A 117,671-nucleotide genomic window follows, 5' to 3' on the forward strand; every position below is an offset into this window, starting at 1 on the left:
GGCTGCACACATTTCCATTCTGGTGTCATTCACAGTTGTTTTTAACTTCGGCGAAAAGCAAGTTTTCATTTCAGCTAAAACCAGACATATCAAATTCAACTAAAAAAAATGTTGGAGAGGGAAAAGGAAGGACATTTTGGCTGGGGAGAAGAAGGAGAAGAAGGGACTGTTAAAAAATTGTGAATTGTCTCTGAGATGTAACACTATCTTAGCAGCAGCAGCAGGGACTAGCAGGCACAACTTTGTGGACTTCGTTTCTTCGCCACTTGGTTTTTCATCTGTGCATTCTGCTGTGTGCTGGGGAGGGAGGGAGAGAGGGAGGGAAGAGATTGGGATGGCTGCTGTGGCTTCTCAGCCCATGCCAGGAACCTCTTGGTACACTGGCTGCATCACCACGTCCCTGCCCAAGTGAGCTCATGGGGTTCAGCTGGACTCGCAGAGGTAGCACAGACACGCAGTGAAGAGGAGTGTCATGGAAAGTCTAAGAGGGGCACTTGTTCCAGGGCTGCCTGGACAATGAAGAATCGGCTGCCACCCCCTCTCTCGCCCCCCAGGCGATGCCAAGGCGGGCGGCTGCCGGCACATGAATAGCAGGTCTGTTCCAGCAGCTGCGTCCTGGTCCTGCTGGGAGCCCGCAGGAGCACAGAGCGCTCCGCTCCGCGCTCCGGCTGCTCGGGAGAGAGACCTGGGGGCAGAAGGATGGCCTCGGCAAGGGACAGCACCAATCCTCACGTGAGTCTGGCCTGGGGAAATACCCATGAGAGGAGGAAGCGGGAGGGAAGAGCCCAGTTTGGGGGAAACATCCGCTGCTTCTATCATTTGCTCCTCAGCTTTGGCAGCAAATTTCCTTCGAAAACTCAGTTCTGCTTTTTCCCTCTGTTCCCCTTTGAAGAAAAAACCAGTGGCAGGATGTCTGCTGTGTTCTGCCAAGAGCAGTTATGAGCCCTTTTCAAAAAAAAAATAAGGGTTAGAAGAGGGATATTACTAAAAAGAGATGCTTTTTAGGGAAGGAAGGGCAGTGGAGGAAGAGATTAGCCTTCAGCCCTCAGAAGGAGGCAGCACATAACTCTAGAGCTGCATAAGTCTGATCTGTCCCTCATCTCACAAAGCCTTTCTCTGTTTGGCAGAAAGTACTCTCAATCTGGAGAGGAGAAAAAGAAATAAATACAGCAAATACTGAGGGAGTGAAGAGGCCAAGGTTTCCTATGTATGGTTTACAGAGAAACAAAACTTCTTGGTGAAGCTCTTTCAGTTCTCTGTGTTCCTACTCTGAGTGTTTGTGTTTTTTAAGAAGGGTGTTTCTTGTGTGCAGCGTGTGTTCTCAGAAAGGGCAACTACCCAAGGGTTGGAAAAAAGAGATGCAATGGAATCAAAAGCCCAGATCACAAACACCCATCAAACCTCAGAAGTTCAAGTCCAGATCTGCACTTCAGACAACTGTGAAGGGAAGAATATGAAGCATTGCCTAGGGCACAGCTTCAAGCCCTGAGTAGGTGGCATAAGGGTCCAAACTTTGCAGCTGATTTTTCTGTCTGAAATGGCCTTAACCATCCTTAGACTTGGCAGTGGGGAAGTCTCTCTGGGTCACAATTTTTGTTTCTTCAGCCCATGTCAAAGAAATTAAAATGGTAAGATTTGTGCCCTGGAAATAATCAGGACAATGTTCCTTAACTAGAAGGAAGGACTGAGACTCCCCAAACCTGCAGAATGTATCTCCAGTGAGATACTAGGTGCAGAGCAGACCTGGGAGTAGCTATGCTCAATAAGAGACACAACTAGTGAGGGAGATGCACAGGTAACAATGACAGTTAGTGAAAATATACTTTATAAAGACTTTATTAAGGGAGAGATAAATGTTAGTCTTTCCTAGAACTAGACAATAAGGGGGAAAATATAGACATCATTAAGCCAGGAACTGATGGTAAAGAGAGGACCAGAAAATTATGCTCACTAAAAAGTCAAATTAAACCCCATATATCAAATCACTCCACTCAATGGAAAGTTTCAGGTCTATCATGAATTTAAAGTCCAAGTATAATAGATGGAAAAAATCAGCTTCACTGATTAAAAATCTTATAAACTACTGCAACATTTTTGGTTTAGAGTTTTCTTTTTCAACCCACCTTGAGGTTAAGTGAAGAGCCAAAAGTGATCACCAGCATCTTTGGCCTTTACAATACTCAAATAAGTAAGTCCAGAAGGCCAAAGGTTCTTTGAGTTGCAAGACTGAGAAGAATATTCTGTTTCCAGAGCAGGGAGGTGTAGAGTGTGCACCATTACCCAGCTGCCCCAAGAATAACTGTGCTGCTAAGATTTCCTTTGTGACACCTCATGGGGAAGCCAGCAGGCAGCACAAAACACAGGTGAATGCACACAGACTCTGGTGTGCTTATGATCAGGAAATACACGCTTTCAGGAGAGGGAGTGCTACCCACTGGTGTAATAAATAAAACCCCTTAACCAAACGAATCTAGTTTGGTTCAGACTCCAAAGGATGTAAAAGCATAACCTGCAAATGGACCAAGAACTCCTCTGGTTTCAATCTGCTTTCTGAAATCCCACAAAGAAGCAGGGCTGACCCAGTGAGCATTGAGGCATGAGCTTGGAACACCAATCATGCGATTAGCACGTGAATAGTGACCGGCTTTTCCAAGACTCATTTATCAAGGAACAAAGTAAGTTGTGGGTACAAGGAGTCTCATGCATACCTTTACTATCACATGTAATTTGACTGCAAGCCAACCACTTTATTCTATAAATAAAGGCCTGAGTGAGCCTTCCTTGAGCTCTCCTGGCTAAGCAGCCTGACTGCATGGCAGTGATTTCCCCTTGCACGGTGACAACCCTCAAGGCTGCTCCTCAAAGCAGAGACCTTTTACCAGCAGCAGATCTCTGGTAAGTGGTTGATACTGCACATAACCCTGCAGCATGGTAACTTCGATTTGTGCCCTGGTACCTCAGATTTTTTTTCTCGGTAACTGTTGTTTTTTCTTGGTAACTTTTACTTGTGCCTTGGGAGTTTCAAACCATTGTTCGAATGATTGTGCTGTATAATAACAGATTGAAGTTTGCCATCAAACATTTTAAGTCCTTTTTTTACAACATCGTATTAAAATCGCTTTCACAAATGTCTTTGATGATGATTCTTGAAGTGATCTAAATCCCAAATCATTTGTTCATGACAAATTGGTGTAGTTGGCAGAATCCTGAATCAGGATTCAGGACAATAGCTGAGACAAGCAGAGAGTCCTGTAAATGATGTGACTTGACAAGTGTGAGGTAAGGGGAAGAGTGGTCAGTGGCAGAGAAAAAAAAAGTGGTTTTCAGTGGAAAGTACATTTAAAATCCTCTTCTGAGTCCTTGCTCTGAGCAGTGAATGCAGAGCAGGTATCTTCTTGGAAGTTTCCAGCTGTGGGTTTACGAAGATCTCGGGGAATGTGCACTGCACACTGTAATGCATGACTCACTCCTCCTCAAAGAGCTCCTGGATGGAGGAGCAGGAACAGTCATGAAAGTTGACTATGATACAATACAGAAATAGGAATTTTTATTTACAGACAGAAGGTCCTGTGTCTGAAGCAGCTGCCAGTATCTCCTAGCATTTCTTTCACAACATGGACAGGCTAGGCAGGTAACTAAAATTAAAACAATGGACCTTTGTCCCCATGTAGGAGACAGCAGGAAAAGGCAATCAGGATTTAAGAAGGCTCTAAGGAGAACTGATCAGTCCCCAGCGTTTTTTGCTTATTCTGAAGCATGAACAGGAGCTCAATCAGCAAAATTGAAAGTGTCTGTAACAGGAGTCCCATATCCAGCATGTCATCAGCCTGTGGAATTTGCCATCTCCTGGGGCAGGTTAGAAGGTCAAATATTGGGGTGAGCAAACATAGAAAAGAGGTCGGGAGGTCCAGTAACAATATTTACAGTTATGCAAGCTAAAAAAGGTACCTTCAAATTCCATAAGCCAATAGCAAGATAAAAATAAATACTGGAACTTTTCAGTTCCCTACAGGCCATGGCACAATTGCTGATCAGACTACAAGTGGTAGCTTGCATTAGAGAAATTAGACACCACCTCTCCATAAGTGGCACCTATGACTGCTTTTTAACAGCAAGAAGTATCTCCCAGCAATCAACTTTCTCCCGTACAGAAATTCTCTTGTTCTGTGTGTTTCCAAGGAGTCTGTTTTCTCATTCTGACTTCTAGGAAGACCAGCAAAACCTCAAAAGGTGCAGAGAGATATGCAAAAAGGAAATGGTGCTGAAATAGAAAAAAGACACAAGACTTACCTGATTTATGCCAGCCAGTCAAGTGCTAAGAAAATAAATAAAACTGGAATGAAAGTATTTTAATTAAAAATATTAATTTACCTATTAAAAGACATTTAATCTCAATGATGCATTTTTCTCCCCAGATGTCTCTATTTGTGGCTTCCAAGTGAAACTTTCACCTTCCTCTATTAAACATCTGTCATTGACAAGAAACCAGGCAGACAGTATCCTGGTGAGGTATAGCAGAGTACATCCTGAGATAGCTGGGATCTGAAAATCACATTTGGGATAGAAACAAAACAATCCAACAAGATCCCATCACCAGTTTCCTTTTACTTCAGGAAACACAGGTTTATAAATTAGAAGTATGGCTTTGATAGAAACACTCTGGCTGATTTGCCTGTGCTTGTTTTGCAAAAGACCCATTAAATCTGTTCAGCTGTGTACCTCAGCTGCTGCAGCTCAGGATCTGACATCTCAACACAACCCTGTTTCATTGGTGATTTAAGCCAATGTCCCAGACTTTGAATGGGGGTGACTGAGCCATCATTCCACCACTCCCAGCACAGCAGCAGTAACCAGGAACAACCCTGTGGACAGCTGAAACTCACACATATTGCCACAGCTAGGTCTTTTAGAGCCCCAGATGGATATTGCAGAGCAAAGGTTGGGGCTGATACTAAATGGCTCCATAGTGTTACTAGATTTACATTTTTTATGTTTTCTTGCAGGGGTGTTAACGTTCTGTACAAATGGGTGTTTAAGGGATGTGTGCCGGATGAAATGTCATCCGTGTTCATACTGCAAAAGAGGTCATATATTGTATGTTGTATCTTTCTTTTTATAGTTTCTTACTCTTTGGATAAAAAAATTTATAATCCTCTGGGATGAGAAGCACAAGTAATACCTCACCATTTAGGGAATCATTCATACTTCAAAAGTAAAAAGAGTAAACAGCTAAAATAACTGTTCTGGAAAACAGACGCTGTACCGAAATTTTTTGGCAGGAGTTGCTTCATGAATACCTTGAATGGAAAATACATCTGTGGAAATAAATACAGGTTTACAAGTAACTTGCAAGGAAAAAAAGATTTCAAATAATTGCATAGTTTACTTCCAGTGCTCAGTTTTTGACCAGATCTACAGCAGGCAGACTTTAGAAAGGCAGATAAATAGAGTTAGCTACAGGTCTAACAGTGTAGACTTTTCCAAAATGCCCACAAAACAATTGGAAAGTCCCCCTTACCACAGTAAATCCCATCTCTCACATCCCACTTTCAGTCTAAATCTGAACACACAGAGAGTGTGCTCACAGCTGAGCTAGACTTTCAGTTTTTGGGTATTTTGTGGCTTTAACTTGTGCTTCAAGGCTGTGATGTGCTTACAAGTTCCTGGTTTGGGCATGTATTCACCTGCTTCTGCAGCAGCAGCCAGTTTGTAGTCTCTAGTGCTCCAGGACCTCTCCTCTCCTTAGCCATTCCTGGAACTGTGGCAGTCTCATGTTGCCAGCAAAGCAATGGCCTGCCCCAGTGGACTTCAGCAGCATTATCTGGGTTCTGTAATTTGGGCCTGGAGAGTGAAAATCTGCACTGAGAAAGAGCCTTTCAAAGAGAAATCTAAGTGTTTAAGAAAAATTCACTTCTGTGACATCCCTGTACATCGTGTGCAATCCAGTCATCTGGAGTCTGGGGAGCTCATCTCACTGTGTTTTTAACTAAACTAACTCAGTTACTCCATCTTTTCAAGCAGGATCCCACTCCCAAGGTTACACTCCATCACCTATGCCATTCATTTGAACTCTGGCAAAGCTGGTTCAGAGATGTAAATTCAAAGAAATCTAGCCACTTTTTGGCTAGATTTAATGCTCTGGTTTGCTGCCCTGCAGTGGTTCCTGGGAGGATCACACACCTGTCCATGGCTGGGACTGCATGGCCATGAGAGCATGTACAGACAGTAGAATACCTCCTTTCAGAGGCAGCTACCCCTCACTTCAGATCAGTAATCTGAAGGTTCAGGTCTTGGTATAGCCACTGGGAGAAGCAGGGAAGGCCCTAACAGGAACAATGATTGCTCTCACTAGTAGATGCCACCCAGACTGCAAGATTTCAGGCTGCTCCTTGAGGGTAAAGCCTTTACAGGGCTTGGGCAGAGATTCACTGTACCCTAGTTAGTCAAAAGGCAGGTGTGAAATAGGTTATTAGAGTTTGGAGCAAGAGTGACCCTCTGCTTTTCTTCCCCAGCTGCCAGGACCTGAAAGTGTGTGTAGCATTACCTGTGCTGCTCCCAGAAACCAGCAAGACTCACACTAGAACACAGACAAATGTGGTCACAACGTGCTGAGGAGGAGGAGACTAATTCTTGCAATCAGTACTAATTAGTTCTTGGCTCTGTTGGTGACATTTCCTCTCTTCCCTTTAAGTTCTTCCTGCCTGGTCTACCTGGACATGGCCAGCTTTCCCACTTGGGGTGGATGTTTGCTTAGGCCCTCCCCAAACACAGGGATAATAGTTTTCATCTTGGGTTTTAAGGTATCTGGGGAAACTGAGGCGCATGTGGAGTTAAATATACCCTTGGAGCATCCTTACAGCAGAGCTTGGTCTGGATCCTCACGCTTCACCTTATGAGGGGCAGTGAAGGAAAAGTCTTTCTGAGGGAGAGAGCCTGGTCCCATGTCTGATGACCAGAGAACAGCCACAGCCTAAGTGACAACTAAAATGTTAAGAGTGGTGAGGGACAAAAAATGGGCTCTGTAAAAGCAATCTGATGAAGCCCAGACATTTCTAAAGAGAAATCTGGGAGGGGTGGAGGGAATGACCTGGGTCAGGGGGTGCTGCCACACACCCTGAGGTAAGGGGCGAGAACCCTAAAACTTGACTGCTGTGAAAGTTTACTAAAAATAGCAGGATTTCTTTGCAAAGCTGGTACAGCCAAAGCAGGGAGAGCAGAGAGGGAGCACGGCCCAGGAGACACAGGCTCTCCCTGTGGGGATGGGAAGGAGCTGAACTGGCGCAGCACCTGTGTGACGGGATGGCAGCACGGGAGGTTCAGGGGACACTCAGGGGCCCGTGACCTACTGAGAGTGCCAGCAGGTCAGCATGGCCATGCCCTGTTTGGGGGGCAAGGTCAGCCAGCAGCCAACACCAAACCATCCCAGGACAAGCCTCCTGCCACTCCCATCAGGGGCACCATCTCGTGCCGTGCAGCCGTTTCACACACCGAGACACAGATCCACCCACGCACACGTGCACCTTGCAGATTCAAGGAGTTTTGCTTGTGGTGGGTAACCACAATCCTGGTTATGGTGGTGGCAACAAAGCTCTCCTGTCCGGCCAACAGCAAACCACTGAGACATCTTTGTGACTGGGAATCCTCTGCAGCATGAAGTATCTGTTAAAACACAGCTAAATTTAGTTTTTCTAGGTTTTGTCAAATAGTTTCTCACCTTTATTCCAGCCTGTGCCTGCGAGCTGATCCCTGCACCTGCTTCTCCCTGTCTGCTCCTGGTTGACGCACAAGTACAGCATTTTCCCTCACTTACCACTAAAACTGGAAGCCTCCAGTCCAAGTCACCATTTCTCAGCCCTTTCTGTAAAATCTGTATTATTTTGCTATGTTTCTCTTCTGAGAACCAAAAAAGGGCAGCGCTTCAGGCACACAATAACCACACACAGAAGTGTGAGCTTCTCCAAGTACAAAAAGGGTGAATGGGCATTTTCACTGCCGTTTCCCTGTGCCTGGCATGTGAGTCAAGTGTTTATAAAACTGTCTCTGAGGAAAGGCAATACAAAAAATGAGCTCTACTACTGTAATCTAGACTGCCTCAGGTATGTAAACATATAACAGAAACATTTGAACTGAACACCAAAATGATGGAAGGGCCCAAGTGCAGAGGCTGCAAGATCCACATCACCACTTACCATACACCTTGACACACTCCTTTGAACTAACCAAGCTATAATTCCTTGTCAAATTACATGAATCAGATATGTGACTCTGTAATTACAGCTGTGAAAACCATTATACACAGGATCTTAGAACTTTCTATCCAAAATAACCCTTGGGGAAGAAATTTCTCATTAAGCTGCTTGGGTCAAGGTTCAGTGAGTGCTGGAAATTCTGGGGGAATCCTGTTGGCAGGTTTAGAGAAATAAGAACAAGAAAATGAGATCATGTTTTGGTTTGTGGCTTGTTCATGCTCTCTTGGTTTTGTTTTGTTTTTTTTTTTTCCCTAATATTTATGCATATTTGCAGGAGTTTTCTCTTTTGCAGTCACATAACTGAATAATATTTTGTGAGATTTAAAAGAAGGCCCAAATTCACCACAGACCTTGATTTTGTGAGAAAAATAACTGCTCCTACCAATCTAACAAGAGCCAAAGGGTGGCCAACCATTCTTCTGTAACCTATGTTTTACTGAAGGAGTATTTCTGTAGAAAATAACAGCACAGAAATATTCTCCCAGGACTTGTGTGAGAACCAAGTTCTTCTGTCCCTAGTTTTCCAAGAGTGCTGTAAATATCAGTGAATTTAATTCACAATCTCCACATGGAGCAAGAGGTGTTTTCCTGCCTATTTTACAGCTATTAAGTCAAGGCAGAGATGGTTTAATGAGCACTGATGTACCCAAGGGCACACCAGTAGAAGGTGACAGGAGGAGGAAGGAAAGACTGAGCATCTCTGGATGGGCAAATTGCCACAGAGCAGCATTCTTTGGTTTCACCTTTGTTCTCACAGGTTAAATTCTTAATCTCCATCAGTTCTTGAAGGAATCCTTGAAGATTTTTTTTTTAGTCACCAGAGAACACTCTGTTACTTCACACAGCTGAAGCTGTCAATAAGAGACCACACATAATTCCTTTCCCTGCTGAATGTTAACTTCAACATCCACTGGAAACAAATTTTGACACACTTTCAAAAGTTCAGGCACACAGCTGTGTTTGCACCTCTTTCTTGCTGGAACTAGAGTCACTCAACCGCGCTGGTGTAGGACAAAACCCCAAAGCCAAAAGTGAAACAAGCTGAAATATGTTAAACAGAAATTCTGACTCAGAATGACCATACAAGTTCTTAATGCAACTCTTCAACTTGAACTTTGCACCTCCTTCTGGCTGATTCAAAATGAAATGTTGCTGCATGTCCCTGTGTGATTTCAGGCTGTGGCCACACAGTTTTTGCTGACTGGAGTTGGAACAGGGAGGTTCATCCTTCCTCTTGACCACCATCAACAATTATTGCTGCCTCAGTGCAATGCTCAAAGTAATCACTCTGTCAAGACTGTCTGGGCTAAGAAACCTCCATTACAGAGTGTCTAAGCTAACCCAGATCATTGTGAAAGAACTTGTTTCAGGAATATGTCTGGACAGAGACAGAAATAGTGCTCCTTTATGTAGGCCTTGGTCTGTCTTACTGCAATGGGATAATTGCTTGAATTCTTGAATATTTCTTAGCTGGTTATGTTAGCTGAAGATCTATTTATTCTATGATTATCAGAAGACAACAGATATGCAATCTGGGTTCTTCTTCACTTAGTTGTAAAAAATAAGGGAAACAGTTAACAGTTAATAAGTACAATAAAAACTATTCTTACATAACATTGGCACCCAGGGTTTTTCTCATCTTTTGCCCATGGTGATACCTTGACTGGCAACCCACTCTGCTCAGGGAGACATTCAGCAAAGGATTGATACGCTACAAGAAAATATACTGTGTTGCTGTATTGTTTTAACCAAAACAGATTTTAACTCCATCCTCACGTGCTAGATTCTTGGGAGTTGACTCTGGCCCAATTCCTTAGCCAGCCCCCATTTTTGGCATGTGGTTGTGAAAAAGTTGCCGAAGGGAGTTGTGTCAAAGGGCTTTTACTTTGCTCTTAATGGCTCCACGTACAGTCTGAAGGAATCTGAAGCGCTCACGAAATGTGGTTTCCCCGCTGGTGTTTGCTGTTCAGCTGGCTCAGCAGCTCAACCATTTAAAACCATTGTGAGTGGATTTAACACTTGTGAAATAATGCTGGCCTGTTCAGACCCAGAGAGGGATGGGCAAAGTCCGCTGGTACAATAAAAGCCCCTCTCACCTCCTTCTCCTGTGAGAAGTCAGGGTGCAATGGAGTTTGAGGGAGAAAACTGCTCACATCCAGGTGCAGCTACACAGATATCAGGTAAAAGAGACATGGGCCCACCAAAATAAAAAAGCTAATGCGTTCAGAGGAAGGAATCACTTCAGTATCCCAGAGGCAGAAAAGGAAAAAAAAAAAAAAAAAAAAAAAAGAAGAAGAAGAAGAAGAAGAAAAAAAAACCCACACCAAAACAAATACAACAAAACCTCACTGAATAGGGAGCAAATCATGAAGGAGAAGGAAAAAAAATAGGAGCACAGCCCCAGAAGAGAGCTCCAGTGGGGTGTGTTCCATAAAATCACAGACTATGAGTGCTAGAAAACCAAATGGAGGGAACAGACACAGAGGCTTCTGTCCCCAGAAACCACTGAAGATGGAGCACCCCACGTCCTCCTAGTCTGAGCTACTACAGATAGCAAGAGGTGTGTTTCATCCCTGAGCTGATCTAATGCCCAATTATTCTGCTGAGACCATAAAAAAAAAAAAGGAGATAAAAGGCACACTGTAGATCTGTATCCTTGTGTAGAGATTTGAACTCAGGACCAGGCTCAGACAAGCAATTCAAGAGCAGAAAGCAACAGGTCTTGATGGCTACTAATTAGATTGGCTTTTGGTTAGTGATGTGGAGTTGAGGAGTCCTCTGATTCATTTCCAAACCCCTCTGCCCTGCCTTCAGCCATGAGCCTCCAGCCATCACCCTGAGTTACTGAGCAGGGTCAGTCTTACAGTGTTCAGTTTTTTGGGCCATGGCAAAGTGGCAGTTCCCTTGCAGGTCCCTCTCTCTGGGAAGGGGAACGGGCTCGGGACTCGGCTGAGCCAGCGTGGTGGTGAACTCAGGTGTTTAGGGCCAGGGTGAAGCAGGGCCATGCCAGAGTGCTTCCTCTTGTCTCACTCACACACCCCACAAACAGGGACATTTTCTCTCCTGTGGCAGCAGCTGACTCAGACCAGCTTGGCCAGATGAAGGGAAAGGTGTCCCTGTCATTACCAACAGCAAAGAATGGCTAAAAAATAAAAAGGTTCATCACTCTGTGGCTGCAAATTATAACAATACATTCCTCTCTATTCTGATCCAAAAGCAATTTTTTTCTTCCTTTTTTCCCCTCCCTGTGTTTTCCTATCTGATGAGAACTTGTTTCTCAGCTAGGAGCCCAGTCAGTCTGTTATTGGTGTGCCTAATATCATTTTTATGTTCCTCCCTTTTTTTTTTTTTTTTTTTGTTTTACATATTATCAAATGCCTTATGAAAAGTAAAGTTCAGCCAACCAAACCTCAAAGGAGTTATGCAAGAGCAAGTAGCCCTGAGCTTTACCACAAGCCCTGTACATTAAGGATGCATGTCCATGGAGTGATAAATCTGTTTAGGGGGTACATTGTGGGTATATAGAGATGAAGATATGGCTGGCAGGTGCTGTTCCCAGTGGCTATCCCTAAATCAGAAGACACTGTCTCTAGCCCTGCTCTTGGCCTCTCTGAGAACTGAGGGACAGTATCTGGCCAAGTAACTCCTCCAGCTGTATCAGTCAATTCCATACAGATGATACAATTCCATACACATGATACATTTGTGCCCTGCACACTGACAAAGTGCTCCTCTCTTGTTATCATCTGCTGAGTGGGCGTAATTGTGATGCTGATTCAGCAGAAATGAGAGCCATACTTGTGGGAAGTTTGTGTCAGGATCAGACAAATACACAGGCTAAGAGAAGGCTGTGATTTACTGATCACAATCTTTATATGGAAAGATCTATGGGCTTTAAAGCCATAGATCCTTTTGGTGCATTGTGAAGGACAGATAGGACTCTCTGACTCCTCTTGCTTGGGCTGTAGATGATATATTGGGGACCTAAAATTGTGGGTATAATGTATCTGTTACAAAGCAGCATTCTGTCTGCCTTTTGCCCAAGGCACACACGTTACATACACAGTCAATGCTGACATGTTGATACCTGTGAGCAGAGGGAAATTCACATTCTGTACTCGAGTGCTGCAGGAGCTGAGGCATTGAGATAATGTAGGGAGGGCAGAGGATGGATTACAAGGTAAAAGGTCTTCGAAAGGCCCAAGAAAACAAAACTTTTTGGTGCCACGGTCAAAAACTGGAGAGAACAATTGCAATGATCTCACTAAATATTAATAAAATCCCCTGTCAGACAGGGATAAATATATATTAAAAGTCACTGGTCATGGTAATCACATTAATGAGTGCAAAAAGGTTTCTTTTGCCCACTTTCTCTGGTCATGCTAGCAGCAGAATCAAACAGAGTATCAGGGTGCCCAAACAGAATATGAGAAGTCAGGAATAAGAAAAAAAGAGGCAAATTGGAATTTCTTTTTTTTTGGGTTTTGTTTAGGGTTGTTTTTTTTTCAGGAAAAAAAAAAAAAGACTGTAATGAGTGCACAGAAAGGTACCACAAAACCCCAGGACTACTGCACAACTTTTTGACAGAAAAACTGAGCCACTCCAACGGGGGTGAGCTCTGCTGGGGGAGGCAGAAACCCAGAAGGGAAGGGTGTGATCAGGAGTGAATAAACTACAGGGATAAACTCCTCAATCATTTCATGCTAGGTATTGCAAATGTTTCAGTGTGTAACTAAAACTGGAACTAGTACGAGCCATTTGTCTAAGCCCATGCCAAGTAAGGACCACTCCAACTGCCCTTCAAACACAGTCATGCAGTGCCCAGTCTGTCCTACATGGTCCAGGATTTTTCTTCCTCCTCCCCAACTCTTTTATCCCTCCTCCAACATTCAGGAGTTCACCTGGACACAGCTTTTGGCTCTCCCCTTACAAGAATCCAGCTTCGGTACACATTGCTTACTGAGTGGACCCCACTTGAAATCCAGGGCATTTGTTCTGCACCAGTGGTTCCCATTTCTTCTGCCTCTTGGCCATCTTGAAAGGAGAAACTACAGGATAAACTCTAGTTACAATGAGGAAGGAATAGTAAGAAACTCCAGTTCCTACAAAGTTTTGTTTTCCCACTCCAAAAACTTAACATGTTCAGTGTCTGAATGTGAATGTTCGTTTTTTTTTTTTTTTCCCAGAACAAGGCTGTGTTTGCAGAATCTGGGCATTCAATTGTCATAGAAATGGTTATTCTACTTTAATCTCCTCCCATTCCTATTCTGGCTCTCAGGTTTTTGCTTCCCCAGTACAGTCTCCTGCTGAGACTGAATCTCCTACTGAGGAAGGCCTCCTTTGCTACACCCTTTTCCAAAGGTCTCTCAAAGCAACACCCACTCAGGAGATCTCTAAAAAACACAATTGTCACTGAGGGGATTTGGGCCTCCCTTTAATTTCTGCCATACTGTACTATAGCTCCTCATTATAAAGTTAGCTTTTAAAGGTTCTTTGTCTGCAGGGTTGTCTCTGAAAGTTGCTGACTGAATGTCCAATTTTCCACCAGTCCTCCTTCAACTGGCCATTCTCAGCTATGCAAAGTGTTTGCATAATGCTACAAGATCATTCACACATCAATCTTATTTTACATTTTGAACCTGTTTTGCAAAGGGGTTAATGAGAAAACAAAACACAACCTGAATAATGTCACCAGAAAAAGAACACTATTCTAATCTTTTAATATAGAGCCAGACCAGCAGTTCTTCTCACAGAGGGAAGAGGATGGACATTTTTCTAATCTGAGAATGTAATTCCCAGGGACGGTGTATGAGAAAACAGCAGTAATCTACAGAACACCCAGGAACAGTTGTTGAAAGATTCCCAGGGTGTTACTTTTGGCAGGACATCAGGTTCCAACAAAACCCTCTGAAAACACTAGCCTAACAACAACAATAATAATATTTTACACAGATGAAGAGTCTTTTATTATCTAAGGTTCACTGCAAATGATGAACGAGCTTCCTGAGGAGAGGTGAATGAAATTGATGCTCCACAGATATTGCCAATAGGTTATCGTGTACAGACTTTAGAGGGCACACAGAAGAGAGTTATCATGTATAGTCAAGCTTGGGAGCATTCTTTATGGTGAACTTACACGGATATTGTAATGTATTCTTTACTGTTTTCAGTAAATCAGCTGCTGGCATTCCAAATACACAACCTGATCACCTGTACACCAATCAAGTAACCAATGGTTACATTGTGCAAATACACAGAGCACTTGGTGAGTTCATTCACAGCTGCTTCACTCTAATGTGAAATTCTACATACTCTGCTTCAATTCCTTCTTGGCATGCTCTTGAATGTTTTCTGAGACTAGTCTGGACTTGAAATATGTGTATAACCATATGTAAGTGTATGACAAATTATGGACCAGAAGTGAGAGACTGGTATAGGCTGCATGTGAACTGCCAGAAGTTTTGGATCCAGACTTTCACTTTGCACTGTGAGCCATTCCACAGTGTGGCTACCTTGCACAAAACCTGGAATTCTGCATCACTCTGGGTCACATATGAATCTCAGCCTGTATTTCATATGCCATACTGTGAAGATGTTGCTTGTGGTGTCACAGTGGCAAAACCTGCAGTGAAATATGGCTTCTATTGCATCATTAACAGTTCTTAAGGCTGAATTGGATTGCATATGACTTTTTGGCACAAACATATCATCAAATGTTACTGCCCTGACCTTACCCAAGTGACCTTAAGAGGACAACATATATTGAGAGAGATGGTTCCTTTCCTTGGAGTTTCTCAGTTCATATTTTCACATGAGGATTACATCTTGCTCTTTGTAGACACCTTCAGAGTCAACATCAGTCTTATTTCCCAGCACAGAATTCTCCTCAGACAGCAAAAGCTGTTGAGTAGTCATTGTTTGTGCCTGGAGTACAGAGACCCTGGAATTTCTACTCACTGCTTACACGAAGGAAATGATGAGAAACAAGTCATGTTTCCTCTGTGACATAAGGGTAACAACAATAGCAATGAAGGTTTTGTCAGGACACCCCCAGTTTCAGCAGTGACTAACTAGCAGAAAGATTAGATATCAGGATGAGCCTGCTACTCCCAAAAGGGGGAAGCCCTGCTCCCCTTCAGCCTATGACCCTTTGCTCCCTCCTTATCTCCTGCTCCCAGACTCATCCCACCTTGCTCTTGTGATGGAATTTGCCAAACCCTTTTCACAGACAATTCAGCTCACTAAAGCTGGAGAAAATGGTCTCTTTTAAACTTTTTTATTTTTATTTTTATTGATTTATTTAAATTTAGTATAGCTTATTGAGCTGGATTGACTCAGAACAGAGTCTTAGGAAAGCAAAAGTGCAAGAGAGCACAAGACTCAGAGCAGGAGCATTTGCTCTGGACTCCAAGATCATCATAGCTACAAGCTACAACCCTCAGAGTTGAACAGAAGATACTCTGTGGCTGCTAGTTTCACTTTTTTCTTGTTGCTGACCATAGCTACTTTCTGAGATAATTCGGCCAAGTCAGGAAGTGGATCAGCAGAATAATTGGTGTAATTCAGAGGTTGTGTTCAGCTACAAATGCCGAAGAGAGAATAATTCTGGTCTCTTAGAGCTGTATTATGCAATACCACAAAAGAATGAAGAGGGGAAATTAAAATTGATGACACATAACTGGCATAGCTTTTATGCGTTGAACATAGCATGATGGCAAGGTATCACAGCCTCTAGGAGCTGTGTAATGCTTTACTCACTCTCAGATATACCCACATGGCTTCCCTGTGGCTTGAAACAGCATCTATCACTAAACCAAAATACAGAGAAGCTCCCCAGGCATCCTGAGTCACTGCAGCATTCAAGTCCATTTTCTCTGTCCTAGAGACCTGGTCAGAATCCTCAAAGGCCCTTCAATACCAGCATTACTGGAGTGTTTTTGCCTCCCTACCAATGCACATGCAGTTGTTTCTTTCAGCAGTCAATTCCCCTACAGAGGTGACAGATGTGCAACTGCTGTCATTAGAGACAGGTTAAAAGTTTACAAACTGGTCTTAGCAGCTGTGTTTGGAAGTTAAATTCTGAGAAAGTGAACCGCTCCCATCTTCCCAGATTCTGCTTTTGAACAGCCCTATAGTTATGGTCAGACATTAGAGAGATTTTTGTGGTGTTAAAAGAATGTTTTGGAATTTCTTGTCCAGCAGCTATCTGCCCTCAAAACTTAGCGGATGACTCACTAGCATTCACCTTGATTTGTTACTGAGCTAAAACTTTTATCCCCTCAGCTTCTTGTGAAGTTCCACTCTGTATCTTTTCAGAAGCAGATCCTGTTCTAATGCAAAAGAACAAACAATGTGGGAAGCAACTCAGAATTCAAGTTTTCAAAAGCTCTTGTGCTGAATTCCCCTGAGCTCATGTGCATGTGTTCCTAGAGGCATTTGCACACATAAATCACCGCTGGCTTACATCTGGCACACGCAAAGAGCACACTGCTTGGTTCACATGTGCTGCTGCTACTGACTGCAGCCTGCTCTGCAGATGGGTTTGAAGAGCAAAGAGCTGCTCTGCAGATAAGTTTGAAGAAGTTCCTTTGTAATCAGGAGACACAAAACCTGACTATTTTGCTGATACTCATTATGTATCAGGCTCACTATTGCCTGCCACTTGGTGACAAAGTTTCTGCAGCCTTGCAACCATGGGATTATCAAAAGAGGTGCTTTTCATCCTTGGCAAGTAGAAAAGATATTTCCACATCCCAGATGTTATTTGTTTACCTTGCTCTACCTGTAAGTGATCACAATTTGACCAAGCTTCAATTTCAAGAAAAGCAGCTGTCTAAAGCAACAAATACCATCTTACCCAGACCACCCCATCCTACCCAGGCTGAAGATTTTACTGCAGTCTCACAGAAGCAGCTCGCTATTTTGCTTGCATATTCAGCCCCAAATACAGAAGATATGGCCAGAGAAGTTCAAGCTAAAAATACCAATCTTGTGCCATACTTAGGTTATTTTACCACCTTGTACCAGGGTAAGTGCACATCAAGTGAAATTTTCAGAGTGGTTTGTGAAAATTCCTTTGTAGTACAACATTGATCATATCTCTTTCAACTGTATTTTTTTTTCCCCTGTAAGTGGGTCAGATTCCTTCTGGGTCCTAAACAACAGCTTTTGAGAAAGGAATATTTCTTTTACTCTTAACCTGGAAATTTACAATCTGGTCAGAATTGCTTTGAGTTATGCAAGTCCCGATCTGTACTCCTTTCATAATTGTCTACCATGGTAACAAAGAGGGCAGTGCCATGTCTGGTCCCTCAAGCTCTGTACTTGTGCCAAAGATAACCAGTTATACTGGCATAATTAATTTTGATGCATTAACAGCATAACAGTTTTTGTCTTTACCACCTAGAATATTTGCCAGTAGGATTTGGCAAACATATTGTAACAAAGTTTTTTTCCTCTGTTAAGAGGGAGAACAATCCCTGATTTTAAAGGACAGGCAAGGAATCCTCATTTAGGGATTAATCATCACTTCATAACTCCTGCAAAATTCACACTCCAGGCTCTGATTTAGTTATACACAATTGCCTTGGCTTACTAATTAAGAATAACATGGGTATTAGCCTTTCTTCTTTTAGGTTTTTAAATTGCTGATTTAAAACTTCTCTCAGTGTGAGAAGCATTGCTAAATATCTGAAGTGTAAAATAGCAAGGACATTTGCATCTCCAGCCAAACCCACAGGGGTTGAAAAGAAAGGCATGATTTACATTCAATACCTCCACCTATAACCTGGAGGACAACTGGAACTCTTCAACCTCCACTCTATGAGAAAGGGACTTCTCTCCTGAGGGCGCAAAGCAGATTCATATTTTGACTCTATTTGTTGTCACTGAGAGGGCTTGAGCTTGAAATTATCAATTCCCTCCTATGACTTTTACTGAGACAAAGCAAGAAATACTCCAGAGACAGATGAAGCTGACACTTACAAAGCCATTCTTGCTCCTTCACTCAAGTTCCTAACAAGTATCCAGCTTTTTAGCTCATGCAGGTGTTCCCAACTATCCTGAGTCACACTCCATTTATTGTGAATGGAAATGCAAAAAAAAATATTTCTCCATCTTACTTAAGACAGGGGGGGGGAAAAAACCCCAAACCCGCATTTTCTTTCTAATTCTAAAGCAGATTTCAATTAGTCCAGCTTTGTTATCAGTACTGATAAGGCTACTCTTATGGTAGGAAGAAGATGATTTACAAGGGTCAGTCTACCACATCTGCTGGATATTACCCTAGGCCTTTACAAGAGCAGTTTGACAGTGCTGCTCAATGGCAGGGGTGATAACTCAGCCTGATTAAGGCAACATTTCTTCTAATAACTTGTTATTAAGAAATATGTGATTAACTTTGACTTCAGCACTCTGTAGGGATTTATTATTTTCCTGAGTCCTTTGAGCCTGATTTGATAGCAGTTTTAAATGATGAAATTTGATGCCAACTTTGATTAGGTTGCGTTAATAGCTTTTTTCCACCCAAAAAAAGCTCTCTCTTTGTTCACTCCTTTATGCTACCAAGACTTGCTAATCTCTTTGTACCAGCAGAAAATAATAATAATAATAATAATAATAATAATAATAATAATAATAATAATAAATCAGCAGCACACAAGATTATTTGCTGTGCCAAGGCAAAGCTCCCAAGAAGACATGGCAACATGGAAAACAGGCAGAGATGTGAGTAAGAGGAGATTGATGAGATGGATGATAAGCCCAGAGGCAGTGGCAGAATGAAGCAAGGGCACAGGGAGCACAGGAGTAGGGGCAGGCCTGGGGGCAGCCATTAGGCAAATAAGGCACATTCAACCATGTCCCCATCATGAGGGGTTCCACAGGGAGCCACGTGAGCTTTTTCTGATTGACTTTGATGAAGGGATGCTGGAAGTAGATAGTTAAACCATTTCAGCTGGGACATCCTCAAGTCACAGGAAACATTCCCACTGGAATGATCTGCTCCTCCTGGGTCCTCAGTGTCGAGACGCAACAGGACGCTGACTGAAAACTCGTTCTAAAAATGATTGTGGTATGTGGGGTCCTGGGGGGAAATGGTGGTGCAGCAGCATCTGCTTTACTCCTCAGCAACTTTCAAACACATCTGGAGCGTTTGCATGTTGTGTATCTTCCTGCTACAGTAGCAGAAATGGCTTGGGAGGGTCTTTGGCATGGAAAGAAACGAATAGAATGAAAACCATTTGTACTGGACACTACTATTAGATTTCATTGTGGTCTGTCTTTCTATGGGAGCCTGGATTCCCAAAGGAAAAGAATTGCCAGGAAGGTCCTTTCTGTGCATTTTCCCGGGTAGCTGCAATAATTTCTTTCGTATGGAGATGTCATTCCCACAAGGCAGTGCTTTCTTAGTTAGTTCAAGAATATATTCCTGCTAGTGCAAACTTGCAAGCTGCCCAGAAACACAGGATAGTCCAAATGAGGCTGCTTGTTCATTTAACTGTCGAATATATAGCTGAGGTAAGAAGTGCTTTTTCCATTTCCCTCTCCATTTCTAGGTGTACTCAAGGGATTAAATGCATTTTGAAAAGTACTCATGCTCTTTTTGCAGCAGTAGCCATCTCTTACCCCAACTGTAGCTGGAAAAGCTGAGATCCACTGCAGTGATTTTGCTAACATTGCAGTGACCTGACTATCCACGGGGACAGAGTATTTTTGATAGGAAGCCCTTAATTCTTCATTCTGTAGACCCAGCTGGTCCACAGAGGCTGACATCATTTGACCACAGAATACAATGCTAACCACCAAGTTTTTTGCCAAAATATAATTTGATAGCTCAACACATTAAAATTTCTTTTGGAATCGGTGTCCACTATATATGCTATTATTCACCAGTGGCATGCATTCAATGTCTCTATGCAATCATCCAGCAGTCTTTTTTCTAGGGATATATTTGCCAAGATTAAAAACAAGGAAAAATTTAAACTATTTTCAATGTGTTTCCAACTGTTGTTCTAAGTTTTCTGAACCACATTGTTGAGATGTGATCTAAATTAATGAATATTCTCCTTAGCAGCTGCTATTCAAACAGTTAGTCTCCATTTTCTTTTTTGATTATGACCTGTAAATCATTGAACATGAATATTATCAGGTGGGGCTACACATGTGGACAATCTGGGTTCATTACCAAGCAGGTCATAGGGGAAGTTACTTCTACCCCTCTAGTCTGGAATGATTTTATAATCTTTTTTTGGAATGAAGAGTTCTCTTTAAACAAAAAAAGTTCATCTTTCCAAATATATGCTGGTGTTGCTGTTGCCAGTTTGACAACTCTGACATATGGACATTTCACAGGAAATTTGGGGATTTTTTTGGGTTTGTATTTTTTTTTCCCTCAGGCAGCTCAGAGTCCTGAAAGAGCTGCTGATGAAATATTGAACAAGTGTTGTTAACATCTACTTCCAGCAATATAACAGCTCAGCTATAAATTTTAGTCAGAATAAAATCTTGATATGGAATAGCTTTCCACTGGAAAATGTTCTAATGAATCTTTTTGGAACTGTGTTGAGAATACCAAAATTTGTGAAAGTTTTCCATCTAAATGTTTCAGAATGAAACATTTAATCTTTTAACTTTGAAATAGCTCTTTATTTTGTATTTGATTGATCTGGTATTTTATGTTACAAAACATTCCAAATCTTTTTTGAGTAGCTGAAACATTTTCTCTCAACACAATATAGGATATTTTTCCCCATTAACTTTTCTTTCCCGGACAGTTTTGAAGCATTTAGCATCACCCTTCCAGATCAGAACAAAGTAAAGTGAATGTAACCAAGTAATGAGTGCATGTTACCCTCTCTCCTCTGGATCCGAGCCACACAAGGTCTGGATCAGTTACAGCTTGCTGCTGAAAAGCTTGGCTGCTCACCTCAGGCTGCAGGGACTCACAGGATCAGCTTTGGACATTCTCTGGTTAAGGCTTCAGTGTCAAGGCATTGGCTCTCACAACAGTATCCATACTCCCTGGATTCTGCAATCCTAGTGCTGTAAGAACCACTGAGTGTGTGGTCTCAGTAAACACAGAGCAAATTCCAAACTCTGCAGCGAGATATCTTGAACAAACACTTTGTGCCTATAATACACTGATTAATAAAATAGAGGAGTTCAGACTTCATGAGGCTGTTGTGTGGAGGACTGAGGTTTTCTGCTTAAAATGTTTCCCTTTCCTGATCTTGAGAAACAGAGGAAGAGCTAAACACAGTAATTATGTAATTACTACTATGTAATTATTGATTCTATGTAACTGTTGGTTGAGATGCAAGCTATTTCCAGATGAACAGAACAATTTTAACTACACTACAAGAAATTCAGTGATGGTTGCTAGAGCGTGTAATTGAGGTTTTTATAGGTAAACACTAGCAAGGGTTGGGTATTTAGCAGGTAAAACCAGCTGCTATCCACACTGTTCCAGCACATACTAATGATCAGCCCCTCTCTAACCTATTCTCAAAAGGTTTACCTCTTCAAAGAATCATAGATTGGATGGAGTTGGAACCCCTCTGCCATGGGCAGGGACTTGTTCCACTAGACCAGGTTATATCCAGCCTGGCCTTGAACATTCGCAGGGATGGGGAGTCCACAAACCTTCTGGGCAACCTGTTCCAGTGCCTCACCGCCCCTATAGTAAAGAATTTCTTGCTAATATCTACTGCAAACCTGCCCTCCTTCAACTTAAAGCCCTTCTCCCTTGTCCTATCCCTGCATGCCCTTGGAAAATGTCCTTCTCCCACTCTCTCATAGGCCCCTTTCAGGTGCTTGAAAGTGCCCCAAGGTTTCCCAGCCCCCTCTCCAGGCTGAACAACCCCAACTCTCTCAACTGTTTGCATAGGAGAGGAGCTCCAGCCCTGTGGTCAACTCAGTGGCCTCCTCTGGACTTGTTCCTACAGGTCAACACCTCCCTTGTGCTGGGGGCCTGAGTGCAGTGCTCCAGGTGGGCTCTCACAGGAGCATTGGTGCACTGCCTCACCTGGCTGCAATGCAGAAGAGTGGAGCAGAGGATTGTTTAAGCTCAGGATTTGACTCAGATCGTGACCCTGCCTCTGCCACTGTGTTTTTGTGTTGCTCCCAGCTCTGCAGGTATCTCTGTAGATGCAGATCCACAGTTTGGCAGGGCAAGCTTAGCTGCAGCACAGATGTGTGCTGTTGAATTAACCATGACAGGAGAAGGCAAATCCAGCAGATCCTTCAGGTGGTTGGACCCACCCAGCTTGTCATGCAACTGTGAGTACAGTTCCACAGCCTTTTCAAGGGACATAAACCTAAATGAAGTTTTGCATAATCCCGCTCATCCACCATTTTCATCTGTGGGATTTCATTGTAGCCAGGTGAATCCATTCAACAAAAGAAACTTTTGATGTCAGGACACAACCAGATAGGAATGATGCCCTGCCTTTACTGTCTATTTAACTCTACAATTTATTGCCTTTTAAAGCTGTGCTAGATTATTTATGGAGAGGAAACTAATAAAAGATACAGATATATAGCAGAGATTTTAGAATGTTCTCTGGCAGGAAGATACACGAAATCAGAGAAGTCACTGTAGGGAAAATACAGCTTCTCTAAAAAAAAAAAAATATCCAGTATTAAGAGAAATGCACTTTGTCGTCATCACATGACAAGGTCCTTATAAACACCCTTGATTTTGGAATTTCTTAAATTTACACTTTCTGCCATCAATATCCTGATTCCACAGTTCTGTTTAAACAAAGAGGACAAACGATTACTTGATTAAACTGAAGAATTGACTAAATCTAACTTCACATGCAGTGAAATAGATTAGTAGAATTGCTGCTACATCAGCAGCAAAGCTGACTCAAGTTTACCAGTGTGCAGCAATACATTTCAAAAGTTTAGGAAGAGAAACTGATACTCAGTGATCCTTGGGGATCACTGAATTATTCAGTGTTGCCTTCTGAGTAAGGCTGATGCTGCACCGCTTGGCTGCTTCTGTACCAAATCCAGTAACTGGTATTTGACTGGAGCATAAGAAGGTGATGCATCTTGATTTAAAGATTTCAAGAGATGGGAGAATTTACCCACTCTCTTGTCAAGTTATCTCCATTTTCAATTTAAACTTAACCGTAATTCAGCTTCCTGTTAGAGGGAGGTTTGTATGCATTCTCCAGCAATATTTAAAAGTTGGTTTAGTACCTAATACTAATTAAATCTGAATTAATATTTCTTTTAAGCAGGACAGCTGCATCTCGTTCAGTTTTCCATTGCAAGACATTTTCTAGCATCTTCATAATTTATATGGGGTTTTTTTTCTGTGCACTCTTCCAGATTTGATAGGTTTCTCAGCTGTGACATGAGCTGAGTTTCTCATGCCATTGTGATACTAAACAAATTAATCCAACGAACACAGCTCTGCTCCTGTCATCACTGTAGAACTTCCATGTCCCACAGCCAGCTCATGTTCAGTGCTGTTTCCATTAGGAACTTTAAATCCATTTTCGAAACTCCCTTCCAGTTGGATGGTTCTTAATGCTTATAAGCTGTATTTCACTTGTATTGTACCTAGAAATCATTAGAAAGACAAGATATGAAAAATTGTTAGAGTAACCCTTATTATTTCATGCCTTATCAATGCACACTGGCCTGACAAAATTACCTGGCATATGGCCATGTTGATTAGAATCAAGTTACTTGTTCATGCTGGCTCAAGTGAGGCTGGTTTCACTTTGTGGCACACAAAGCCAAATGATCCCCTCTTGCCCTCCCTATCTCCACAAATAAATATGAAGAGATTTCTGTTAAATAGCATTAGTTTCACTCGCCCCCTTAGCCATATTTGGAGCCTCATGGCCCTCTGTCACAGGCTGCCTCTCCCATATTCTATTCTCCAGGCCTGCAAGGGTCTTTTATAACACTTATTTCAAGCTGGCTTTGGGCTTAAAAATGACACAGATAAAAATACTGAACTGCCTCAGCAGCAGTCAACACGTTTGGATGGTTCCAGCTCCAGCACTCAACATCTGTGACAAAGCCAGCTATAGCACCAACTAATTCTGGCCAACAGAGCACATCACTGGGGCTCATTAAAGGCTGCAAAGGGCAATAAATCTGACAGGGTATCATTTAACACAATCAAAATTTTCAAATCATATTCTCTGCAACAAAAATACAATGCGCAAAAAGCCAAACCTCACTTTACACTGGGCACAATATTGCCTATTCCCTTTCCTGCTCTGCTAGTTGAATTCCATATCAAACTTTCTCATGTTTTGCCCCCTGGCATCTAAGAAGCTGAACCAGGGTCACTGAGGTCATCTTGTTTTGCCTCTCTCTGTGGTAACTCTCCTCTAGACCCAAAAGTTTGCTTATTGCTCAAAGACTTACTCAAAGATAGCAAGAGAAAGCAGTGCACCTCACACAGCTCTTTTGCTTATCTGGTGCTGTTTAGGCATGCTGGGGTTTATTTTTTTTATTCTTTATGGCTGCTGGTTTTCATCTTTCATGGCTATTTGTGAGGGCTGGAAAGTGTTTCTGCAGTCCTGTGATGCTTGATTACATCATCCCAATTCTCTTTAAACACAAAAGAGAACTACTGAATATTTCTGCTGTTCCTGAATTATTAAGACCCTCACCATCTTCTGTGAAGCAAGTGAGCCATACTTAGAAATTATTTTATTGTTGTTACCCTTTAAAATGCCTTACTGTCCTTAGGCTGCAAGGTAGAAGTTTCTTTTGCTCCCTTTCAAGTCTTTCCCTTCTTTATATTTCCACAGGCTCTAATTTACATAATTGCTGCCTCCTTCCTCTTTCTTCTCCTCTTCCCCATTTATCTGATATATTTTTAATAGCTGCCTCTGCTTCCTCACTTAAAAAGGAGGTGCCACTAACCAAAGATGTCCTTGTTCACGATTATGAAATTGCGGTTTTTAGTCATCTAGTAAAATCTCCTAGAATCATTTCCAGTTTTCATTCACATTTTCCTGTCTAGATCTTGCAACTTCTGTCCAAGCTTCTCTTCCCAAACACATCCATTCATCATTTTCTTGGTTGCTCTGCAAAATAGGCCATGGGGAGCATCACATGTAAGACTAGGCAGAGATACAGAAAACAGACTAGAAAGAAAATCTTGTGCATTTCCTTAGACAAGGTAGAAGATGGAAACTTCTTCATTTAACATCCTAACATGAAAAATGAGATTATTTTCAATGTCTCTTCAGAATATGCTGGACTAGGGTTCAGGTCCTGTTCTCATTTAGTCTAATTACAGAGTCATTACCAGGAATTACTAAGCTTGCACAGGCAGTCTCTTTTCTAGGAATTAACCAGCCCTACTCAGTTTGAAAATTATTGGAACTATGTCTTAGGTATTATTACCAAAGAAAAGATAGGCTACTGGGAAAATGAGATGAAAAAGTCTCTAAGTTTTAATAAGCACTAAAATACCAAGTACTTACTTACTCATTCCTATTCAATTCTTCAGAAGCTTGTGCTTTATTAACAGCAGTGATAACTAAATGTGCTGTAGGTCCAGCTGTTTTGTACTTGGGAGTCCTGAGGGAAAACACTAAGGAATAAAATTAGCTTCCCAGATTTTTTAGGAGTACCTTGGTGAAAGATGGAAAAAGTGTAGTGTCCCCTAAAAAACTGAGAACAGATGAATGGAGTTGCCTCATTGATGCTCCTCCTTCCTGTTACACGCTGTGTTTGAGATTTATGAGGAAGCAAAGGACAAGTGGACGTGATGATGCAGTTTACCAGAACTGAAAGTGCTAATGATTATGAAATTAAGAATCCTGATTACAACTGAGCACTGATTAAGCAAAAATATGGTGGGAATATAAAGCTATTTCTTGGTAGATTTTTTGGAGTTTGTTTGTTTGTTTGTTTGTTTGTTTTTGGGGTTTTTTGTTTGGTTTTTTGTTTGGTTATTGAATTTGTTTGGTTGGGTTTTTTTTTTTGTTTTTGTTTGAGGCAAGTATGATAACACATAACAAAAGAAGCATCCCAATATGTATAAGCAGAACTCCTAAAGAGCTTCTCTGGTTTTGTTTTCTGGGTGGTGGGGATTTTTTGTTTGGTTAGTTTTTTTCCCCCTTTTATTCCTCCTTAAATTAAGTTGTCTGCAATAGCATGAGGGAAGAGGAAGAAAGGAAGAGAACTTTTGGGAAGTCTACCTAATAAACATTACAGAAACCTTGCTCCAGCATTATAGCTATTTACTTGATTTTAATGCTTCTATTTGTGGGGAAATAAAATAGTGCACAAACCAGGTAAAAATGGCTAGTAGCCACGAAAAATTAAAACCACAGCAGAAGGAATTAAGGGTTTGGGATATGCAGCAAACATGGATCTGTCAGGAGGAAAATGACAATTGTAAACCTCAGGACAAGGCTTCTTCATCCCAGGCGTGCTACTGTTACCTCAAGCCACATAACTGATGCAAGAGCTGAGTTTTGTGTTTCATGTATAATGCAACAGGAGAAGTAATTCCAGTGCAGGAATAAAAAAAGTTTATTGTTTTCCATCAACCCTAGCCTCATTTCTTAGCTGATTTTAAAGTTTCAAATCTCTTTCCAGATGAAAATAACACCCACATAGTCCTATCTCCACTGGAGTTCAATTTAGTTATCTTGGAAACATGACAGTGAAATGATACTGCGACTATTTCTCAGTTATGGTGAAACCAAGAAAGTTTTATGAAAAGAAAAAAAAAAGGTTTAACTGGGGCAGAGACTACAACTAGCTACTAAATATTTTACTACAGAAAGAGGTCTGGAACATATACAATTTGGTGCAGCAGATTTGGTTTTCTGTGCTACTGGCAATTCTTTTTTAAAAATTAGGTCACTTTTCCAAGGAAACCTTAGTAACTGGCATATGTGGAGATGATACACTGCAGCTTGAAAGAAAAGTGCTTTTTTACAGTAGAATCTTCCATCCTATGTCTATTGTTTTTCAGCAAACAACAGAAGATTTGTCAAATTAGAGTGGCTGTATTCAGTCTCATGTTTACACTTCTCTACAGCTGAATGCTAAATTAGAGTCATCACAATGTCATAATTTACTTTGAGCATAACTATTTGACTTTTTTTCTGGTAAAGATTGTCTTCTACTTCAGAAATATAAATCTAGAGATAGAGAGATGCAGATATATCTATGCAAGGTATATGTATTGCTTCTTATAAACCCAAAAAACAAGAGCAGGTACTGTGGCTGACTGTAGAACACTTGTTCTCTGCCCAGTCTAATCTAGATTTATCCTCACTTAACCTTTGACATCCATCTCTAAAACACACCTTTGAGATCCCTAAGGAAAAAAATAATCTCTGATGGTGGTCAAACATTGCAGTAGGTCGCTCAGAGAGGTTTTGGAGACTCCACCCATTTAACACTTCAGTGATATGACCCTGAGGAACTTCAGGTATCTCCACACTTGGCCAAGTTTTGAGCAGAGGGTTGGACCTGATGACCTCCAGGGTGACTGCTCACTTTAACACCTCCACCAAGTTCCACTGGCAAGTGTAAGTAGTGCTGGGATCAGGCACTCTGGACCCACTGGTGGGGATGCCAGGAGTGACCACGAAGCTTGGCAAGGTCAGGGCTGACAGCACAAGTGCAGGGAGAGCTCATGTGGAAGGCAGTGCTGATGGATGCTGCTGCTGAAAGCTTCAAATATGCATGCTGCTGTTCTGAGGGGAGGACTGCTCTTCCACGAGACTGGCCACAGAGGCAGCCTCCCCTTGACAGAAATACTGTTCTTGAGTACGTGAAATAATTATGAGATGAATATGAATTGAAAGTGCACTTCCTCTTGACCTACTTCCCAGGCAGAGAAGCACAGCTTGATGCCCTCCTGTTTGGAGAGGTAAAATTATCTCTGCATTCCCTGGGCTCCACACAAGCCTCTATTGTTTGGTACCAACCACATGGCTCATTATCGTGCCTACTATGCAGTCTCTCATAATGATTTCCTTCCCTCTCCTGTCAACACCCAGCTGACTAACCAAACTGGTTTCTGGGCAGAGACATGGACCTGTTTACCCGTCAATAAATACACCTCTTTTTTTGTTTGTACTGTGGAGGTAAACATGCACAATGGCAGTGTAAACTGGCCTCGGGAAAGTGGCTGGTCACTCCGAGGTGCTCCAGGACTGTAGGCATCAGATTCCTTCCTTGTTAAGGGATCAGACCTTTTCTACTCACAAGGCTGTGGGGATGGATCTTTTTACTCCACCACAAAATCAATTACATGTCCCATTAATGCCAGTGGAGTCTGGCTGGGCTCTGAGCCCTGATGGATAAATCCTGCAGCAGCTCAAAGGTTAGAGCAGGACAGTGGCGCCAATTCTGTGACAATCTCCTGGCATGAAGGATGTCAGCTCCAGAAATAGAGCTTTTGACACATGGGCCTTCCTGTCTCTTCAGAGAGGTCTGTGGCTCTTATTCAGGTGTCTAAGTACAGAGGATGTTCCAGGACAGCCCTTGTTGGCATTTCAAAGCCATCAACTGTGCTGGCACTGCATGGTTCTTTCATCAAAAAAACTGTTTGAAAGGGGAGAAACTGTTGGGATTTTCTGCCCTGGATATACTTCTCCTCCACCCTCCCCCCCCCCAAAAAAAAAATTATCAGGTTTTTAAGGTATTTTTTATAACTGATGTCTTGCTATATACCAAGTTGTACTGGAAGCAGTAGAGAGCAAGGGGTCACTAAATGATTTTTTAGTTAATCCATAAGGTGTATAAACCACATGGAGAGAAGGGACAGGATGGTGCAAAAATTGCCAGAACAAAATCTCCATTCCAACTTCCCAGGCAGAAATCTGTAGGCCACAACGAGGCAAAATTCTGCTAAGAAAGAATCTGATCATGGGCTGTGTTTTTTACACATGTACGTGACACCAAAGATAATAGCTTTTTCTGCAAACTTCACCCAGGATGAATGGTGAATCAGGCTACATGAATCACCTGCCAAACCCTGCAGTGCGTCAGCGATAAGAGAACACAAATTCAAAAGTGCAGGTGCCATATCAGCAGCTGGAGTGGAGCTGACAGCACAGCTAGAGACAATGACCATTCCTGAATTCTTTCCTGGCCACAGTTTGAATGTTTCATCTCACTTTCCACATTAAGATGTGACACATCTGAGTGATGTGACCCCTGTGACAGATCTGGATGTCCATCTGAGCTCTCTTGCCTTGTCAGCAGTGACAATTTCATCCTGTTTGGCCATCCATAGCTGCTGCTACAATCTCAGACATCACTTACTAATCTCACAATGAGCAGGTGTGTCCAATAACCAAGTGTAGCTCTGGATTTATCTTATCTCAGGGCGTGTGTGCATGGGGTTTTGGTTTGGGTGGGTGGGGGGGATTTTGTTCCCCTCCAATGTACTGGTGTAACATTCTCCCTCCTGAAGACAATTCTGTTATCAGCAAGGATATTGAACAGGGAAACTCCTTGTTTGAGATTAATTCAAGGAAACTGATTCAAAGGCATTGTTTTGGTTGTCAAAAGCAACCTAGCCACGGCTTCAGCTGAACTGATTCTCTTAATTTATTTTTACAGTCTAATTAAATTAATCTCAATTAATTAACTACTCTAGAGAAGATTGCCTCAAGTCCACACAAATACTGAAAGCGTGCCAAATCCAAAGCCAGTAGGAGTTATTAATCAGCACCCTTGGACAGACAGACACACCCCAGGGCTGCCCACTCTATTCCAGCTCCAGTGGATCTTTCTTCCCCACAGCTTTCAGCAGGAGCACAGCTGGCCATGGAGTCAGGCACACATCAAACATGTCCCTGCCTCAAAGTAACTGCAGGCAGAAGGCCATTCCATTGCCATTTGCTTAAATGCTGCTTTGGCTTCCCCGATGCAAAGCACTTCCTGTGACACTTTACAAATATCAGCATAATGAAGCTTGGAGTTTATTTCCATCCACCTCCTTCCAAGTGACTGGTGAGGTCTCAGACAGCCTCATTTTTCAGAGAGCAGTATTTTCCTCTGCTGTTGCCTGGAACAGCTGCCTGAGCAAGGGATTGTGGCTGAGAAGTTCCCTCTGGTTGTACCAGAAGTTCCAGCCCTGTTAGGCTCATTAAAAGGATCAACATTTAGCTTAATGGTTAAGGGAGATCACTGTTAATTTTGAAGTGGGAGATTTAAAAATCAGTTTTTGCTTCCATGAGTCTGGAATGCTGGATGAGTAACAGCAACAAGGTTTGATGTCCTGCTGCTGTGATCAGGGACAAACTCATCCAGGACACCCTGGCTCCACTGGCCAGGCAAGAACCAGGAGCCAGACATTCCATCTTCCTCCCCACACATCTGCTGCTTGCAGACTTCAGCCACCTGAGCTTTCTTAGTAGCCCATGAATGCTTACTAACTAATTTCTATTCAAAATCTAAAAAGACCTCCACACTTTTGGAAGCATCAAACCCCATTTCCTGGCTCACTTAAACTATCTAATCTTGAGATGTGGTACCCTAAGCCTTTTTGTCTGTGACCTGGGTAGAAAGTGATGGTGTAGGTTCCTTTTCCTGCCAGATCTGGGACAAGCAGACCTTCACCATTTAAGGCTGTACAAAAACATTTCTTTCACAGCACAATTGCTCTAAATCATTGCTTTAAAAACTTAAATATGAGAATGAAGGTTATGTCTGCTTGCATTCTGTGTGCTACAAGCAAGTGAGGTTGCACAGAATTTAGGTTAAGGCCAATTTTATTTCTATACCACTCTTTAATCTGATCTTTAGTATTCCTTTTACATAAAACTGAACAGCCACAGCATCAGCTGTAGGAGAATCTGAGCCCAAAACATAAAACATCTCCAAGCCCTACTGCACTGTCCTTCCTGCAGTGCAGGAAAGAAAAACTGAAGACTTCAGGGGGCTAAAACTGGCATTCAGGATATGCAGGGTTAAAGCAGGAGAGACAGTTTTAACTGAGGAGAAATTTTATGGGAAGAATGTGTGCCACGTGGTTTGTATCCAATAGACAAAAGAACACAATATAGGGCTACAGCAACCATTTAAAAATATATCACATTTAATAAGGGCCAGTTTTACATGTATGGCTTCCGAAGCAGCTCTCATGCAAACTTCTGAGGTAGCTCTTTTTACAGTTCCCCTCCCAAGCTTTGTTGTAAACAATATTCACTGTTACCTTCCAGCCACTGCTTAGTCCTGGGTCTTGTGTATTATTTAAAATGCAATACAAAAGCATAAAATTAAAACAAAATTAAGATTTAATAGGAGGAAAATGAGAGAGAGCTCTACGGTTGCTGCATTTCTTTTACTGTATGGATCCTTCCAGCACTATCTTAAATGAGTTACATTAGTATCTTTGAAGACCAAAGAATTATGGTTTCTGAACTCTTTGCCCTTAGACTTCAATCCCTGCTGTGCAGCTGCTCAGAGAAGTTTCCAAATTATTCAATGCACTTTTGCAATACCTCCTAACCTAGAATGCCTGTCTAGAAGGCATATAACCCTTTTTAGTCATAGTTATAGCCAAATTCATAATCCACTGGAAAAAAAAAAATTGTTAGTGTATTAGCAGAGGCACAGGATAACAAAATATCTTCATGATGATGCTTTCAGGGCCACACTTTTTGAGTATAATTTAATTTACCATTGTGAACTTAGGCTGAGATGGACAAAGATAAATGTTTTAATTGTTTAACTTCCACTGAACTCAGTGGAAGTCAAACAGGGAAGTCCCAGTACCATTTTTCCAAAGTGGGAGATATCACTGCCCACCAGCTGTTTCACTTCTGATCTCTGCCCAACAGTAACTCACAATTTATGTTTAAAGTACTGATACACCAATGAACATTTTTATAACCCATTAAATCACTGCCCTGAATTTAGCATGCCTAACTCTTACAGCACCATCAAGCTGGACTGGAGGATGAGAAGAAAAAGCATAAACAACCTCATCCTATGAATCCTGTCAATATAGCAAGCTATAAACCCAAACAACAGAATGACCCCACCCTTGAAAGAACTCCAGGAAGACAATGGGAAGCCAAACTTAATATTTTTAGTTACCAGGGAAAACCTTCCATTCTATAACCACCTTAAACCTCCCCCATGAGCTTTACTGTACTGTATCCTAAGGCAGGGCCTTGGCCCAGCCTTCAAATTATTAAACCCTTATAAAGCAACACAGCACTGGATCCACTCATTTCAGATTTTCCTTCTGTATCCAAGGGTTTGAGTGTATGTTGTGTTGCATTTTTCTTTTGCTCTGAACATAAGAAAGGCTCCCTTGGTCAGCCAGTTAACAGTTACTATGCCTCATCCAACCATTTATCTAATTAAATAATCCCCCCACACACTTTTTTAAAAGCTTAATAGTCTATTCTCACATCAGTTTTACAAACTAGAAGCCTTTTTCTTTTTTTTTTTGTGTGTGCCTTTTGATGTGAGGCAATTCCATCTCAAGGTTTTGTCTGCTTCATGTTTCTGTCTCATATGGCCAAAAATACAGGTTCTGGCACAAAACCTCATCTAGATTTTCCTGTTGGTTCAGACTCATGTAACTTCAGCTAAGAGCAGCAAGACTGCAGACAAACCTGAACATTTCCTGTGCACAATCACCCCCAAAACAATGCCCCCAAAAGACACAGAATGTACCAATGAAAGAGGAAAAATGGAAAGGAAGAGGCAGAGTGGGGGTTTTTTCAGTTCCAACAGTGAGCAAGGTCTCAGGAAGCTGCAGTCTGAAGGAAGGGAGGTAATGCTGCATCTGTCAGAAAAATTGGATCAGATTCTGGGTTACTTCTGTTGCAGGCTGCCTGTGTGCTCTTAAGCAAGTGTTCTGCCTGTCATAACAGGACACCCATGGCGTGATGAGGAGTCTGGATGCCACTTGATTCTGAAAATAGAAGCATCCCCTCCTTGTGGGACACATCCCCTGCCTCTGCAACTGTGGCAGCTCCTTCTTGACCTGAACTACAGTGGCAATTCTTCCTGAGAGCTGAGAGGAGCAAAGAGCCATGGTACTGACCACTTAACCTGCTCACAGGCTCACAGGGACAAAAGCTCAACCTCAGCTGCTTAGAAGGGAACACCTCGAGGCCTCTAAGGCATTTTTTACTGAGTGATTTCCATTGCTTTGTAACTCTGACCCTGTAAAGCTTTCCCACCAGACTGGCAGACCCTTTCAGAGCTACCACTTACTTGTTCAAGAGCTGTCTTGGGAATGAGAAAATCACCTACCTGATTCCATCAGCTTCAGGGGCTTCCCTGCATGACAAAATCAGTCCAGGTGGATTATGTTCACAACACAGGAACATATTGTGCTTCTACAGGAGATCTTGCCCACCTCTCTCACCCTACACATCACCCATATGAGGATTCGTGTTAATTCGCAGATAGGGAAAACTAAAATCCGGGGAGAGCAAGTAGGATGCCCTGAGCCACCTGGCAAATGACTAATTAACCTTGGGCTACCTCACATGAAAAAACAACATCAGGCCAGGGCTGGAGCAGTTCTAAATACAGAGTTACAGGTCACAAGGTACCATTGCTATATGCTTGTCCCATTCGAAAATTTTTCTCCTCTGCTCCTCAAACATCTGCTACAAACCACAGTCAGAGGGGAACTGGACCTCTGGTCTGATCCAGTACAGCTGTTACTATGTTCTCTCCGTTTTAGAAATCAACCTGACCCCTCAACATTGGATACAAACACGCTTAGACTTGGAAGGAGATCAGTTTTAGGACCTTGCTTTATGAATGTTTTGAATTAAAATGATTTATATGAACACATTTGCTCCTTGGATCTGGCAGCAGTCTGCAATCAGACCCAGCTTTTCTTAATATTTTGGGCCATAAGCTATCCAGCTTAGGGATTTATTCATCTTAACGTGTTTAGCTTTGTAAGCACAATGCAGTAGTTACTGTTGTGCCTCCCAGCTGCTCTTCCATTTTTTATAAACTCATTTTCTCTGGTAACCTACTTTGAATTTTTTCTTCTAAAGCTGTTTTTAGTCTTCCCCTGCCCCCTTTTGTTTTTTTTTTCCTCTCCAAAAAACACTGGGATAAAACACTAGTGACTTGAATAGGCTCCAGCTTCTATATCCTGACTTTGGAAATAATTGTTCCCACTAATCCTTTTGAGTGCACTCCCAATTCCATATATTCAAAGAGCTGTCCCCCCCATACACATACACACCCAATTGCTTCTGTTCAACAGAGATCATGCATCAGCACATTGTGATTGCTGGTGCCAAGCAATTGGCTCAATTCTTGAGCCCCAAACTCACAAACTGCTCCTAATCCATGGATGAAGGCTCCTCCAGCACTGCCACCACCCTTCCTGCCTTGTCCTCATCCCACCTACTGGAAAAGAAAAATTATCTTGTATTCCAGCTCAGCCCTGCAGCCTGCCAATCGATTCCTGGATCCCTTCAATTCAGTATCATAAATATACTTAACAAGGGAGTTTAATATAGATTTGGTAAGACAGCTATTTGAGTGATACATAATTTATGTTGCCCTGTAGCATAGGAAGCCTCGAGTGGCGTCAGAGTGAACAGATTCAAGAAACTTGCCAGACAGCAGCACAGAGTGCCAAAGAGGGAGAGGAGTGGGGAGAGCAAGAGACAGCAACCCAGGAAGGAGGTGCACAAAGCTGAAAAGCTCGATAGCAGGAAAAAAAGCGTGAAAGATAGATAAGATAAAAGGCACGGGGCGAGAAAGGAGTGGAAAAGGAGAGAATGAAGGAAAAGAGGAGGAGCTGAACTGAAAATGCAGACGGGCAGAGAGGGTCTGCGGGGTGAATGAGAGCTGAGGAGAAGCGCGGAAAGGCAGAGCTGAAGAGCAGAGCGGCAGGCAGGTCTCTGCAGGCTGCGAGTGCCGCAGCCGGGCGAGGAGCGGAGCCGAGCGCCGTGTCCGTGCCCTGTCCGTGCCCTGTCCGTGCCCTGTCAGCGCTATGTCCGTGCCCTGTCCGTGCCCTGTCAGCTCTGTGTCCGTACCCTGTCAGTGCCGTGTCCGTGCTGTGTCCGTGCCCTGTCAGTGCTGGGTCCGTGCCCGGTCCGTGCCCGGTCAGTGTCATGTCCGTGCCCTGTCAGTGCTGGGTCCGTGCCCGGTCCGTGCCCGGTCAGTGTCATGTCCGTGCCCTGTCCGTGCCCTGTCCGTGCCCTGTCAGCGCTATGTCCGTGCCCTGTCCGTGCCCTGTCAGCTCTGTGTCCGTACCCTGTCAGTGCCGTGTCCGTGCTGTGTCCGTGCCCTGTCAGTGCTGGGTCCGTGCCCGGTCCGTGCCCGGTCAGTGTCATGTCCGTGCCCTGTCAGTGCCCGGTCAGTGTCATGTCCGTGCCCTGTCAGTGCCCTGTCAGCGCTGTGTCCGTGCCCTCTCAGTGCCGTGTCCGTGCCCTGTCCTGTCCGTGCCCTGTCAGCCGCAGGGCAAGGGCACGGAGAGCGCCCGGCCCTCCGGGGCTCCGCTGTCCCGAAACTCACCCCGCTCCCCTCCCCTGCCAGCCACGTCCAGGGATGCCCGGCTGCCCCTCTCACTCCCGACCCTGCAGCTCCACGCGGGGCTGGGTTTTGCTGTCAGCGTCCTGCCCTGGCTGCCTCATTCCAGGAGCTGCAGGGAGAGTAGAGAGCGCTGTAGTCACCCTTTCAGCTGGGGAAATTGGACAGGCTCTGCTGGCAGCCTCACCCAGCGGCGCCTTCATCCCTGAGCGACAGAGGTGCCCTCCTTTGGCACGCCCTGGCTCAAGGACGAGGGGCCTAAATGCTGCCCTGTGTGACATCTCTGCCCAAGAGACCTCAGCAGGTTTAGTTGCAGGTATGAGATGAAACACAGGAGGCAGACAAAGCAAATGGAAAGACCAAGTTTGGTAGACCACAGAACACAAACAGTGCTTGCCAAGTCCATGGAATCTGTGCCTGCCACTTGCCTAGGCTTTCACTTCTGAAGGGCCACTGGCTCCCAGCTCCTGGAAGTCACTTTTTGGCTGGAGAACAGTTAGTGTCAAGGGGTTCTCTGTTAAATTCAGCAGTGACCTGTTACAGAAGTGTAAGGACACCTCAGAGATAGATCTCCATCAGGACCAGACTGATACATGAGGACAGATACTAGGAAAGCACCTCTGATTTATTTTCTGTGATTTATGCAATATGAACTGAAGGCAACACAACACTTGGCTCTAAACAGGACCCCTGGTGAGCAGAACTGATAGCTACATTAAAAGGAGAAAATCCCTAAGCACAACTGGACTAGCCAAGAGCCTCCACAGGGGCTGAGGAGGGGGGACTGGCCCTGAACACTCAGTTTTCCTTCTGCCTGCAGTATCCACGATGAGGTTTCCTATTACTTCTGTTTATGGAAAGCAGCCAGGATACTTGCTGTTGTGCCAAACTGGAGAAAAACAGCCTTTGCCTCACCAAGTTCACAATGTAGTTAGTACAGACCCAAATACTCCTTGGGTGTCTCTTCTCTTGCACACGTGTGGCCGTGCACAGACCTGCTTCCTCACCCATGAGCTGCCACACAAAACTCTGCAAGGGAATCCCAACCCATCAGGGGAGCAGGCATCTGGCCATCACCACTCTTCCCACTGCTGCTGCTCTCTGTGCCTGGGCATGTAGGCTAAAAATGTTAAAATCTGCTCCCTTCATCCCAGGTGAACTGGTCAGAAGCTGCAGGGAATGAGCTTCCCTTGGGAAAGAGAGTAGCCAATAACTGTGCCCTTAGAAGCAGAAGCATTGATTGAGGGCCAGGCTTTAATCCCCATTTCTTCTCACAGAAAGGGGACTGTGCTCCTCTCCTGCTCTGCAAGATGATGGTGACTGTCAGTGTGCTTTCACCTCCACCAGCCAATGCTTACAAAGTATTTCTGAAGGTGCTGACTGGCCAATGCTGGGGAAACATTCCCTGAGTTTTTCCTGGTGCCTGATGCTGTGTGTGGCTGGCTATTCATGGCCAAGATCCCCATGGTGGCCGTCTCTGTGCTCACCCCTCTGAGAGCGTGGCCTACATTTGTGTCTGTTTTCTTTGGCATTCTCCAGCATTTCCCTTGGAAGGAATGGCCAATAATGCAGTTCCTACTCAGATATCACCCTCTGACAGAGTGCTTCCATAAAGATTATCATTCTTATGCTGGGGAGCCTCATGCTGTTCCACTGCCTCTTTCAGGCTGTTCTCCCCTGGGGATAGGGTCACAAAACCCACAGAGTACACAGAGATTTGCAATTAGATCTGCTCTCTAATTCCTTTTCCTCCTAATCTGAAAAATGTGACAAGTAAACTGTAGATTTTGTAGAAATTGTCCAAGAAAATTTAGAAAAGGTTTGTGCTCCCCTTGACCCAAAATCTGCCAGCTTTGAAAGAAATATTTAGATGAAGCTCCTCCAAAAGTTTACAGAAGAGAGTAGCTATTTCTTGTAAAAATAAATGGATGAAAACCCCAAAGAATTACTCTTGAAAACTAATTTTAGTGGAAATTTTTCAGGTAGTTTCAGTGAGCAGTGGAGCTCAGCATACCTTCTGGTACTAGAGTCTGATTTCACAGGCCTGGAGACCTGAGAGCTCCCTACAGCAAAACCAGAGGAAAAGTTGAAAAAGAAATTTTTAAAAAATCCTTTTTTTTTTTTTTTTTTTTTTTTTTTGCAGTGATATTGATCCTTCTTTCCATAAGAATTCCTACAAAAATTAAAAATAAAAATAGAAGTGGGAGTTAAATATCTGTGTGTGTGCACACACTTTTGAATAAGAATTAAGCCTTTGACTTAGAAAACATAGATGGGTGCCTCACTCAGTCCCTGAAGGGATCTGTATTGCTGTGCCACGTTTACACAAGTGAAAATGGAAAGGGGATTTGCCTGGGGTCAGACTGAACCAGCAGAGCCCTTGCAGGGAGAGAGGCTGCCTCATAGGGAAAGATAAAACTTCCAAGGACACAGGAAAGTAGCTCCAACACCAGTTCATCCAGCACTGCTGTATGATTGGGATGGAATTGTTCAGGTCCTAATTTCCCTATTCTTAGTAAGTGGGCAATAGTGATAGAGCCCCCTCTTGGGACAAAAGTGCTGTTTCCAGCAGATGTGCTGGCTCTGCAATCTGCTTTCAAGATGGGCTTGGTGTCTGACTGCCAGATCCAGCTCTTTGATACATTACAGAGAAGAAAAGACAATGATCTCCACTTTCCTAAAGGGAATCCTTCCAAAGTGACTAGAAAGTCACCAGCTCTAGCCTGGTGGCATAAATCATTTTGGTGAGCCTTCAGGTATGTTCTGTGACTCCACTTAGGGCTCTGTTTGCCAAAAGGGAATAATTGAATCTCCTCAGTGATACCACATAACCTCCTACAGCTGCCTGGGCAATCCTCCTACAGGGAAACCCAAGCTGCTTGTGAATCAGCTCCTGAGCTGTAGGAGTTTATAGGACTGAACTTTAAAGAAAGCAAAAGCAGAAATGGTCTTTGGAAAGCTTTGTGTACGTTCTGGCAGCTCAAGAAAAGTGTCACAGCCATGCATTCACACCCCACAAACATTGGTTCACGGGAGGCAGTTATGGCACCAGCATCCCAATCAAATCCCTCCTCCAGCATTAATCCAAATCCAGGTCTCTGAAGACTCCTGGTTTGTTTAAGCCTCTCCTTATTTGAGACATCAGGCTTCCATTCTTCAGGTGGAACACTGAGGGCCAAATCCATAAAAAACCTGGATCTCTGTAACTTTTCCTTGCATCATAAGGAGTCATGTGCCACGTGCTGGAGTGTTTCAAGAGAAGGGCCATGAAACTGGTGAAGGGACTAGAGCACAGATCTGATGAGGAGTGGCTGAGGGAGCTGGGGTTGTTCAGCCTGGAGAAGAGGAGGCTCTGGAGGGACCTTAAATCTCTCTACAACTGCCTGAGAGGAGGCTGTAGCCAGGTGGGTGTTTGGGGGCTGCCCAGCACAAATCTTCAGCTACCCAGACTCAAGTTTAGTGTCCAACTTCCATCATCCATTATCCTTTTGGAGATCCTTCTGGATCTGCCTGGACTGACAGAACTTTTGAATCTGGAGTCACACCTTTTCCATTGGGAAGGTTTTCCAGTTCCAGTTGCTCCACATAGGAGGGAAGCACCTGCCAGTGTTTTCATGTCCCAGATGGGAGCATGCTGTCACACTCATCCATGTGAGAGAAGTTCATGTCAAAGCTGTCTATTTTCACTGCCTGACCATCTGGGACACAGAGCTCAGTTGCAACTCTGCCCCATTTCACACTCCAAGTAAAGGGACATAAAGGTAGCTCAAAAGAAGGATGTGCTTTTATTCAACAAAAGCTCCTGACTTGCTTTATTTTTCTCCACATAAGCAGCCAAAAACAGATGTCTCAGCCTCCTGGTACCAGTCACTCATTTAACAGCAGCTCTGCCCTGTTTGTACAGCGCCCTTGTTCTCAAACCCTTAACTCATCATTACACAGAGATAAACTATCAATGCTCAGCCTTGTGATGCTGCAAGGAGGGGGGGGTGATTCTTCAGGAATAAGGAAAACAGCACATGAGAGGGATCAAATCACCAACCCTGCACAATTTGGTATTAGTTCCTCTCTGTTCCAATAGGATCACATGTTTTTTAAGTCATCCAAGGAGGAGCAGTCCCTCAAGACAGGTTTTTAAAATGCATTCACAGAACATGACCTTTTGCTGGCCTTCTTTCCTCAAGATGCCTGTATTCTGCCCCTGACACCACACTGTACTATTTAAGTCTCAAACACCTACACACAGCCTTGGAGTTTTTACCAGTTCTTTAGACTTCTACTTTTACTTCCTTCCAGTATCTTTCACCTTCTACCTTCCAGAGCAAGAAATATAGGTCTTGCAAAGGAGCCACGTAACCACAGGAATGTCACTGTCAGAAACTGTAAGAACTAAATGCTTTGAGCTATCATATTAAAAAAAACCAAACAACCAAACCAAAAGCCCTTTCCTACCCCAAGCTGGCTCCTTGTTAGGGATCACAGTTCACCAATGGTTCAAAACAGACACAGCCTTTCCCGCTCACATAGTCATACATGTCTTTGTCACATCAGGGTGACCACTAGACTGGGGCCACAGCCCCCTTCCAAAATTCACTCCAGTTTCAGCATCAGACACACCCCACACACACTGCTCTCCCAGGACCACTGGCTTTGTTCCCACTTTCCCAAATCAAAGCAAGCCACTCTTACCCAGGGCTACCCAAAGAGACCCAAGGTCACAGCATAGCACATGAGCCACGGTCCTTCCCCAGTGACCTGCCTAGAGCTTGCAGGAAAGATTACATTCTCTACTTTATCTGGTACAAAAGGAGCAAAACAGAACTCACCATTGAATGTAGGCACTTCCAGTGTGCACCCAGAGAAATATCTCCCCCTTTCCTGAGCAAAAGAGGCACAGGCTGGCCCTTACCCCTGGTTTTAAAGGGTAACCCATCAGGCAATGCTGAGGACAAGGCTGCTGGTCTTACTGCAGCTGACAGGAAGCCAATTACTCAGAACTGAAGCCTCTCTGATACATGGAAGTGTTGTTTTTCTTTCTTTTTAAGAAAAAGGAGCACAGTTTTTTGCAGATACAGCTAAATCTCTTGCAACTGTTGCCTTTGCTGGTGGTTTATTTCCAGTTGTGATGCTCTGGGTGAATGGAAAACTATCATCCACTTTTTTTTTTGAGTTGTTTTTTTTATTAACTTGGGTCAAGAGAGCAACAGATGAACTCACTTAACAATGAATGGCTAAAAGCAGCCAAATTACCTACACCTTGCAATTAGGTTGAGTGTGGAAGCCTCCCTGAGGATCCCCTGATGGGGAGACCCCTAAAAAGTTGTGTGCCAGGATTGAGAGACTTCAGGTTGTTGTTTATTTTTCTCTTATCAACAGTTCAGCATGTCATCTACATACCAGACTTAGCATACAAAGAGAAAGGCACCAAAAGTCACAAGACACACAGGTTCAAGGTCTTTTAAAACTATTTTGTCCAATTAACTCTTAGAATGTATTTTATTTCTACCTTTCTACCAATAACTAATTATTTGTTCACACAACATCTGCATTGCGGCTCTTTCTAACCAATCACTCTGTGCCAACAACGCTGCAGAAAATGGAGTAGATGAAGAACAAGAAGGAGATCAGACAATGCCCAAAATCCTCCATCTTGTCTTCTATCTACCTCCATAGTAAAACCCCAAAACTCTAAGTTATTCACCCTGTGATAGACTATACTACTATCTATTTCACACACTCGTAGATTCCAATTCATTCCAAAGTCTTGGAAGCTTTCTCCACGGACAAAGGTTAAAAGCAGTGTTCTCCTGGGGATCAGGACTTCTCAGAACAGGCAGAGAAACATCCCTTGTGCCCTGGGTTCCAACAGTTGAGGGTGTGAGAAATGACACTCACTTTTAAGATTTCAAAGGCTTATTAAGCCCTAACAAAAATACAGCAGAAGACTGAATAAGGAATGATTGCAGCGCTGGGAGCCTGGAACCAAACTGCCATGTGCTCATCTACAAAACAGCTGCTCCACCTTTTACATCCTTGGGGATCGCATCAGCCAACCCCAGCCCCTTCCAAAATCTCTCTGTAAACTCTTCACCATCCATTGGTGGAGACCTTCTTGCAGCTTGATTGGAGGTGAGGGGTTGTCATGCTGCACCTCCTAACAACAAGCTTTTCCCATCCCATGCAAGGGGCACACATGCACTGCCTCCCTTCTCGAGTCTTTCACAACCAAGGCTGTGTGGTGGTAACAATACAGAGGGGGGAAGGGGACCATGGGGAGAACAGAGGATGTCTAAACAACAAGGATAACATAACTACATATCAATAAAACTTCTTTTAAGATATATACAATTTTCATCCCTTAATTGCAAGAGCCAATCCATCACATTACCTATCTATAACAAGGGCAACCAGCTGATTTGGCTTTTGTAAACAGCTGTTTCCTTCCACTGCCAAAAAAAACCCGCCTGAATGATTAATTAAGGTTAGGTGTGATGGATCCCACCCCTCTTCTTGTTGCATTTCAGAGCCTGACACTTTGAAGAAACACTGTCCTTGGTTTCAGAAACAAAGCCATGGACTATTTAATTTGCTTTAGCATCTTGTGTAAGACATAAGCCAGCAAAAGTTGTTCAGAGGAGGTATAAAGCCCAGCCACTGACAGTCACAGAATCATAGAATTGCTTATGTTGGAAAAGACCTTTAAGGTCATCAAGTCCAGTCACTAATCTAATACTGCCAAGGCCACCACTAATCCATGTCTCTAAGGGCCACATCTGCATGTCTTTTGAATTCCTCCAGGGATGGTGACTCAACCATTTCCCTGGGCAGCCTGTTCCAGTGTCTTACAAGCCTTTTGTTGAAGAGAGATTTTTCCTAATACCCAGTCTAAACCTCTCCTGATGCAGCTTGAGGCCGTTTTATCTTGTTAGTATTGCTTGTTATTTGGGAGAAGAGACTGCCCCCCACCTGGCTACAGCCTCCTTTCAGATAGTGTAGAGAGCAACAAGGTCCCTCCTGAGCCTTCCCTTCTCCAGGCTGAACACCCCCAGCTCCCTCAGCTGTTCCTCATATGATTTACTCTGCAGACCCTTCACCAGCTCCATTGCCCATCATCTCTGGACTTGCTCCAGCACCTCAGTGTCCTTTTTGGATTGTGAAGGGACAAAAACTGAACCCAGGATTTGAGGTGCAGCCTCACCAATGCCCAGTACAGGGGGATGATCCCTTCCCTGGTCCTGCTGGCCACACTGTTTCTGATACAGGCCAGGATGTCATTGGCCTTCTTGGCTACCTGGGCACACTGACGGCTCATATTCAGCTGGCATCTCCAGGTCCTTTTCTGCCAGGCAGCCTTCCAGCCTCTCTTCCCCAAGTGTGTAGTGCTTCATTGAGTTGTTGTGACCCAGGTGCAGGACCCAGCTCTTCATCTTGCTCAACCTCACACAACTGGCCTCAGTCCCTTGGTCCAGCCCCTGCAGATCCCTCTACAGAGGGATCTACCCTCTACCCTCCAGCAGGTCAGCACTCCCACCCAGCTTGGTGTTGCCTGCAAACTGAGGGTGCACTCCATCCTCTCATCCAGATCATTGGTAATGATATTAAACACAACACCCAACCCAAAGAGAAGATCTGTCTCTAATCCCCTGTAAGTTTGAGTCTTGTCTATGCCCTGAAGGAAGATAATTTAATATTGCTTGCAAAATCCCCAGCTTTTGGATAATCTACATTATTGTAACTCTGGATAAGCTTGTTTTCCACAAAAATGCCTGGTTTGTTTTTTTTTTTTTAACCTTGCTGAGCTCTTGATCACAGCAAGTATCTTGTGCCTATTAATACCACGAGGCAACTGTGAGGGGAAACTGGGCAACTCTCTCAACACTTTTAAAACATGCAACTTTGACTCTTTCCCAGGCTTTCTAGATAAACCCCAGGGAGAAGACAGCATCCCATTGGACACAGGTGTGTCTGTTGGTTTAGCAATGCAATGTTTAGTGATTCCTCCTGTCTCCCCAGGGCGTGAATCCTCACCTCCGGATCAACGGGCCGATGAACATCAACCACTACGCGACCAAGAAGAGCGTGGCAGAGAGCATGCTGGACGTGGCGCTGTTCATGGCCAACGTCACGCAGCTCAAAGCTGTGCTGGAGCAGGGGACCTCCTTCCAGTACTACGCCACCCTCATCGTGCTCATCAGCATCTCCCTCTTCTTCCAGGTCATGATTGGGATTCTCCTTATCATCACTGGTAAGGTGGCCACCGAGGCGTGTGCACCCTTGCAGGGTGCTGCAGGGGCAGGGTACCCTGTAGATGGGCTGGCGTGGGGATGGAAGGGAGAAGCTTCTTCCCCCAAACCATTGCCCTCTGTCTCCATCTGGGGCTGGATGTGGGTGGTAGGGCGGTCAGTGTTACTCAGAATGGTGGGTGGGTTGTTTCTCGTTTGCACATCTCTGAGCAAAACTCTGCCTTCACTTTCCCACTGCTGACCCCCTATCCCAGTGAAAGAGTGGGGATTTGGCCAAGAGGGGCCTCTTGCTGCCCCTGCTGTTTTGTGCTCCTTCATGCAGCTCTTGCAGACACTACATTTTAGCTGTATTTTATATCTTACTTCATCTGGGACTTAACAAAACAATTTTGGCAGAGGTATTCCCTATATTTAACCTCACATTTAGCCAATCCCACAGTTTTCCTAGTGGCTTACAGACAGTACATTAACACCAGCATTGGTTTGCCGGTGCTTGCCCAGTGCTCCATCTGATACAGGAGTTGCTGTATTTCAGTCTCCAATGGATTCCCAATATTAAAAACCTGCAAAATTCTGCCTTTTCCTGAATATCCTACATGGGTTTTTATGGGGGACAGAGGATTGGAGGCTCTGGAAAATCTGTGACATATTCCTTCCCCTGTCATACACACCACAGCTTTTCCTGGTGGCAGCTGTGATGGCTGGAGCCAGCTGGGAGGAGAAAGGGGACAAGGGACCACGACGTGGCTGCTGTTTGCAAGGCTTATTGGCCAGACAGCCCTGGTAACCAGGGTATTGCTGTGTCTGAAGGCATCAATGTCTATCAGCCAGGACTGACCCCATTCATGTACCCAGGCCTGATAGCTGTGTCACCACATAGGTGACGTCTGGGTGTTAGGGAGGAACTGGCTTCCCAGTGCAAGCAGAGCATTGTTGTCCTTGTCTCCCGTGTCCCACAGCCTGCCCTCAACGTGTCCCACGGCCAGGCAGTGTTGGGGGGACCACGGCATGTGTCTGGCTAGTGTGCAACAGTAACTTGCCTGTTTAGACCCTATTTAGGCCATTGCAGGGCCACGGCACCTCCATGGCAAAATGAAGAATTTTGCCAAAAAATCAACACAAGATGATTTTTTTCTCTGCTCCAGCCTTCTATGTCACCCTAGAGCAAGCTGTGGCTCCTGTAGCATTCCTGTGACTACTCCCTCTGCTCTGTGGCCTCAGCACTCAGAAGCACCATGAACATTTACCAGGCAGGGGAGGCTTGCAGGAACTGGCGGACTTGGAGTCAGTCTGCAAACTCCTTTTTCTTTTTGCATTGTATTGCACAGCTCGTTTGAACCTGAATGATATTGCAAAGCAACCCCGCCTGAATATACTCAACAACGCTGCCACAGCTCTCATCTTCATCACAGTCATCCTCAACATCTTCATCACAGCCTTTGGGGTGCAGAAGACTGGCCTCTACCCTTCTAGGAATTTTGGACCTTATTAATTCATGGGGCAATGGACTCAGGTAAGAAAGGGTGAGTTCCCATCACTGCCAGCCCCTGGGAGGGCTCTCAGTCTCAGAAAACATCACTGCAAGGTGGTGAAGGCAAAGCTGCACAAATTAACAAAGCCTTTCCAGAGGCACGTTGCTGTCCCACAAAAACCTGTGGCCATTGAACAAATTCTCTCAGAGGAGGAGGAGGTCTCCTCACTTGGTCTCTAAAGCAAGAACACCAAACATCAGAGTTGCTGGGATTTATCAGCAGCAAGTGGTTTTTGGAAGGCTGCAGAGCTCATGCTAGATATGAGTGGCAGTTGTGGATGGGAGCTGACACTGGGGAAGAAAACTAGGTGTGTTCTGGGAGGAATCCCAAGACAGCAGCACTATCTGAGCAGAATAAAAGGAACGTGCTAGGCAAGGCAGGGGGCGAAGAGCTCTTTACAACAGCCACTGTAGTTTGGCAAGGGACTGTTTTAAGCACCTAATGCTCATTTTCAAGGAAGCCCTGTAAATAAAGAGTTCATCCAAATGTCTGGGTTTCCATGTCACGTCAGCGAGGGAATGACAGGTTCTTAAATCAAAAGCACTTCAGCTCAAGAAGGAAAATTAATATATCTTGTTTACATGACCTGCAAAATTGTTTACTCCGGTAAACAGAGTTTGAACACAACATACCAGGGCAACAGCCAACAAGAAAGCTCAACAGACACATGCTATGGTGAGGACTGATGCAAGGGCCAAAAGCCTCTATAGAAACACTGGCAGTTTGGGATGCAGAGAGGGGCAAGTGCTGAAGAGCAGCACCCCACATGTGCAGGGGCAGTTCTGGTGTTGAGCAGTGGCTGTGACTGCTCCTCTCTGGCCATGCACACAGAGCAGTCTGAGGTGACCTTACCGGCGTTTCTTGTCTTCCCTGCAGGATCTGAGCAGTGCAGCTCTCCTCCGTGTTTCCACTGACCTCAGCAGGAGCCCATGGATGAATCCAGAAAACTGGGTTAAACTTCAAAACTCTGTGTATGTCATAGCATATCGGCCCCTTGCTGTAATGCTTTTGCAGTTCTGAGGGGTAGGAGCATTGCCTTTCCAAGCTAGAACAAACTTTGCAAGAGGAAACTGCAGGAACAGCAGCAGGTATACATTTTGAAAGTGCAGTTCTGTAAATCCCTTTTCTTATTTTAGCTGCCAGCTTCACATATTCAATATTGGTTCATTTGGTAGAGAAGACTGAATGATTTACTTTGTAGGCTAAATAAATAAGTCCAGCTTTTTTTTTTTTTTGTCTCAAACATAAGTTGATGCCCTTAAAGCAATTCTATCTAATAGTTTACCTCCCAAATGTTGGAATGGATTTCTCAAACTAAAAAAGAAGTTTTCCTAGGAGGATAGAATGGTGTGTGTACATGAAGATAGCTAGAACCAGTTCAAATGTTTTCCTAGTTGTTTAAAATTAAATGTGACATAGTTAAGGAAACAATCAGATATTTCCAGCACTGGAATATTAACAAGGACAGAAAATAGTTATTGTGGTCTTATGTCATCATCAGCAACCTATCAGGAATGATGTCAGAATAGCCTGACAATACTTAATAGAAAATGAAGAAACATTATACATAAGGACACAGCCTAGGCTTATTGCTGCAATGAAAAATTACAGTTGAATAGCTTATTACTTTATTTTTAAAATCAGCATTATGATTTATTCTTATCATTAATATAAATGTTTTAAAATGTATTTGGTTTATAATGACAGCTCTAGTAATTCTCTTGTATTAGAACAATTTGTTTCCTTAAGAAAAAAAATCCTTTGAATTAATGAGTTTCAAGATTTTTATGAAAGAGTAAAGATTTTCAATCCTAAATGTTTAAACTCTATAGTCATGCTAAAAAATGGTATTTTAATAGCCTTATGTAAGACTATTTAAATAATTACATGGTCTTTTGATTATTAAATGATTTTTCCATTGTACTGCAGAATCAGAGTTTAATATGGACTTCTCATTTAGTATATCCTTGCCACCCCTGAGAAAGAAATGCCATGAAAGCATCCTCACATCAGTCTTCAGGAGCTTCTGGGAGTGTCTGACACTTAGGAACAGATGCAGACAGATTTCATTTGTATTTGTCTTTACAAAACCAAATTTGTGTCAGTCACACGTGGTGCTTTTTCTGGGAGGGTGTGAATGATCTTGCCCACGAACTGGTGGGTAAGGCCAGCAGCCAGCAGCAGCTTAGCACCTGAAACTGACAGTGACCTTCTGGAGGGAAAAGCAAAGTTGCACAATAAGGGTAGGGTGGAAAATACTAGTTATGGATTTACCAGAACCTGAAGTGGTAAAGCTGAGCACAGCCTGAGATCTGTTTGGTGAAGCAGGCACAGACTTGTCCTCCACTTTTTCTTGGGGATGACAAGTCTGGGGTGACTCTGAGTTTGCTGCTTAACTTGGTCCTCAGTCTTTGCTTTGACTAGCAGCAGAGAGGGGTGGATGTTTCTGGGAAGCCTGTTATCCTGCCTCCTTTAGAAAAATGCTTCATTCTAGAGTAGCAGAATGAGTTGTAGGCACAGCAAAACCTCAAGCCAGGGGCTGTCAGCCACTGCTGTCTGGCTGGGTTCGTGGAAAGGTAAAACATTACATATCCTGCATTGCAGACCCCAAAGCCCAGGGTTTCATTGCTTCATGGAGCAGGAGGGAAAGCAATTAGCATTGATGACTGAATGCAAAGAGAGGGGAAAACCAGAAAATATTCAGCTGGGAAAGAAGCAGTGAGGGGAATTTCTTTACCAGATCTCAACTTTATCATTGTTTCAGAGACCTACTGGATCGGGTGTGGCAGCATGTGAGGCCTGCATGAGCAGAGGGGGCTCCCTGCCACTCATCCCAGGCAAGCAATAGGCTGGCAGCACTCTGGAATACTTTCCCTCCATCCCCTTTAATATTAATAATTTCTTGTTATAGTGAAATCATACTCATTAGCAACCTTGGCTGCCTCTCCCCCTTTGTGTGTGACTCCCATTGCTGCCAAGCTTTTGATACTCAAAGAAGGCACAGTTGAAGAGAAGATGGGCCAAAATTGAATTCAAATAAGCAGTTGCTGTGAAAGAGCTGACCTCCCATTCACGTAGGCTGTGCCAAGTACTGAACTCAGGTCTAGGCTCCCACCTGTGGTCTTCTCCAGGAACTGTCCTCTGCTTGCCAGGAGAACCACGGTGTTTTCCACATTCTCTCATCACATCAACATTAATGCTTTCCTGTAATGTGTATTTGTCCACTGTTCCCACTTTGTTTCACATTATAAACCCGTGTATACAGGAGGAAAACTGTTTTGTTGCCATCCCATTCTCCGCAGATCTAGAGGGGACTGAAGCAGGGCTAACCTTGCCCACTGCATCTCCCACCCACTCCTTGCTGCAGAGCTCTTGCTGGCTTGGGCTGAGAGTGATCTCTCTGGTACTGCCTGTGCTTTCAGCTAATGAAGACAGAGCACACCTGGATTCTAATTCCTGCTGCACAGTGATGCAGGTGCAAGTGAACACACAGACAGAAGAGAGCTCTTGTAGGAAGACAATGTATTTATAAAACACGAGGGAGAATCTGTATATCCCCCAGCTCCAACAAAGAGGTGGCTCAGGAGTCATCTTGAAGGCACAGAGCCACTTTAAGGCAGGTAACTCAAAGGTACAAGTCAGATTTTCAACACAAGGCATCTGTATCTAAAAAACAATCAACTTCAGACATTTGTAGGCAATGAGGAGAGGTGTTCATACCAGGCAAACATTAAGACAATGATGAAACAAATAATAATTTTCACACAATACACTTTGCTCAGATTACAAGCCAGCCCTTCTTCATTCCCTTGATGACCTGCAAAGCAAGCCTGAGCACCACTCTCCAGTCCTGAATACACGGTCATGTTTGTTGGCAGAGCCCCCTTGCTCTGCACCTCACACTTGGTGGCCCAGACTCCCCAGCCTGGTCACTTGCTACCCTGGAGAAGGTCTCTTCTGCAGCATTGTCCATCATCTCCCCAGCCACAGAGCTTCTGGAGCAGCTTGCTCCTGGCCTGATGCAAGGAAAATCCTATGGAACTGACTTCCTCCAGCTGTCCAGGCAGGACACAGCCAGGATGCACATGAAGGCCAGGAACTCCAGCACAGCTTCCTAAAAAGATCTTGGTGACAGAAATGTGACCAGCTGTTGAGGGGAGTCAGCTTCCTGGCCATGCCCTTTCACTGCGTAGCTGAGGGATCTGCTCCTGCTGTGCTTCCTGCTCTCCCCCTCTTTGTGACTCTCTCTGGGGAGAAAAACTGCAGCTTGCTTTGGAAGAGGGGCAGCAGCCTCCGAGTGAAGCCCAGTGCTGCTCCTGCAAGGTTTGCTGCTGGTCAGTAAACTGGTGAGTGTGGAGCCCCTTCTCTCCCTACACCCTGCAGTGAGGTCTCTGAGCTTGTGGCCTGGACAACAGTTTTTATTCCCATGGGCTCTCCAAGCTCCTCCTGCAGCTGGAGGCTGCCAGCTAGTGCCAATTAGTATTAATCACATTTACTACTTGCTTGGATACCAACTGAGTATTCCCACTGGAAGGGAACAACATTTGAGACGGCAGCTTTGACTGGCCATTAGGAAACTGGACTGAAAACCAGGAACTCCTTACATCTCCATCAAGGAGTCCTCACGAGGTAGTTCTGCTTACCACTGGCCTGGGTTACAAGGTGTGAAGGAAGGAGTACAGTCACAGCCGAAAAATGGGGGCAAAATCCTCAAATTCTGCTGGCGGTGCTGAACTGAGGGGTGCACCCTACTGTCCAGTCCACTCTTTGCTGGCTGTCCTCTGTGGTGGGGAAGACTCATGGCATTTATGCCAAGTGAGTGACCTTCTGGATGCACCTAATTCTTGCCAGTGTCCGCAGATGGATGCCAGCTGCTAACTTTAGGTGCACATCCACAACCAGATGTGAAAGCACATGGTACAAATAACTCCTCCTCCCCGTGCTTGACTTAGGGGCTGCCACCGAATCCAGCAGCTCTGCATGTGCAGACTGGGCACCATGGTGCTCCCAGCGTGATGGGCACAGACAGCTGCTTCTGCTAACGCCTGCCCATGTGCGGGCACTCGCCCTCCCGACAGCCTCTCCCCATTCCACAGGCATTGCGTGACACTGCCAGCCTGGACAGGCTGTGCAGGCACACTCCTGGAGCCTGGAAAGCAGCTCACCTACACACTCTTGGAGTTGTGTCTGAGGGAAGCGCAGGCTCTGACTTGCACTGAGAGCATGACTGACACTGCACATTCCAGGGAGAAACAGAGCTTATTGCAACATTGCATCACAGGGCTCTGGTCTCCCAAACTCCTATAATAGTTCAAAAAGAAAAGAAAAAATTAAAAAAAAAAGTGTTGACTGTTGTCAGCCTCTTCCCTCTCACCCCAACTGCCACGCTTTAATTTCTTAGTATCTGTGTGGGTAAAGTATTTTCCCTCAATAGGAAGACTACTCTGGCTTGGGCAGCTGGCTAAGGCTGCCTCTTCTGGGAGAGTCAGTGTCTCCATTCTGGCAAAAGCTCCACAGATTCAGATTCAGCCTTCTCCTGTCTACTTTTCACTACAGCTGCACACTGCACAGCAGAACTTTCTGGTATCTGGCTGACTTTTTCTAAATCCATCACTCACAAAACCCAGACTGATGCAAACAGATGATTTGACGTGATTTCTATCTCACATGCCAGAACTTGTATGTTCAGTTTTCCACTGCAATAGCGGAACTTGATGGACTCGTCAAGCACCACAGACACAGTAATAAATGAATGCCTATTCTGAATTGGCATCTACTCCATCAGCAAAGAGCAAAAAAGTCTAGTACCAGTCAGCTTTGCTTGTATTCTGCATACATCCATTACTCCTTCTTAGCAACCCCCCCAGAACTGGGCACCATGAGTAGCATTCTATGTCACACTCTCCCCTCAAGCTTGAGCCCTCTTCAGCATGGTATGGGGACACTGAAGCTGCAGTGTAAAGCACTGAGTGAGATGGGATTTCTGGGTTTATATAGTCTTCAAAAAGGTTACAGGGTAAAAAAAAAAATCTTGCCTTACATGAACAGGAGTTTTAGGGGATGAGACTTCCCTGTAGCACCAGGCCAGCTGCAGGCTCTCTCCACAGTTCTTCCATCAATGACAGCATGGGTTTGCCCATCCTTTTGTTCACTCAACACTCTTCTGTCCTCACTGTTTGTTACACCCAGTGCATGTGCCAAGACCTGAGGCCACCTCCTCCGTACCAGGCCAAAGCTCCCAGGGCTGTTCCAGAGATGAAGCACCAACAGCTGTGTTGGTTCTCCAACCAAGAAGCCTGCTCTCTACGTAAGAGAAACTATGACAACACACAACTGTGAGGCCAAAACTTACTAAATTAACTTTTAGATTCTGCATAAATGTACAGGATTTTGAGATCAGAAGACTCTTGTCTCCTTTTCTGACAAATCACAATACTTCAACTAATAAAATATTGCCACTTCTTCCCTGCTAGGGTTTCCCTGATATTGCTAGGACAAACACATGTCTGTCGGATAAGGCTGCAAAGTTCCTCCTGAGATGTTCTGCTAGCTTCTCTGTATAGCCCCTCCACTACCCTCAGGCAGTGGGTCAATAATTTAGGTGGAATTGTAACATCACCCTTGCCAGCTCACCCAGCTACAGGCAAATGTGGCTCCTGTGAGGGAAATGTATTTGCAACTCCATCCACAGCCCATAATTTGCTGAACGTGAGCACAATTTTTCATAATGACCGAAGTGAAAAACACAGAGAAAAATCTAAGCACCAGCAGCCTAAAGTGCTTATCAGCTCCTCTGTATCTAGATTTCCTTAAGTCAGCACATGGGCATGTGGGTGCAATACAGATCAGAGAACTTTGGTCCCCTGTCTAAAATAATGGGTACTGGAGAGATGGCAAAGGAGAGGAAATGGGGACGGTTGTGGATTCTTTTCTTTTTGTTTTTTTTTTCATTCAAGTTTTGAAAGAGAAGCAGCGTTGCTCTAAATAAACCATTCTAGGCTTAGCTGGGATTTGTGTTGGTTTGGTGCAAGACTCAACAGGAAACACAGCACCTCTCCCATTGTACCTTCTACCACACTGCATGGCAGGAAATACAAGTGCTTCCCCTGACATCTCCACCACACGCCCTCCCAGCCACACACGGATCCCATGTCTTGCATGCAGCGGCTGACAAGAGAACCTCCTGCTCCACTAGCCTGATCACCCCTTCCCCAGCTGTGCCATGCCATCAGAGGTCTCTGGAGGCAGAGGAAGAGTTTGGGCACTCGGCTGCATGCCCCAGTAAAGTGCACATCTGGATGAGATGGTGGACAGTGCTGCCAAACAACTCTGGGGTTGAAGGCTACAGTGTCTTCAGCTGGCGCCGGTTCCACATGCCCCGCTTCGAGTGAAACCAGTGGAAGAAGTTCCTCAGGGAGAGACGCTCCACTTCCAGCCCAGCCTGTAAGATCCTGGCAGACAGAAGAGTAGACTTAGGGAAAATTTCATCACAAAGATACTGACAGACTCAGCCCCAGGAAAACTCTTTTTTAAGTTGTGCTGTTGATAAGAGACTGCAAGCAAATTGGATAGTCCAGAATAGCTCAGGGGTATCCCGTATCCATAAGCAAGAATCTAATGTTTCTGAGTGTCTATGCACCCTTGAGCACAGGACTAGTCAGGAGTGCCTGCATATGCCAAGAAAGGAGGAAAGATGGCTGGCAGCACTGGATTGCAGTCAGCTGACAAGAAAGACAGGACAGAGCCCAAACCCTACAACTACAAACCCAGAGGCCCAGGATTTGTGCATCCCTCCTCACAAAATCCTCAGAAATTTTAACTGTACCTATAATCTTTAAATGCCTCTCCACCAGTTGGGCTTCAAGGCTAAATGTTATATGGGAAATGTGAGGGATCACACTACACTCTGAATGCTTGAAGAGGACAAAGCCTTCACAATCACCAGTGCCTGATCTGCAGGAGACCAACCAGCAGTGTGGCTGGAAGGCAGCAGAAAACAGCTCTCCTCTTACTAGTGGCTGCAACAGAGTGTTTTGTGTCTCCTCACCTACTAGGTTTGAGGTCAGGATATGCTCAAAGACTTTCCCTCACTGGCCAAGGTTATGGTGGCAGTAGTCATCTCAATCTCCTTAGATCCCCACTCCCATGGTCATTGGTTCTCGAGGATCTGATGGGCTTCCCCTCCTGAGCACTTGAACAGTGACAGTGGATGCCTACCTGTCGAGGAGTTCCCAGTCCTCTCCTCCCCAGCGGTCCCGAAACTCTTTTGTGTTCATGCCTCCAATTTTGTCCAGGTCAGACTTGTATATGCCCAGGAGACCAAACCCATTCACCTCCCAGTAGCCTGAGGAGAGCACAAAAGAGGCACAGCTTTGTTGGGGTTTTGAACCATTGATGGCTCCAGCAGAGCTGCTGGAGTGAGACTCAAGCTACTTTAGCACAATGTTGACACCAGGGACACTCAGCACCAAGGCAGAGCCAACCATGCCAACCAGCTTTGGGAATGAGAAAGGCTTGTGGACAGACAGCATGGTCTGATCCATCAACTTCTTAGCAGAGCTTCTCACATCTCCTGTCTGGCAACACAATTCCTGGACTGTCCCAGCTTCCCAGGGTTGTCCCTGTGCCTAGATGGCTCAGGATGGTCACCTCTGTCTAAAGGAAATCCTATGCTGTACCACTTTTCTCCCTCCAGCCTGCCTTGGTTTCCCTCACCCCTGGTCTACCAGCTCTCCTCAGGACAGGCTGTGCCCCCTAAGAAAAGAGATATGGTCAGACAGGAATAAAGGACGGTTTTTCCAAGGTCCTTAAATCCATGAAGAGCCCTAGGAGACTACCAGGAGAAACATCAGATAAAGAGCTCTGCTAGCTTTTTGATCTCAAATTCCAGGTCCCTGATGCTGCTAAACCCCATCCTATATCTAACACACACTCACCCTGTGGACATGGCTCCAGACCCTGACAGTGCCAGAGGAACAAATGTAGAGGCACTTTCTTCTTTCCCCACTTCCCAAAGTCTGAGCCCTCTTACCATCAGGCCACTGTGGGGACATCCCGCAGTGCAGCCTCATGACCATGGGTGCAAAGGCCATCTTGCCTTCCACGCAGTGCTTCCTGATTGAATCAATGACTCCAGCTGGGAAGTGGATGTGGAGGTCACACAGGAAGACAATGCTGTGCGGGTCCTGGAACCAATTGTACCAGTTGGGAAAAAAAAATAGGTTGACTTTCAGTAAATATTTCTTGAGGGGCAGGAAGACAGAAATGTGGGAGTCAAAATCTCATTACTGCATCAGAAACTGAGATCCCAAGGGCTGGCAAAATGTCCATTGGCTGATCAATGATGAGTGTGAAATACCATCACTGTGACCTGGCAGAGCCAGGACCACAAAGCTGCTACTGCTGACTTCCCTCCTGTCTGACAGTCCTAACAGATGGACCAAGAATCAAACAGAGCACAGGCTCCTCAGAATAGAGACACCCTTCCTCTGGAAGGACAGGAAAAACATCTACATTTGAACTGATCTGTTAGGCTATTCCCTTCCCTAAAAACCAGTGTGTTCAGTACCAAAGGCAGTGGCAACACCAGACACGTACTACAAACTTCCCTGCCCACCCAAGGCCCCCCAGACTCACCGTTACGAGGTCTATCCCCGCCTGCAGCCCAGCAGAACGCTCAAAATTCCCTGTCAGCTTCAGGTACCGGTAGCTGGGGGTCAGAGGGGAAAGGGAATTTCAGTGGCACAGGAGGCACGGCAGGCAGCACCACACAGCATTGGGCTATGGAGCCCGTGCACCCTCTGAAGCAGAGGAAACCTTTGCTGGGGGAGTGCACAAGCCCAGCACTGCTCCCGGTCCCAGTCTGCCCAGAGAGTCTTATGCCTGAAAAGAGCCTAGCAAAACTCTTCTCAGCTCTAGCCCAGCTCTGTCCTAGGACTAGACCTGGAAACCCCTGGCATGTAACAGAAATGACCAGCCAAAGCTGTTTCAGGTCAGAGTAGGGTCATTCTAGCAGAGGTCTCCATGCTCACTGTCCCACTTCTCAGAGCTTTCTTATGTTTTCTGTCCTCCCCCTGCCCCATCACTGAGAGACTTGCTTTCTCTTCTCTCTTGCAATCTTGAAAAAAGAGACAAATTCAATAAATTTAGCTGGAAGACTACACCAGGAATTGCCTTACACTTTTCTAACAGTGCTCCACACATATACGTGTATGCGCATCATAACAAAAATATATTCTTGTGGATGTGCAAGGTCTGGATGGATGGTGTCTGTGGTGTTCCAGCTGAAGCAGGCTGTGGCTGGTCAATACACAGAGACTGCCAAATGTGCTATTTGCAGGCATATGTGTGTGAGTGGCTTTTTGTCACCAAGCAGTACTCCCACCTGTGCAAGGAAGACCTTTTCAGAGCCTTCTCGACATCCATGTCATCACTGCTGTAGTCGGTGATGATGACACTGAAGTAGGGATCCTTGGTGACTCGGAACAGCTCTTCCATGTCGGAGATGAACTGCAGTACCCAACGTGCCTGGTTTTTCACTGGTTGTATTGCAACAGGGAGAGAATCAAAGCCAACTGATTTAAATGGTGATGTTTTTCCTCAACACACAAGGTTTCTTGCCTTCTGTGAAATCTCAACAGCCTTTCAGGGATGATGTAATAGGCCCAGGCTGAAAACCTGGTCCACAGAGCCAAGGAATCAGTGTGGGTTCTTCCCCACCATGTGACAGAGGTTTTCTCTGGGATTACAAGCCATGGCTGCTTGGGCCCTATCATATTTTTGAGGGTATTTAACTTGGAGAGAACAGAAATTGGAAGCGACCCAAGTAAGATGGCTGAGACTGGCTCAGACCCACAGTCCAGGGCTGCCCTCATGGGAACTGCCCATGGGAACTGTGCCACCCCTCAATGTCCTGGGGAGGCAGGTGGCCTTACCTGGCACCACGAAGTGAACCACAGCCTGGTGGTTCCAGGAAAACCCCTGGGGCCAGCACAGCTCTGGCTCGTTCGCCGCAGCCATCAGGTGCCGCCGGCGGCCCCACACCAGGTTCCTCATCCTCCTCTCGTCCTCCTCGTGGCTGCTGCTGCCCTGCCAGCCCCGTGCGAAGATGTACTCGGAGAGGCGGACGCGCCGCTCGCCCTGCTCCAGCAGCTCCAGCTCCAGCAGGTAGCGGCTGCCCCGCATGCGGTCCTGCCGCTTCTCCACGTTCACGATGCGCTGCAGCTGGAAGCGCCTGCAGGAGACACAGCTGGCGTGGGCACAGCCTGGGCACCGGCCCCTATCCCTCCCTCAGCCCTGCTGGGCTCCTTCCTTTGGGCCGGCACAAACCTTTGTGCCCCCAGCTTCCCCCTGCTCTGCTGCACTGCTTCCAAAGTTCCATGGGAATGTTTAGCACCTGTTTCTCCTAAATCCACAAGCACGTGGGATTAGACCTGGGATTCCAGCCAAGAGAAAATATTTGGCAAGAGAAATGAAATAAAGGTGACACAGAAAATAACAAATGTGTCTGAATGATTGTGTAGGGCTGGTAATAGTGAGTGTACTCAACACCACCTGCAATGATTTTGGCACAAGAAGCGTGTTTGGGCTGCTGAAACTGGCTCATGACAGCTTATCAAACAAGAATATGGAGTAGGACTGAGCAATCATACAGTAGAAACTGGCAGGAGCTGTAGATTCAGAATGGCCAAAACTGGATGAAATGCCAGGTCAGTCACGACCTTTCAGATCATAACAAGAGTTTCTGCTATAAAATAGATGCTTGTGAGTTAAAAATCTTGAGAAAATCTTGTGTGTACTGGTCAGCTACACCTGGCTGTGACTGATGTGACCCTGAAAAAGCAAATGTGATCTTAATATGTAGCATTAGGCCTACTTCCAGCAGGGATTAGAAGCTAATAACACCTATTCCATAAAACATCCAGGATTATTTGTCACTTATGTATAGGAAGATTAACACCAACTGAAACCAGAAAAGACTGGTAAAAAAATTATAATTTTTTAATAACACTTATAAAAATTAAGTCTAGCCTAACAGAAGGGTCAGAAGTTAGATTGTTTAGCTTATGGAGGCTAGAGGAAGTGTGTCTGTTTGCCAGAAGGGATGGTAAGTCTTGAGAAGAAAAAGAACCATACCAAGACCATGTAACATTTCTCACGCAAAAGAAGTGTGCCTGAAGTCCAGTGTTTTACACAGATTCCTTGCCTGAAATGTTATTCACCGCATCTAGTTCATCCTCTGATTCTCACCAGTTACTCACATAACAGGTATTCCCCATACAGCATGGTTAACCAGTTCTGGGACAGTGCCCCTTGGTTTTCTCACTGCGCCTTACCCTTTACTCCTCTGGTTGAGCTTCCTCAGGAAGACACGTGTAACTTCCAGGGCCTCCCTTTCTCTTAGCAGCAGATTTCCCGAGGTGTTGCACTTCAGGTCAATCCAGTCTGTGCGCAGCATATGGAAGTCCAGGTTGCTCATGCTGAAGGTCTGCTCCCAGTTGACTGCCTGGTCAAACACTGGTACATAATCAAAGTCCTCCTCATCTTCCTCCTCTGGCTCTGCACCCACCTCTTCCTCCTCTGCTGCTCCTCCAGACTTGCCCTTCAAAGGAGATGCCACTTGCACCTCTCCTTCATCCACGTCCCCATTGTTGGCCGCCTTCTGCTCAGCAACGTAGGACTGCACCTGGCTCAGCCACTGTGGCAGCCCGGGCTGCTGGCTGGGGCTGGCAGCACTCACTGCATGTCTCCCGGCTTTGCCAGAGGCTGGGCCTCCTTTCCCAGCTGGCACGGTGCCTGCTGGCTGCAGCCCGTCCTTTGTGGTGCTGAGGTCTCCTCGAGGTCCTACCCTGTTGGGAACTGTGACCTCTGAGTCCCTGGGGTGGCCAAGAGACTGCTGCCTTTGAGACACAGTCCTAGAAGAAGGGATTGTCCTTCTGACAGCCACTCTCCCCTGGATGGCCCTGGCATGCTGCGGAGGGCTTCTGGAATTGTCTTTGACGCCAGCTTTTAAACGGGGTCTCTTCGTTACTGGGTTTCCCTCTAGGCCAGTCAGGCTGAGGCTTTGGTTGGTAGAGGCCAGCATGGCTGATTTGATACCAGACCTTCTCGTCCTCCTCCTCCGTATCTCCTCTCCTGCATCGTCACCCATCACCGAGAGGAGCCGGCGGCGCTCCCGGAGGGAATAGTCCTCGTGAATATTGTCACTGCCCAAGACGTTGCTGGGAGCCTTGCCTGCTGGCCCTGCCCTCCCTGCGCCAGTGCGCTCGGGGGCACTGGTGCTCTCCACGTCCTGCTCCTCATACTGCAGGTCATCCTGGTTCCCCTCCTGGGAGCCTGCAGGATGAATCAAAGTTACACCTCTGGCATCCTCCCACTGCCTTCCCTGCCCTGCCCAGGCACCCACCAGGCAGGGGGGCAGCTACTTCTCGCCTCCCCTCAGTGCTGTCTCTCTGCTCAGAGGGGCAGGGATGATCTCCCACGTAGGTGGCTCTTGCTGCCACCAGCCTCCTCAGCACCCATCACTCTCCCCTGCCAAGGGCTGTGGAGCTGTCTGGCTTTGCCCTTAGCTGTGGGTCTGGCCACAGCTCTGCAGGACAGGTGTGACCAAAGGCTGCCACACCGCACACCTCTGGCTGTGTTACTCCTGCCCATGTTTTCGCTAGAATCGCACCTCAGCTGAGCCGTGGGCCTGACAGTTGTCATGTTGTCCTACTGCAGCCCACTGTTTGGTGAGCTCCCAACCTGCCCTTAAGGGAAGTAAAAGTGGCAGCAAAAGTCTCCTCCCAGACACAGCAATCTGGCAGGGAAAGGCTGAGACTTCCTTGGCATGGAAAAGTCAACTTCCTACAGCTTCCTTCAGCTGGTGCTGCAAGACCACACACAAAAGCAACAGATAAAAGGATCCTCTGTGTTCTGACATTAGGGCCCCTACCTGGTTGCTCTGTCTCTTCTCCAGAGTCCAGGCTCTTCTCTGGCCGATCCATTTTCATGTACTTGTAAAATCCAAATCTGCAGAGAGAAGAACAAAACACAAGTTTGATGAATGTTACTTTTCCCTTTCCTGGAAGAAGGAGGAAGATCCTGAGCACAGGGAGGCCATAATCAACTATTTTATTGGGAAAGTGACCATCTTTATCCTGCAAAAAAGTCCTCCTGAATTGGCTGGGAGTCCTTGCACAAGGTGTCTGATCGTTGCAGGAGGGAGCATGCAAGTAGCAGCTCCCTTGTGGGGCCACCACTGGGATCTGGGTACCAGTGAAGATGAGTGACATGCATTTCTTCCCCCAGAGAGAGGCCTGGTGGTGAGCATAGTTTGGCTTTCACAGTGACAGCTATCAGGAGGCTCCAATGACTTGCAGGCCAAGCTTGCTGGGAATACACTCCCTGATGTAAGAGAACAAATATTCTCTGACTCAGCTACTGGGTTAACAGTGCAAGAAAAGTGCTAGTAGTTTCCCCTTGAGACCTAAACGTATTTTCACTTAAGCTATCAAAAGAAGCTATAAATGCTTTAATGTTTTGCAAGTCTTAGGGGATCTTTAAGAATTAAGACAAGTCCTACAGAAGTGAGCATGAAATTCCACACCAATTCCAGCCTTCAAGCTTCTCCCCTCCCTGCTAGCAAACCCAAATTTACAGCATGCTACCTTTCCAAATAATAAGGGTTTTCCTGGTAGAAGCATTTGTTGTCTTTCTCCATGTGGCTCAGGCGGCTGTAATCATTTGGGTAAACAAAGGATAAATGAACCTGTGAAGAAGAAAGAAAGACAAAGTGAAACAAAGTGAAACCCTCATAAATGCCAGACATCAGTCACAAGTTGACCCAGACATAGCTGCAGGATAACCAGCACTTTTTAGAGGGAGAAGGAGTTGCTCACTCTTTCCCTCTCCAGCAGCAGGCTGTGAGCATGGAAGACAGAAGGAAGCACTCTAGGATACATGTATGTATGCATGTACCTTTTACCCTCTCCCTCAGCATCTGTCCACCTCTCTAACTGTGAGCTTAAGTCCTACAACAGAGTGAGAACTAACTGGGAGAGAGGTGGCCAAGTCCTCCTGAAGAGATGTCCGTGGCTTTAGTAATCCACACAAACTACAGTCCCCCCCCCGTGGAGAATGAAATCCCCAGTCACTGTGAGACTCCCTTGCAAAGGCAAGTTCGGGCCCCATGGCTAAAGGGATCTCTTCTTCCTCCTTGTGTATCCCTGGGCAAGCAGCAGGTTAAGAAATCCAACTTACGAACTGGAGCCCCTGGTAGCGCTGCAGAGGAAATCCATTTACCAGGTAGCTGGGCTTGTACGGGCAGTCGGGCAGGGCCCGGTGCACGCGAGACTTGCTGAGCAGAGGCACTGCGGAGAAGGAACACACAGGCAAGGGCTGCAGGAGGAGCCCTGCTGCAAGCACGCACCAGCTTAGCTACTTCTGTCCCTGGGTTCCATTTATCCATGTGAAATATTAAGAAATAGATTAAACAAACCTTCTTGCACGGCTCAGCTCTTTACATTCCTTTAAGACGCTCACACAAAAATATGCCTGGGGATGTTGTTTGAGCTGGATACCAAGAAAGAGGAGCTGGCTTTAGTCTGTGCTTTGTTTCCTACAGTGACTGATACTGTAGCTGCCCTTCTCTTTTGCACCAGGAATAAAAAAGCATAGCCTGGATAACTGCACTAAAAGAAGACAATCTTCCCAACTGTGCTCCTGCACAGGCTGCAGTTTCTTCCTCAGCTGCTTTCCAAGTCTTACCTTCATAAAGAGTGTCCCGGGGGTCAGGCTTCAGCATGTCAGCTGGGTGTACCCTGCTGCCAGCGCTGTCAGCAGCCCAGCTCCTGCGAGTGGCCAGCGTCTGCGGGATGTGCCCGACCTCATCCATCTTCAAAAGCGTCTCGTCTAGAGACCAGAGAGAGAACACAAGGGGGAGACAGGGGCTAACTTGCTCCTTGACCTCTCCCCAGTGTCAGCCCTTTCCAAATGGCATTGCATCCGTGGCACTAATGCTGTTTCTGGCACAGGCCAAGGAAAGGCTCTGACCCAGAAAGCTGGAGATATAGAAGCTGTAGGGTGGGAACACAGCAAGCACACACAGTGATGAGGAGTGGACGAAAATTACCTCCTGCCTTGGACACAACAGCACTGGTGTGCTGAACAGGCTCCGTACTGGCAGGAACTACTGGACACCTCTGCATTATTAGTATTAAGTTTCTTTTCAAAGGAGATGGAGAGAGATGAATGGGAGGAGAAACCTGAGGAGCAAAGGAAGGACCTTCAGTGGCTGAGGAGGATGTTACTCCAGAAAGGGAATGAAGCCCCACAGTAAGCCAAGAACAACAGGAAGCTCAAACTCAAGACTGGGTATTGGTTATATTTTTCCTTGGGTGCTGCTGTCACAATTCTTCATGTCTCTGTGAATCTTACTCTAAAATGAGGGGAATTGAATAAATATCCATGAAGGAAAAACAATATCCTGCCAAGGGCACTGGTGTGCAACTTTGGGGTACTGAACTACATGGGACCCCAGAAAGAATGGGATGTCATGTAATACAGCCAAAGGCTAATATGAACAAGGGAAAAAACAAGGGCAGAAGGCAACAGATAAAAATGAGACTGCAGCACTGCACCTAATCGTGAAGGGATCTTCTGGAATGTCAGTCCTCTATTCTACAGGTAATTAGTAACAAGAAAAAAGCAGAAGGAAGAAGGATGGAGATGGAAGACCAAATGGAAAGCCTAGTCCTAGCCACATGGGAGGTTTCAGAAAATACAGCAGCAGGTTGTGATCCAAGACACAGCAAACAGATGCCTTGATTACATCAGGGAGTTTCCATGCACAAAAGGGCTGGTTTGAAAAAAAGCCCAGAAATGTTGGAAGGCAACAGCAGTAGATATGGAAAGGGGGAATGCTGGCAGAGGAAAGTGATGCTGACAAAGCTGGGTAAGGGTAAACAGGACTAAGGAGCTTCTTAACTGATAAAACCATCACCTGGTGTGCTAAGAAGGGTTTACAAAACAGGAGGGACTGGACTGATGTGTTTGCAGCAATCCAGCACCAACTCAAAGAGACTTGAGGCTGGGACAGAAGAAAGCAGCATCCCCCATCATCACCAGTGTATCCTGCAGTGTTCAGGACCCAGAGTGAAATGTCCTGAAGTGCTAGAGCAGCCCCTTCTCCCTGGCTGTGTCCAGCTGGCAGCACACCCCCACAGCTCCCATGTTTTGGGACTCATGCTCCCCCAGGCTCTCATGCTCCCCCAGGCTCTCAGCAAGAAATCTCCATCCTGTGTTACTCTCCATCTACAACACTTCTCACCTTTGCAGACTCTCCTCTCTGCCCTTCCTCACCACCTCTAGACCTTCCCTGAAATAATGTTCCAATCTTACTTCTGATTCCCCTACATTTAATAATGAGTCACACTCTTGTCCACAAGTCTTTCTCCCAAACTGTCTCCACCTTTTCCTCCCAATGATATGCATGCCTGGTATTTGCCTGGCTAGACAATGATTCATGGTGAAACACTGGATGCTGATACATGTAGGAAGAATGGGGAGGTGCTTGGGAAAACTTGTGATGAAGATACTTACTAGCAAAAAGGGAGAGATATTGGGAGTCAATGACTTTGAACTTCGCTTCTGGATCGTTCAGTCTCCACTGGAACAGAGAAACACATTGAAATGAAATACCCATGGAGTTAACCAAGCCTGAACAAAAGGAACACACTACCCCTTCTAGGACTGAATTTACCCTGCAGCAAAAGACTGGGAATGAACAGAGATCCCCCAGGACACATCCAAGCCAGGAAAGGCCAAAAAGCTGCAACAGACCCCAGAGAAGGCAGACCTATCCCAAGTAAGGGAGGAAGGGATCCTGACACATGGCCAGGACTATCCCACACAGAAGTAGGTAAGGGCTCTGGAAGGGATTAGCTACATCTCATGCAATGAGGAGCTGAGGCCAGGGAAAGGAGGGAAATGGTTACAAACATCATTCCTGAGCTCTCTGGGGACACATATACGGGACCACCATTTCCACAGACTCACTGCTACTTCCACATGGTCTGTTCCTCTGTCATCCTGCTTGTGCAGCACCTCAAAGTAGTACCTGCCCTCAGCTGACAACCTGCAAAGAACAAGGCGTCTGTCACCAGGAGCATTAAGGAACATTTCTTAGCTTGTCAGCAGACAATGAGTGGAGAGCAACCACACCCCTGAAACAACCTAATTCTCAGGGTAGGTGGGGTTAGTGCTGCCAAGAAAATCCAGATCCTGACAGTGAGATAGGTAGCTTCACTTATGCACCTGGAGCACTCCAGACCCTTCTCAGTTAATTCTGAGTAACTCCCTCTCAGTGTCGCCTGCTGGGTTTTGACCTCTAGGAAACCTGGCCAGTTCCAAGGCAGGAAACTTGGGATATAGTTCATATAGGGGAGCCGGGATGTGCTGGTGGTTGATTGCTCCAGGGAAGAAAAATTCAGAGTTGCATTCCTGCAGTAAATCAGCAAAGCTTTGGCAATACCCCAGAGTAATCCCTTTCTCTGTATTGCAAAACTCTTCAGGGCAAGCATGAATGCTTTTTCCTTATCCTTGTGATTTCCTGGTCATGTGCAGAGGTGGCTGGGTCTGAGGGACTTTGCTCACTCACCGCACCATGTTTGACTTCTGGCTGTGAAATTTCCCAAACTCTCCCGGTGCGGTCCACTCCTTCCCCGTCTGTGAAGAGACAGAAGATGGCTCTAGTTAAGATGAGCTTCTTCCCTTGTTACTGCACTGACAATGATAAAAAAGGAAAATTTAATTCCCTCTTCCCTCCAATTCCTCCTGGTAAATCATTTGTGAAATCCATCACCTGTGGACAGATTTAAGTCCCTTAATTGTGAACAAGGGACTCCCAATAGCACTACCAAGAGGTAAGTGGCTTAAGGTATCACATGTCATACCCCATCTGGCACCCATGCTGATGTTGCCTGTAATTGGGCAGGGAAAGAAACCTGGGGAGTCCAAGGAAGCAGTAAGCCAGGAAGGTCTCTGTTCCCACAGAAACATTGAAGCCTTGATGGGAGAAGACATGCAGCATGCACTGTACCTTGCCTACGCTGGCCAGCAGCTGGAGACCAGAGGGCTTTTCATCTGGACTCAGCCAGAACTCAGCATTGTCATCTGCAGCAATGGCAAACTGAAACTCCCCTGTCAAGAGATGGAGGGAGTGAGTAGGGCTGTGGGGTAAGGGCTTGTGCACAGAACAGATCCTGCTCCTCCTTTCTCCTGGTGAGACCATCCTTCCCTTTTGATATTATCACCTTCCTGCCTTTTAACCTCTCTGCTAACTCTGCTGTGACTGAAAACAAACTTTGCAGATGTCACTGGTTCAGTGTCCCTCCTGCACTGGCTTCACCTGACATCTAACCTGGAAAGCTAAGAAGTCTATGCAAAGCCTCCCCTGACATCCCTTTTGCTTCCAGAGCAAAATTTTGTGTGAGATGCAGTGTTTGGCTGGAGGAACGTGCACGTGGAGCCACAGAAGGAGACAGAGGTGCTTGAGGTTCACCCTTTGTCCGGGGTCACGGGGATGGCAGCTGCAGGCCAGGGCCCGTGACAGAGGGTGAGTGCCAGCAGGCTGCTCGGGGCAGAGGCGTGCAGCTGGGGGACACAGATGTCAGCTGCTGTCAGATGGCATTCGTGCACCCGGGGAGCAGAAAGGACATCACTGATGTCATGGACAGCCCTGGCCACGCGAGGGAGGGAGGCAAAGCTCAGGGATTGTTCGTGGCCACATACACACCACGGGGCTGTGCATTCATAACAGCATTGCTATTTATCTAGCACTTCCCATCTGCTTTCTCCTGTGCTTTCCCTCACCAGGGAGGAGGCAGATGTGTTTGTTTCCAGCTACGCCAAGGCCATGGCCAGTCACGCACGCCACCCACGTGAGGGACCCGGTGTTGGGCTTGCCAGGGTAAGGGCACCAGTGGTTCAGCATCAGCAGGGGAGGGAGGGGAAGGTGACAAGAGACATGAGTGAAGGCACTTGGAACCCTCACCATCAGTGAAAGGATGCAGGTAACCAAATATCCGGAGACCATAGTTGGTCCATTTTGGGGACACGGCCAACTTCTTCAGCATAGTTCTGGTCTGAAATGGAAGAAGAAAAAAATTCATAAAAATAATTTTAGATGTGACAGGAGCAAGGGAAAAATTAAGAACCCTGGGACAGGAAGGCAGAGGGTTCTCTCTGAGAGGAGGATGGGGTGTGAGATGTGATGGAGGCAGAAGTGAAAGAGCCAACCAAGTAAAAAATGAGATGGAGCAGATGCTGTTGAGAAGGGAAAAACTGCATGGGGCATGCATTGAGATGGCGGGGACAGGACGTGGCATTCCCTTGCCACTTGGAAGGAGAGCACCAAATACAGGGCTCCTTCAGCCTGTGTCTGAGCCCTGGCAGGCCAGCATGTGTGAAATGACCCTCCCATGTGCAGCAGAAGAGCTGTTAGCCATGAACCCTTCTGAAAGCTTCCTGCTCCCTCAGCAGGAGGACAGAGGAGGTGGTTGAGAGGGACGTGGTAGATTTTAACAGAAAGCAGGACAGAGAGGGAGGTAGGGGCAGGACCTGAAGGGAACAATGGTTATCCACCTGGGAAGCTGAGCTGGCAAGTGCAGGACAGTGGATTTCATGGTCTTACTCACGTGAGGGAAGAGAGGGAAGTGGAGGTTTCTCCTGAGCTGCTCGATGGAGCTGCCACACCAGTCCTCAAACACGTGCAGGTTGGCCTGGCCCTGGAACTAGAAGGCAGAAGTGGGGTACCATGAACAGCTGCATCCAACCCCTGTGTCCCTCCTCTGCTCTGACAGCCTGGGCCATGGCCCCGGTACTGGAGCGCTTGGGAGAGTGAAGGAAGATTCCTTTGCTATGATGGACTGCAGGATCCATGGGTCCAGAGCACTGCTGCTCGTCTGCTGAACGTGTGGGGCTGGCACACACACCTGAATGGCACCAGGGAACTGTGCTAATGCTTGGGACATCTCAGTTCCACAGCTGGGGTTTGCTCCATCAAGGAGGTGTTTCACCAGAGGGCTATGCTCTGAGGCCATGGTGTGGAACACACTGCAGGGTGGCAACAGATCCCCATGAGGTAACGTCTTATGCTCTGCAAGAAAGTGTTTTGGACTCCCTCACCATCTCAGGGCTATTTTCCTGACCTGAGGAAGAAGGGACACCCTAGGGAGGGGAGATGGCAGATCACCTTCTCAAAGCATGTCCTAGAGGTAAAGCTGACAGAAGATGGTGGGGACAGGGAGATGGAGGCCTGGCAGAGCTGGGAGCAGCAGCACAGGCAGCTCAGTGGGCAGCATAACCTCTGTGTGTCTGCAGAGACACAGAAACACTGAGGGAAGGGGGGTTCCAGCCTGGACAGCACAGGAGGGTGTGCAGTGTGAGTACAGGCCCCTGCTATGCAGCCAGCCCCATCAGGAGAGGCTTCCACTGTCCAGCTGAGACCTGGGGCACAGCTGCACTGGAGAAAGCTTGCTGGCCACTGTGGGACTTCAGCAACATACTCCTCAAAGCACAGACTTTATTTCTGTCAGAGCCATTCAGAAGGGAATTGCTGTCTGCTCCCCAGCAAAATCCAAGCTTTCTGCCTGCAACCAGTGGAGCTGGATACTGAAACCCTCCTTGCAAGACTGGCATCCAACAGTGAAGAATAAATAAGCTGGAGACGGTACAAGCTACCTTAGATGGCAAAACGCTGAAGAAAGGAATAGGTTGCCTTGGGACTGGGGAGGTTTTGCTGTGGCTGTCTTGCCTATATAAGGGCTGTGGGAGCAGGGCTGGGGAAACAGCCTGAACAGCACCCAAATGTCTACAGATGGCAGCAAATTCTTAGTTTTTGCTGGGGAAACTCTAGCAGGCCTAAAGCAGCACAGTGGAGGAGGGTCCAACCTCTTTGTGCATTTCTGCCAGAGAAACTTTTTCACTGAGTTATTTTTCCCAGGATGGTGGGTTGGGGGTGTGCTTTGAAATAAACTGTGGCTTGAAGGAAGGCTGTGAAGCAGATTTGGCTCCACACCAGTAATGCTCCTTGCGAGCTGTGGACTTTAGTCATGCACATGAAAACCATTTCTGTGTGCCAGGCAAAGCACATTCACAACCACTGCTTTTTGGAGTGGTCTCTCGTCAGCCCTCTCTCACTGGTGTCACCACTGCCAGGGCTTCATGGATGTCTGCAAGCCCACGATGCCCCCCACTAGCATCTCCTCCTCTTCCCTCCTCTGCTGACATCCATCAGCCTGGATTCTGCCCACCAGACAAGAGGAAAAGCAGCAAGACAAAGTGGATGGAACTCCTCAGAGCAATGCACAGAATCAGAGTGGAGACAGACAGAGGGCTCAGGATGATGGATGCAGCCAAAAGAAACCTGGGACCCTGCAGGAACTTGAGATACAAATAAATCACTGCAAGCGTGACAAACACTGAATTGGAATTTAATTGCTGTGCAGTCCCGTGCCCCTTGGCCAAATCCAGGTTCACACCCAAGGGTCTTACATTGCCTTTCTCAGCCAAATCAAATAATGACAACTGCTGTTTCTTGTGGAACACGAAGTGAGAGGAACAGGCTGGGCTCCCACAGAGAATCACTGCCAGAAGCTGAGTCCTATGGAAGTCTGCTGCTACCCAAAAATGATGCCATTTCTTTGGGGTTTTTTTTTTGAGAATTGCTTGCACAGGGCAGACAGCAGGCTCAGAGCTCTATGAAATGAAGCACAACACTCCCACACTGTGGACAGGCTGGCACTGCAGTTCACTCCTGCCAAAGACAGACCCCAGGGATGATCTCAAAGCTCAGGACTGCAATGTAGCTGGGCTGGCTTTGACATGGGGCAGCCCAAATGCAAAACCAGGTATTTATGAGGCAAATCCCAAAACACTGGCTATACTTGCTCAAATGTTTGCAGAGTAAAACTTGGACCAGTCCCATTGCAATACAAAACTTCACTGCAGTTTGGCAGTATTAGGGAGAGGGCAGCCTAATAAAAAATAAGGCAGACACCACTGTACTAGATACACCATCAATACTTACAGAGATAATTCCTGAGATTTCTAGCCCAACACTCCTACCTCCAAAGTCTTTACAAAGCCTCCAGAAGGAGATTCTGGCAGGAGTTAATGAGATCACCTTGCTTTCCTGCACTCACAACTACTAGAAATAATTAACTGGTAAATAATAAGTATTTCTTGCATGTAATTTAAAAATCCTTTTCTAAATCAACAAATTTTCTCCTGAGTTACAGCAGCTTAATTTAGTTTCTGTTTCCTCTTAAAGGGGGGAAAAAAAGAACATTATTGACAGATAAGTGATGGCTGCCCAAAGTGCTGCTTTGGGACTGAAAACTGAGCTAGGTTTTAATTTTAGGACCCCACAAGTCATCATTGTAGCAGCTGTTTTGAAACTTTATCACCTCTGTCTCTCTGACTCAATTCACAGCTGCCCATTACAGGCAGCTGAGAAATTCTTCTGTTTGCTATATCCTCTCACGCAACACGCTGTAAAAATCTCCTGCTTGGGGCTTTTGCAGATTGCACATATACAGCAACATCACCACCATTCCCAATTCATGTGCACAGAAATGTCAATAGATTTTCTAAAATATGGTTTTTAGAACATGATTCTAAAACATGGTTACTGCATTTGAATTCCCAGCTTGGCCTACGTTTGACTTCCTACCTGGTCCTGTTTTGCAAAGGGATGGAAATTTAGGATCTAGCAAGCAACAAGTTAAGTTCCCCTTCTCCCCTTAAAAACATCTGCTTTGAAAATTCTGGATAGACTGATTTGGCCAGAACCAGGAATAGAAGCCATGAGTCTGAGTATTCAAAGGAGCTGGTTTTATGTGACCTTCCCATGTAGAGGGTTTCTCCTGCCCTTGAGGTTTATCCCTGTCCAACACCCTTCCCCAGTTGCTTATCACCCTGCTGAAATAGCAGCAGTGCATGATCCCAGCTCAGGCCCAGAACAGGCACAAGTCACACACCAAGGGCACCACTGGCTCAGTGTGAGTGTGCCCTGGAGCACAGCACAGTGAGTGTGCCCTGGAGCACAGCTCAGTGTGAGTGTGCCCTGGAGCACAGCAGAGTGTGAGTGTGCCCTGGAGCACAGCTCAGTGTGAGTGTGCCCTGGAGCACAGCTCAGTGAGTGTGCCCTGGAGCACAGCACAGTGTGAGTGATCCCTGGAGCACAGCTCAATGTGAGTGTGCCCTGGAGCACAGCTCAGTGTGAGTGTGCCCTGGAGCACAGCTCAGTGTGAGTGTGCCCTGGAGCACAGCTCAGTGTGAGTGTGCCCTGGAGCACAGCACAGTGAGTGTGCCCTGGAGCACAGCTCAGTGTGAGTGTGCCCTGGAGCACAGCTCAGTGTGAGTGTGCCCTGGAGCACAGCTCAGTGTGAGTGTGCCCTGGAGCACAGCACAGTGAGTGTGCCCTGGAGCACAGCTCAGTGTGAGTGTGCCCTGGAGCACAGCTCAGTGTGAGTGTGCCCTGGAGCACAGCAGAGTGTGAGTGATCCCTGGAGCACAGCTCAGTGTGAGTGTGCCCTGGAGCACAGCTCAGTGTGAGTGTGCCCTGGAGCACAGCTCACTGTGAGTGTGCCCTGGAGCACAGCTCACTGTGAGTGTGCCCTGGAGCACAGCTCAGTGTGAGTGTGCCCTGGAGCACAGCTCAGTGTGAGTGTACCCCGGAGCACAGCTCAGTGAGTGTGCCCTGGAGCACAGCTCAGTGTGAGTGTGCCCTGGAGCACAGCTCAGTGTGAGTGTGCCCTGGAGCACAGCTCAGTGTGAGTGTGCCCTGGAGCACAGCTTAGTGTGAGTGTGCCCTGGAGCACAGCACAGTGTGAGTGTGCCCTGGAGCACAGCACAGTGTGAGTGATCCCTGGAGCACAGCTCAGTGTGAGTGTGCCCTGGAGCACAGCACAGTGAGTGTGCCCTGGAGCACAGCACAGTGTGAGTGTGCCCTGGAGCACAGCACAGTGAGTGTGCCCTGGAGCACAGCAGAGTGTGAGTGTGCCCTGGAGCACAGCTCAGTGTGAGTGTGCCCTGGAGCACAGCTCAGTGTGAGTGTGCCCTGGAGCACAGCACAGTGTGAGTGTGCCCTGGAGCACAGCACAGTGTGAGTGTGCCCTGGAGCACAGCTCAGTGTGAGTGTGCCCTGGAGCACAGCTCAGTGAGTGTGCCCTGGAGCACAGCAGAGTGTGAGTGTGCCCTGGAGCACAGCTCAGTGAGTGTGCCCTGGAGCACTGCACAGTGTGAGTGTGCCCTGGAGCACAGCACAGTGTGAGTGTGCCCTGGAGCACAGCACAGTGAGTGTGCCCTGGAGCACAGCACAGTGAGTGTGCCCTGGAGCACAGCTCAGTGTGAGTGTGCCCTGGAGCACTGCACAGTGTGAGTGTGCCCTGGAGCACAGCTCACTGTGAGTGTGCCCTGGAGCACAGCTCACTGTGAGTGTGCCCTGGAGCACAGCTCAGTGAGTGTGCCCTGGAGCACAGCTCAGTGTGAGTGTGCCCTGGAGCACAGCTCAGTGAGTGTGCCCTGGAGCACAGCACAGTGTGAGTGTGCCCTGGAGCACAGCACAGTGTGAGTGTGCCCTGGAGCACAGCTCAGTGTGAGTGTGCCCTGGAGCACAGCACAGTGAGTGTGCCCTGAAGCACAGCTCAGTGTGAGTGTGCCCTGGAGCACAGCACAGTGTGAGTGTGCCCTGGAGCACAGCTCAGTGTGAGTGTGCCCTGGAGCACAGCTCAGTGTGAGTGTGCTCTGGAGCACAGCTCACTGTGAGTGTGCTCTGGAGCACAGCACCTGAGCCTGTTTCCCCAGGGAGGCCGGCCAGGCTGCCACCCTCTGAGGACAGCGCCAGGGCACCGCTGTCCCAGCAAGGGAGAGCTGAACCCTTACAAGGGCAGGGAGGGGACAGCTGGCCTGGGCCCTTGCTTGGCACTGACGCAGCCGTGCCCCTTCAGGGCTGTGGGAGCGTGCCTGGCCTGAGCCCCAGCCCGACTCTCCCTGCTGAGCATGCTGGAAAAATGCCTGTCTGCAGCACTAGTGTTGCAGTAAAAGACTTTGGTATTTCTGCTTCCTCCTAGTGAGAAATGCTAGATTATCAGCCCCTGCTACAAGAACTGACCATAGAGGAGGATCAGGAACATAGACAACCCAGACCTCTTCCTAGCCCAAACCCTATCATGTCAAAACTATCTGGAGGGTGGCACCACACACCCAGGGGCTCCTGCTGAGCAAGGAGACCAGGGAAGAAAGAGCTGGTCAAGCAGCAAAGCTGAGAGAATTGCAGCAGCAGAGACACGACCTCCTGCCCTGTAACTGGAGTAGGATGGAGAAGAGAAGCTTTCCTAATTTAATCCTGGGCGGCTTTGGCATCACAGAGGCAAATCAGCTGCATAGCTGCACGCAGCCCAGGGAATGATAAACAGGGCACAGAGAGGGCCTGAGCCACAGAAGAAAGGCAACATTGTGCTGCCAACTAGAAACTCCTGAGTTTGTAAGACTCTTCTGTCTCCTCAGAGTGGCTGCAGCCCCTCCTCCTGCCTGGCCCAGCTCCCCTGACTGGGTGACATTCAGCAGCCAGCAGCTGGGCTTGGCGGCACGCTCTGCTGTGCTGGGCACTTGTGGGAATCCATCAAGACAAGTCAGCAAGACAGCCCCCTGTCTGGATGGGCACGAGTAGACAAGGAAGGGACATCAGCAGAGACAGAGTGAGCAGCAATAGCTTTTGTCTTTCAGTCCACTCAGGAAAGGATGCTTCCTCTTTGGACAGGTTTGGTAGCAGGACAACACTCCAGCACAATCCTTTGGTTTTGTGCAGCATCTGTGCAACTCTACAGGTGCTGCCTTAAGGGGCTGTGCTCCTGGAGATCCCTCACACCTCCCTGCAGAGAGAAGGAAGTCCTGAGGCTGTGCAGGCATGAAGGAGGAAAGGACATTTTAAATGCACCCCAGCACTGCCCAGACCTTTCTCCTCTCAGAGCTGCACAGCTGCTTTTGCAGAGGTAAATGAGAACAGCCTGGCTAAGGAGTCACTTTTCTGAAAGTCCTCCCCACACCTACAGCAGCGTCAAATGGTGACGCTCATATCCCGCAGCACAGCTTTGCCCTGACGACAGCCAGGCACGTTTCTGGATTAATGAAATGAAACACCCCACACGTCCCCAGCCTGAGCAGGCAGTGCGTGATGCTGGGAGCTGGAAGACTTTGCTCTGGTGCCTGGAAGTGACAGTAAGGATAGCGACCATCATGTGCACAGCATCTTGAGAAACCAGGAGCAAGGGTGAGCTCTCCTTTCCCCCAGATGCCAGAGCAAAACTTCAATTTGGGATTTCCAGTGAGCACACTTTCCTACCACATTATCCAAGGCTTAAGCTGCCTATATCATATCCTGAAACTGAGAGAGGAAAATTGAGACCTTTTTTGGCAACGCTGGCTGCCAGCTCACTCTGCAACCCTGTTAATTATTTATGTTTTTCAGGAATATGCCTCTCTATTCAAAAAAAGCCCAGCTCCCTGACCTGTGTGAAGAAACCTGGTGTCCCTCGCCCCAGGAATCAGGCTGCAATTAAGTTATTAGAGATTCTGTGGGAAGGTTGCAATGGGATTATAGACCCAGGGTAATTAATTTGGGCAGAGCCACAGAAAAACTTAATCCCCAGGCTGGGAGAAATTTCAATTGGTGGTTAGGAGGACAGCAAGCAGCTCTGTACAGAGCTGTGCCCATGGATCCCTCTCCACCTCCTGCAGCTGGTACTGGTGAACCACTGGCCTCTGTTTGCAGTCAGGGGGACCCTGCTGACCCTCTGGGTACACACAGTGCTGCAGCAAGGGCAGGAAATTTTGCCTTATACAGCCAAAGAGAAAAGTGTCCAGGCCACAGCGGGCACCTCACCTGCTGCACCTCTAACCTGGTAAAGGCTCACTGCACACCACAGCTGGCCACTCTCCAGATTTATGTGCTTTGGGAAATCTCTAGGGAGGGGATCAGAGACACAGGGCAAAGCTTCAGGGAAGCTGGGAGATGCCACACAGAGCCTGTATCACCCAGTGCTGTGGGAGAGGGGAGCAGCAAATGCTCAGTGTCATCCCTGGGCACAGCAGCAGCCCCGTCCCTGACATCCTGCTGGCTCTTGGCCAGCAGCTGCTCATCTGGGAGGCAGCCCTGCCTGCAAGGCCCTGCAGCTGGAGAAGACCCCAGGCTCCAGGTGGGACCAGCACTCCAGAACCCACGCTCTGACGCAGAACAGATCAATGGCCCCATTTGGCTCTGGGCACTGGAAGGTGGCTGATGCTGGCTGCTGCCAGGAAAACCAAGGCTCAGGCTGCAGGGACCTGAAGTGCTCCTTGCTGTGATGGGTGGATACACTCTCCCTCCATTACCAGTGAGATCTGGAGACCTGCGTGCAGGGCCAGCAGCCTGCTCCCTCCCCTGGGGAGTCACAGAGGCTCCTTAATTTGTGCAGGTCTCTAATCCTGAGGAATTTAGTGAGCTGGCTCCATTAACTAAATGCCCCCTGGCTGGTGTCCCTCTCATTAGAGGCAGGCTGCATTGCTCCCTTATCTGAAGAGGAATGATGAGATAAGGGAACAGGGGAGGAAAGAATAATTGAGGCATGAAGGAAACAAAGGGAGTGTTTACCCCAGCCTGCAAGGGTCTCTGGAGAGGGTCTCTGTTCATGGAAGTGCCACTGAAGTGGAGAAATCACCTATGACACGCAGGGGTTGGATGGCAAAAGCCAGAGCAAAAACAACATGACACTTCTGTGTGCCACAGTCATGTATTTGCTTGTTGAATGACTGGCCCTACACAGCCCAGCCCTGAATAAACTTCACTCTTCAGGAAGGCAGTGGGCCTGCCTGGAATTGCAGATGGGTGCTCAGAGCCTTGAGGAGTTGTGGAGACACTGAATTATCTGGAATCTGGGCACTCCAGTCTTTCCAGATGATTACTCAGGTCTGTAAGTGTCATTAAGCAGGGAGAAGGTGATAGGGAGTGGACTTCTAGTAAAGTGAATTAATTTCCAGGCATACATCCCTGCCTTTCTTTTTTGCTGTACAGGTCTCTAGCCATAACCTCCCTCACCCAAAATGATGGAGAAAGGCACCCACCTCTGGCATCCATGGGACAGGGTTGTCAACAGCTGCATAATTTGATTTATTCCTCCCACTTATCTGCAGCTCTTGGACCTGAAATACAAGTAGAGAAAAGTCAAAATAACCCGAGAAATGGCACGGCACTGACATGTACAAGGTGGTTCTATACCAGCTGTACAAGAGGGTTCAAACCTCATCACAAGAAGATATGAGAAAATAAAACAAGTTTTCAAGCTCCCTTTCCAAAGGTCAGGCCAGATAACGTGGATGCAACAGGGTGAAAATGCTCCCTGGCTCTTTTGACAACACATTTACATGGTGAGCTGCTGAGGGAAAAGGATACCAGTATTTTATAACTGCTTGCTAGAATTAACTTTAGCACAGAGTTAAAACTTAGGTCATTCTCTGGGGTTTTTTTTCCCCATCTATGTTTCAAAAATGTCCAAGCAATAGCTCTTCCAGCAGTGCCTTCAGTCAACAGTACTGAGGTGTTCTTCACTGGAGAGCAAGAAACTCTCTCCTGACCTTTCACTTCTGCTTCTATCTTGCCTTCCAGTGCCACAAGCCCAGCCAGCAGCTTCATCCCACCACCATGGCTTGGTACATCTAAAATAACTTAACTGACTACAGCGGAGCCATTGCAGGTTCACCTTGCTGTGAGTCAGCTCAGATTTTGCCCTGTGGCAAGCTCTCTCCCCTGTGTGAAGAGAGAGCTGTCTCTTGGGGCCAGCATCAGAAAGGAAGGGCTGCCCTTCTGCAGGTTCAGAAGGCAGCCCAAGCGTCCTCACCTGGTGTCCCAGCTTCTGTGGATAGTCCAGCTGAAGGCTTGTGTCCCCACCTGGGACATTGGTGTCTGACAGAACCTTAGCAAGCTCCCTCCAGCTTTCATACCCTGTACAGAGGAAACAGAAAGGTGTCAGGGAACGGGGTTAAAAAAAGAAAAGTGTAGCAGTCACCAGTATGAACTGGTCTTACAAGGCTGAGAGACCTCTAACAGTCTGGAATGGTCCAGCAGAGACGCGGAGTTGTTTTATGTTGCTTGGAGTTGACAGACTGGCACAGAGAGAAAAATTGCCTGTATCTTCCTTAAAAGCTCTTCCCTCCTTCTTATTAATTTAATACTTAAATTAAAGATTCATCATAGTATTAAAATAGGTATCGGAGATTTCATTAATCATCACAGGACTAGGAACATTTTTTAGATCACTCAGATAATCCCAGTAGTCAAACTAAAGAATATAAATTTTTATCAATTAGCACTGCCAAAGACAAGACAATAACTAGATTACTAATTAGCTTAACCATCAAAAGAATATTATTCTTATATGTACCTATTTTCACAAGAAAAGCTTCAATTTTCTTTTCTTGAAGGAAATTATGGATACTCATCTGCCATGGCTAAAATATTGGCAGTGATGCAGTCAAGGACACTGCTATTCAAGTGAAGTCACCTTCCAGGTTCAAAGCAACTTCATTTGAAACTCCCTTCTCCTCTCATTCTGCTCAATCCAAAAGTCAGGATCAATTCTGATTTCCTTCCAAAACTTCAGTGACCTGGGTTTAGGAGGAACAAAGACAAGCAGATGCAGCACAGCCTTGTAGCTCTCCCCGTGCCTGCTGCCCCTATCACTAATGAGACAGGGCTGGTGAGCAGAGCTCAGACCTCCCAGCAGTGCTACAGTGCCTCACACTACGTGGTTCTCAGATCTGATAAACATTTTGGCACTTAGCCAGTACCTGCCAGCAGCTCCAGCCTCAGTGGCAAGTTCCAAAACCTCCATCAGCCCTGGCTTCTCCCAGGCTGGTGGCAAACCAGCTCATTACCCACACACCAGGGAGAGCAGCCAGGCTCTCTCCCCATTTTCTTTGCAACTGGAAATCATCCCCAAAGCTCTAGGAAGCCCGAAGAATTTGGTTGCTTTGGTTTATACAGGGAACCATCCTAACAGCTTCAAGTCTGAGTGTTTATATGAATGGTCTGAGCCTTCTACACTATTCCTACAGCCAGAAGTGGCAGGAACAAGCCCTGAGGGGGGAAGAACTGCTGAGGAAACAGCTGCTGCTCCATAGGCAGCACACTGATCTTCACCCAATCCACCTACCTACACCTTGCCCACCCAATCAGCAGCACGGGAGACTCAGGCAGGAGCATGTTCCATCTGCTTGCTTTGGAGGGGGCTTTTACAAGCCACATGGCTTAGATCACCCCCCAAATTCTCTGCGCTACAAAGAGGCCAAGACAAACCCCAAACCACCCCAAAACTAGAATTCACAAACAGATCCCCCTCCCTGGCTGCGCTAAGCTCTTGGCCAGTTATTGTAACTACAAATAGGTTTGAAAAACTCTGTCTCTACTTGCTCCTGAATCTGGGTCCCACAGGGTCTGGCAGAGGTGAGCAGAAAGCTGCCTCTTGTGGTGTGATGATCAAAGGGGGGCAATTAACAAAAAGAAAGTGCAAAAAATGTGAAAAACACAAAAGTAGTCAGAGATTCAAGTGAGAGACAAGGCTAAGAGCCAACTAGGGTGTTCTCCTTTCCTGATGTGGGTGTTGGTTTGGATGTGTGGGTTTTATTCAGGCCTGTTAGATGCTGAACAGTCACAAATTTCTGATCAAGAACTTCTCACCCTCAGATTCTGATTTGAAGCTATGCATTTACATTTATGACTAAAAATACCAAGGTCAGTATTTATCTTTTGCAGAAGATTTTTCACTTACTCAGTGAGTAACCTACTGAAAAATGCAGCTAAGAACAACTTGTGCTTCATGGACTGACTGCCATGGGGAAAAAAGGAGAAATTCCTCTGTCTTTATTTAATTTTATGTGTAACTAGTGAGTTTCCCCCTTGTTCAGAGCAATGAGGCAGAAACTATCGTTTGTGAGTGTCCTGCAACTGGACACAGGGCCCCACTTGGAATGGGGCTGAAACAGATTTTTTAGTTCATGTGAAATTCAGCACTCGCTGCTTTGAGGGCTCCTTATAATAGTGGGGGAGAACAGCAGGCTTTTTTTTTCAGAGAATAGACCAACAGAAGTGTAGAATATCCTGAGTTGCAAGGGAGCCACCAGGATCACTGAAGTCCAGCTGGCTAGAGGGGAATCAAGTAAATCAGGAAAAAAAAAAAAATTAGGCAACAGAAGTCAGTTCACCCCTAGAAATTCACAGAGGGAAGACACCAAGAGCAGCAGGTTTTTTTTTTCTTGTGTGCAGGGGGGAGAGGTTATTTGGTTTCATTGTTCAACTCAGCACTTCACTGCCCTGTGGAATAAGCTCAGGACAAAGCATCAGTAACCTGCCTCTTCTGGGAAGGGCTGCTGGCCAAGCACAGCCAGCCACTCTGGCTGTTCCATGGCTGGCACGGAGCCTGCCTCCCAGCAAACACAGAAGCCTGGCTGCACAGACGTGCCAATGGCTGACATTTCTTCGACCCTTGGAAAAGAGAAGAAAGGGAGGCAATTCTCTGTGTTTTACAAATATTTACCTAACACATCAGCCAAGCACAGAACAGACAAAGGAGCTACGAATTAATCTGGGGGCAGTGATTTCCTTGCTGGGTAATTTGTGCTTTGACAAGCCAATTCTCCAGCATGGTAGGAAATGATTTTCAGAATATAATAGGATCAACACTCCCCTTAGGGAAAGTTCTTGGCACTCCAGTTCTTTCTGAAAGATTGGCTTTTCCCTGGAGGTCTCCACGGGACACCCTTGAAAAAGGACCTGGTTTTGCCCATGCTTTCCTCACTAAAGGGAGGAAACCACAGGAAATTCAGATCTCCTGCAGCTTCCTGCAGTCAGAACACCTCCCAAGGCCAACTGCTCACCAAGGTTTTCTCCACAGCATGTCACAGGATTCAAGACATGGCCTCGCAGGTCCCCACTGCTGTGTGACAGCCGGAGAGGGGAGCCCTGAGGCCACTGCCCTGTCCCAGGAGCACCTGGGCAAAGTGATCTACCACAGGTTCAGCCTGTCCTCCAGCTCTCCCTGAGCACTGCCCACTAGCTCAAGCACTCTCCTGATGGCTACTTAAAGTCAACAAGCCTACGCCTGGAAAAAAGCAGGAGTCAAGAAATACAATACCTCAGCAAACACTTCAGTGTTGCTAAGAAGGAAGGCCAGAACTATTAGTTTTGATGGTTTTGCTCCAGTCCCTCTACAAAACCAGTTCTGGCTATGATGTGAAAAGGCAGAAAAACCATGAAGGCAGAAATCAAAGGCTTGGGAAGAGCCTGTCTCAAAGTCAGGGGAAGATGCTGGGCCAGGCATTGCTGCCATCAGCCTGTCAGACAGATGCACAAGACAGCCTGCCTTTCTCTCTTCTGGGCTTCACTTCCCAAAGCATTTCCCATCACTTCCCGAAGCACACCAGTTGTTCTCCAAAGCTATTTTTTCACCTCAAACACCTCAAAGGAAGGCAGCACTGATGCAGGCACAGCTTGCCAGAAGTAGCAGCCAGACTTGCTGCCACATACTTCCCTCTCCTCGGCATCAGTCCCATCTCCTCTCTACAAGCAGAGGTCCATCTTTCTTTCTATTTTTGTACCCCAATGGTCCCTCATAGGGATCAACCAAAGCCATGAAGGTGGTTCTTCTTCAGAGAAAAGTGGTCCTTTTTGTCCCTGTTCCCATCAGGCTGGCTGGCAGATGCCTGCTAAGGATCCAAATGCCCAGCAGGGGCAACACGCAGCTGCTCCTCTGGATTCACCATGGGATAAGAGGAAATAAGAGGCAGGAAAATACAAAGAAAGGGCAAAGAAGCTGAAGAGGAGGCTGAAACTGATGCTGCATCCTACAGCAGAGCCCCTGCAAGAGGCAGCCAGACTGGAGCCAGCTGCCCACAGATCCAGTGAGTCAATCATTAAAGACAGGAAAGCTGTACCAAGAGAAAATAAGATGGAGATGGTTCTTGCCTAGGGTCTGGTCAGGCACGAGCACCATTTCTGCCTCTTTTCAGCCATGCTTTGTACTGTTCAAGTTAAAAGTCAGTGAAGGAAGCTGCAGGTGGAGATGAAGAGATCTCACCCAACAGTTATGATTCTGCCAGAACAATGCACTTGAAGCCCAGTTCAAGAGGAAAAAAAAATTAAAAAAAAAAAAAAAAAAGCAGAAAGCCACAGCCAGAGATAAGAGCCAGCAGTACCCAGGGAGCTATCAGGCCTTGGGGCAGGAGTGCGACCAGAGCTGCTCTGTGTGTTCAGAGATTAGATCCATCCAGCCACTGCCATGCCCCCAGCCCCAGACAGCACTCGACATTTCAATTAGCCTCTGAAGATACCTGGCAATGGTGCAAGAGGAAATCCCAGACCCACTCAGGTGATCAACTTCCCCTCTGAAAGATGAGATTTGATTATTCTGCTGTTGTTACTGCTGCTTACATAGCTGCAAATGCTATTAACACCCACATTCTAGCCAGCCCTTTTATGACCCTGCTAAATGATTTCACTCAGCAGCCTCAGGAAAGAGCAGATCTACAGGCTGTTTTGCACAGAATCATTTTCCTTCTTATGAGACCCTTCTCTTCTTCTTTTTGTTGAAAGGATAGGGCAAGAAAGAAACTGGCAGGAACGAAGCAGGGCATTGTTCTTCATTACCCCCAGAATCCACAGACCCCTCGCCGTGGCTTGATGTTTTAACCTCCCTTGGATGGTCTTATTTCTCCTCTTATCCTAGTTGAATATTTTCAACTTGCTATTATTCCTTGGGACTTCAGCATCATTTGAGGTCTTTCCCAGTGTTCCTCCTGGCTGAACAGGTATGCAGGTGCAATACCCAATACCCCCAGACATTGCCACTAGGTGCCTTGCAAACATACTAACCCAAGAGATGCTGATGAAGGTTGCTTGAAACTGAACATAAGATGGTGTTTAGAAAGTCTGACAAGCATTTCACACATCAGAGCAAACCCTACAGCTGGTGCCACTCTGCAGAGGAAGCAACGCCCATCTCCTGGCCTACCACACACACCAACACAGCCCCACAACACCAAGTGCAAAAATCATGAGGATGAGGTGTAATCTGACCTTCTACAAACAGAGATGTGGGTGAAGGATACAGTGAAGAGAGACAGCCAACAGTTTCTGGACATACAGGTGAATTAGGCCATCACAGAGAGGGTCAGAGAAACTAACAAAAAACCCCAATTCAAGAGCAGGGCCAGGGCAAGGGAGTCTCTGGATACTTATTTAGGTCAATTAAAAGGATACACAGAAAAGACTGAACTTCTTGTCCTCAGGTCAGGATTGGAACACCACTCCTGCAGTTAAAAGGATTCTAGGAGCATGAAACCCAGTTGTTACAGAGGGAGTAACTGTTCCATTTCTGGTTAGTGCAGAACCTGCAAATAAGATTGCTGACCAACTCCAGGGACAAAGCTCAAGTTAGGAACCTTGTGTGCAGAAATAAATTACTCCATTCTTCCTCCAGGTGCAACTCTGATTCACTGCTATGTGAATGGCTTTGCAAACTGACTGTAAGCTGCAGAACATTAAAGGTACTTGAAGTATGATGGAGGAAAAGGTAGAGTCTGCTGATTTTCCTCTCCTTCCCAAGGAGAGGAAAATCAGCAGACATTAACAACCTAATGCAGTCTCACTGCCAGACTCACCCACAAATAATACCTTGCTGCTGTTCCCCTCTAGGTACAGGAAATGTATTTTATGCAGCAAGTGAGGAACTGATAAACAATGGCTGGGGCACTAACTGGTTTCACAGAAAATATAATTAAAATCTTGCTTCTGTCATTAAAATTTTCCACTGCCCTAGTTAAATCATTAAAACCACCCATGCCACACAATTATCTAGCAAATATTGCCTGCTGTCTGAAAGCTCAGTGAGGATATGATATATGGAGATGCAGTACTGGATTTGAGTGAGAAGGACCATCATGAGCTGCACTATCCTGCAAACTTACAGGGCTGAGCTCCTACGTCAGCTCCAGAAATGCCTCTGTTTCCACCTAGAATGTACTAGAGCAAAACTACTGTAAACTCTTGCTTGTCTGCACTTCCCACGCTGAAGGCACAGGAGGTTCAGGAGTCCAAGCAAGCATGGAAGGGTGAGCATGCAGCCAGCTGAGGTGCCCAGCCACAGCTTTGGCTGTGCAGTCACAACCCCCTGCCCGAGGTGACTTCTGCCCACAAGAGCCCTGTGTCTTCTCCTGCCCATCCTCATCACTTTAAACACGCAACTTAACCTCTCCTCTCCCTCTCCTCCACTGGGGAGTCCTGAAGGATTAGACTGAGGAAGGGGGAAGAGCAGAGCACTCTGTTTTTCAGGGGAAGGAGAAAACATTGGTTCAAATGAAGACTGAGCAGAAGAGCACCTAGTGCTGCATTCAGCAGCATAAGATAAAAGCCCATGATTTTGGCACTGCTAACTTCTGCAGCAAAGCAGGGAGAAACGCTGGCTACTCTGTTACCCTCTTGCAGTATTCCATGGGCCATCTTAAACCACATAAAACACATACAGAAGCTCTTAAATCATAAAATATATTTTTAACATTATGGCCATGATAGCCATGCAGTTAAAATCCTTAACTGCTGGCAAGTTCCACTGTTTAATTTACAGAACATGGCAATTGTGCTGCAATTATGGTGTACTTGTCCCCGAGACATTGTGCTGCACACAGGCTGCCTCTGTGTCTCCCTCTTTGTACAACATTGCCATCAAAAGCGGTCTCTCTGCTTTTACAGTCTTCAGGCACAGTTATAGAGTTCTCAAAACAGCTACAGCCAGTCAAAGAGGGTTGATTCCAGTCATGCCAAGAACAAAGATATTTGAGTAGTTCTCATCATGGAATCACACTTACCAAGCCAGCCTTTTGCCAGTCATTGTCTTCAAAATATGGGATTTGCATCAAAACATTTACTGGTGTGAGGTTTGCCTTTGCTCAAACTTCAGTACTTGGAAAAACCAGCAGGTTGTAAGAGGAACACAGAGTCAGTTGTTTTGTATACCAGACTAGATTTTGATTTTTTACTCCTGCTTCTAAAGTAAAAGTAATTTGCTACCTTGATGGTGAACTGCAACATTAGGAATTATTTTTGTTTCAAAAATGTCCTTAATCCTGAAATATTTGCATGGGTTTCTACCAATTCACTCCCAGTGAGCACATCCTCAACGGCTGACTCACACTCTGCCATCTGCCTTATTTTGTTTTTAATACAAATAATAGTAGCAACTTGAAAAATTCCTACCTAAACCTCAAGGTGACTGGCATGAAAAGCAGATGTTCCACTTGTTTTTGATCACTGCAAGTGGTATTCCTGGCACTCTTTCTGCCATTTGGAGGCAAGTGGCAGCACATTTCTCTCTCTCTCAGGATTTTTCATAGAGGTGCACAGAGAGAAAGAAAGAGAAAACAATTTCTATTTCTGCTCCTTGTTTTTCCTATGTGGAATGTGTTTGGAGAATTGTTTACCTGATTGCTTGGTTGGATTCTGGTGAGGATTGTTTGAGCCTGATGGCCAATCCAACCCACCTGTGGCTGGACTCTGGAGAACAGGGTCACAAGTTGTTACTGAGTTAGATATGGTAGTTAGAAAAGTAGGTATGTAGTTTTAGAATCTTCCTTTATATAGTATATTAATGCATTATAGCACAGTTATAATAAAGAAATCATTCAGCCTTCTGAACTGATGCTGGACATCATCATTTCTTCCCACTGGGTTCACCTGCATTTTACAACAGAGGCTCTGATGAAGCTGCGCCCTTAGAGACAGGAGAGGCAACAAAGGCCTGTTCACTGAGGTAACAAGTTATTTAAAGCTGAAGTCTGCCTCCATTTATCAGTACCTCAGTGCAACACAGCACAGGCACTGCACTTGTACACAGACCTGGCAGGCTCCCTGCCTGCTCTAATTCATATGTACTGCATCTTCATGAACACCAGTGAGGACCGATTTTGCAAAGAGATGCATGTTCCTAAATGCTTTCTACCACCAACAGATCTGCTGCTTTGATGTCCACAGTAGCTGAATAAATGCAATTAATAAGAAGTAACATACGTAGGCAGCTTCCCTCCCCTGAGCACGGCGACGTACGTACAAAAATCAAGAAAGAATACAGCAATTTTAAGCTCAGCAGTCTTTGCCATCTGTTTTTCTTTCTGGAACAGGACTGTGCCCAAGAGAGCTCAACAAGGTCATCCACAAAGCTTTCAGAAAGCTTTGGTAAGTGCATTTTTCTCAAGTGATCCAAACACTGCAGCAACAGACTGAACAGACTGCCCAAAGAGTTTCCCAAGACTTTTTTTTTTTTTTTTTCTAATACAGGAGCTGTCTAGGATGTGAAGTTGAACATCAACTGAGCAACAGACCTTCAAGTCAACATTTGTTACTGCTTTACCAAACATAGCTAATGCATTATTTTTTTATCTTGGGCGAGGATTTTCCTGAAGAATCAATTCCTTGCTACTTCCACACAGATGCAGCATTCCCAAAATATCTTCTTGCAGCTTGATTTTCAGTCAAGTTCTGTGGAACTTTGTGCTGTAGAAAATGCCATTCACTGCTTCCATGAAAAAAATCCCCACACTTTACTTACATCTCTACTTGCCATTTATATTTGCTATTTTGCTCAAAGCTGCTGTAAGCATTTTCTTCCCCTGAATTCACCTCAAAAGCAGCAACTCGCTACTGCTGAAATTGTTATTTCCACGGTCTCTGCGAGCATTGCAACAAAATTGCTACCCTACACTTTCAGTTTCAGTGGTGACTGGAGGCAGACTACCGACATGACAATGGGCAGAGGAAAATAAAGAAGGGGCTGGACAAATATCTACCAGAAATGGTGCAGGTAGGGTTGACCTGACCTCAAGGCAAGGAGGTGAGCTAAACCAACTCTCTTGCAGGCCGCCCCGGAATTATCTTACGATTTGTTTAAATTACTTTAAATTGCCCGTGTTCTTGAGGACAGCAGAATGACTGTTCTGCCCACGGCTCCGCATGGGACGCCCTGCTCTGACATCAAAGACAGAGGCACCTCTGACTGTGGGACAACACAAAAGCTCTCCAACAGCTCCGCTGAGGAAGAACCAGCAGCACGCTTACGGATAAATATCAATCCCACAGGAATAGAACAAGTCTCCAATACAACGAAGAGGAACTGACAGTGCAGCGACTGAGGCACTGCTTTGGTACTGCTCTCTGGGTATGTCACATTGGAAACAATCCGATGATTGCATTTTGAGTCAGGTGAAGCTCTTCTAATAATGTTACTGGGGTTTAGATGAGGCTCTAAAACCACTCCCAAGTATTTATAAGTTTATAAGTTTACTTCCACAATTTTGATTCAAAATCTGAAACTACCACTTCTGGTTCAGACTTAGGCGTCATTGAATGATTTGTGCTGAAAGGGACTTTAAAGTTCCAGCCCCTCTGCTGTGGGCAGGGAAATCCCTAGACCAGGCTGCTCAAGGCCCCATCCAACCTCATCTTGAACACTTGCAGGGATGGGACATCCACAACTTCTCTGGGCAACCTGTTCCAGTGCCACCATCTCACCCTCACAGTGACAAATTTCTTCCTAATATCTAATCTAAACTTGCCCTCTTTAAGTCTAAAGCTATTCCCTCTTGTCCTATCCCTACATGCCCTCATCAAAAGTTCTTTTCCAGCTTTCTTGTGGGCCACCTTTAGGTACTGGAAGGCTGCTGTAAACATGATCAAACACCAATTTAAAAATGGCAGCAAAAGCAACTGGAAAATCAGGATATTCTCCAAGAATGTCTGAAATATATCATCAGATGCTGACACCACCAAACCTACACTCAAAGCTTTATATGACCTCTAAGCCTAAATGTCAGCTTTCATCTGTCTTTGCAGTGGAACTGTGCATGCAACCTGACACCAGCATCTCTGTTTAGCAAAGCTGAGATTTGTAACACTGATTTCCTCTGAATCATCATCAAATACCAACTGCTAGTCAGGGCGGAAAAACATGCAAAGACAGGCTAACATTTTGATAAGTAATGGAAAATCCTATGTACCTATGACTAAAAATATCAAGCCTCAGAGTACTAAGGGGGCAAGAGCATGCTCGAGCTCTTCCAAGACTCAGGCTCAAAATTCACATGGACAAAACAAGCTGCCAGTCCTTCCTTCAGGCACCCTGAAAAGCACACACACTTGCTTCTGGGACAGCTTTATTTACACAACATGGGTTGCTATGAGGAAAAAATCAGGGTTGTGTAAACTCTCTTTTATAGAGCTCTTACCCAGTGACATAATTCCAAAATACGAACTTCTGAAATATTGTTTCTCCTCTGTCTGAACTCCCACGTCAATGTCCGGCTTTGGATCTCAAACCAGCCTGTGCAACACACTTGACAAAAATAATTCAGAAAGCGGGAAGCAGGAGGAGTTCACAGAAACTACTTCTTGTCCCACAGAATCACAGAATATTCTGAGTTGGAAGGGACCCAACAAGGATCATCATGTCCAACTCCTGGCCCTGCACATGACAATCCCAAGAACCCCAGAAAGCCTTGTCCAAATGCTCCTTGAGATCTGTCAGGCTTGCAGCTGTGACCACTGCCCTGGGAGCTGTTCCAGCACCTGAACAACCTCTGGGTGAAAAACCTTTCCCTGATATTCAACCTATACCTCCACAGAGACAAAAAGAGCTTGTATTTACCACAACCTAGTTTGCTAAAACACTCACGCCTAAATCCCATTGTTTGACAGAAGATTCACTGAGATTGCTGAATATTTTCAGCTTGCTAAACTGGGACAGACTCCACTCTCACTTGGGGTTATTTTTTTTAATGTGGTGTCTTCCAATTAAAAACTTCCTCAAGAAGACTTAAGAGACGTCACACAAGAAGAGGCAAGAAGAACAATTTTACTTTGCTCTGTAAATCTTGCCTTAAAAATTCTTTTTTTTTTTTTTTTTTGAGCATTCCAGGGCCTTAAAATCCACGGAGCTGGAGAGGGATGACGATGGAGGAGGGATGCTCCAGGTGGCAGGGTCGGGAGACACCCCTGGCCCACCCTTTCTGCAGAGAGGGACTGGGATGGAGCCAAGGGGGCCCTGGGGCACCAGTAGCCCCCAAACTCCGCACCCAGCCTGGCTCTGTCTCCTTGCTGGTGCGTGGAACACTATCCTTGAACTTTCCTCTAAAAAGACTCCAGTGTGCTGCTGTCACCTGCTCACCATGAGCACATTTGCAGATGTGCAGACATACAATTAGAGGAAGTACAAATAAGACCCCTGTGTGAGGCACAGCACAGCTGAGAATCAGGGAGGTTTATGATTCAAGTAGTTTAAAGGACTTTTTAATGGCTGATAGAGAAGATTCAGCTTGCTTTAGCAAAGTACATGCAATAATAATGCATGCACTTAGTGCAGAAAGAGAAGAAACAAAGCAACTATTCTGCTCTTAGCTGATCCATAGGCACGTCCCTCACTGAGAGGGGTTTTGAAGCTGATGAAGATCTTTCTTATCTGAAGTGCCAGCGATTGTTAAACTGCTTCTCTCATTTTTAGCTGATTCCAAGTGTAGATCTTGGTCTTTCTAAAGACCAAGTTGAAAGAGATCCATGTTCTTAGGGGAAAAATCCCTTATATACTACATCTCCTATCATTCTCTCCTTATATAGGGAGTTTGAGTTGTTGCAGATTGTTGGGGTTTTTTTTTTTTTCATTGTGATGCAGCTTAAATATATTAGTATTTTTATTATTATTATAGCAGGGAGTTGGAAACACAAATTAAAATGCTTTAACATAGTGGAAATATGATTGTAAAGTTGTGCCATCACTGCACTTTGTGAATGACATTTAAGCTGTATTACAAACTTAACTCGTTTCTGTGCTACCCTCCGTATTAACAAAACATGCGTGATAGGTCCAGTGTTTTATCACACTGCCCTAAATTTCATAAAATCAGGGGAACCATTTCTACTGCTCTTTCAGAACTTCCAGGGAACTGAAAAATTATTTACTGGGAAATTTCTGGTTTGAGTTCTGCTAAGCTTCTGCCCCAGAGAGAAGAAGCTCAGAGTCATTCATGAGCTGAGATGTAGCTGAACTTTGCAGAGCCCGGCCAAATGCTGCAGGGCCCCTGTTTTCCACAAGCAATCCCTGCCACCAGCAGGCATTCCTGAGGGCTTCCAGGAGGTGATCCTTCACCCAGCAGGAGACAGCCGGGTTAGTTGCCTTGGAGCTGGGCCAGCATGCCTCACAGAGCTATCCTGTTTCACTGCAGTATTTAACTTTGCTGTAGCTTTCTACCAGAGCATTAAAATTGCCCTTCCAACCGCTTAAGGTGGCTTGCAAGGACTGATTGCAAAATTACCATTTTCTTTCCAACACACTGGAAATTTCCATAAGCCAAGGAAGAGGGCTTCCTACTGCCCAGCACTCATCCAGCTAATGAACTTCAGGACAAACAAAACCCTAACGACTGTCTAATCTGCCTCTTGTGTAATTCAGTACAGGAAACTCACAAAGTAATTCCTGTACTGGCTCCAGAATAAATGTCCACTGAAAATGCCATCTGACATTGGTTGTTTACATGCTGACCTGAGATTTCATCCAAATACTCTCCTCAGTCTCTTTATTAAGTTCTACTGACCTTTTCCACAGGCTCCTGGTGTGATTCCTACCAAGCTCCACTGACTGTTCAATTTGAGTCCTTTTCCATAATGGTAAGAGTGTACTGCTTTTCACAATCACATATATCAAAATAACCAAAATTCTAGCATGTTCTGCCAAAACTGAAGGCCAGAGAGAGCAGCTGTCCTCTCACCTGCATTTTGCCAAAAGCTGTTTATTTGTCTGTCCTTTATGTTCCTCTGGCCCAAATTACTCACAAAGCTCCAGGTTCTACATTGCTGGGAGAATATCAGACCCCAGGTCTGGTGCTCTGAAACATTACAGTGCAGTGCATGTGCAGTTTACAAACCACTGTTTTATAGGAAAAGTTCCCAGTGCAGTGTCTCCTGAGATGAAGATGAGGATTGTGTGTGTCTATGACCTCCTGGGTGCTAAAAATAGCCCAGGGTAGTTCATTCTTCAATACTTTTAATCTATTTTTAATGCATGCTAAGACCAAAGCACAGAATTGCAGAGGTTGGACAGCACCTCTGGAAATCATCTGGCCTGAACCCCTGCTCACAGCAGCACCACTGTCACCTGAAGCAGCTTGAACCAGAATCCCAAAGTCCTTTCCTGCAAAGCTCCCTAAGACCACCTCCTATGGGATTCTCTGAAGCAGGTCCCTGAACATGGCCAAGTCTTCTCTCATGAAGTCCTGGGCTGTAACTTGCCTTGTTCCAAGTTTACTCCAGACTGTTCACCACACAAAACAAAAATAATTTGTGAAGTAGTTTAAAGACAGACAACCATCTAAATACACTGATAACTCTGAACTCCAAAAGTTTACAACTTCATTACTTTTGAAAAACTTGTCTTTAAGTACCTTGGAAGCAGAAGTCCCAAGGGAAAGTACTGGGATTTGAGCCAAGCCACACATGTGCCTATTTAGAGCCTAGCCTAAAATGGCAATACAATTAACTACTTCAGAGTTTGCAAGAATACTGAGAGGTTTCCTCTCTCACTCTGTGCTCTCCATCTCTCCCTTAGAGATGAACCTTCTTCATAGCAAGTTTCATGTCTGTCATCAAAAACGATTGTGATCCTGGAAAATGAGAATGGAGGGACAAAAGAGAAGAGATTGAATGCCAGAAGGAATAAGGTTTTGCAACCTAAGTTTATTATTCATATCCCTACTATATTAATGAGATAAGAATTTTTTTTTTTTTAAATTCAAATAAAGCAACCACAGAATAATATCCAGGCTACCACATCAGAATTTCATAGGATCTATAAAACGTGGAGCAGAAAGTAAATCCTGTTTGCTGCAGGATTTTAGGGCTTTGTCTATTATATTTCATAAGTGCCACTGTTAGATACGCTCTTCTGCTTGGAGAGCTAATGCCAAAATAATGCAATGGGAATTTCAGCAGTCTATTGTCCAGGTGCTTATCCATCCAAATAAGTCCTGCTCTGATGCAATATGCTAACAGGTAAACTGGCAGCAAACCAAAATTGCTCACCTCCACCAGGCTCGTTTCTGTCCTGCCCTGGCTCTTGCCAAGAGGAAGACCTGGTGGTGCAGTGCACAAAATGCAGACAGCAGCACTTCAGGGTGGCCCAGTGTGCTCTCCTACACCCTGACTCTTTTAGCCAACATCAAGAGTGACACTCGCACAACAGACATCACACGCTGGGGTTTTACAGATCTGGGCTGCTGGAGTGAGTTTTGTCACACCTTTTCACAACACTGACTGAAATATGAGGTGCTCGTTCAGCGCTGGTTCAGACAGCACTGCAAAGATGGGGCTTTCACCCTTTTTGAAAAGGTGTGCTGTGTTGGTGTTTGAAAATTCAGTAACCTTAACAGCAGCACCAATGAAAGATCAGGACAAAGCTTGTGAGGAGTAAATATGGAATGAGTAAATTCTGGCATGTCCTGAATGCCAGCATGCTCTCCTTAACTATTTTTCACAGAAGTACTTCGAGGCTCAATTACTTCACTTTCTGAAACACCAAAAAATACCAGCATGGAGAGTCTGATTCACAAGGTCTGTGCACTCAGGCTAACACAAATTTGTTACAAAAATGCTACTGCTTCTATTGGAAAAATCAGGCCTCTGGGCACTCTGATCCTCATTAGAAATAAGAAAAAAAACTTGCTTTCTAGTTAAAAAAAAAAAAATCTGATCTCTGTATCTCAGAAGCTGGCAAAGTAAGCCTCACTGGGTTTAACTTCAAATGCTTCTAACTGCATAATTTGGAAATGTCAGAGCAACATTTTTTTATTCATCTTTGCATATGATCAAAAGCATGACTGTCACAAAACCAGAGACACACAGCATGTCCCAGAACTTTGGTGAAATCTGGTCCCTAAAGCATTCAGTTGCTGTGAGCAGCCCTTGTGGAGAGATATCCTTTATGAACACTTCTAACTATTTTGGGTTATCTCAAATAAAAGAAGAGTTTAATTAGCAACTTCATCCCTGCTACTGACTGTGAAGAGTTACAAAAAACCAGAGCATGCATAATTTTCCACCAGACTCCATAGAAATTTTTCACATATTTCTAAAACCTATCCCTCTATCTAACCCCAGGAAGCCTTACGGGTCTTTTTCACAAAACCTGAGCTCACTTATGCTAGCAAAGTAGTGGGCTCTCTGTATAGGCAAGCTCTCACCCAGCAATAGCACAAAAGAGAGGAAATACACCTTGGGCATAACACCAACTTAAAATTTTTAGCAAACAGGAAATATCACAGAAGAAAAAAAAAAAAAAAACCCGTGTATTTTTGTCTACCAACTCTGCAATAACAAGATGACTGTACAGTTTCTTCCACCCCTTCTCAGCTGGCCTCTCCATGCTTTTTATTTATTTTCTTTCCTCCCTCAAGGGCACTCCCTTGCCCTCTCAGACTCTTACAGCCTCTGACTATTTTGGAGGAGCACACAGACCCTCCCATCTCCCAGCGGCCCTCCTGAAAGCTCTCTCATGTTTCCTGGTGAGCTCTGTCTCCTCTTTCATCAGCTGCCTGCAAGTCCTGCCGCAGTCTTACAGAACTGGAAACAAACACAACTCATTAATAAATGATAGCTAGTGCCCTCCTCTACCTTTCATCTCCTCTCCTCTGGCCGTAAGCAATCCACCTGTTCCCAAGGCATGGAGCAGGCATCTGCAGGGGCCAGGCTGTGGGGCTGCCTTGTCAAGCTCCAGGACTGCCTCCAGGCCAGGCTGGTGTCTCAGCAGGTTGGTGACAGAGCCAAAAGGTTCTCCTCAGCTGCCCCAGCCTCCTGCCAACACCTCGAGTGGACAACACCGGGTGGCTCCAGCAGCGTCACGTTTCATCTGGCGGCCGCAGAGCGCTCCCGAGGAATCAGCCGCCACTCCCTGCTCCTTTCCCTGCCTGGTGCTTCTCACAAAAGCCCATTAGATTTTATGACTCATCCCTCACCCCAGGGTAAATCCAAGGAAAGAAACAAGGATGAGGAGAAAAAAGAGTAACTGTCATACAAAAAAAAAAATTATAAGCTATTCTTTCCACCCAGGACTGCCCCATCTCAGACGTGAGAAAAGCACCGATTAAACCATTACAGCAAGCTCCCAGAGCTCCAGCAGGGGCTGCATGTGATGGACACCAAATGGCCCTGCTGACTCCTGACCTGCTACAAAGGCCTGGGGGATAGCAGTGCCCCTTAGAGTGCTTACAGTGCTCCTTACAGTGTAGGGTCACATTTCTCCCAGCAAAGCAAGTCCTTTCCCCTCCCCAGTCTGACAAGATGTAGCACTGACTTCTAAAAGATTGATGGGAGCAGGATTTGGGGAGGCTGTGGTACCTGTGAACCTGAGACAGAAGAATAAACCCCTAGTGAAATCCTGACTGCTTCAATACCACAAGCACAGCAGGAGCCACAAGGGAGCACATTTGTTCAGCAACTCAATCTGCAGACTTTAAGTAGGACCCATGAGATGCCAAAATGCAATCACAATCAAAGATGTGACACAGGACAGCATCTCAGTATCCTGTATTTTCTCTCTTTCTAGCAGCTTGCTCCACTTCACTGTGCTTTTATATCAAAAGGATGTTTTCTAACCAATGGTGCTGCAAACTGCAAGATGGAGAACCAAGCCAGGTTCTCCATTTTTCTCTCTTATTTTTTGCTCTTTAAAAACAAAAACATCACCCACCAGGGATATTGCCCAATGGTCAGAACTGCCCAGCTGCTCATTTGTGTGCACAGCTGTACACAGTTTGTACAGAGCTGTACAGCTATAGGAGTGGAAGGAACAGAGTAAAACCAAGCTGCCACAACCAGCAACATTAAAAGGATTCTTTTTATCACTCATCTTAGTAATTAAAGTACCCTTCTTCCAGTTTTCTGAGTGATTGAACCACCCTAGAAGAATCAATCCCAACATATTTTCAAACTGTATTTTGGTTTACTCAGAGAGGGCCAGTTTTTAATTCACTTCCTACAAGCATTCACAACAGGCCTGGATTGTCTAAAGGCTAGCCTTAGCCAGATCAGGAAGAAAATAAAAAAGAAAAAGCAGTGCCCATACAACAGCTAAACAATATCAAGTACACGCCAGGAGATTTTGATCTGCTCCTGGAAGTTGCACAAGCAAACAAAGTGAAATAAATATGGTAGATTGTCTGCTGTAATTTTTTCACTCAGCTCTAAGACTTTCTGCCAGAGATACAGTTCCTGTGCATGGAACAGAAACCACAGAGGGCTGCCTAAGGCTACTCAGCAGGCAAACATGGTCCAAACTTACAGCATGCTGCTGGTTTCAATTAGGGACCAGAGCTGGGGCTTTAAATCCATCTTACAAAAAAAGGGCTCTCTGAAAATTACAGCATATGCAGAGTACCTCACTGTGCAGGAAATAAAAGCCTTACATAGGAATTTAGTAATTAGAAGATCAGGCCATTGTTCATCCCATCAGATAATCCACCTTTGACCAGCAGCCAACATCTAATGTTTGAAAGGCAGAAGAAAACAACCTTCAAAAGTACCTTTAGCTGTATTACCTTACAGAGAAGAAAAAAAAAAAATGTCCTCATGACCTACAGAAACAGTCAGCTTATGCCCTGCAGCACAAATTGTGATTACTCTTCTCTTACCATGCATAGTTGCAACTGTTACTATTAGTCATAAAATTATCCAACCCTTAAAAAAAAAAATACCAGCCACACCACTTGCATCATTGGCTCCTGCAGCACTGGATTAACTATGCTGAGAGTACCCAGCACATACACAATAGACTATTTTACAAACAATGCTTTACAGGTTCGTGGTGTAACTCCAATTAAATGGTACAATGCTGAGGGAAATCAAGAGACTGATTTCACCTCTAAAGCCACTTTGAATTCTGCTGTAGGACCAGCATGAAGTTGTCTCTCTTCACGGGGAAAAAAATTGGACATAGGTATCATACACAAGTAAATCCTGTCACAAGAAAAGCTCTTCTGCCTCAGCCACCTCTGCTGTTCCTTCCCCATGGTCCTTCTGAGACCTCATGATATCCCTGAGCACTGAAGCACACAGAGCTGGCTGATCTGCTCCAGACAGAGATGTGCCTGCATTCAAGGGAATGCCAGAGCTCAGTCATGCCTGTTTATGTTTTCTTCCAGTTTTAAACAAAGCTGCTCCGGACCATATTGGCTGCAGCCCAGTGGGAGCCCTACCACTGCCTTCCTTGGGCTCAGATCCAGCCCATGGCCTCACTCTATTTATGTTTTGATGAGCTGCAGCAAGCAAGGCAAACAGCTTTGTTGCATAGCCTATTTTTTACCACACAGACCAGTGAGCGACTCCTGGATCACTTTTCCTCCTGAACAGTGCCTGCGTGACCATATTTGAAAGAGGTTTCCTTGTATTTTTCAGTTTCAGGTGTAAGGTGTCCAGTTTCACTGTGGCCTTTCCAAACAACTCCAGTAACTAAGAGGGATCCAGTTATGCAGATGAAGGATGTATTGGTTTGACCATCTCAAATCTCATACAGCCTTACTTTTATTAGGTCCTTATAGCCTGCCTTTGAGTTCAGAAATGCTGTGGTAAATCTGGAGTAGCTCCCCTGAGCAGCGGAGTTTTGAGAACAGTGTTTGAACCCTGAAGCAAAGTTCTTTCCTTCTTTTACACTCCTGCAAAGGCTGACCAGTAAATGGCCATGGGAGAAGCTTCCAGGCAAACCCAGACCTCCAGGGCCCAGCTTTCAAACCCAGGTGCCCCTAAGCCATCGAGTTCAACCATGTCAAGCAGGGTGCTTCCTGTAGTTAGGACCCTGTTGTGGCATCCTCTGCTCCCCTCCCACAGGAATATTTTGAGGTGAGATTGGCTTGCCTAAAGCAAATCCCTAGGGAAACCCAGGTATTTCATCCCAATCTGACAGCAATGCCAAGGACAGGAGGATAAAGGGTGTCCTGCTGTGGAGCAGATGAAGCTGGATGCAGCCAATGGATATTACTCCTGCTGGGTTCAGTCCTGTGCTAGCAAGTGCCTGAGGATCCCTGTGGAGGTCCAGCTGCTCAAACTGGAGCTGTGCTTGGCCCACAGACTTACAGGACCCACAAGCAGCTCCCTGCACCTTTGTGTTCTTTCAGCCCACAATACTGCCAATGCCACTGCTGCATGGACACCCTGGTGGCACTCCAGTACTGCCTTCACACATCAGCATGTGATGTGACCATGGTAGTTCATCCATGGGGCATGGTGTTGTCCTACTGCCTCCGACTGTCCCCAGCCAGCTGGCCCAGACCCAGTCCCTTCCATTACCCCCTAGTCCTCACCACTGCAGCTGTTTCCTCAGATGCTTATCTGAAACCTAATCCCAGCTCATGCTCTGGCTATTTCCCACTGATCCCTGGCCTCTCCATCTCTCGGTCCCTTTGCAACTGTTCCAGGGGTCACTCATTCAAAGTAGCCAGCACTGAAATTCCCCTACCAGGCCTGCTAGGTAGACAGGCATCTCTTCTCCTGGCTTGATGGGCTGTGCTAACAGCTGCACCCAGCTGCAGCTCTTCTTCATACCAGAGTTTAGCCAAATCCTTCTTGTTTAACAGTTTCTTCCTCCAGCATTGCCAGATCAAGGAGGGCATCTTTCTGAGTCAGCTTCCTTAGGATTCTGTTCCATAAAGTTGTCATCCAGTTTTTCTGGATCTTCTGGTTGCACCCACGTTGTACCACCTGCGTGATGCCCCCAGTTAACTTCTGGCAATTGAAGTTCCCCAAAAGGACCAGGGCAGTTGACCTGGAAGTGTTCCCTTAACTCCTTGAAGAATAACTTGTCAGTGCCATTGTCCTGGCTGGGAGGTCTCTAGTAGCCTCCCACAATGACATCTGCATTATTTGTTTGCTCCTTGATCCTTATCCAGAGGCTCCCAGCTGTGCCACTGCCAACCCTGGGCTCTGTACATTGTAACCCTTCTGTTACACACAGGGCCACCCCTCCAGGTGAAATGGTGTAGGATAGTGGAAGAATTTGAAATGTAAATGCGTGGCTGCAACCCTAGAAAGGAAACTTGCAATGGCCATGTCATGTCTTATTTATTTCAGGATCTGACCTCTCGAATACATCAACGTTGTTCTCCACCTTAAAGGATCCCAGAAGGTAAAAGGACTGTAACATACTGCAAGCTGTGCAGTCCCAGGAGTTTGGCAGGAGATAGCAAGGCTTTCATGGTCATGAAAACATTCAGGGGAAAACACTGAAACAGCACTAAATAGGCGAGGTCAGCAACAAGCAGGTACTTGCATGATGGGGTGGACAGGTATGTGTGAAGAGGAGTGAACGTGTGGGGAGGACATGCAAACACCCAGAGAGCACAGGGAGAAACACGAAGCTGGGAGATGAGGTGGGTGGACAGCCTCAGAGATGAAGGGATGCCTTTTGGCAGGAGGAGAGACATTTCGCAGGGAGGAGCAGAGCGATGCGGGGCTTTGGGTGTGGAAGGAGGGAGGAGAGGAAAACTGGTGCAACAACATAAAGCAGTGAGTGCTGCAATCACTGACGCACAGGCTGGGGTTATCCAGGTGCTGCTGACTTCCCCTGGGCAGGGAGCTGGTACAGGAATTGCAGCACACACCTGCCATGTGCCTACAAATGTACAGTGGTTCCTTGGGACAGTTTTACGTGGGAGACAGCAGCATGTAATAAACAATACTGTTTCCTGAAGTCTCTCACCTGTGGTGCCTTCACTGTGTAAGTATCCCACACAGAGAGGATCCCTGGCTACCACCATGCACGAGGTAAGGCAACAAGAGAAACTCTACATCAACAAGGACCAACACTGAAGAGGTGTTTGAAGCACTCTCTCCTCTGGTGGACACCAAATGCAGAAGACAGCCTTGTATCACTCACAATGTTTTAAGACTGCATCTAAGACTGATCCCATGAATCCCAGGCTGTATCTCAACATTATCTGTAATGTTAAAACATCAGGGCAGAGTGTAATGAAGCCTCCCACACCCCGGCTCCACACAAAGGAAACCACTGCAGCCTGCAAGGCTTTTATGCAGAATAGTAAAGCTGGTGTTGAAGATGTCCCTCTGGTCTATAAAACAATTCACCCAGCACTGTCAGCATGCTGTTTAAGAGCAGCAGCACACCGCTTAGCTGCCAAAAACCTCACCTCATCTCCACTTCACACTGTGGCCTCCTCTGGTTCAGAGCAGGAAGGGAGGAGCTGCAACTGGATGTTCATTACAGATCAGCCTCCACACAGGCCACCTTGGGTAATGAAGTGCATGTAAAATTACCCTAGCAGTGGAACTCAGCATCAAATTCCCTGGCCACCTGCAGCAACACAAAGTGAAGTACAGGTGATGCAGTTCTTCTGTTGGGAAATAATAGTTCTTAACCTGGAACAAACAGGTTTGATTAGATGTGCTCAGCAAACAGAAGGAGCACAGGTGCCTTTGGAGCACAGGACACGTAAAAGGTGCTATCACTTTGCATCATTGGCACACAATGCAAAATCAGGTTAGGCCTTTGTTTTCTTGGGAGCTTCAACTGCTAGTTTCTGGGCTGATTTTGTAGTGCTTAGATCACACAGAGACCCTCTACATGTCGAACATCCCTTTAGAACTTGAGATACTGTGATGTGCCTACAAATGTACAGTGGTTACTTGAGACAGTAGCATGCACACACCTGCAGAGAATAAAATTACAGTTCTTTCTTTACAAAGCTATAGATCCAGACAGTACTATCACATCTACCTGAAATAATAATTTCTAAAATTGGGATTATTGAGAAAGAAATGCAAACCATGTTAACATTTACTCTGACCTTTTTTAGGCTGTCAAGAGGTGCTCATTTTGCTCCAACCACACCCATGGTGTCCCTCAGACTGCCTCCTCCAGAGCTGTCCCCCTTGGTAGCTCTCCCTGCAATGGTCACACTTTGCCATTGTGCTGCCCTTGCACATACTGCAGACAGAGAGCTGTCTGCAAGGGCCTTGGAAAAAGGAGTAGGGTTTAAAGACCAAGTCCTCACCTCAGCTGCATTCTTCCACCCATTTTTTTGTCCTGGGCTGTGCAGTTCAGGCAAGTGCAATGAATGGGAAAGGTCAGAGGTGAGATCTGTATTCTGGGGGCCCAGACAAGTTCCTGCCCCTGCTTTACACACAATAGCAGAGTTGGTTCACAAAAGGCAGGGTGGCAGCATGCCTGGGGAAACCAAACCAGCAGGGCTGCTCCAGCAGGGCATGCTGGGCCACGCAGAATAATGAAACAACAGGCTCTCCCCTTGCAGTGAATGCATTTGGAGCCCAGTGAGTGCTTTTTCAATCATTAAGTATTTTAAAAGAATAAATAATAATTGTCACTGACACCTTTGACATAGAGCCTAATTGAGGCACAGGAGGTCGAAGCAGCTTGTTCCAAAGCCTCGGCTGTTCAGCAGCAGAGACAAGGCTGGCCTATGTCCCTGCTCACCCAAATATGTGCTGTAACCACCGGGCCACGGCCCCTCCTGCAGGCCACCCTGTAATACAGAACAAACAAGCTCTCATTTAGGGTGGGCAGCTTCTGGGGACAGTGAAATCTCTAGCAGTTTGTTCTGGCACGGTGGCAGTGGTGCCAGAACCACTTAGGGCAGCCAAACCCCTCATTTGCCAGAAAACCTTTCCACAAGCGAGGCTACGCCTGAAGCTCTGAAAGTGTCCAGGACCAAGAGCTGGCCTCCCCAGCTGTTTATATGATATTCAAAAGGAGAACAAGAAGGAAACAGAGTTCTGAGAATCAAGATTTCCTACCACATCCTGGCAATACCCTGTTCTCCCAACTGCTTCAGCATCCTCCCAAGCACGCCCAGCACAAGGCATCCCCACCCCTCGCAGGGAACCCTCTCAGAAGGCAGCAGGCACGCAGGGTGCTCTGTGTGGAGAGATTTAAGAGCGTTTTCCTCTCTACCCCGCCAGGCCCAGCTGGGTCAGACACAGCATTTGGCAAGAGAAGAGCTCCCTGCTAATTTTAGCCTCTGGCTCTCCACCCAGGCAGCAGCAGCTCAGCCGCTGTGGAAAGCTGGGCAGCACTGAGGTGAGGGCTGCAACTCGACCACACGCTGCCAGCTAAACACACAGGCGGGCAGGGGCCGAAGCAAATCCCTCCCCATCGCTGAGAGATGGAGCAAGGACAAACTGCAGCTCCCAGGGAATCTCAGCAGCACTCTCGGAGGGGTAACTGAGGCTGCAAACCTGCAGCAGGATCCCACGAGTTTTACACGCTTTTGGACAGTCCTGGGGGTGGTGCACCTTGGATGCCAGCGTGCCATGCTGAACAAGCATCACCTTGCAAACACTGCTCATAGGAGAGCCTGGCCTGGCTCCTTCCCACAGTGGTCCCTTCTCCAGCATGCTGCCTACCACAAATCCTTACCCAGGGATGGGATGCCTTCCCTGCCGAGTCTGCAACGCTGCAGTCCCTGCCGTGCGAATCAGTGCTTGGGGTGGGAGATGAGCTGGGAGGATTTCCCCCTGTCTGGATGCAAACTTGCACTGGTTCCAGCAAACAACACCTATTTCTCTGTGTAAAAGGAAAACCTCAAAAGGCATGGCAAGACAGGAAGGGGGCCCTGAGAATTAGGAAAAGGAGCAGAGGTCGCATGAACCTCCAAAAATTCAGAGAGTTTCTGGATTAAACGCTACCTGACCATGAACCATAGGACTATGTGCAAAACAAGCATCTTTTATTCAATTTTCACTGTATGTTGAGAAATGGGACTTTACATCCTCTGTAAATAAGGAGTGATACATAAAAAAAAAAATCCTGACTATATTAGTAAATCTTTTTCTGCAGAAAAAAATTGACAAAGTGCTGAGCATTTGTTTGACACCCAGGACAAACCAGGTAACCACACTCTGCCAATCAAGAGCAGCATCTGCAGCACTGAGCACAATGCCCTACACGGGTGTCTCATCAGACTCTAACCACAGTAAAAAGCCATCATGCTACTGATTTTCAAGGCACCAAACACCCTTATGATACCAAATACATTCTTAACCATCCTGATAGAGCTGCTTATGATTCCTACAAGCTTCTATAACTTTTATCCCTGTATTTTCCTCCACCTCTTTTAAACCTAAAACAGTGGTTTATTCTGTGCCCTCTTCTTTCTACATCTCTCTTTTTGATCTCTGCTCCAGCCTCTCTGCTCCACTGAAATCCCAAGTATTTCCTTCTAATCTAGCCTTCAGTTCCTTACACATTACAATATTTTAGGGGCAATTGGCATTTTCTGATCACTCCGCTCTGACACTCATCTTACTATGTCCCATTTTTGGCCAGTCCTTACTTTTGTTAAATAATTCCTGTCATCTGTACTTTCAAATGCTTCCTCTTCTGCTGATTTTACCTTCCAGTTTTCTTTCTCCCTCTACTTCTGCATGAGCTGCCAAACTTACTAAAATGCTTCTTTCCCTCCTTGATCTCCCTATGTTGTGTATCAAATTCAAACAAAGAGTTATAAGAAAAAGGTGAAAACAAATTTTACAAAGAATAAACAAACAAAAAAAACCCCCAACCAACCAAAAAAAAAAAGAAAAAAAACCAGGAAAAAAACCCCAACTAGTCATACCTTTTGGGAAGCATGGAGTTTTGGGAAAAAAACACTCAAGAGTACTGGAAGACCCAGAGTTAATTGGCAAAGCAATTACCATTTGCAAAGCAAAGGAAATCGGCCACATGGCTGGGGCTGATGGAATGCAGACAGTGATCAGACAGTTCAGACAAACTGAAATAATACTAGCCAGACTGAGGCAGGGTACAGCAGGAGTTCAAAGAGGGAGTGCACCTTCCCCTGCCCCACCAGCACACACCAAGGACTCTCTTCCCCACTGCAGCAAGAGGTGCCAGTCAACGAGATGAGCCTTGAAAGACCTGCAAGGAAGAGTGGCACGTTCGGAGGAATCACAAGTGCAGAGCTGTGCCAGCAACATCCTCACTTCTTCAGAGTAGCAGCAGGGATGAAGATGAGGGCTCAGAGAGAGGGGAAAGGAACAAGAAAGTTGGAGGCATTTATTAGCTGCAGGCTAGGTGCAGGTGAGCAGCACCATGCCAGCAACAGAGAAACTGCCAGTGGATGAAAGGCACTGGCAGAAAAAGCAAATTAAATGCAGGCTCAATGCTGACAATCTTAGCTCCACTACCGGAGCAGGTGAGCAACATGCACAAATAGACACAGATCATCAGCTACAGCCAATAATTCCATGGAAAAGGAAAACACCCATTACCGAGGTTAAATTCTGTCAAACCCTGGTCTCACAAAGCGTGTGCAATTCCCTGAAGAAGAAGTAACCAAAACAGCAGAGACAGAATTAGATCTTTTCAAGTATAAATAAGCTCCCAACATAGCACAACACGGAGCAGTACAACTGTCCTTCAACTCATGCAACTTACAAAGTTCTTCCTGACTGAGGAAGCAGCTAAAAAAGAGCAGGATCAGGAATGGCCCTAGGAATTGGTGACAAAGACACAGCAGCCAAGGCACATGGGCAGAAAAAAGGTGATGAAACAAGCTCTGCTATGCTCCTCATCCCACAAACCCAGGACTACTTAGGTTCTGATTAATTAAACACCTGTATAAAGAGGGTTTTGCCCCTGCCCAAGAGGGGAGAGGAGAATGATGGTCCACACCAAACCACTTCTGGGGCTTGAGGTGCTTACAGCTGGTGGTCCAGCCAGCACATGGAGACAAACCAAGCGTCACCTTGGCAAAACCTTTTTCCACAAACCACCATTCAGGCTGTGTTTAGCGCTGAAAATCTTTCTAGAACCCATACGAATTTAGACCCGTGCAGATATTTACATTGCTACCATGTGGCTGACGGCATCTCTCATCTTCCTTTGTGTCCCTACCTGCCTTCCCACAAAAAAAGTGGGCGACCACTTGCCTTGCTGCTGTGGGACACCTCTGTTCTGAACAGCCTTGGAACCTGAGGGATTTTTGGGTCAGCAGCCACAGTCCCTGTGGGTACAGGGCTCAGAGCAGAAGGCAGCGAGGTGGCTCACAGCATGAGGCAATTATATGGCCAAGGATGGCTGTTCAGGGAGTTGGGATACCTGTGGCATGAAAGATGATCTACTGTGAGAGACAGAAGAGGCTGGCAGGGGTGAAGGGCCCCTTTCCTGGGGATCACACCATTCTGCTGCCTCCTGGGCTGCCCACCATGTCCCCTTGGGTGCTTTAGGCTCCAGCCTCCTCCTCCGCCCACGCCCGGGATTCCCTGGATGAGATGGTGCCTACAATATTCTGGGGAGCCTGGAGGGGGAATGTGGTCCTTTGTGACCCTCCCACTGATCCAGTTCCCTGCAAATGTTCAGCTCTCCATGCTGAGCAGTGGTGCCCCCAGGCACAGGAGATGAGGCTCAGCCTCCCCCTGGCCACTGTGCTGGCACAACAGGAATCCCACAGAGGGGGGTCCACAGGCCCTGGAAGTGGCTGCATCTCCTTCAGCTTCAAGGTTCACCCTTGCTCTACTCTAGATTTAAAGACAAAACTTCTCACTGCCTCGTTGTTGTTGTTCCCCTAATAGGAAAAAGCAGCAACACATGAGCTGCGAAAGAACTTAACGCCTTCGTTCTTAACCCCTTGGCTTGGGTGTTACTTTGAATTTCCAAGCAGATGCAACTAACTGCTCCCTCCCATTGGTGTGAGGGTACAGACTATGGGGCATAACTGTTGGTCACAGAATTTACTCTGATCCAAGCACGCATTGATGTTTTCAAGACACGGGAGAAGCCTCATTTTGCAATTGCTGTTTACTCCTTATGTAAAGCAGACAGTTATTACCAAGGTGCACCTCTGCAAATTATAGTTCAGTCAGGTTCGATGGAAAAAACTTGGTTTTGGCAGATTGTTTATTTTGCATTTTTGATGGAAAACAAACAAACCACTCCCAACTGGCCTGCTTACAACAAAACACGGACTGTGGCAGCTACTGCAGAGTGAGCTGCTTCAGCAGGTAATGGAGGCTATTAGTACAGCGTGGTCTGGACATGATATTCTAAGCCTATTATAAATTTTGTTCTGCAGCTCAGATGGGGTTAATAGCACCCAGACATGACTACTGCAATTTTACAGAAAATTGCATTACGAAATATAAATAAAACTAATTTAGGAAGTGAAGTATTTACAAGAAGGGCTGCAGACATCTTAACTAGGCTCAAATGAGTGGCAGCACTGAGAAAGCTGTCGGAGTTGCCAACACCAAATATATGGGCCAAGCCCACGCTAATGACATGGAAATAAATAAATAACCTCTTCAAGGAAGGTAAAAAGATTTCTTTAGAATGGCAGGAAAAAATACACATAAATGCAGATTTTCCCCACTCCAAGAGAGCTCTACTAGGCAAGTCTGTGGCCATCGCCGGTGATAACACAGATAAAATATTTTTACTGGTGAATGGAATACAACAGTATGTGACAAGGAACTACTGTTTAGTGAGTGTGAATTTACATATTTCAGTGAAACACAGGCTGCCATGTAAGACTACTAGTTCCTCATGCTCACAATTCAGAACACATGAGGAAAAGAAAGTCAAAAAGATAACACGTGCCTGTTGTAGTCAAGCCTTTGATCTGTATTCAGTGTTTTTACATTACTGACTAGCACTGGCTGTCAATTTCCAACTGATAAAAAACAAACAAACAAAGAATATTTGAACTGTCAGGAATTAACATCGAGGTCACTGGAGTAAGAAAAGAAAGCCCCATGGGTGATGCAAAGGCCTGGGACTTACCATTTGTATCTCTGCTGGAAAACAGTGACACAGAAAAGGAAAAATAGCCCCAGACGTGACAATTTTGCCATGTAAGGGTATCAGACCTACACTGTAAAGTAATCTGTGACACCTTAATCCCCTTCTTTTAGAAGTTGGGAAAAAAAAAACTCACATTGATCTCTTTTCCCCCTCAAAAAAGCACCAGGACAACTCAAATGGGAAATAGTCAGAGAATGCTGAAATAACTAAGCCTTAAGAGATTATAAAATCAGAATTAGTGATCTTTTGAGGGGCACTAATGCTTCAAGAGGACTCAAGTCCACCCAAAATCTTTGGGTTGTCTAAAATGATTCAACATCTTAAAGGCTGACAATTTGAATATTATTATTCTGTGTAGTTGATTTAAATTATTTATTATGGCAACAAAAACTATTTTCCTGTGATGTCTTAGGAGAACTTAATGGCAGCACAATCCCAGATCATCAAAGCATCAGGAACTCTCTCCAGACCAGGAACATCAAAGGCCTTTGCACTTTGGCATGGGAAAGTCTTCTCAGGAAAAGAGAAATACAGAGCAGCTCTGGTCAAGATCCCAGTGTACTCTGGCTTGGCTCGTGACACATACAGGCTAGGAATTTCTAACATCATGAGAAGGGTGAGTATCCAAGGCCCAGATTCACAACTGTTTCCACCCAAGGCACATGGGTCTTTCTGAAATCTCACACCATCTGTAAATCAGCCAGCGTATTTCCTTTTCTGGAAAGTTCTTCTCAGCTATTACTGCAAGTCTAAAGAGAGCAATGGAATTGGGAAGTGACTGTAAGAGCAAGGCAACATCAGTGCAAGCAAGAACAAATAGGAAAGGGAAACTCGACAAAATATATAAATTCCTGAGGCTAGGAGGAAGAACCCCATAATTACTCCATTCCCAACTGCCAGAACCTACAGGGCAGTCTCTGTTCTCAGGAGAGCAGCCTGCCTTTTTCCATCCTGCAGATGTCAGTAATTTCAAACCACCAGATGAAAGATGATGTCCATCTTCCCTCACATCTGCCTCAACTTGCAGGTGAGAGAAGGCAGAGCCTCTCTGTTACTGCAGCACACAGAAACATCTCCAGAAGACAGTACTGCTCCTCTGCCATCATTCCTCTGCCCTCCCCCTGTGGTGTGGGGGAGATGCACAGGAGAGCACCTCTCTGAGATCCAAGTTATTCAGTCCAACTCACAACAGGAAGGTGTGTGCAGGAATACATACTGTTCCATAAATCTGTCATAGTTAACATGAGTACATGAAGAGATGACACAAGAGTTTATTTATAAAGGTGGTATGTAATCTTGGCAAATTTTTTGGGGATCTGCTGAGGCCAGACAAACTGCAGGCCAAGTTCCAAGAAAACAAACATCCACCTGACTTGAAGTCAAGTGGTGAAAAAGCACCTGCAGCACATACCCCAGCAGCAGTGCAGGGATGCACTGGCCCAGGGCAAGCATGGCAGAGCTTCGTGAGACCTGGGCTTCCCCACCTGCTGTGCCAGTGAACCTCACAACCAAGCTGCAGGGTGATCCACGTTGCTCCCTGTAACCCTGGGCTCTCCCCTGGAGCCTGTGAGAGCAGTCTGTGCTGTGACCGTGGGCCTGGGGATGCTGGCTCCCCTTACACACCCCAGAGCAGGACACCCCAGCACCTCTGGTCACCCTGCAGGGCACATCCCTCCCCCCACGGCGACAGGCCCACAAAATGCTTTGGGAATGGTGCTGCCTGGCACAGACCCCTGTGAGCAAAGCATCCTTCTAAGCACAGAAGCACCACATGCAGGCTTCACGGTACAGACACTCCCTTCAGGAGGGGGTGCTTTGAGGGGGATGCCTGGATTAACAGCTTGCACAGAGAGGAAATACATACTTCAGACACCACTGGAGACCACAGGGCCCCATTTTCTCCCCATGTGCACTAAGGAACCTTGGGGGCAATTAGCTCTGCAAGAGAACGATACCATGCATGCCCAGGCAAGTAAGCTTGCGTGTGAGGGATTGCAAGAGCCAGCCACGAGCACGTGAATGGACCTGCAGATGTAGGTGTGCTCCTCCAGGTATCTGTGCACGGAGGCGAGAGGAGGAAGTTGATACATTACATTAAATGTCCAACTTCACCTTTCTGGCAGACACTTTTCTCATACAAACACATTCACATCACTACCACTCGGGCAACTTGCACTGCTGTTTAGTGGCCTGGGTGCTTGAAGGTTAGCGCTCACACGGTGCAGGTAGGAGAAGCCAGTGCTCTGGGAAAGCAAAGGGATACTGAAGATGTACATACATAGTGGGGAGTTAGAAGTCTTGCCATAAGGAATTTTTTATTTATACATTTCTTCTGAACCCCTCCATTTTCCACTTCAGAGAGTGGGAATGTGCACTCCTGAGTTAGAAAAGCAGCAGTCTGAAAACCTAAGCGAGACACAAACCACTAACACAACCCAAGATGGGAAGATAACACACTCCCAGTGTTATTTACTCACAACAATCAAATGTGGAGGAACAGGGGTAGGTCAAAGCAGTTGGGAAGGGCAAGTTAAGAAAGGGGTCCCCAACTCCTTGTTCCTACAAGCTGCACCTCCCAGGATTCTAACCTGATCCTGAACACCTTCCCCGTGCCTCACTCAGTGCGACACACACGCCTGCAATAAAAGAAATCAGCGCAAATGATTTATGGGCTCCTGAAATGCCATGGTCTTTGCAGCAGAAAAAAACAGATTCTGCACAGCACTGGCTGGGAACAACCTCACCTCCCATTTTCTTCAGGGATGGAGCTGTGTTTTCACTAGGCTGACACAAGATTTTAGAGCAAAGGGGGATCATTGCACATCCTGCCTGCAAACACAGCCCACTGACACCAGCCTCGCTCCCTCAGTCTGACTTTTCTGCACAGGTGGGCAAGATGAGGCACTGCTGGGCACAGAAGAGAAAAAACAGAGGGAGCAGGAGGAGTTCTCAGACCCACCACTTCTTCCATCCAAACAGCACTGCAGCAGCTCTGGGAAGTGGCAGTGTTTTGGGATGAGGGTTTTCCCTGAGGAAAGAACTCTCCCTGCCCTGCATTACAGCAGTAAAGGCAGGATGCAGGACTTGCTCTCCAGACCTCTGTGTTTTCTCCCTCCCCAACACCTCATTCACCCTTTAAGTAATAAAGTTTCCCCATCTCCAGCAGGAGCAAAGCGTGCTGTGTAGCACCTCATAAAGATGAGGAAAACCTTTCTAGTGGAGAGCCCACTCCAGAGAGGTTAGTGCCTGTCAGCAACAGGAGTCAATAGACTGTCTCCAGCTCTCTGGGTTTCCTGGCAGGGAGGCAGTGTCCTGCCTGTTACAACTTGTTTTGGATGACAACAGGCCACATTCCACGTGAGGAGAGTGTGCCCATCTTCAGCTCACAGCAGCCTGCTTGTTTCTCTTCACTCAGCTGTAAACATGTTTAAGATTCCTATAAACACCTATGGAGCAGAAAACCAGCCAAACATGCTCAATTAAAAAAAAAAAAAAAAAAAAAAAAAGAGAACCAGAAGGCAAACCCCACAACAACAGAAACACCCTCCTACCCATGAGCAAGCAGTCCTGCCAACAAGGCTCCCTGGAAAGAATAAGAATATCACCTTAAAACACTCACATCACAAGGAAAAAAAAAACAAGTTCTTTTCCTTTACCTGACCAACTACTCATTTCAGCATCACCTTCAAAGGAAAGCCATCACTCACAAGAGCCCATACTATCCTCTGTGCCTGTCCAGCCCATCCCAACCTCCCCGAAAACTCAACTTTCCAGATCAACTTTGGCACACAAAAATCCCAAGCCATGGTGTACACCAGACGTGAGTTCTGCCCCTCAGGCTGATCCCTCACAACCTTTGACTTTAACATTACAGCAAAGTTTACCTCGTGCCAGAGACTCCCCCAGTACATGGTGATGAAGCATCATGAATGCCAACAGGATATTCTCCTAAACTCCTCATTCACTTTTATCCAAATTATTTTAAATGCTTGACTTTGTTGCACAGCAGAGCTGCAAATACCTCAAGAGAGGACAGTCAGAGCCCCAGTTTTTAAGCATCACTTACTCAAACACCCACCCCTGGGCATCTGACATCTGCTCTCTCCACCACACACTGATCTGGGGGGTAAGAGGAAGAGAGAGCATAAAGCTCTGGAGGATCCACCATGCCTGAAGACTTGCTCCAAGGCAAAGACTTGAGAGCAGGGATGGTGCAGAGGCATCAGAGGGGCTTGTGCTCCACCTCATGCAGGGCTGAGAGGACGAGTAATATTTTCTCTGAGTCCTTCCAGCTTTGCAAGAGGAAGACTCACTTCTCTGGAAAGAGAAAAACAAACTTTGCCTTCCATACACAGGCTGTACTATAATGCCTTTTAAGGAGGCAAGAAGAAACTCCATTACAGGCACAGGAGATGGAAACAGTGATCTCCTGTAGATCTTTCAAGCCCAACAGCTTTCCGTCTTTCTGACCCCAATGGAGGAGCCTTGTGTCTAGAAAAATTGCCCAATAAAGAGCTTTTGTATTTTATCATTAATAACTGGGAAGGCTCTTGCATCAGCTAAGTTGGGGTGGCAGCTCTTGGTTGGTCCCAGGAGTGACTTACGATAGGCTTCCCACCTGGGACATGCAACAGGAAACAATGCAGAAACAAGGCAAAAACCATCAATTGCTTGCAGAGGCACTCCCCCCCCTTAGCTTCCCAGGATCCTGGAAAGAATCACCACATGGAGTCACAAACACAGCCATCCCTCTCCCCAGAGAAGAAAATATTACTTCGTTTTAACAGCCAAAAGAAAACAAATAGTATTTGTCTTCTGCTCAGATTTCTGATTTCTCTTAAAACAAAACAGGCTTTTAGAGGCAGTAGGGCAAGAGGAAGGGTGGGGAAGGTCACAGATCAACCTTCCTCCTGTTAGCAGGTTTCAGGATTCTGGCTACAAGGCCAAGAAAACATAACACCAAGTGCCAATGTGACCACAGCCCCCTGTGATGCTGAGCCATGAGGAGCTGCCTGCCAGAGGATTTTACCCTCCCACCCTTTCCAGGAGCATTTAAATACCTTCTGTTTGCAATGAGCAGCAACGTCTCTGGTGGATTTGAGAGAACCTGGAATTTTATATAATTGAACTTTGATATAATGCAATTATTTTGTTCATGTTCTGTTTTAGTTGGTAGTAACTGCAGTCATCTCACTGTTTCCAGTTTCAGTCTTAAAACAGAATGACTTTTATAGCAGAGATGTAAAAATAACCCTGTCATAAAGCAAAGAGGAAAAACCCAATTCACTGAGAAAGTTGTTTTCTCCTGCACATCTCTGCTGTCCCCTTGCTCTCAGCCCATTTCTCCCACCTCCTCCTTCTCCCTTTGCATTGCTGGCAGTGAAAGGGCCAACTCCAAACACCTGACTCAGCGCCCCTCTCTCCTCCTAGCCACTATTTTAAATACTTCTCAGTTGTCTTCTCCTTTGCTTCTACACAAGCCCTCTGCCCACCTGTACAAATGTTCTCTAACCATTTTTGGTGGGGTTTTGCCAAAGTGATGTACAGTAAAAGGTGTGGTGAGATTGCATGAAAGATGTAATGCAAAGTAGACTCACAGGGCAATTCATCTTCTCATTCCACCAAGCATAAAAAGAGGATTATTACTAGAGGATTTATCCTAGCCAAAGAAATCAGACCTGTTACACTGCTGGAACAATAAATGTGTCGTTTTAGCCTTAATATCATGTATAATGCAGAACAAATATACAAGTTGAAGTCCTGTAATGGACTTTGTGGGAGTAGACATTCATGGTGCTCCTTGCACAGCCACAGTCCAAAGCTTTAAGACTGAAACCAAGCCTGACTCGTGGGAGTAAAAACTTAGGAGGTTTATAAGATGTAATGAAAGGACCAATATACTGGAAAGTATCAATACTTAAACATTAACATGTAGTTGAACATTCAAATTAGATTAGTACCAAGTACTTGTATCATTTAAAAAACAGCAGCAACATCACAGGCTTTTACAAAACCGTGAGCCATTTGAAACTTTTCTGTGATTCAAAAAAAAGAGAAGCGTAAAAAGCCACACGACGCTGACAGCATTTTCCTCTACTTCCGAAAGAAAAGCGCGGCTCTTCGCGCTTTGCCTTAGCCCCGCCGTACTCCCGAAAGTTTGCACGAAGCGAGCCCGTTAGCGGGCGGGCAGCGCGCCTCTCCAGGCTGTGCATTCCCTCCTGCCCTGCAGACACCGCTCCTCGCATCAAAGCCGCATTCAAAGCATCTTTGCTACCTCACAGGTTCGCACCAAGAACAAGAGGCATCTCAAAGCCGTGGCTCCGAGCTCTATAGCTCCAGCACGGTCAGATTTGGGTAGGTCTCCCGACAGAGAGGGGGTGAGAGCCAAAAGGCAGGCCAAAAGCAGGAAAGGGAAGCCCCAGAGCGGCCGGGGACCAAAGCCCCGCTCCGACCCCAGCGGCTGCGCTCACCCGCGTTCCCCGCCGGCCTGGAAAGGGGGGGCACGGCACGGGCTCCCGAGGACCGCGGGGCGCCCGGGCTGCGAAGGACGGGACCCCCCGCTCCCTGCCCTGCCCTCCCGCGGATCACTCACTGCGCTCCGGGGCAGCCCCGCCGCTGGCCGCCGCCGCCACCAGCTCCAGGTAGGCGGCCCAGAGCCCAAGGGCCAGCGCGCCCAGGGCCAGCAGCAGCCGCAGCTGCCTCCGGCGCCGCAGCCGCGCCAGCAGCCGGCCCCGCATGGCGCCGCTCAGGGCGCCGGGCCCCCGCCGCCCCGGGCCATGCCGCTCCGCCCGCACGACCCCGCCGCCGCTCGCAGCCTCCGCGGCGCGGGGCGGGCCCAGGTGCGCGCAGCGCCCGCCCCCGCGGGCAGCTCCGGCCCCGCGCTGCCGCCGCCCCCCGCACCTGCCTCCGCCCCGCGGGGCCAGCCCCCGGGGCAGCGCTGCCGGAGGGCTCCGCTCCCGCCCTGGCGGCAGAAAGCCGCCTCAGCGGCGGAGGAAGCTCCAAACACCCCCCCTCTCGCAGCCGCTCTCCGCCTCGGTGCATCCCGCCGGTGAGGATCGGGATGGTAACTCCTCCGCAGGGAGGGAAGTAGAACGAGAGGGGACGATTCAAATTCACGCTGTTACTACACACAGCTGAGTCCATTTTAACGTGTCTTTCACCTGGTGCAACAGGTGTATGTACTTGGAAGTGCCTTGCTCGGTGAGGAGGAAGAGGGCTGGTGAAGCCTCCAAGCCTGCTTTCTGAAGCATCTAAGCAGATGCGATGTTACATCGTCAGACCCCTCAGCGAGAGATTGTCAGAGGCTTACAGAAAGACCAGGACCTTCCCTGGGTGAAATTGCTGCTTCATTATATGTCTCAAGCACACTTTTGAAGTGACTCGTCAGAGTCCTTGCCATGCTGTTGGTTTCATTCACATCACCAAGCTGTCTCGGAGGCTGTAAACTGCATTCCTCCTCGGTGAAGGAAAATGGGAGATAACATCTGGGATGTATATCATGTATCCAACTGGGGAGCTAGTCCAGAGCTACCCCTTTCCAAAAAGGGAATGTTGTGATGTGGGTGTTGGGTCACTGGTGGCAACTGTTTTCCTTCACAGCTCTACTCCTGCACAGATGCAGTTCCTGTGCTGTGTGGGACCATGAACAGAAACCCTCAGGCTGAAGTTGGTTTTTAAAATTAATGAAATGATGGTACTCTTTTTTTTTTTTTTTTTCTTGAGATCCCTATTTAGAAGTAGCCTTCTTAAGTGTGAGGCTGTGCAAAAGGATGCTTGCTGTTCTTTAGCTTTAAAAATGTGCCAAAAGCCTTTTAAATTACATTGAGGGACACAGAACAGTGGTGTGAGTCCCAGCAGGGACAGGCTGACACTGGCAGACTGCTGGCATTGGTTGGGGAGGTGGAGCAGCATCCGTAGTCCTGGGCATCAAATGCTGAGCAGCACATTCCCAGCATCCAGGCAGCACCAAGAAACATTGCTATTACCTGTCACACAGCTGGGATGGAGCACGGGACAAGAGGTCTCCTTTATATGAACGTCTCACAAAGGTTTCAGAGCCATCTCCACTCAGCTCTGTGCTGGAGAGGTTTCTCTTGCTCAGGGAAAGCATGTCCAGAGGGTTTGTACCCCATGGCAAAGCTGAAAGGACACGTTCCTCAAGCTGGAAACAAACCCATGGTGGGGGAGCCTGGGGAGTGGCTCTGTCCTTGGACTTCCCCAGCCTCCCTGGGACAAGGTCCACGATGCAGCTTTGGAGGATGCAATGCTTATGTTCCTCCTTCCTACCCCATCTGAGGCCACAGATGCACATCCATCATCCGAGCTTGAATAATGGGGGATAATTCCTCCAGTGTAAACAGAAAGAGCTGCCAATAGCCAGACACCACCAGTATGCACACAACTAAAAATGGGAAACTGTGTGCAGTTTAATTATTACAAGGCAGGACTCTCATGAGGGCACGACACTGTTAGAGTTTTTTGGTGGTGTGTTAGTTTGAGGTTTATCCAGCATGAGAGAAATAAACCAAATTTTTATATATGTTCCAAAAAAGGCAGAAAATACTAAGAAAAGTGTGTAATAAATACAGATCTAAATTAAAATTTATTTATCATTTATAGAATGAGAATTGAATTATATATTCTTAGCAGAAAGTTGTCTGCATTTTTAAAATGAACAACCTTATGCTTGAAAAATAACAACTGCACTTTGTTGCATATTAAAATAAGTACATTTTTCTCTAGTGAGCATTGTACTAAAATGAAGGGAAGAGAAAAGTGAAAGTAAAGGCTAACAGTAGCATTGTCGACCTCTAAAGAAACAAACTTCTTCGTGATCAAACTGTGCTGTGATACAGAAAAGCTCTTGTCTCTGGAGAAAAAGCTTAAGGAAATGACTGTGGCATGGTACTATCTGTTACAATACAGTTACAGCAGAGCAGCATCTGAATGTGTAATAAAAAGTGAACTCATAAACTTGAATAGCTCTGCACTATACTTAAAAATAACTTATTTTGGACCACTTATTCATTGCAGAAAGAACAGATATTCGGGAATGAGATTCTGGCAGTGATGTTCAAAACCGCCTCACGTAACTGTTTTTATCTCAAGTATACTAGCAGTCTTGTCGTCTCAAATTCTCAGGCATCCCAAGTCACAGGAGTGTGTGCCCAGACATCTACCTCTCTCGTCCTCACTGTGTGCAATGTGGCAAAAAGGCTGGGCTCAGCCTTTCAGGGAGAGGAACAGCAGGTGAGCTGGAGGTGGTGATACAGGAATAGGGCCTCTGGTGTGTGGAGGTGACTCCGACAGGGAGCTGACACAGCTGCCTGCCTGATGGACCATCCTTGAATATTAGACATTGCTGCTGGCTTCAGGACACATCTCTCCCAGCCTACCCCGAGTACCCACTTCAAAGAAACTGAGTCTTTGCCAGAGGAGCCAACAGGAGTATTTTTTGGCTTTGTCTGAGCTGCTGTTTGTTTTCTATTTTGGCTATGCTCCCTCATGATAAAAGCAGCCTTTGATACAAGTGCAGCACTTAATGTGCATCTCCTGTTCCCCCTGGCTCACCCCTCTCTAGGTACATCTCTGAGCATCTTTGCTTCTAGTCATCTAACTGTTTCTCTGTTCTGTAAATCACTTTTAGCTCCATGCCAACATTGTTTCTCTGTAGGCTTCCCAAAGGTTCAATTATCTGCCACTTGCTCCTTCCCTTCTTTCTTCTTGTGCAATTTTCAACACTAATTACAAGTTCCACACCAAAGATACCCAACTGTCCCTAGACTTCACCACGCTGGTGGCTCCACACTCCTCTTCCTGACCTAAGCCATGCTCTGAAGCACAAACAATGACTTCATCTCAACATTCTTCATAGAAATGGCTCAAAGGCAGAAGTGTTTCTAAGAGGAATAAGCAGTTTCTGAAGACACAGTTCCCCATTATTTCTCTTTTTGGCTCCTCAGGATTTGATTGGGCTCTAAAAGGCATTACAAGTAGAGCAATCCCAGAAAAATCCCTGTCAATGCTGCAGTTGAACATTGCTGTAAGGGAATCAGTGCAGCCCCACAATTAACAACCTATCAGCAGAAGGATCTCCTTGCCCAGTTAAGTGGTGCTGATACAGGGGGTTGTGCTGCCATGGTCATATTTTACTGTTGCAGTAAGGTAGAAAAATTATAAAAGAAAGGCCTCATAAAATCAGCTCTGCTCTATCAGTGGCTAGCCTTGTCAAGCCAGCAGTTTGCAAGCTCCCATGTGAAAGCAATCCCAGTGTGAACAGTTCATTAACACAACAACCTGTTCCTGGGTGAAGAACAACTAGCACCTGCATAAACATTAAATCTATCCCAGGAGAACCAGTGAAGAAAATATGTGAACAATTTAAGAGTAGAGAGATTTGATGGACAAGTAAAATACCTTTTACTAACCAATAAAGTAATTGGCAAGAAAGCTACTAACCAATTGGAGTCACACATGAGGTCTGTAAAACTGTATAAAAATTAGTTATGTGAATAAAGATTAGGCTTTTCCACCATGAAGAAAATGGAGTCTCATGTGTTTTATTCTGATATTTTACCAATACAATTACACTGCCAGCATTTGTATGGTGTGGCCTGGGCTGGGGCTTGTGACTTCCTCTTGCTGCACACACAGCCATGACTTTGACTGACAGGGTCACGATCCCATTGCTCTCCTACAACTTGGCTGTCTGGGTGGAAAGCCTCATTCATGATTGTGTCTTTTCACTGCATAACTCCTTCCATAGCTCACAAATCCTCACGTCCAGATAAAGTTACGTAGAAATGGTTGCCCTTCCTTTTCAGCTGGCAAGAGGTCACATTTTCACCTGAACTTCATCCAGTGCCTCTAGGAACACCTCCTGATTGCAGGACCTGCCCCAGGAGTTGACCTAAATTGCTTTCTGCACATCAGAACCATCTCTTGATATCTAGAGCACACACTTGCACTTCCTGAAAAAGATTTTTCTATATTTTAAGCTGAGAACTTTCAAGAGACTTTGCAGGCTTTAGGTATTTATCATAATGAAAGATGAATTAATGTATTTGAGAATTTGGGAAATCCATGTTTTCAATCTAGTCTTGCATAATTTCTTCCTTCCCCTGTCTTAAACATACACTTGGTTTATATTTTAAGTGACTGTGCTCATCATCCTTACTTTTCAAGAAGTCCCAAAGACGCATCACACTATCAGAGACATTACAGAACACAAAGATGAGCAGCATTCCCCGTAGACATCTGTCCACCCAAGCTAGGACTGAAGAGAAAAAACTGTTGTACTGGATGATTTAGAAGAGACACCATACTGAGATAAATGTTTACAGTAAAAGAAGAAAATCTGAATCAATACAGGGGCATTCGGCACATCCCAGCCATGCTTCACCAAGGTAAATCCTGAGCTTTTTATTAAAATCAGATCCATTCCAAGAGTGAATCCCTTCATGCCTGTGCAGTTACTAATTGTCGTGCTTTAACATTGAAGTACTTCTGTGTTAAAAGCCCTTCTGGGTTTTCTGAATAAACCCAAATAATCTGTATTTACGCATCTGTCCCCAGTCCAACAGCATCACAATTCTTAAAATATGCAATTTAGTCAGTGTAAGTGAAGTCAACCCTATTGAGGGCTCTATTTTTCAAGCTGTATTTCTAGAGCTTGCTTGAAGGGCCATCACTCTACCCCACATTCAAAGATGCCCTTTCTCCAACAGTTCACTTGGTGCTAAATGGGAGATACCAGAAGTCCACTACACTCCTCCCAAATACTTCAGTCATAGCTGAAATGCTTCCTGCCAGTGGGTTAAATATTGGTTACCTCTGATGGCCCCTTTTGGACAGAAGGTCCTTAACATTTGATGCAACCTAAGAATCCAAACTTGGCTCTTTTTGTCTAAAAGCTTGTAAAGACAGCAAACAAAAGGAATCACTGCAGCTCCCACCACTCACACTTTCTATACTGTGTCCAAGAATGTTTTGGTGCATAATCTGCAGTCTGCAGGCTAAAAAAATGTGTATACTTCTACAGCTAGACTTGCACATTTGAGGAAAACTCTTTAGGGAACAAAGGGGATATTTTCTTACAATTTAAAGGAACTGGAAAATAGGAAAGCAAAATATTGTAGAAAGATTAGAAAGAAAACTCTTAAAATGTCCATAACATACTCACGACCTATGATACCACTTTGAATGGGGACAAATAGGACACCTTTATTAGGATTTTGACTGAGCAGGCACAAACACATTCTAGAATATCAAATTAAATGTGTTTGTGAGCTTTAATTAAAAGTCTGAACAACATCCCTTTGTATGAGTATGAACACATCTACCAGAACAAAGTACACAGGCATGTTGCTCTCAGCTAGACTTAGAAATACTATCTGATTATCAAAGAATTCCTGGCCTACATAGAAACATTTCAATTCCAGAATATCAGGCTGCTGAGAGTCCATCCACAGTGGTAAAACGTATGTGTTTCTGAAGTGATAATCGTATTTACATAAGCAATTTAAATATTGCCACTGCATATAAGCATATACTATATTACTGTTTAGTTTATTCTAACACCTGTGAGAACTGTTGGTCTGCCTGAGTACAGCCACAGCATCAATTCACTTGGGAATTACTGCAGATTGTGTTATAGGAAGTTCACGAGAGATTATTTTTTATTTTGGTTTGGTTTTGTTTTACCTTGTATAACCTTGCTGTGCGGAGTTAGCTGACACAGCATGTCCCTATAATTACAGAAATTGCATGAAAACTAAAAAACTCCAACAAATACTGCATATAAATACATCACAGGTTTGAAGCCAGAAGGAACCACTAAATTACTTCCTGTTAGCTCATGTCATTATATTTCATTAATTCCTAATGAGTCAAACCCAGTAACTTATTAAAACAAGCTGCCTTCACCAGAGATGAAATAATTTTCTGATTTGAAGATAGAGATGGAGAATTTGTTACCTCCACACCTAGTTTGTTATAATAAGGGGAAAAAGCACTATCTCCCTGTTAAAAATGTATGGCTTTTTAAATTAACTTCAGGTTCAGGCTACTTGTTGCTCAGCATTGCCCTGCTAGGCTAGAGAGGCCTTTGGTAGGTTTTTGTTTTTGTCTTCAAAAGACACATATTAATCAATCTTCTTAATGCAAGACAAAATGAGCCCTTGCACAACCTTTCCTCTTCCTCTGAATCATCTGTGGTTCTGTACCCTAACTAATATTTCAACATTCCTTCTGAAAATTAGGCACTCCTTCCTTACTTGAATGAAGTGACACAACAGCAAGGTGTTCTGCTCCTCATTTTTCTCCAAGTTATGCAAGAGATCTTTTAGTATCTTGGCTCACAATAAGAACATTTGTCTAGTTCTAACCTTTAATCCTGTAGTATAGTCTCTCTAATCTTAGAAGTAGACATTTTGCAAATCCTTCAGATTCTGTCCTTCTACACTCGTAACCTGGCATTAGCTGTATTGAAATGATACAAGTCACACATCAGTAACTTAATTACTAACTTCAATTATTAAAAAAGCTAATCTATCTTTGGAGTAAATGCTATTTTTTGATTTCTACTCAAAAATTGTAGGAAAAAAACTATGAATCATTAAGGTAGTGGAACTTCTCCCAGGAAACCCTTTTGAAAATGCCAATAATGCTTTGTTGACATTTTAAAGGGTAGTTGTCAGTGGTAGGAAGTACTTGCCTCTTTAAAGCAGTTCTTGGCATGAAGGTCCCCATTTGTTTTGGCAACATTTCACATGATCACGTGATGTCACACAGAAAGAGTGTGTGCAATACTTTGAGCTTCCTGCACTTGGAAAAATATTCAAGCTTCCAAATAAAATGGATTTACAGAGTAACAATACCTTAATTTCCCTCCCATCCCCTCACACAGGAAGTGTGACATATAGCCTAGTGACATATTAAGAATCATGTTCAAACTGCACTTTGATTTTGATAAACTAGCAGATATATTAGGAATGTTGTCATTTTATTCTGTTCAGTCTTTCTGAAGTCTAAAGAATATTGGTAAGAAAGGCAGGAAATTAAACATTTACATCCTTCTTCCCCCCATCTTACAAACCTGAATGTCAGAGCTTGAAGTCTTTACCCTTTCAAGTGAGGAAAATGTCATTTCACAGGCAATTCTTCAGCTTGGAAGGGCTGAAAATAATCAGGATTCTATAGATTCAAGAGACCTTTTTGCTAGGTTCCCATCAGCTGAAT

At 45.9% G+C, this 117,671-nt stretch overlaps 2 protein-coding genes across 3 annotated transcripts; one reads left to right on the forward strand and one right to left on the reverse strand.

The window, feature by feature from the left end:
- Positions 1 to 462: 462 nt before the first annotated feature.
- NINJ2 (ninjurin 2) lies at positions 463 to 47,371 on the forward strand. 2 transcript variants are annotated; one of them, XM_053977921.1, is made up of 4 exons: positions 463 to 732; positions 43,752 to 43,983; positions 45,310 to 45,504; positions 46,390 to 47,371. In XM_053977921.1, exons 1-3 carry the CDS (start codon positions 700 to 702, stop codon positions 45,471 to 45,473), a joined length of 429 nt encoding a protein of 142 aa, XP_053833896.1. In that variant the 5' UTR covers positions 463 to 699; the 3' UTR covers positions 45,474 to 45,504; positions 46,390 to 47,371. The 2 variants fall into 2 exon arrangements, with proteins under 2 accessions (XP_053833896.1, XP_053833895.1); XM_053977920.1 differs by having other exon boundaries at positions 464 to 732; positions 45,310 to 45,494; positions 46,390 to 47,370.
- A 1,647-nt stretch (positions 47,372 to 49,018) lies between these two features.
- On the reverse strand, positions 49,019 to 110,170 carry B4GALNT3 (beta-1,4-N-acetyl-galactosaminyltransferase 3). The gene is made up of 20 exons (XM_053977406.1): positions 110,026 to 110,170; positions 75,429 to 75,532; positions 74,656 to 74,733; positions 66,189 to 66,284; positions 65,546 to 65,636; positions 64,592 to 64,692; positions 64,151 to 64,218; positions 63,550 to 63,628; positions 63,094 to 63,160; positions 61,261 to 61,404; positions 60,754 to 60,863; positions 60,162 to 60,262; positions 59,447 to 59,523; positions 57,849 to 58,848; positions 56,448 to 56,746; positions 55,898 to 56,051; positions 55,150 to 55,222; positions 54,545 to 54,698; positions 53,731 to 53,857; positions 49,019 to 52,964 (listed from the first exon to the last, which is right to left on the reverse strand). Exons 1-20 carry the CDS (start codon positions 110,168 to 110,170, stop codon positions 52,856 to 52,858), a joined length of 3,177 nt encoding a protein of 1,058 aa, XP_053833381.1. The 3' UTR covers positions 49,019 to 52,855.
- Positions 110,171 to 117,671: the final 7,501 nt, after the last annotated feature.

The sequence above is a fragment of the Vidua macroura genome, chromosome 5 (assembly GCF_024509145.1).
Source record: "Vidua macroura isolate BioBank_ID:100142 chromosome 5, ASM2450914v1, whole genome shotgun sequence".
Taxonomy (NCBI): Eukaryota; Metazoa; Chordata; class Aves; order Passeriformes; family Viduidae; genus Vidua; species Vidua macroura.

Coding starts and splice junctions, on each gene's coding strand:
- NINJ2 (XM_053977921.1), top strand. CDS start 700: ATGGCCTCGGCAAGGGACAGCACCAATCCTCAC. Junction 733..43,751: donor GGGACAGCACCAATCCTCAC/GTGAGTCTGGCC, acceptor CTGTCTCCCCAG/GGCGTGAATCCTCACCTCCG. Junction 43,984..45,309: donor GATTCTCCTTATCATCACTG/GTAAGGTGGCCA, acceptor TGTATTGCACAG/CTCGTTTGAACCTGAATGAT.
- B4GALNT3 (XM_053977406.1), bottom strand. CDS start 110,170: ATGCGGGGCCGGCTGCTGGCGCGGCTGCGGCGCCGGAGGCAGCTGCGG. Junction 74,734..75,428: donor CACAGAAGCTGGGACACCAG/GTGAGGACGCTT, acceptor CTTGTATTTCAG/GTCCAAGAGCTGCAGATAAG. Junction 60,864..61,260: donor CCGGGACACTCTTTATGAAG/GTAAGACTTGGA, acceptor CCTTCTCCGCAG/TGCCTCTGCTCAGCAAGTCT.